General features: G+C 42.5%; 5 protein-coding genes across 7 annotated transcripts; 1 reads left to right on the top strand and 4 right to left on the bottom strand.

Moving 5' to 3' along the window:
• Nucleotides 1-39,775: 39,775 nt before the first annotated feature.
• On the bottom strand, nucleotides 39,776-56,879 carry xirp2b (xin actin binding repeat containing 2b). The gene is made up of 10 exons (XM_030111221.1): nucleotides 56,734-56,879; nucleotides 56,586-56,618; nucleotides 53,563-53,668; nucleotides 52,872-53,000; nucleotides 52,182-52,268; nucleotides 51,922-51,979; nucleotides 51,743-51,831; nucleotides 41,673-51,108; nucleotides 40,594-40,724; nucleotides 39,776-40,286 (listed from the first exon to the last, which is right to left on the bottom strand). The coding sequence occupies exons 1-9, from the start codon at nucleotides 56,877-56,879 to the stop codon at nucleotides 40,633-40,635; spliced, it is 10,176 nt and encodes a 3,391-aa protein (XP_029967081.1). The 3' UTR covers nucleotides 39,776-40,286; nucleotides 40,594-40,632.
• Nucleotides 56,880-73,623: 16,744 nt separating this feature from the next.
• csrnp3 (cysteine-serine-rich nuclear protein 3) lies at nucleotides 73,624-93,712 on the top strand. Of its 2 annotated transcripts, none has more exons than XM_030112777.1 (5): nucleotides 73,624-73,658; nucleotides 88,912-89,080; nucleotides 91,716-91,975; nucleotides 92,116-92,412; nucleotides 92,510-93,712. In XM_030112777.1, the coding sequence occupies exons 2-5, from the start codon at nucleotides 88,918-88,920 to the stop codon at nucleotides 93,647-93,649; spliced, it is 1,860 nt and encodes a 619-aa protein (XP_029968637.1). In that variant the 5' UTR covers nucleotides 73,624-73,658; nucleotides 88,912-88,917; the 3' UTR covers nucleotides 93,650-93,712. The 2 variants fall into 2 exon arrangements, with proteins under 2 accessions (XP_029968637.1, XP_029968636.1); XM_030112776.1 differs by lacking the exon at nucleotides 73,624-73,658 and adding an exon at nucleotides 85,808-85,997.
• ttc21b (tetratricopeptide repeat domain 21B) lies at nucleotides 85,762-114,333 on the bottom strand. 2 transcript variants are annotated; one of them, XM_030112774.1, is made up of 30 exons: nucleotides 114,208-114,333; nucleotides 113,849-113,978; nucleotides 113,470-113,580; nucleotides 112,752-112,918; nucleotides 112,500-112,622; nucleotides 112,035-112,192; nucleotides 111,292-111,376; nucleotides 111,101-111,199; nucleotides 110,809-111,004; nucleotides 110,599-110,696; nucleotides 110,131-110,331; nucleotides 109,887-110,016; nucleotides 109,650-109,807; nucleotides 109,319-109,543; nucleotides 109,001-109,239; nucleotides 108,825-108,897; nucleotides 107,468-107,578; nucleotides 107,235-107,373; nucleotides 106,946-107,052; nucleotides 106,607-106,795; nucleotides 106,325-106,435; nucleotides 106,153-106,234; nucleotides 105,891-106,041; nucleotides 105,412-105,573; nucleotides 105,129-105,324; nucleotides 104,658-104,882; nucleotides 104,432-104,552; nucleotides 104,273-104,340; nucleotides 104,096-104,187; nucleotides 85,762-85,806 (listed from the first exon to the last, which is right to left on the bottom strand). In XM_030112774.1, exons 1-29 carry the CDS (start codon nucleotides 114,229-114,231, stop codon nucleotides 104,110-104,112), a joined length of 3,957 nt encoding a protein of 1,318 aa, XP_029968634.1. In that variant the 5' UTR covers nucleotides 114,232-114,333; the 3' UTR covers nucleotides 85,762-85,806; nucleotides 104,096-104,109. The 2 variants fall into 2 exon arrangements, with proteins under 2 accessions (XP_029968634.1, XP_029968633.1); XM_030112773.1 differs by lacking the exon at nucleotides 85,762-85,806 and having other exon boundaries at nucleotides 104,062-104,187.
• On the bottom strand, nucleotides 95,470-102,769 carry galnt3 (UDP-N-acetyl-alpha-D-galactosamine:polypeptide N-acetylgalactosaminyltransferase 3 (GalNAc-T3)). Its single transcript, XM_030112775.1, has 11 exons — nucleotides 102,539-102,769; nucleotides 101,531-102,070; nucleotides 100,722-100,894; nucleotides 100,063-100,212; nucleotides 99,641-99,875; nucleotides 99,431-99,548; nucleotides 99,154-99,354; nucleotides 97,556-97,687; nucleotides 97,221-97,322; nucleotides 96,957-97,109; nucleotides 95,470-96,860 (listed from the first exon to the last, which is right to left on the bottom strand). The coding sequence occupies exons 2-11, from the start codon at nucleotides 102,025-102,027 to the stop codon at nucleotides 96,747-96,749; spliced, it is 1,875 nt and encodes a 624-aa protein (XP_029968635.1). The 5' UTR covers nucleotides 102,028-102,070; nucleotides 102,539-102,769; the 3' UTR covers nucleotides 95,470-96,746.
• Nucleotides 114,334-118,341: 4,008 nt separating the features above from the next.
• Nucleotides 118,342-139,152, bottom strand: scn1laa (sodium channel, voltage-gated, type I-like, alpha). Its single transcript, XM_030112778.1, has 26 exons — nucleotides 138,889-139,152; nucleotides 138,093-138,211; nucleotides 137,851-137,940; nucleotides 137,624-137,752; nucleotides 137,265-137,356; nucleotides 134,895-135,140; nucleotides 134,503-134,569; nucleotides 134,035-134,176; nucleotides 132,866-133,072; nucleotides 132,025-132,294; nucleotides 130,632-131,003; nucleotides 127,800-127,923; nucleotides 127,459-127,697; nucleotides 127,182-127,355; nucleotides 126,677-127,033; nucleotides 126,051-126,512; nucleotides 124,620-124,770; nucleotides 124,326-124,480; nucleotides 123,761-123,934; nucleotides 123,552-123,674; nucleotides 122,201-122,470; nucleotides 122,062-122,118; nucleotides 121,666-121,803; nucleotides 121,469-121,573; nucleotides 121,109-121,379; nucleotides 118,342-121,010 (listed from the first exon to the last, which is right to left on the bottom strand). The coding sequence occupies exons 1-26, from the start codon at nucleotides 139,150-139,152 to the stop codon at nucleotides 119,821-119,823; spliced, it is 5,988 nt and encodes a 1,995-aa protein (XP_029968638.1). The 3' UTR covers nucleotides 118,342-119,820.
• Between the last annotated feature and the right edge of the window lie 4,607 nt (nucleotides 139,153-143,759).

The following is a 143,759-nucleotide window of genomic DNA, read 5'->3' as shown; positions in this document are numbered from 1 at the left end:
GACATTTTACCCACCGGCTTTCTGCAAGAGGTTGTTAACGCTGTTGGACATCTTACCTTGACCATCAGAAATAACACTCTGGACGAAAACTGTCTGGTCTGCAAGTGCAAAAAGGCAAAAAAGAGTCACAACTCGCATGTCTGACCTTTCTGAGAACAAACGTATTAAACGTAATACAAAAAGATAATTTCAGAAAACAAAGGAAACATTAATCAACTCTCTATAAAAACTAATTAAAATGTTGATGAGTATCAACCATTACTGTGTTCTATTAATGCATTTGTTTGGTATTAAGTTGAGCACAGTTTGTCTTCTTCAGAAAAACAAAACTGCAGAAAAAAAACCTAATCCAAGCTGACAGTCAATGATGTGAAGGCAGTGAGCTTCAAACCGGCTGAATCCCAGTCAGAAGCTGGCTTTCCTCACCTGCGGACCACCTGTGCCCAGAGCTGTGTGTGAAGATGTTTCAGTGCTAATTCAGTCAGATTAAAAACAGAGGGAAAGGTCTGAGCTCTCACTGAACAGGTCATGATTGTGAGAAACCGTGCGTCTCACAGTCAAGGAGCATTCCAGAGAATAAATAATTCCTCAATCTACATTGATCATACATATATACTCAGATCTTTTTCAAAGTGAAGTCAGCTTTAAACAGTTTCAAACACGGCTGCTATAAATAGTCCAAAGAAAGATTTAAAAAAAGGCAGGTACACAGGAACATTAGCTCGGGATGTGAAACTCTCACAATCAGTGACATTTTTACGACACTCATTAAGTTCTACCTTCTGAAAGAAGCATTTCACATTCCTTTTGCTGTGTTACTTTCCCTTTTTAATGTACCTGATTTTTATTATAATTATTAATCGCTGGGTTATATTTTCCTTCAGTACTCTTGACAGGACGGCGTGTGTTTCATCTAAAGATAAAACCCTTTTTATTGGGGCTTTAATGTGCTTTATTAATAAAGTTATGGAAGTGTTTAATCAACAGGTATATAGCATAGCCTAATTTGAATGCAGCAGTGACTGTGAGCAACAGTTTCACACGTCTTTATATTCCTCCTTACGATCTGTATCTGTGGCTCAGTGTTCTGTTACAGTGGCAGAGCGGCCTTTGCTACTGTTAGTTGACTTTTTCTCAAGTTGCCATAGTAACACTTGTCCAATGTTACATGAATACATTTATTCAATACACCGTATGAAATATAAAGCGAAAATGTGAAACCGAATAAAATGAAATGAAACATCTCATCATCATGATGTCTCTTTTCAAAAGTCTGTGCCCACGGATTCAGAGTGAAGAATCACAAAATCGCATAACTGACCCTGACCCAGGTTGTCCTCCCTGCTGCTGAAAAGACTCTGTGATTAAACATCGCGGTAAAAAAAAAGAAAGAAAGAAAGAAAGAAAAACCGTTACTCCAAAGATGTCATTGTCAAAACAAAACAGAAAAATGAAAGCAGACTCTGGTAACTATGACATTTCCCAATGAAATAATAATAACCTGCAATGAATTCTTTGATTTTCCCATTGCACGCCTGCATTATATATTAATATAGACGTCTATTCACATTTTAATGCCCTTTTTAATTTATGAAATGCCACTTTGGGCCATTGTCGTACATGCTGTATCTGTCTTCTTAAAAATGACACTAAGAGAATAACACGATTAAGTGTTTCTATGACACCCAGATAGCAAAGCTGTGGCTGAGGCATTGTTCGGCACTGCCGTCTGCGTCTCTCTGCAGAGGGAGAGGTGCTGGATGTATCTGAAACCAGATGACTACAAAAAATAAATAAAAAAGGAGATACCTTTCTTTCCTCAGACTCTCGTCTTTATTGCTCCTTCACTGAAAATGTTAGGTTAATAATGCCATTACTGCATGTTATGTATGAAGCTTTATCTAAATTATATTTTGCTATTATGAAAACTCAATTGCTGAGGGTGGGGGTGAATCTATACAGGCAATTAAATGAGGGAAGCTACATTAAGTGGAATGAATTTATTTGATTTACGAGAACATAAACAGTATTCACTGCTAATATCAAGAAGCCAGCTGAAACGTCTGAACAAGATTAACTTGAGTTATTGAATGCTGATTAAGTCGGTCTGATCAGACACAGCTTGTTTCTTTGATGAACTTGTGAGGCTGATTGCAGCAACAACAATGTAAGTGTATCATGTGTAAGTGTCTGCAAGTACTGGCACGCGACCACAGAAAAGCAAATACTCAAATCAACTGACATACTAGGGAGATATCTTTGTGTCTCATTCATTCTTAAAATTCAAGTTACACTTTGACTCTAAGAAAAACTGGCATTTATTTGTTTATATTCACTCCTACATGCCCATCTGGATCATTAATCTTTATTCAAAGCAATTTCACACTGAAAGTTATAGCATTTGTTAGTGAACCTGAGAAACAAACTCCTGTATGGACGGAGGCAGAGATCAGTCACAAACTAATGCATGAAACACATGAAGTTGGGTTTTTTTTCAGCCCAGAGGAAGGAAAGTTTCTCCTCAAACAGCCGTGGGATGGAAGCATGTGACTACGGCCAGTAAATATGAGTGTGGGAGCGTAATGAAGGCAGCAATGACGCCTCATTTAAAATGCATTTGAAAAAACTCGTGTGTATGAATATCATCTGAGGATGTAGTTGCCATGTTTTCCATCCCTGTGGTATACTGCCGGAGCTATACTGGTTTGTAAAAACGGAATGGCTTCCTAATTCCACTGCATTAATTGGTCATTTGCATGACATCCTCCTCAGGCTTCTTCGCTCCTGTGGGACACAACTGTACCTAATAACAAACCGGAACATGAAGCTTTCAAAGGGATCCACCTTCAGACACCGAAACTGTAGCAGAGGCTGGAAATGAACCATTAGAAGTGTCTGAAAAAATAACGATAACGGGGCAGTTAAAACAGCGACGGAGGAGAGATGTTTCCGTGGACAACAAAGTTAAAGGCCCCAGCTCAGTCAGAACCTCGTGAGACCGCTTGAACTTTTCTGCCATCATGTGTCACGGTGAAATATTAGCGACGACGCGGGGCGCGCTGGTTATTTTTCAGGCAGACCTGCAGACAAACAGGAAACTGACACCCTGCTGGGATGATGCCAGCGTTTTTCCTCCCCGAACAGATGCTGCCCATAGCTCACTATTCTTAGTCTCGCTGCACCAAGAGCATGCACCACACAGAATAAAAATGATCACCTTGATATCTGTAAAGGACACGAGAATTTAAAGGAGACTTGTCACTTTTTGTGCATCGACCGTCTCCTCTGTTTCTGCTGGGCCACTAACAAAGGTTCTCCTAAGCTCTCATAATGAATTCTGGACATTATTACATTATTCCGGATAAGTCCTCGATACACACAGCTGGCTTCATGGGTATTCACCAGTACAAGACTAATATGGAGAAAATGTCAAGAAATACAAGGAATGCCATGCCAGAGCTCTCCTCATTAAACAGAGAAAGCTGGCCCCGTGACAAAAACAACTCATAAGTAAATCTGGTTTTTCAGCTGAAGATCATGAGAATAGATTTTACAATTTATTGCAATTTACTGATCCAACAGCAGCAGTAATGATACACTGTCAGATCTGAGGTGCTGCAGGAGTTCACCACGTCTGCAGCCAATCACAGTCAAGATCAATTACTCTGTCAAACAGCAGCGGCTGGTACATGGACTACCTGTCTGATTCAATTAAAGTTACAAACACGTGGCCACTTCTCTGTGATTAGATCGACCCTCACCGACTGAAATCACGATGGGACTGGAGAAGGTGGTGCAACCCTATTTCTGATCCGACTGGATTGCACTGGTTCCCAATGCTGGAGCATCGAGAGCATGTCTGCTAGCATGTAACGCTTCAAACACAGTGCTTGGAAAAACATGGTGGCTCAAAGAAACGGGCACTGCCACGTCATGCAAAGAAAAAAAAACACCCAGTGCTCGTCTCGTCGTGAACAGACTCTGAAACAAGGTGGCTGTTTCTTTGGCATTCCAATTTCTAAAGAAATGCTAATAGAAACAAAACAAGCTGGATTAGTTGGGCCTACAAATCAATACCAGAGAGTGTCCGTGTGGAACTGGATGTGGGATTATATCAAGTCACAAATAGCCAATGCCACAGTGCAAAGCATTATGGGATTAATCCATTCACATAAACTGAGGATGTTGTTGTTGCAGATGAACCAAGTATCAATCTGATCACTTTATTCAGTGTTTATGTAAATGAGACAATCTGTTCACTCAACTGGAAAGAATTCAATCAAATAAGAGATGTGTGACTTTATCTAATGCGTTCCTATGAAAACACATTGAATCTTTGTTATAGAACCTGTACTCTGCAGCAAGTGAACGATTTGTGTTAGAAACTGTGTGTCTAAATAGGAATAAGCGACTGACGACTGGACAAGAGCATCAGTGCATCTCCAAAGCTACAGCTGCTGGAAAAGAACTTTGCCTGCGGTGGTCAGTATCGACAAAAAGTGATCCAAGGAGGGTAAAGTGACGGAGCAGCAGCAGGGTCAAGGACGGTCAGACCAGAGCACAAAGGGAGCAACGGCTGGACTGTGTGGCTTGATCCAGAGGACAAGCTACTGCAGCTCAAATAGCAGCCAGTTAATGGAAAATCTGATAGAAACATGTCAAGCAAAGCTCAAGTCATGACTGATCAGTGTATTTTGACTGAAAAAAACTGCAGCTTTGCTTCACATCACCCTATAAAAGTCTATTGTACCATTCTGAATACCAGCAACAAGAAAAGTATCTGTGGCAGCACTGAAAAGACCCAACCATCGTTAAATCAATAAATACAGGTAATACAGTTTAGTTGGGAGGACTGTGGCTCAGTTGATAGAGCAGTATCGTGAAGGTTGCAGGTTCATACCAGATGGTACACAGTCACAGGAAAACGAATGATGCCAAATCAGATAATCGCGGGATGATTGCGTAGTATTACATCTGACCCTTCCTCTGGCCTTTTATACTGTTTTACACATGCGTACGTGGTCGCGTGGGGCAATCTGTGTAGAATTTCATCTGAAAACACATTTGATAGGAGATCAATCGGCCCAGTCTCTGTGATGATGTGAGATGTAAACAGGATCAGACGAAAATGTAGAGAACAGAACGCCGTCTCTACGTGACGTACAACATCCTTCCACCAACTCTGCACAACTGTACAGCATTGAGAAGAGAACACCTCTGCCAGCATCCGACAGTGAGGCGACATCAGTGCGCATCCATCCATCCATCCATCCATCCATCGAGGTAGAGTACTCACACCAATGTGCACGCTCATCTGCGGTGGTGTGTGTTCCCCAGATGCTTTAAAATATTCATTTTAGGTGGTGGAGAGTGAGACAGCACAAACACAGTGAGTTCCTCGCTGACCAGATTCCTGTCAACCTTTTCACAAGTTTCTCTGCGCGGCTGACATTTGCATACATTAGATTTGATTCTCACGTCCTCCAGTCTCATCACTTTGCTCTGAAGGGTCTCACACCTGCAGCTTTTCACAGTTTTGAATAAATGTTTGAGGCTGCCTCTCACAGAAATGACTGAAGAACCGAGTTTTTCACATAAGATGTGGATTTCTGTATGCTGTCCAACAACAGACTCCCTGAAGTGACCAGAGCTGCAGGAGTGGAAGAAACCTGTCTCTGACCCTAAATGCTTCCTTCTGAGAAAGCAATAAACAGAGCTTACACTGTCTGCAAACTATAAGAACATTGTTTTCAGCAAATCTACAGTTTAGTTTCTACAATCCAACAATTTAAGGTGTGTTAAGAAATTCCCCAAAGTTTTAACTTTTCTCATCTCTTAAAGATTGATTTCAAGAAGTCAACAAACGATTTTGAAAATCAACATCATTACCAGGAAAGTTTTCCACAAATGCAAAAATAATGTCAGTGTCTCATTTTATTCCGCAACTAGGGGACTGGCTGCTGTTCTATTTTTCTGTGCTGCTTCAAATGATATGATGTGAAGGATCCTCATTACTGAAGCCAAGATACTAAATTAAACAGGACATGACATTTCACACAATGGCATTCAACAAGCCTGATCCTTCTCAAATCAAGTATCTGTATTATATACACAGTGAAAAAAAACCCTTATATACAGTATCTCATTCCAAGACTTTAAACTTCAAATTTAAAGTGACATATATTAAAAAAAACACACACACACAACTGAGGAAAAACAAATGTTTTCAGTCATACATTATATGAAGCAACATAATAAGACCTTGAGACTATTTGCATGGCAACAAACACACAGGGATGAGTATCCAGGCTGTAAGATTTATTTAATTTTAATTTATTTTAATGAGGATCATACCTTCTTGTTAGACATATATTCACATACCGCGACAAGAAAGGTTTTCTGCATTTTAACTGATTCTAAACGTGATGTGATCTGCATCTAAGTGGAAGTTTTAATACCACATATTCAGTCACAATATTTTTAATTGAACTCGAGTCATTAAATATTCAAAAGAAGAAGAACCCAGGCCTGAATAATGGGCTGAACTGGCTTTGTTACTAACGGAATAAACTAGCTCCTGACATTGTGTTATGCTGATTAATTTGACTCATTTGCTTTAATTTCCTACTCCATGAAGGCAAAAAGGTAGCCTGAAACTATGACGCTCCTTCCACCAGTCTTCGTGGTGTGATGACGCTGTATATCAGAAGCAGCTGTAGGCAGTGGTGCGTTCCTTCATAGTGCTGCTGATAGTCTTCTGGTTTGACCCAAACGGTTAGCATGAGAACGGCACCCTCTACCAGTTTTGCTTTGAAGTCCACCTCTTTCATGAACCCGTTCCTGTCCCTCAAGCTGGACTGGAGCACATTCCAGTCCACTACATACGCAGCTCTGGCTGTTAAGACGCTTCTGCATTACTGTACATCACCGTAAATGTTTAATGGCTATGTTCAATAAGATATAAAACACTGGATTTGCTTGTCGAACATTCGGTTGAGCGCATGATGTTGATATGCTTTACCTTCGTCACAGCGAGGAGCTGCCAGCAGTAGCTGTCAGGCTGGTGTGCTCGCACACGCAAATGATGCTATCTTTACATTTTTTATCAAGATCACGGGCTGCGCTGAGTGTTCTGACTTCATTCAGCTGTGTAGACCGCATCAGTCCAACTGCGCGAAAGGAAATCCATACATTGTTTTTATCAGCCTGATCTGTCTCAGTATGAGTTCTCTCAGTGTGGAAATCATTCAGGCTCTACCTTTAAACAGTGTTAAACAGTTCATGTTCCAGGATGAAGCTTTCAGGCCAGTAATGGAATCAACAATTCAAACAGCTCCAAGCACCTTATTATCCATCACACCTCATACATTTACTTTATTATTCAAAACTAATACATGAATATCCTATGTGAGACTGACAAAAAGATCCAGGTTGTAAATAAGCCTTTCACTTACGACTTAGGTTACTCTTGTCGTCTTCTGTAATTGGTCTGAAGATTGGAAACATCAGACACACCAAACAGAAAGCTGAAGCTAAATAAACATTTTTTTGTACGGCTTACATTTTATCCCAAACATGAGTAAGACCCCATGAATATTTAAGTATGTTAGTAAGCATGTTCTAAATAATGAAACTGATAGCATACTTTAGGATTTTCAGAGCTTGCAGCGAAAGCAAAAGATCACTTTACACGAAATGCTAACCACACATGTAAGAGCCTGCCCTCCAATGCCATGCAAGCACTCACTGATGTGTTCCGTGTTACAGAGAGTGCCTTGAATTTCTGGCATTTGTACACAGCCGGGGGGATGAATCAGATCCAGATATCAGCTCTGGCACAAATAGCGATGCGCAGATAAGCCCTGACATATGCTCATTAACAGCAAAAAATAAAAATCCACTCATAATTCTTCACTATTGGAAAAAAAAAAAAAAACATATTCCACATGACACACAAACTGGATTTCGGTGTCCAGTTTTCTTACTTCGTGAGACCGTTAAGCGACGGTAAGTCACACTGTTAGTCATACAGCAGGAAAAAAAAAAGTTTTGCCCTAAAGTGCAAAGTGATGCAAGCGACCAAGACACTGGACGATGCAAAGACCTGCTGGGAAACAGCTTTGTTTGTGTAACTTTGGTGACTGAGTGGCACTCCACAGTGTGTTTATGCATGACTCACTCAGTGTTTGTGCTGACACTCCTGGCACCGTTGTCCTTCACCTCCCTGCCAGTCAGCACACTCTGTGGCCTGGTGGCTGCCGGCAATCGTGGGAATGAGTCTGCAACATGTGATATCCTACTGTTTTAACAGTAATCTGGCTTGGTTGAGAAAATGTCATGGGTTGATATAAGTATAAAATGTCATGTTTATTCTCTAAATGGATATTGAATGTTACCTTGCTTTATAAGAAAATATTAACTTAATTCAGTGATAAAAAGGAGTTCATAGTCACTCATAAATTGATAATAATTTACCATAACGCATGTATTCATCAGTGGTCACGTCAAAGAAAAGTCACCCCAAATACATAAACTTGGTTCCTGGTATAATCAGCTATGCACGTTCCCAACGCTCCACGTTTTAGACTCTGAATATGGAGCGATTTGTTTCACCAAACTGCAAAAGATTAGTTGCAGGGAATTTTCTTCCAACCCGGTTTATCTAATAATATCATGAGTCACTCAGCCAGAGAACAGGATTATAAAAATCCTGAAGCGCATCATTACTTGTTACTGAAAATATATTCAGACAAGGGCTATAAAATTATAGTTCCCAACCCCTGAGAATAGAAGGATCTATTCCAGTTTTAACAAATTGAGAACAAAGGAAAACGCTTCTTTTTTTTCTTCTTTTTTTTTTTTTACTACATACACTGAAATAACCACAGAATGTTTTCAGCCTTCTCTCAGTGGATACAGCAGGGCGAAAAGGGCGAAAAGGACCTCGGCCGTATTTTGTGGCGGGGGGAAAAAAAAAACAAAACAAGAAGGAGCACATCAGGCATCATGATTTGCGCAGAGTTGGTGGAAATGCAGAGACTTAATGAGAGGATGTTTGGTATGGAGGCTCTCCAGCCAACCGTGTCACATCACAGAGCAGCCAGGTAGTCATTAGAGGGACAGATGGTGCTGCGGCTGATTGGACTCTCTGCTGACCTATTTGAAGGTGTTTTTCCTCATCATGCCCCTCCACAGCAGTACTGAGCAGTGTAGGAAACATTGAGGATAAAAGTGTGACTCCAATGAAGAAGAAGAAATAAAACGTAATAAATAAAAAGGCACGCCAAGCGCGCTCAGGCCTACTGCGCAGACCTATTGCAGCTTTGATGTGTGGCGGACTCCGAGGGGCTCAATGAGCTTGTGAATTACTCATGAGTGAAAGTGCAAAACACGTCTACTTATTACATGAAGCTATATAACCAACTGTCACTTTGCCTTCTTCAAACGTCCCTTTTTTGGACGAAATCATTTCCAAGTGGGACACAAGATGGATTACATGCAAAATGAAAATGTCAAAGCTGAACTGGATGGAAGAAGAAAAAAAAGAAAGTAGATGATTTTATGTTGGCGCGCTCTCCAAAAAAACTGGATGAATGAAATATCAAACGAGGGGAACGGGGAATAGCTGCTTCCCTGGCAGAGCAGCCATTTCTACAGATCTCTATTAACTCCTTAGCAGAATCATTTCACCGCACAGAGGAGGTTTTCAAACAACCCGAAGCCGGTAATCTCTGCAGATGACACCTCAGACGGTCCCCATTTACATTTGAATCTATATATCTTCACTTGCACTATAAATAAAACATCACCTTGAAAACTGAGGAGCAGGTTCGTGTTGCAAAACACGGATCCAGTTTCATCCGACAACATTAGCGAACCGGACGTAACAGGATGCGGCGGACATGGGGACGATAATGATGTCTGATAGATGGGGGGGAAAGATAAATTATGGGTTACTATGCTGGTGGCTGCGTTATGAAAAGACGGAACAAAGGATGTGGAGAAGCCTTTTTCTCAAAGATACGACCTTCCAACACGATGAATGAACCAAACAGAGGTATCTGTAATTTCAACTGTCAAAAAAAAAAAAACCAAGCCAAATTTGCAAGAAAATTCTATCTCAGTAGTTTTTCAAGGTAGTTTTTCAGAAAAAACTAGTCTTGAGGGGAAAAAAACAACCTTTTTTTTAACAGTATATAACAAAGTTAAACACCAACGCAATACAGAGTTAGTATGTACAGTTGCCAAAGGCCAAAAAAGCGACGCAGGTATGAGATATCATTACACAGCAGTAAACATGGGGCTCCACTGCTGGCCGCTCCTCAGCGCTGCTGCTGGAGCGAAATCGGGAGTATTTATTCTCTGTGACACAGCTTGGAGAACTTTCTTGTTCTGAACAGCACCGTTTCGTTGATTCTCCCCCATTTCAAGGTCATTTTCTGCAGTGATTGAAGATCACAAAATAAAGCATTCTATATGTATATATATATAATATATAATCAAATATTTATACAATTATCGGCTGGTTAAATAAAAATGGATCAGTGATGAAGCCTACGAGCAATGACTCGGTGTCCCTTTCTTTATTTCCAGTCAGTAAGAAATATTAAAAACATCTTTTTTCAGCAAAGGGACATTACTGTCTGGGTTCTTCAGCTGTGGAGTCATATGCACCTCTTCAGCTTTCACTGAATTACATGTACATAGCTATTTTACTTTAATTCGAATTTTGTCACACTGTCAAAAATCTTTAAACCCTCATAATCCTATTCTGTCACAGCTGACAGATACTGGCATGCAGTTTTTTTCTCATAACCAGAACTCCTGGAGCATTAAGGATACTTTCAAAATTCAGAAACTTTTAGAAGGAGAAGAAGTTTGTGCTCAAGTCACAGTGAAGGTGGCCACAGTGAAGGTGGCCTGGTGTCACAAGTAACATCAAAAACACAGTTCGATAATCAATAACCAGAGATCAAAGTTTCAGTTATCCTGGAAACAGAGGCAGGTTAACTGCAGGTTTTTAATGTTGAGCTTTCAACAACTGTTCTTGCTAAACTATTTAAGAACCAATAGAAATCTGTACAGTAATAAATCAGTGGTTTAAGTCAGCAGTTCTCTACTGCACTTCTTTAATGTCAGATGTGAGACAAGTAAAGAGACGCCAGCAAGAACGAAGCAAGACGAAGTGGATTCTTTTTACTTGCAAGGAAAACCTGCAAGGAGAGAAACAGCTCACCCGTATGGTAGCTTCCTTTTGCTCTGCCTGGTGCAGGTCTCTAACAGCTTATATTCAACAGACAAAGGGTGGGACTTACATACATTTCCTTGGTAAAGATTGGTTGTTTTGGATGGAAACGATGCAACAGCTGCAACAGTTGGCGCAGCATAAACAACCATTTTTCTTTTTTTAATCACAAAGCTATATGTCAAGGTTTATAGGCTGTCTTATCTTAGTTTTGAAGATCAAATACATTTTTGGGACACCAGGGAAAATGTACACAGTGGCCAAAAACACAAACATGCCTCTCCTGATCTGAGAGGCTGCGGAGCTCAAGTATAAACAAACTGAAGCCCATGTGCTACTTGAAGCAAAATTACTGCAAAATGGCACACTTCAAAGCAAAGTTAACGAAAAAAGCCTATGAAATGAAACAGTCTGCTCATCGAAAAGCTTCTATTCCAAAATAGCCTTCCTGATATTCTGCAGCACACACACCTGCATCAAGTGGACCCATGTTGATTTTTGTGGCTGAAACAACAGCATTTCTATAAGGTGATTTCCTTTATGCTGATATTTGGTGTTGCCCTTTTGTCATATCGGCTGCCACTTTCAAATATGTGCTTCCAGCCAAAAGCGATTCGCTGTATTTCTCCTGCCAGCAGCTCCTGCAAAAGTTGAACCTGCAGTGCAGGATTTCAGTCTACTTTCCACACCACTGATGGTAAACAAAAACAATAGGTGATGAAATGCTCTCAGGGTATTGTTTTGCTCCTACATTTAGGAAACAATACAAACTATTTGGCAAAATGACTCCTTTAAATGATCACATTTTTATCCATTCAGTCTGGGAACACTTGGAAAGTCTGCAAAAGCAGCAATAAAAGGTACAATTTAGCTTTCCTATGACTCGGTTCCGTCTCGAACAGCATCTGGAATAAACAGTGTAGGAACATCATACAGTGCAAAAGATTTCTTCGGCCTTCACAGACTTAATAACGTCGTATGAACCCATTTAACTTGAGAGTAATGTTTGCACTATCAGTTGAACCGGTTATAGTAACGGGGTTAATCTGTGTGACTTCTGCAGTGTGACTGACTGTTTAACTGTGATTTCATGAGCTTATGTCATGGAGATGGTGTGTTCCTCATTAGCCAGTGACGCCTGCATTATGCATCCCTGCTTTCCATGCAGTAGTGGTATTATTACTGCCACTCAGCTACATTGGAAGCACACGTTATTCTGCAGTAGAGTTTTGATTGTGACGTTGCTATGGTGATTCCTGCACAATAAATGCATAAATCAATCAGTCAGGCTGGTGGTAAATACTGTCTTTCTGGAATAGTGCTACACTTTGCATTTAGATGTAGCAAACATTACACCTTTGTCTTGAAACCAATTACACAATGCTGAAATTAACCAGAAATTACAATCCAACCTACTTTTTTGAACTCAAGCTGTAATTTTGCCTAAAAGTTATTGACAATAGAGAAATGAGCTGAATGCAGACAATATAATGAAGATATTTATGGCAGAATTCATATGCAAAGGACTAAACCCTCAAAATAAATCTCTGTTTCTGTCTCAGAGAGTCAAAATATGACCCGTTATAAAAATGTGATATGAAATTTGTAGCTTAATTATTCTCCACTCATTCTTGCTGGAATGGTTATTCTATTTTCAATCTCTCGGATCAAGTTGTTAATGATGTGTATTTCAGTCATTTACTGGCAGTTCTTAGGGTGTTTCCTGGAGAGTAGGATGGATACAGCTCACCAAACAAAGCCCGATACACTCAACGAATCCAGCCGTGTAACGTGCAGACATCTGCTGAACTGGTGAAGGAAAAATATCCTGTAAGTAGCACTTGGCAACAGGAAGTGTTGAGATGTAACGAGAATAGCTGAATACCTGACAGAGGGACCTGCTTGCACCGCCTTCTTATATGAGACAGATCATGCAAAACAGCTCTGCCTGGCTGAACTCCCTCAATCATACACACACGACCACAGCGACGCGAGTGACCCTGCTGCAGAAGGAAAACATGTAAATACACCAGCATCCATATGGCGCCTGTACTGTTCCGCTTGTTATCTTTAGGTTGCAGTTTAACACTTCAGTTTATTACTACAACCATCAAGCTGGAGATTGTTTACAGCGGCGGTGATGCAGTTATGATGAAGCTGTGGAGAAATCTACTCTGCCGAGGGAACTAATCCGTCCTTTACAAATGCACTTAATCTTACAGAGGTAAACACAAGCAAACTATAGATCCGCGAGGAGTTTGGTGGGTTAAGCGAGGGCGCTGCACAGACAGAAAAGTATCGGCAGAGAATTCAGTCACATATTGTACTCCAGCTATGAGAAACCTGTCGAAAAAGTTAACATTTATGCAGCGTCTAATTAAACACTTTATCCCTGCCGTCACACCAATCCCTTCTCATTTTCTGCTTGCATTATTTCACTAAGAAAATGAGCTATCACTGTTTCTTTAATGAGAACGCAATCCCTCACCGTCTCATTTAAAAAAAAAGTCTCCTCGCAGAGGAGCGTCACAAATTTGCATGACAGTTAAAACTATTGAACTCTGTGTGAAGTGAAAGCCAGCCTGTTGGGCCATAATGGCCCTGCTGCATTCAATATGCGTATAATTCTATGTTGCTAGTCAGCTGCTAGCCAAGTGTGTGAAGCATGAGTCAGTAATTGCGGAGCACAAACAAAGCGGCCAATGCCAGCAGATCCTTTTGCACAGCGCACGTTTTGGCTTGTCACAGCAAGATTAAAAACAAAAAGCCAGTCCATTTAGGTGGGCTTCCTGTTTCCAGGGTGCGGGGTCACTGTCATGGCTTACTAAACACTCGATGGAAGTGGAAAATCTGTGTCACCTTTGCAAAAAAAAAAAAGGAAAAGAAAAAGGTTTGTATTGTACTGCAAACACGACTTCACTGGTGATGCTTTGCACTGCAGGGCTTTGTGTGTTTGTTTGCTTCGAAGCATTAATGCCTCATCCTGGTAGGTGTGTAAAGTGTAAAACCTTTAGCACATAAATGCCAGGGTGCTCTGATTCAGCTCTACAGGCCTGGTTTTTGCTCTTTTTTAAACTAAACCCTAAATGCATACTGTGGCATTTATACAAATACTCACACAGAGGTGGAGAGTTATTTGTCCAGATGTAAAAAAAAATAATAAAAAAACAACAACCTGTTGATGGACTTTGATCTTCTTGACTCAGGAGTAAAATGAACCGTTCGCCTTTTTCTGCAATCGAGTAAAGAATTACTGTCAGACCTGGACGGCATTTCTCTACAAAATAGGTTTTCAAAATGTAGGAGGATAAACAACTTCCCTGAATGAAATCATTTAAAGTCTACAAGATTTCTCCTGCTTATAAATTCCACCAACATGCCAAATCTGAGACGCGATATGGTATCGTTACTGTCAGACAGTGGGATCATGTTCTGCTTGGCAGCAGCACCACTAACACACACAACACACAGCTCGGCAGCAGGGAGGAGTAGAGCAGGGCTGTGTACCGCCCAGATTGACCTGAATTGATCTGAGCTGGTAAAATGGTCACATTATTACCCTAAAAGTAGCGCAAGCAATAATATTATAGTAGCAGTAAGGTAGCCATGTTTTCCTGCTGCATCGCTACCATCTGCTGTACGGCTCCTTGTCTGCGTTGCTTCGTACTCTTATTACCGAAACAAATCAGGAACAGCAGTTTTCTGTTTTAAATTAAAAGCTGTAATTATGTTCACTTTGTAATGTTCACGCTATGCAAGGTCAGGTTTAACTACTCGCTGGGCCAGTGTTGGACGGCCAGCCAAACGTCTGACACCTCTGGAGGAGAGCCACTCCAATACTGTGGGATTTATGGGATTTATCTGTAAGGGTCTTTGTATCAAATGAGACGAGAAGAGATCAACAAGAGCCACGCGCCATGCGGACTGTTCAAAAATGCTAAATTAGGGTAAAATCAACAACTCAGAGTGAAACAAAATGATGAGTCATCTGGTGAGGTTTATTGGGGTCGGGCTGCCCGTCACTGTACGTCCAAACATGAATGATGGCACAGTTCTGAGTTCTCTGTTTGTTTTCTGATTTATGAGTTCATAAACAGTCCACTGTATCCTCATCTAATTCCCAAACAGATTCAGGAACTTCATGATGATGAAATGCTGCTAAATGCTGCCTGTCAGTGCAGTTTAGAGACGATAAATCATTTCATCTCGTAAAAATATACTTTTTCGCATTTGCTTCTTCCGTGCTTCCCACATGTTGCAGAAAGCACAAAATAAACTGTACTGTCTTTAGTTGGCCAGTCCCTGATGATTTTGCTGATCTCCAGGATAGTGGGGGGGGGGGGTCTATGAGTGTGTGGTTTATGAAGCCAGGCGCGGCTGTATCGACGGAGCAAAAGCAGCTGTGGGACCTGAACATGTGACAGGAAGTAATTAAACATGCATTAGACAGAGTTGCTCATCTCTGCAGGTTTACTAATGCACTCTAAAGATTTTTTTTTCTCTCCTGCCTGCTCCAAAATGCATGGTCATGGTTAATGTAAATAGCAGAGGCTGACCCCCCCCCCCCTCCCCGTCACCACAGCCTTCCCTTTCTGAGGTAACATCAGCATTAATGATGAATCATTATGCAGGGCAGGCTGGCTTTTCTGTATCATTATCTGACATGCTGCAGCTCCCCCATCAACCCCAAAGACATCTACGGCTGAATCTCTCTCCTTCCGGAGGCCCGCGGCGGCGTGAAGAGGATCACCAGCTGTTCTCATCACGCACTTCACCGCGACACGCTGTTGACCGCAGTTACACCTGTGATGTGCTGCTCTTGTGTTCAACAGCTGAAGTCAAAAAAAAAAAAAAAAAAAAGGCGATGCATTGTGAACACTAACACTGGATGTCATTCTGTACGCCCACACACGCACATACAGGCCACACCAAAGTGTTTTCATTACTTTATGCACCCACACGCAGATGCAATCAATCACATAAAAAGCAAGGCGCTACTTTGTTTTGCGATACCGGTGATGAGTCTCCGTGCACGCACACCCCTCATAAAGCCCAGGTTCTCTTCTGTTCGCTGGTTTCTCCTCTCCCCTCAGTCCCAAAGCTCCGTCATGAAATATGTATTCACATTCAATATGTTGGGATCCAAAGTCAACACACCGAACTGGAGGGATAGGCGGCTTCCCTCGCCAATCCCCGGAGTTAAACCTGTTTTTTTCCAGTTTCAGTTTTCCCATTTCTCATCATCACGGCGCTCTGTTTCATTTGTGATTCAAGGGGAAGCTGTGACGCAGTTACAGCTGATCGCCACACGTCCCTCTGTCATAATCTGTCATCTCGCATTATTCGGTTAATTTATCATAAGAACAAAAAAGGATTTGTTTGCAGCCAAAACTTGATCTTATTCCAAAAAGGATTTTCTCCATACTGATAGCATGCAGATGTCACGCATCTGTCTCAAGTGTTTCTGAGCTGCGTCTCGGTTGTGTTTGTACGGGCGTGATGTAGAAAGCCAGCCGAGCCGTTTCAGAGATTCAGCAGGGCTGGGAGAGAGGGGAAATAGGGATGATGGGAAACATTCAGCTGTGGGGCTCCTATTACAGGTACAGGATCCTAAAAGCTCGACCAGACGACCGCGCTTCGAGATAGAAAAAAAAAAAAAAAAAAAACACGTTAGGCCTGCTCTGAATCACACAGCTGTTCCCATGTGGGGGTGAAAGAGAACATCATGAAAACACAAACAATTTGAGAAATAATTGGATTCAGAATGAATCCGAGCGTGAGTGCAGAGGTGGGAGTCGCTTTACTTCACATCGCAATGGGAGAACTTTCAACTACAAAATACAGCCCTAACTTTAGAAGTGCAATTAAACCGCTCTGCAGATTTTTCCGCATTTGTAAAAGGCACAGAAAAAAAAGAGGGGACTAGGAGGCTTCATTAATAAGGCCTTTTAGGAGTTCGCAATTAATGCATTTCATCTTTTAAGCAGATGGCTGTCATTACTGAGACAAAGATGCTAATTTCAGTTATGCCCCAGAAATACAGTCAGCCATGTGTCCGCAGGGCACCCCGGAGAGACCAGACGGGAACGGGCATCCGAAATTCAAAGAAATCTGCAGAAACTCCCCGTTCCCTCTGAAATTGTTCAGATTTGGGCTCGCAGTAAAGCAGTGTAAGAAAAAAAACTTGCACAATGAAGTGTTGTTGAGGGTGATCTTTTCATCCAAAGGGCGCGGCACACTGATATGAAGAATGGGAGGAGAGGTGGAGGATAAATGTTGCACTAAATCCACGTTGTTTTTATTCGTGCTCGTTAACACAAGAGATTCAAAATTGCCCTACGGAGCTTTCCGAATCAAGTTCAAAGCGACGGAGGCAGTGATCTGAGTGACTCTTCTGTTTCCTGACGATGTGCATAAACGTCCTGCAACTGCTCAGCAATCCAAGAAATCAGGGGTTGCAGTTACCAATGCTTTAAGTCAAAAGTGCAAACACACACACACACACACACACAAAGATAATATATGGCTCCACTAAGCCATTTTGGCTGGGAGCCTCAGTCAGCTAAGTGGTGTGCAAACAGAGAAAGTAAATTACCATAATACCACATTACCGGCCCTGGTAAAAAGCACCAAGGACACACAAACAGGCAGCAAAAATACAAATGTAGATGAACCGAGCCGACAGCTGCTCCCAGACATTGTTCACTTTCAACCGTGAAAAAGGTCTGAAGACTTCTGGAGTCCTTCAAAAATGACTTCGAAAAAGTTTTATCCTTCTGTCAGAGAAATATAGCTATATTATGAACATTAAAATATATTTTTGAAACATGGACTGATAATATCTAGTTTGAATGTAAAAAAAAAAAAATCATTAAATAAACAAATAAATGGAACCATACAGTTGTGAAACCATAACAGTTCCATATATAGATGTCTGCAAATAGATACACATTAAAACATTGGAACTGATTGCCTCTCTATTCATGTGTTTTGCACATAATCACATATTTGAACAGAGGAAAAATGTCAAATAACTCATTAAGTCCCTTCATTTTTTTTCTTGATTAACTAATGGGAATAACTAGATTCCCACACATTTTCATAAAATAATTACATATTCGCTTGATTATAATGATTGTTTTAAACTATCTTGCTATTCCAGCCTGCTAGTTTTTGTTCTATATTTAGATACATTCATAAATGAACTTTTCAACTTCTGACATTTCTTTTTTTTTTCAAGTTTGGAGGCAGCAGATAAAAATATGAACGCTGCACAATATTCACTTCTGCCATCGTTTGAAGGTGTTCACGTTCACATACCAGACAGTGTTTGAATTCTTCATGTTTGGATGCATCCAGGACCTGCTCCAGGTCTTCAGCTGCTAAATACCACCCTGTAATTCTCAGCTAAGGTGGATTTTTTTTTTATTTGCTGCACCTGAAGACTCCATCGCCTCTGAAGCTCAATAATAACATTTCATATCACCGTGAGATAGCGAATGCTCCTCAGCAAGAAAGGAGCGTATTTCCCAAAATGTCAGCTATTCCTTTAATATGCACATCTTACGCTAAAGCAAATCTTTGAGATTGCAATGTGCGAAGCCTCCACAGACCTGGATGTGATGGGTTTGTGACTCCACAGAGAAAATCTATACTCATCACAGAGGAGTTACGAAAGTCTCAGATTTTTCAAAAGTGGGAGGCTCCACAGAACCACTGCCAAGAGGAATAAGATGCAGAACACAACAGCCTGCCATTCATCAAATGCCAGTGCTTCAGGTTCAGAGAAAAGTGCTTTTATGTCAGCAATGAAAGACAATGCAGCTGCTTTCGGTGGCTTAAAGAAAGGAGCAACGAATTGATGCGCCAACTGTGTCCTCGAGAACCGAGACCCAGAATTTTAAGCAAGAGAAACAAGCATATTTCCAGATGAAACCATTACCTTTAGTGCTCCTTCTTTAGTTTTAAAAAACACCACCACCACCACCAGCAGCAGCAGCAGCCCACTACAGGGCTTTGTGTTGTTTGTCCACTAGGATTGAAACATCCCCTGAACTTGAAAATACAAGCCTCCATTTGTTTTAATTTGGCTGTTTGGCTGCACATCTGAGCTCACCCACAGGAAAAGCCAGAATCTTCTTCCACCAGGCACAGATAATTTAAGATCCTCTGGAGAAGCAGCACCTCGGTGTCCTGACATGTGGTGCATTATTTAGGGTGTACTCAAGTGGTAATTATGAAATGCTGTGTTGTTTATAGTTTACTGGGGTGGTTTTTTTTTTTCCTTCTTTAAATCTAAGCTGGCCTTACTTTAGAAGCGATCACAATGACAAATTCAGAACAAAGTAATATATTTTTCTGAGAAAAAGAAACTACTAGTGAATATAGTACATATACGTGCACTATTTTAGTTTATCTCTTCACTATCTTGTGTCGACCTGTGTTAGTTGTATAAATCAGTGAACACGGTCATTAACTTGGCCAAAGCTTGGGCTCTGGAAAACACAATGCGTTGAGTCCCGTCAAATTAAAAACAAAAAACAAAAACAAGGCAACTAATGGCCCTCAGAAAACACATCTCATTACCTGTTCAGTCATTTTCCACTGTGTGCTGAGCAATTAGAACTTCACTTCAGGAGTTTCCTGAAATAAGAAACTCTGACTGACTGCAAATTAAGACTCCACATCAACTCCTCAAACAATCGCTTGATTAATTAAATAATTAATCTCAGAATAACTTATCTTATTGAGCAATCAGCTTCTAATTTCTGTTTTGTAACTATGAGTTGACTGATGATAAAGACATCTTTGATGGATACGTTTGTCCCAATGTAATTATTTTCTTCTAAGTCTCAAGCTGGCAAAAGGAAAAAAGTGAAGGCAAATAAATACAAATGTAGCTTATTGAGCTGAAGACAGCAGAAGTGATCAGTTTGAACAGACAGAAAAAAAATCCACTGCACAACTAGTCTCTCTTCTACCAACAGAGGACAGTTATGATAATAACACGAACTGCTTTGCAGAACTGATCAGGACTTTATCAGCCAGGCTGAAATGGCCGCAGATTTGGATTTGAACTTTTCAATTTGATGCTCTTGGAATCTGCATGTTGTCCTGGGTGTGTTGGTTTTCCGGCAATATACTCTGGTTTCCTAACCACTTGAGCCTAATTGACGAGCGTGCTGTTGTCTGAGTTCGCCCTGCGATGAGCTTCCAGACTGTCTGGGGAGTACCGGGGAGAATTGGTTAGCACTTTCACTTAATAGCCACACTTCAATTCTATGGGGGCCTTGGGGGGCCTTTCTGCATGCGTGGGCACCTGTCCAGGCTGTACCTCACCCTGAATCAGCACGGCTGGGCTCCAGAGACTAACCTGGTTAAGGTACGTATAAAAGATAGATGGATGTTTACATGGACCAATCAAAACATCTACGGTTATTTCTCTAAGACAGTAAAGATATGAGACAACAAGAGATAAAAAACAAAATTTGTGTGTATGTGAAGGAGATATTTTGTTTATACTGTAAACTCAAAGCAATTTATCTCTCTGACAACAAGTTTGCTGCGTATATAAGATATCAAACTGCATTAAAGTTTTGTATTACACAATAGAACAGCTTGCCCACACCCTGTATAATAAAAGTCTGTGATGTTTTATGCTGCAGCTGAGGTCGTTCTTGGCTTCTTTCTCTTGCTCTTGACACATCAGGAACCTAGCCTGCCCACGCACACACTGGAGTGGACACAGCATTTTTCTTTTTTTTTTTCTTTTTTTTTTTTTACATTGTTCATATAAACGATTTTAGTTAGACTCCACACAGATTCCTTTGCTCGCCTGTACCTTCTGGAGCAGATTTCCACCTGCAGCAGTCAGAAACGAGCTGCTCAGGCGTCGCTGCCGCGGACCTCACTGTCCTCCCCCACAGCTGTGCGTCTGTTTATAGCAAAGACTCTCAGAACAATCCTGGAGTGAAGAACAGCAGTTTGTTTTGACATGACAGGTTTATAGGAGCCGTTCTCCTCTCCCTGGGTGTGAGCTCCGTCTTGATCGTCATTGCCAACGCATACAGGGCCGCCCAACCGACTGCGCCGGACCTCAACAATCAGTCAATGCCAGACACGTTTATAGTATGCTATCAAGGAATTTTGCACAAAAATAAATTAAAACACAGAAATTATTGTCAATCCTTCCAATTAAATCTTGTTTCTGACATTTTGTTACTAAAACTTCATTAGAAACACAAAAAACAGATGGAGCTGTCAAACGAAGCATTTCTGCAAGTCATTCAGAAGGCGGATGACTTCCATTCCTCTTCATTTAGTCAGACTCTGCAGTGCATCACACCACAAAGCCACGTTTTCTTCCATCAGCGCAACAGAAAATAAAAAAAAAATCTCTGAGCTAATCACTAACATTTCAGCATTTCTAAGACAAAAGACACAAATAATCTTCCAAATAAGCTCTGATTAAAGAACCAAGTGTCCCTGATTCCTCTGAAGTGTCGCTCTGCATTGTCCAGAAATGTGTCATTATGCAGATAGTAAGTGTTACTGACAATTAATGATGAAACTGAACTGCAGAGTAATTACAGATGTAGATTCATCACAGTTACTGTCTCTAATTACGTCTTGGCACTTGGTTACTGTAATTCCACGTCGAGACAGATAGAATATACAAGAGACGGCGTGTAAAATAAAATCACTGAATCTTCCTCCACATTCAGGAGTGGCAGTAATACTCTGTGATTAGATTTCCACATATTTTGAGAAAAACGTCAAATACATAAACAGGTTACGGAAAAGACTGCTGCATTTTGTAAATTAAAAAAGTGGAATAACAACTGTTTTTGAGTCTTTTTCCAACATTAAAAGCAGACTGATGGCCGGTGCTTCCATTTTTATTACACACTGCATACCTGAGCTGCAAAATTAGAAAGAAAGACTGCAGTAAAGACAAACAGAGCAGCTCATGCTTTGGGTGAACGTTTTTGTTGTTGTTGTTGTTTAGTTTTGTTCAAGTTTCTTCAAGGCCAAACTGCAATAAGACTGTGACACAGAGACCAGTCGCAAACTGAACACTGACACTTTCTTCAGCGACTGATTCCAAAAATAAGTACAGCCAGACCTCAAAGGCACTTTCCCCAACACGACGGAGCGAATGTTTTACCTCACTGAGAAAGTCCAAGGTCGTGGCTTCTGTTGTCTGCATATGCTCATTGTTTGCACTTCAAATAAAACTACGTCTCTGGTGACTGACGTGTAATAAATCACGCAGGGCTGCGTCGCGCGGTTCACACTGCGGGTAGTAAAACTTTCATAAATGTTTACAGCCCTGAGATGCATGTGATGGACTGCCGAAGGAGTGCTGATTAAAATCCATTAATATCATCGAGCAATGGAAATCTTCTCTCAAACGACCAATAATTTTGAACCTCCAACAGTTACGTGAAATTATCTCTGCGTGGAATTAAAACAAAGTATAATAGGTGGATTTCACTGCTACCACTAAACAACTCTTTAAGGTTTGCAACTTGCACTGCTTGAAAAAAAAAAAAGTTTGAAAAGTTGGGATAACGTGCTCAAAAACTAATTACACGAGCTGAACGATGACCGCATTTCAGGTCTGTACCACTTTATTTATCTCTTGAAGAGTTCTGGAGCCACTCACAGCCGAAGAAGAGTTTAAATCCTGCACAGATCACCAGTTCATCCCAGGTTACAAACAGACAGACTATCATACAACCTCATATTCACACCTACTGGAAACTTGAGTTAGATTCGTGTGTGACTCTAATTTGCCTCAAAGTGTGTGTAGGTTGTCTTCCTCTGTGTGTTGGTTCATGGCGAAGCTGCACCCTGCCGGCAGGACGGATTAAAAAAGCACGACTTTAACTTCTCAGACTTCAGTTTTTCTTGGTAATTGTCTGGAAATTAAATCAGTTGGAAAAATGTCCTTGAAATGTGTTAAAGCACTGCTTTCATCATGCGTGACATACTCTCACACACCTAATTATCAACTGAGACATTAAAATTCAGCGTTCAATCCATAATTAGTGTTGCCCTTTGAAAAATTATTTGATAAGTCGGGAAAGCGATTGCTTTCAGGACTGATGACACCCTTTAGAGCGAGGGTCTTTAACACCCAGGTCATTACAAACACAACAAAATATCCTTTATCTATACTTTGTCCTGAAACATTGCCCTTCCACAAAGCAATTACAGAGGGGATGGCAGGGCTGCAGGTACTCTGCTGGAATACAAAAGGCGGCCCTGCGGAGGGGATTCGGGTCTTTGAGAACTTGGGACAGCGAGTGATTAACCTTTATCTTTCAACCTGTCCCTGTCAGACATCATTAGTGCGGGGACACTCAGGGTCGAGGGGAACATGAAACAAGCGGAAACATTACGTACGCACACCCGAATGCTGTCAGCGTGACTTAAAAGTGGATAAATGTGCAGTGACATGCTGACAGTGCCAGAGGACGAAGACAAAGTCGAATATTTATGAATTTATAAAGGTGGGAGAATAGAAGTATGCTTTCTATGATTTAGAGTGTCATGTTTTCCGATGTGTCTTATCTTATTTGCAGTGTCTGGTGTTGTATTTACTATTTCAATCATGGTATCTTCACACTCACACTCTGTCCTTCAGAGTTATGCTTGCCTTCTCCTGGACATCCACGATGTGGGAGTCGGAATCACGGTGACCCGGAGGAGATTATGTTGTGACTTATGGCACACAATATAACTGCATAACCCCGCGGGCAAACAGGGCCATGCTAATGAGGAAGCTGTGGCAGGTGGATGCAGTTTCTCTCCACAACATTATCCCTGGAGATGTGCTCATTATAGGTGAGCCGGGCAAACATATCTTCCACACAAAATCTTGGTCAGACAGAGAGAAAGAAAATGTTGCTGCTGAGTATACTATTTCTGTTGCTTTACTGAAATGCATCTAAAAAGCTCCGAGTGAGTGCGTTCAGTTTTTTGATGGTATGGACAGCGTTACCACATAGAAACAATAGCGGCATTTCAAAGCTCTCTAAATATTACTGTGACTTAAGTTCTCAAACCCCGAGAGTGAAGCTCTTCCTTTTATATAAACATACTGGCTCGATACCGTCGGATGGAGCGCCAAGGAAAGGTTGACATGGTAACACTGCGCAAAGTGACATTTCTCCTTTAAAGAAAATCAATTCCCAATCAAACTGGTGTTGTTTCCTTATTCTCTGAAATACCTGAGAGGATAAACAGATTGAAAATACACAAAAACATGAGGCACCGGTGTGTTTAGATTAATAAAAATTCAATTTGAGCAAATGAAATCATCAAAGCTGAAATGGAAGTAAACACACTTGCATCATTTCATTCACATTCATGATCATCATCATCACCAAGCTATTTTTTTTTCATTTCTTTTTTTTCCATCTCTGCAGACTTCTGTTTGCCATAATGTCATAAGAGCAAAAGGTTACTTTGACACATGCATAAAATTACAAGTGGAATAAAGAACATAGTCAACTAAATTACGGTACTTATGATAACATTAAAGAAATGACATGAGAATTAAACTGCAACGTAAAACATTGCACACCTTTGTCAAAGCTTCCTTCTCATCATCATCATCATCATCATCAGACCACTTGAACTTTATTTGATCCACTTATTGACAAATGAGTGAATCATGTAAATTCAGCTGGCATCGTCACACACAAACAAAACTTTGTGCAATAAAAGGTCATTTTTGTTCCACGCAGCAAGTTTTTTATCCTAATGGGCCTGACCTGAGGACTCACCTACAGCGAACCGCTGACTCACAGCTGTTTCGCGTATCCACTTCAAAATGCCACTTTCTGATTATTCATCATTTGGCACAGCGAAAAGGAAAAAGGTACAGTAGCTTGAAAAATATTTCTGAATTTCATTAAAAGTTAACTTTCTTTTTTCAATCACAAGGAGACAGCGCCAGCACAGCATTCATCACAGATAAATAATCCCAGAATATCCCAAGATGCCAAAACATAGAAGATTAGAATAGAATAGAATAGAATAGAATAGAATAGAATAGAATAGAATAGAGGGAAATTCATGAATTAGTATCATCTCTGACCAATTAAGAGACCCTTTTATTCCTGTAAGTTGCAGGGCGGGGCTTCCATAGGAAGGACTTAACTGTACAGCACATCAATTAGTAGATAACAGAAAATTTGGTAGCCATTAGTGAATAATTTCTGCTTCCTGTCGGAACACCACATTCTGCTAAAAGAGGCCACTGCCACCAGGGAAGAAAATTTCTATTCGAGGGTAAAGATGCCGTCTTAATCCACTACCATGTGTCCATAGTTAAGCACTTTCATGTACTGTATAAAAATATTGATCTCAGCTGAAACCACCGCCGGCCTGGCCATGATAAACACAAGAGACTCACATGTTCACAAATATAATATCTGTTTCTCTCAAATGGGAAAAAAAAAAAAAAATCAAACAGTATTCTTCAACAAGTGGTTTATTTTCATACTCCAGCTATTTAAGTGGCCAATTAACTGCTCAATTCCCTAAATCACTTTTTAAAGCTGTTAGTTTACTCTCAAAAGATAAAACAACTTTAATCTGCATGAATGCAACAAGCGCAAATGGCTCTCCCGCACACAGAGATGCAACAGATATTAAGCTTCTAATCACACACCTGCTCAGACGACGAGGATAGCTAAGCACTCTCTCCGTGAGTCTGGCTGAAAAAAAAAAATTATATTGCTTTTATTGTTATTGTTGGTGTTATTATTGTCTCTAACTGGGACGTGACTTCAGGCTTTCATCAGACAAACACTAACTTGAGAGTCACTGACTATAAAACCCAGCTGGTTTGCATGTTTGGCATCAAAATAAAAATTGCAACAACTGCTGCCTTCGAGTTTGTCTGAGGCATCATCCATCAAAGCGCTTTACATGATCAGTCGCATTCACCCTTTCACACACAAGTCTTTCTCAAGGAAACCTCAATACATGAGCAGACAAAGATGAGAACCAGAACGCCAAATCTGAGATTGGAAAGCAAACCACTCCATCATCTGAGCCCCAAGGTGTTTCCACTCTGGCGTCAGGACAAACGTGAAATACATCACATCGACTCCCTCGCCTCCTGAGACGCAGCGCTGAAGCACAGTCAGACAAAACCACTTTTGTGGAACTTTCCTATGTCAGAGTAAATTTGACATTTAAGTTGGAAAATGCATTTTTTTTTTGTCATCTTACACTATTGAATGTATTTTAGCACCGGTAACATGTTTATGTCTTCCTTTCTTGAGAAGAAATGATTAAGTTTGTTGTATTCTTCAAATAAACTCCCTTAAAACCATTAGCTAAACCCTCGTCAGGACACTCAACTCTTGAAAAAAAAAACTGTCAATTGATCTTGTCAAAACATAAAGACACATCCTAGTGGAACACTGGATTTAACCTCAGTGTTGGACCTGGGTTTGAATCCTGACTGCTGAAGGAGGAAGGTCTGTATATGAAAACCAGCCATGAAAACCGGCGGTTGCACTGATTTGCTGTGGTGAAAACAAAAGCAAATAATTCTTCATACAGCAGCCTTAAGCAAACTAAAGACCTCTTCAGTTATTACCCAAACATCGGTAGAGACCTTGATCCTTATGCACCATTATTATTAAGACTCTTGTATCATTTCATTTATTATTACAGACATGTGACATTAAAAGCAAGTTTTCTGAACTTTGGCTACTTTTATTTATTTATTTTTTTGTCAAAAAGCTTTTAGTAACTCCCCCAAGTGGTCTTAGAATGTTTTTTTTTCTCCTACATAATAATATGCTAAATATGTTAATGCGAAAGCGTTTGATCTGTCAAAGCTGTTTTTCTTCTGCCTGCAGTGAGTGAATGGGCTGCAGGAATGGCTTTTCCAGCGCCGCGGGCTGGTCAGGCAATCATGCCCTGCAACTGCTGCAAAGCAATATTCAACAAAAAAATAAATAAATAAAAAATATCCTGTTTACAAAAGATATTTTCACTTGGCTAGAGTTCCCTCGAGCTAGAAGTGAAGAAAAAAAAAAGTCACATTTTCATTCACTTTCAGATTCTTCCATTCAATTCTGCCTTAAACCACCTCACTTCAGCTTCCAGTGGCCTTCGAGCTGAAGTCCTGAATCCTGAACAAAATAGCACCGCAAACACGATTATCAGTCTTCATCTGTTAAAAGATCTCCACGTTGTTTTCGATCGCATTGTCTTTTCATGAATGTTCGACTTGTTTGTTTTTTTAGAGAGGCAGAACTCGTTTCTCACTATCACTGAATATAAACCAATGTTGCCTTCCAAAAAACAAAACCACTGACCTTTTCAATCCTGTGGACGAGACGACCTCTTGAATAAGTTATGGTTACAGAAACTACGAGGCTCTCATTATCTGAGACAAAAATGCATCATTTACAATGACCGATTTGACTGAAGAAAATTGTTGGGTTTTTTTTTTAAACCAAAGCAAAAAAAATACACATTTTTTACCTGGAGCTCTGCACAGTAAGAAAAAGTGCTGCAGAATACTTAGGGGACAGATTGAATTCTGGAGTCTTTTGACTAAACTGTTTTTCTTTAACCAAAGTTGCATCCAGACGGTCTTTTTCTTTTCTTTTTTTTTTTTTCAAGCCGTTGCTTCAGTGACAGCTCCGGTGCTTCAGGATACATAGATTCAGAGCAGTCATCAACTTGTACAACAAAGCACATCATCCTGCGCGCTGCAGGACTGAGGCACTTGTCATCCTCTTGAGCTGTGCCTGCAACATTTTCTGTAGTCACCGCCGAGGCTCCACTTCTGTAATTGGCCTGGGAGTCGGAGAACTATCAATTCTGGGCCATGCGTGGCTCTGTGAAAGGTGCTGGCATTGTGTCACTTCTGCAGGCTGCCCTGTTGCTCTGCACCTCCGACGAGGATGAACGCCGCCAAGATTACAGACATTTTCTTCATAGTTTCGGCGATAACTGTCCTGGATCAAATAAGGAGGCTTTCAGGGGACATCCCGGACTTGTTCCGGTAATGGTACGGGAGCGGTGAGACTACAGTTAACTTCATCAAGCTGACAGTGAAATCTTTCAGCGGACACATAAAGGAAATTAATCTATCATTTAATACTATCAGCACCAATTCCTTCCTGACAGGCTCTGCGTACTTGTGGCCAGTTTTTTTGTTTTGACTGCTCGCTGCTCCGGCACACCTTGGGTCCTGGATGACAGAGCTATAAATATGAATGAAGAAAAGCCCAAGCTCCGTTTAAAAAATAATGCCGGCTTTTAAGACGTTTGAGGAACAAATTTCCGTGAAAAAGCCACCGTATCTTTCTCAATTTGTGCTGTCAGGGCACCTGAGACCCCTAAAACTGAGTCCATTTGTTTTATTCTACAAATAAGCTATAATGTGTAAACGAGTGGAGTGCGGCACCAGGACATTTATTTGACTATAAAGCATCTCTAAATCCTGTCTGCATTATGCATTACACACCGTCACACTTTGTCACAACTTGTTTGGAAATTCACCGCCAATCAATTAATATAAGATTCTCTGTGCAAGACGCTGTGCGAATGACGCAGGCAGTCGGAGCACCTGCCATTTTCACACTTTATCTATCAGCGTGTTGTCTTCATGATTTCAATATCTTATCACAGTGACTAGATGAGAACGACAGCAAAGACGACTCTAAATAGCAGATCAGAACTACAGAAGCGTATCTGATACCTAGTTAGGTTAGAAGATCTGTAGTGGTGAAAATCAAATCGAAGTCCTTTCTACAGTTTCAGCTACTCTCATTAGATGAACTCTGAGTTGAAGTAAAATGTCCACCCAGGGTTATGCAACAGGCTGTTACACAAGCACAGTTTTGTGGCTGAGTTAACGACTTAAAAAAATATGTCTACATACTGAGATGCTTTTGGTTTCTGCCTCATGGCAATAACGCAGAGTTAAAGGTATATTTTTAAGATAGAGATTTATTCTGATATATTGCTGATACAGACAGGGTCGCCGACATTTCGGTTAAAAGTTGCAAAGTGCATCCATTTTGTATATTTCACACATTTTGACACTATTTCAGTCCCTCATCTTTAATTGCTGCTTTATTTAGAGCGTAAAGGAGCCGGAGCGTACGTCACCAGTCCAACACGGGAGACACGGACCTGATTAAACACACATATTCACTGACTCACAGCTGAGGACGGTTTAGAGCCACTCGACCTAACGAGCATCCGTTTTATTTGTGGAAGAAAGACGGAAGGAGAAAATAAACTCAAAGGTAAACATTCCTTTTATTTTGAATCAAAGTTGGATAAAGCTGTAGAGGAGCTGCATGAATGAACCTCGACTGATGCTAAATAAACCTCAGTGAAGTGAGAATAAAGCCAGGCTGTTGACTGTCTGATGTAATGAGGCTGATTTTATCCCATGTGTATCTTGTCGCACCGATCTCTGCCCAAACTGAGAAGAGAGTGTCACCGGTGGGAAGCTAAATCAGGGGACGGAACTTCGGAGGCATCAGTTCCTGCTGACGGAAAATGAGTTAATGTATCCAGTTGACCTCCATAGCTTTTAAAGTGCTCACAAAAAATTGGTTAATTCCTAAAGTTATATGTCACAACAGAACACAGGATTTTTTTTTTTTGTGGAATTATGAACTCAGCATTTCTCGGTGTACTTATGAAACAGACCAGGTATAATTTATGCATGCATATATGAAAATGGGACTAAAGATTTATTACTCTGTAAAATAAGACCGAGCTGAGGGAGCCACAGTGGGATACAGATGAGAAGAGAAAAAGATGGTGGGACTCAACCAGGATTGGAGCTAAATTCTTGGCTGATTATGAAGATTTGGGTTTTTTTTTTTCTTAAGTCATGTCTGCACAGACTCCTGAATCAAAATCAGTTAAATGCTCTCCCTCTTCATGCCCTCCTGCTCCACTTCTCTGCATCAGCGGCACACAAAATGAGCTGAGGATAGCTCGACTGAGAGGTGAGCATCTCAATAGTCGTTAAAAGGTGGAAGTTGGTTTAGGATGGCGTTCTGATTCATCCGAGACTCATTTTAGCCTGTCTGCAGAGCATCAGCGGGGTCTACATAGATTCCTGCGTCGGTCCATCTCCCCCCCCCGACCGAGAGCAATTGGTTACCTCACAAAGTACAAGTCAATTTTTGAGGCATTCACAGCTGGCAAAGCACAAAGAGAGTAAATCACATTTCAGTCAAGTTCAGAGACTGTTAAAGACGAGGGAGCGGCTCAGCCGACCGGCTGCCAGTCAGAACACATATATAAACTGAAAGATTACAACAAAGCCCAGTAATCGTGGACTACAGAGTATCTGACTGCAGGATTTCAGCAGGAAATATCCACAAGCAAGTTCTGGGAGCCAAAAATAGCAGCAGACACCAAGTGAAAAATCATTACCATTGACTGGACGACTGTATTCCATCTGAACACTGGCAGGAGAATCACAATTAGTATTAATAGTCTTACATTATTCTATCAATTATTACAAAGGCAGTAATCACAAATACTTTGGAGAAATCAATGGGAATTGTAATTCAGTTCTTCTCTTTGATTCACCTGTATTTCTCATTTAATAAACAAAGGAGGTATAAGCATGTGCAGCAAGAAGACATGTTTATGATTTATCCTCCACACCTCTTAAAAGCCAAATCATATTAAGTAATGCTTTTCTTCAGAAACGCGATAAAGGATTGGATCGAAGCTCTTATCATACGGACTGCTCTCTCGATGCTTCCCGCGCTCGGTCCAATGTTCACTGCGTGATCTCATTTAAATGCATGTCGCTGTAGTGGTGCGAGGCATACGTAGCACCAATGCTGAGTCTGTTTTTCAAACTGTGCCACTCGGGGTTCGTGGCCTCTGAGAAACTCTTCCACAGCCCTTTTTGTCACAGAGGTAAAAAATGGTTTGGTCCCAGGGACACTGGGGAAATCAAGTCACACTACAGTGGCCACAGTACAGACTCATTCCTCTAATAAGGTAGCTCAGAACCAGTCATGGGTTGCAACTTCTCCTCAGCGCCGCAAAGTAAAATCTTTGTCCTACTTTAGTAATTTAAAATAGTTTATATATTTGGTGTGTTCCCTTGTGGGGAAATCATCAAATAGATACATTTTTAGATAAGAACAAATCTTCAGATTGAACTGGTTGGACTGCAACAAAGGAATTTTGGTCAAGATTATGTCCTCAGAATGAATTTAAGCACAACAGAAATGTGTTTATGTATCTATATATGCATACAATAAGGTCTGAGCACAGTCATATAATGTTTAACATCAGTGAAAATTTCTGTCTGCATATGTAAACCGCAATATGACGTGAGGCTGTATTCAGGGTCAGTATTATATCACCACGATTGAAAACTGCACAGCTCAGTGCAGAGTCACAGAAGTGTGTGAAATTCCCATTTAAAATGTAAATCTCCTGTAGGTTTGGCAGGAGTACACAGCAGCCTCAGCACAAGGCAAAGGCCATTAGAGACTAAATGTAATCAACAGAAAATACACAGAATTGCCATCCAAATTGTGATGTTTTTTCATAGTTTGCACTTCATTTTCATAAATGAGAAAAATCTCGTTAATAAAAAGAAGGAGGGGAAAAAAAACTGGAGACAGCTCCGGAGCGTTGTTAAAAGATTGAAAACAAAAAAGTAATTACAGAAGGTGTGTAGGAGGCTCTGAGTGATTAAAGCTGGGAACATACTGGGATGCAGACGCACTCTAACAAGACACTAAAAGACAGGAGAATGATATATGTAATAAAGTGCCCCATGTCTAATCAAGGAAATGCAATTAAAGCAGAGAGAATTCCACAGTCACAGACCAGTGAAAACAGTAAGGTTGCATACATTTAGATGCAGAAGAGAATAAAGGTTCTGACATATTTATAAATCCAAGAAGTCATTTGCAGCCATGTGTGGCATGGATTTAGTTTCACTGTAATGAAACTTTTAATTTGTTAAAACATAAATGTATTCTTCAAAAGGACAGAAACATTTGGTATCTGATGAATGTTATTCCAATTATTCTGATCGTAGGAAATACGAGTCAATAGTCATGCATATGGACAATTTGGGCCATTTCTCTGTAGAGCAGCAACAGGAGCAGCTAAAATAAAAAAAAAAATTGTATTTCTTGAAAGGAGGTTCAAGTGTAATTGGAAGTGGAACAGAAGCTATAATCGCCTGGGGTTCTTTCGAAATGAGGGGAAAAAAGCAGGCGATACAACAGTTATTAGAGCCAACTGATAATTTGAGGAAAAAGGAGGAGTAATCGTCACTTCTGGATGGTTCTTGGAAAAGGAGCTCATCAGTAAAATGCTTGAAGTGAACAATACTCAAAGATTCAGTTTGGCATCTAAACAAAATGCAAACCGGCACGATGGGACGTTTCAGTGCGACGCTGTGTTTGTAGCGTGTGGGGAGCAGGGGTCAAACCTCATCAACACAGCATCCAGGACCCGCTCGCTCCTCCCCACAGGGGACAGTGTGCAGCACGGCGGCCCTGAATCGATAGAGCATACCGTAAACTTTGCAGTTATGCACTGAGAGCTCTCAGACACCTGAGGACGTCTTTACTCTGGAGGTTTTTTTACTTCCATCCAGTGTCTTTACGGGTTTCCTATTCACGTCTCCGTCCCTCCTCCCTCTTGCTCAGGTCTGCATGCGTCGGGTTGTTCTTGAATTTGTCCAGGTCCTCCACATCGAAGTCACCTTCTGCCACTTCTAATCTTCTGCTCCTTATCAGTATAACCTGATGACCTCCTCCGTGTTCATCTCTGCTCCTACAGCCTCATACAATTTAATTACCTGCTCCAATCATTAAGCATTTAATCCCAAACTGGCCTCGATAAGAAAGTCTCCGCTTGAATTTGAGCTTTTATTCTTGAAATAATGACAGAGTAAAGCTCCCATAGGGTAAAATATTGTATCTGATTTTCTGCATGAACTGGTCTATAGATGAGATCTAATCTGCAAACACAATGTATGATGGACCTAATGCCACACAATCCACCGTAAAATCTGATGTTTTTATTGAACAAAGCCACGTGACATTCACAGTGTTGCTGGGAAAAGTGAATTAATCAAGTTAAGTTCTCCAGTAGTTCCTGAGCAAACTTGAAGAATGTTCAGTAAGAAGTTAACACCACTCTTTTTCTTTTTTCTTTTTTTTTTGGTCAAAATAGATCCAGCTAAGCCTTGTCCTCAGGGTGTGTGAGGTGAACCGCTCTCTGAGGTCATTTCACAGCATCTCTGTTGGATTTGTTAGACTGTTCTGAAGCACATTTGTCTACATTTTGAGGGTAATTGCACTGTGCATTTGTCCAGAAGTCCAGCATTCAGTGGAATGCTGGACTTCCACTTTTTCAAACTTTAACATATTATTCTTAATGACTGTTGACATCTACGTATTGGTAATAAAATGCTTAAGTCTTGCTGTGCTATATTAATATTGTTGTTTTTTATTAGAACTAAGTTTTAATAGCTTGATGATTTATTTTATAGTTTCAAATCATTTTTATTACACTCATAATAAATTTGTTTCTTAAGTATTTAAAAGCATAATAGTTTTACACTTTACCCATTTTTTATTTCCAACAATTTTCTCAAAGCCTCTAAACAAGAAGAAATTGCTGGAAAAAAATGCATCTCCTCCCTGAGCCCCAGATCTTAATCCCACCATTCACTCACAAATCCTACCTGCTGATGCATTAATGTGTATGACCGGCTCCAAACACATCGGAACCCGGCAACAACAATCTGCATGACCAAAACAAAACCCTGAAACCGGGCTGCGATAAACAAAAGAGATTCTCGCATGAGTCATAATATCTTAAAGGGAATAGCTACTATAAAGCCTTGAGTCATATGCCCCAGCTGCACATTAAAGGAAGGAATCACAGGATGCAATACCATCACAAACACCGGCATTTGATTATTCACATAAATCATGCTCACATCATTCGCATACCAGGGTGGCTGAGCAGTAGTGCACCGCTGAAACAGAACGTTTACTGGAGCTACCACAAACCCTGTGGAGAGAGTTTACCTACAAGTGTTGCCGAAGTGCAAAGAGCCCTTTACCACCTACACAACAGCGTCAACACTCTGCCTCGGCTTTCAAACAGTCGCCAAGTGATAGAAAACACAACATGTCCAAGTCAAACACAAACACAGCTGAGCGTGATAGGTGACGGCATCGCACAGATGACTGGAATTTAGTTGGGAATAATTGCCATGGCGCAGAAAAAAACCACCAATAGTTGTTAGCGCGATAATCACGGCTGCAAACATCTCGCGGTCGCTGCACGTCACTCATGAAATAAATGATTCCATACTGTTTGACGAGTACAATCGCATGAAGCGCAATTAAAACCTAACACTTCAGTTTCACAGCAAAAAGGAAAGGCATGCAGAGAAAATATCCTAAAATTTACATTACAGCTTAACAAGACTTTTCAATTCCTTAAAGAAACAATGTGAAAGCCAGAGAGAAGCTGCAGTCCACAGTCCTTCAGTCCTGACAGACAGATGGGTTGAATTCTGAGTCTGTTTTTCTGCTTCAATGAAAATGGAAAAAAACAAAAAAACAAAAGTTGTTTAACCAGTGTTTTAGAGCTCTAATTGTTTCTGGAGGATGTTAACTTCACTGTAAACTAAGCTGCTGCCTTGTGGCTTTGAGCCAGTTTCAAATAGGTCAGTATGTGTTGTGCTTCTCTTCGGGAAGGCACGAGGCGAGCTTCGCTTTCACAGAAGAGAGTGGAAACTGGCCCCAAACCAGCAAGTAACCAGAAATAAGCTGTGCACTGGATGACCTATCACCAGCAAGCTCCAGTTTTTTGCACAAGTAAACACTTGGCGAATGGCTTGGCCTTTATAGTCGTATATCGAGAGGATTCACAACTGTAACTTTTTGCCAGGAATAAAATCATGTCTACAAGGCAAACCTCATATATTTGCTTCACGCAGAATTTAAGCTGTCAATAAATTAATCCAAACCTAATACAAAATGCAACGACTGCCTTCGGAATAAGTGCTGATTGTAAGTCCAGTGTAACACGAGAAGCAACACTGACTAAGCAAAGATACAGTACTTTAAAGCGGGGATTAAGGCTTTAGACTCTCCAGACTAATTACACCTTGCAGAAATGTGATTAGTGAGAGCTGTCGCAGTAAGCAGGGCGCAGACACTACATGAACTTATATGTATGAGCAGCAGTAGGAGTGCAAGCTCAGCAGCAACAAAACCAACAAGTAAAAAGAAGCTTGCAGACACACGTGCAGACTGCGACTGGACGTTTCTGACGGCACGCACAGACGGACATGTAATGAAAACCATCATACGGCGAAAAGGAGGGAGGGGATTAGTGTTTGATCCAGATAGTGATCTAAACTGTCCCTGCAATGGCAGCAAGAAATGCAGCTCCTGGTGTGGGCGCACTCAAGGTGGTGGTTTCATACTTAAACAGCTTTTTTATTCCCAATATGCAATTCAGAAAACTACATTTAACCTTGGAGGAGAAATTTGAGACATCTCAGTGTAAGAGAATATGAAACCAAACCATGCTTGAAGAGGAAAAAATATATTTTAAATAATTATTTGAGCATATAAATAGGTTCTGTTCAATAGGTTAAAAATAAACATATATTTTCTCAATTTGGAGATTCTGTGTATTTTGTATGTTAATACAGAGACAGGAACCGTCAAAGGTATTTGTTGGACTTGCAGCCTTAATTACAATGACATGTAGTACACGCCAAAATATTTATTTTTATTTAGCAAAAATATTTTTATAATAATGATTCTGTCTGAAACTGATAGGCTTGGTCAGTGACTGAGGACCCTTCTTTAGTGACCAAATATTTTTCTTTTAGTTATCCACACTTGAAGAGAGGAATGCATTAAAAAAAAAAAAAATCTCTGTCTCAGCAACAAAACAGAGGCTACCTTCTAAATGCCAACATTTTCTCAGGGAAAGCTGCTGCCGCTTTGCATGAGAAGGAATAAAGCGATGTGTTTAAAGTTTGATCAGTTACACGGTAACTTGGCTACCTGCGCCTCCCATCCTCTCTCTGGTGGAGCTGCGCATTTCTCACGGTGAGTGCAGAGGTGACAGTGCTGCCAAATAGGACACGTGCGTGAGCGTCTGTGTGTGTGTGTGTGTGTGTGTGTGTGTGTGTGTGTGTGTGTGTGTGTGTGTGTGTGTGTGTGTGTGTGTGTGTGTGTGTGTGTGTGAGCTCATCCGCAGGTTCACAGTGAACCCCTCTATTGTGGAGCTACGGTGCAGTCCTCCCTGGACACACACACACACCCACACACATACACACACACACACACACACACACACACACACACACACACACACACACACACACACACACACACGGACAGTGACGGATGCTGAGAGGACGGACGCATCCACTCACACTGCAGAAATTCCAAAAAGTGCAGCCGCCTCCACTCACTCCACTCGGCACATACGGCAGAAGCCCCCCGTCGCCCCGCACAGCCGCCCCGGAGAAGAAAAAAAGCCCCCTTTTCATCGCACTTACCCCCCTCAGTGTCTCCATCCTCTGACTCGTGGTCCTGATGGTGAGACGCTGCCGCCCCGCTCCAGCATCCTCACAGCACTGTTGTTCGACTCGGCGGGGGAAACATCACGGCGGTGCAGCTGAGGTGACGTAATGCCTGACGGGGGGCGGCTGACCAATCAGAGAGCAGGCTGGTGGCTCGTACACCAGTCATAGTCGAGGAGGAGGAGCGCGAGGGCTGCACGCGGTCGGGACTACACCTAACAAGGTAGGTTGAGGCTGTGGGAGAATTTATGGCCAACTCCTGTGTAAAACATGCTGGAAGTGTAAACTTTGCCTAGGTTCGACTGATTTTCTACGTTATTCTAAATAAAGAACAAAAGTAACTAAAAAGAAAGATAAATAACAATGCTCTTGAGTTTAATTTAACTTACAACAAAGATTTTTCAGAAACAGCCTTACTTTTCCAAGACATATTAACATTATTAAGCTGTTTACTGAAAGATTGAATGTGGATGGCTTCATGACTGTAGGAAACGGTTGAATTTAATGTGCCAAAATAAACTGTCATATAAGTAGTCATGTCACAAACTAAACTCAGCTAAACTAAACTAAACTCATGATCGCTTGTCGGTTAGCGGCTAAACAGTGCAATAATGTTGCATAGTTCTCTTTTAAAACTCTGTACTTCTTTTATGTATTTATTCTGTGACACATGTAGCCTACTTACACTTTTTTTTGCTTTGAAACAGTAACAAAAAAGGCTTTTCTGATTATGATTCTTAAACAAATCGTATGCTTATTTAGCATTAAATCTTTAATAGTGTGAAACATTTTTGTACTTTTGCTATTCATACCCTCTCCCATATTTACTAAATCATTTATGTCACAATTTTATAATGATAATTACAGCTAAAATAATAGGTAAGAATAATAAGATGTCTGAGTTTATGAAATAGTCTAATATTTTGAGATACTCTATTTTCAATGTTGTCATTGATAAGCACAAACAACAAAGATTAAAGCAGGTTCGAAATGTTTCAGTTTTTGTACACACCATACGTAAGTTACTCAATTTTCATTAAATTGTGAGTATAATGACTTATTTCCACTTTATTATTTAAGTAAAGGTATTTAAAAGTGCTTAGTGTTTCAGTTTTGTTACATTTTACTTTTCTAACATAATTCTTTATTATCCTAATGATTTATATTTATTTCTTGATAATAATTTACTTAATTTAATTCTCTTAATTTTGTCAGGTATAATTATCCTTGTGAATCCTGTTAAAATACCACATAAATCATCATTTGTTGATTCCCATTGCTTTGTAATTCATCGGTAAAGGACTTCAGACTGCACTAACTTGCTTACAGTAATAAATGATATATGATGAGTGAACTTCGACTGGATAATTGATTATAGTTTTGTAAAAGTCAGCAACCTGTAGTAGAAGCTCACAAACATCCACCCTGAGGCGCAATACCAGGGTGAGCAACAACATATGGACAGAGTATACCATTATTTCTGGCATGCTGTATAAATAATATAAGACATATGCTTTTTGTTGCTCCTCAACCACACAACAAGAGTTGACGCAGTCCCTCGTTGGCTTCTTTCTAAAGGCTGTGTTTCTACATTTCCCTCATGAAAAAGGTATCCTGATCTACCTACGTCAGGGCCCAGCTGCTGCGTAAACTCTAAAATCCCCTCTCGGGTGGGGTTAACTTGTAAAGGAGATTATACAGTTGGTGTGAAAGGAAACTGCTGACCTGCTTTGTAGGTGTCTTAGATGAATAGACTCTATTTGTAGTTTGACCTGAGATAGCGGATGAAAGCCCTCGTTCGGTGGGTTTAGAATAATGAGATTTAAACTACAACTAAGTTACCTTGAAAAAGAGACACGACACAGTCAAATTCAACATTTTATTGCCCTTAGAGCAGCAATATAATAAGTGAACCAGCCTGACAGTGTGACATAATCAGGAATTTTCTTGTACAAAGAAAGGTATAACCATCTAGTCTAAAAAATAAATGTTGCCATTGTAAAATATTTGTTGTTCAAAACAGGATACAAATTGTCCAAAACAAACATGACCATTACCAATTCACTTCTTCATTTTATATTATATACTTCAAATCTTATAAATAAAATAATTCCAAGAAGCTTTTGTCTGCACACCAGGTGCTTAGAGACTGCAAATGCAAAAAATGCTGAACTGTAAAAGCCTCTAATGAAATAATACAAAAGTGGATTCTACAGATTGAGGGCGTTTCACTGGACTGGCATGCCGAGGTAAAGTGGAAAGACCTGTACAAAAAAATCCAATTAATCTCAGAATAAAACAAATAGGTTGAAAAAAAAACCTTTGCATCATATGACATTGCCTTTAAGGACACTGTGATGTTCAGGGGGGGGTGCGAAATGTGTGGTTCAGCTGAATTAAAAGTGACTAAGTCTGTGGTTTTAAACTGTAAAATGTAAAACCATCATTAAAAACCATCTGCAGTCTCTTTGATATTTTATTCCGCGTCCTAAATTTATCATGCCAGAGTCTCTATGTTGAATTAATATGACTAATAAGCTGCTAATATTAGCTTTACAAGACAAATGATAGCGGTTGCTAAAGCTGTGAAATTTGATTTGACCGTCTTGATCCAAATGCCGAATGGTACATCAGTGAGATCGCCACTGAAAATGACAAAAACTGCAACGAATGAAAAAGTGCACATGGAATAAATCTGTCAGTTCAATGCACAACACTTCACGTTCCCTTTCTACTCTCTGTCTGCATCTATCGCTGAAGCACTTACTATCCCAACCTGCTTTTCCGCGCCATTTACATGTATATACACAGCTTCCTTTCCTTTTCTCACTTTTCATGTTCCCTTTTAGATCACTTAACTGCATATCTCTCAGTCAAACACTTTCTTTAATGCACTCACAGGATTTTTTTTTTTTTTTTAAAAAGCAAGTTTTTTTTTTTTTTTGTACCATTCAGTCTTCTGTGTTCCTTCCTTGGATGTATTTGTCTAAACTGAATATGTTTCAAAGAACGCTTCTGGGAACAGCCTTTCTGTGCTGGTGTTTGGGTGACTTTGGGGAGTTGTCTGGAGGGGGCCACTGTGGTTTAGTCAGCCGAATATCATCCTCTATTTTAAAGGCTTTCTTTGGGGGATCGAACTGTGGCGGCCAAACTACAGAAATTTTGTTGCTGTGTGGTTTGTTTTCATCTAACGTTTTTCTCGTTTCACTTTCAACACTGTGTGTTTTGTCGATTGAACTTATGCTGCTCATGGAATATCTCCATTCAAGTTTCTCATCTGAGGGAATAGGTCCACCACTTCCTGCAGGAGGTTTCTGCCCAAGTCCATTATCGTAATTCCCTTTGGACTTGAGGAGCTGTTTGTAATGGTGTAGGCAGTAGAAATGTCCATGGAGAGAGACGTAATTTCCAAGGCTACAAAGGAAGAGAAGATTCTTCCGTTAGGTTGTGAAACACATTGAGATCAATAACAAATTACCTTGTCATGACGGGAATTTAGATCATAAATATTGACAATAGGACAGCCGATATTGTATTGATTCTGCTTTCAAAAGGAATTGAGGTATTCAAAGAAACAGTACACAGAGATGTAAATACAGAATTCAGAAAGCGTATCTTCCAGACTCTCTCCAGACTGACATCAAAAAGACATTTATTAATTGGCATTGCAGTGTTCAAGGAGTACATTCCTGACATTTATTTGAGTAAATGTCAACTTTACCTTAATTTATTCCTGCAGTGCTCACAGCAGAAACAGGACTTATGGTACTTCTTTTTGTCCACTATCAGCGCATCCATCGGGTAGGCTCTCCTCCGACACGCCGTGCAGAGCTCCGACTTCGGCACTCGAGTCTGTTTCAAAGACATGACGAGCAGATCGTTTAGTTCTTCTTCATTCATCCCATGTGAATCACGCCATCGCAGTGGCACAGATTTCACGTTAAGCTTCTCAGTTTACCGTGCAAAGGTAAAGTAACACGCCGCGTGATGTTCCTCCATGCTGTATCTTGTTAAGCCACAACAATGTCTCGTAGCCAAACACAAAGCAGATGTGATGCTGGACTGGACAATCAGACACCTTCAAGCCTGGAGTGCTTTAATTTTCAATGTTAAAGCTTATAAGCATTACTCTGAGTCTTTATTAACTTTATCTGTGAGTTTGTCATCATAAAGCATTATATTATGCTCAGTACATGCAATCAAATTGATTGAATAGAAAGAAGGAAGTGTCAATATATACAGAAAGAAGAAAAACTGCATTTAACTTTGAGTTAGTTCAGCTCAGTGTGTGGCTCTTAACGGATGTTTATTTATTTACTCATGCAGTGTATTGGTTCAGAGCCAAATGCCTGGGAAATGACCAACTCAATCAAACTACATGGCAGAAGATTTGCACACACATACTTAATCCACCATCATTTATTGACAAAGTTTCAACATTAGCCTAAGTATTGAAATCCAGTCGATTAATACTTTTATGAAGTGTGACGTGACTGATGCTTAAACCTGCAACTTTCTAAAACATTTACCACTTTCCTATCAGTGATTCAAGCTAGTTTTCAAATGTCTGCATGCTGCAAGCCTCAGAAAACGTTAGCATGCTAGTATACCGAACAGATCTTAGTTGTTATTAAGTTTCTGCAGACCCTCTGTGGTTCAAAGGTTATTTACAATAAAAGCTGTTTCTTTTATTGAAACAACCTACATAATCCAAAGCAGTGAGTTGCGACACTGATGATTATAATTAAAAGAGAAGTCATCCAGAGATCATGCGGTTGTTTCACGTCACACCATTTTTACCCGATGAGACAATCTCGGTGTGGTGAGACACTTGCGACGACTCCTCAGAAACAGTGTAGCCCAAGCTCTTAAAAACCGTCTCGCTCTCTGTCCACGTCTCGTGGAAATTCCTCAGCAGTCTCTCCGTGGCGTCTTCGTCGTACGTCTCCGTCCGCCTGGCGGCGGCTTTTCTCTTGACGGCGTCGGCGTAGGAGAACGGAGCCCGCTGAGTTGACACGCTCTCCGAGTGCTCGGTGACGGCCGTCCTCGTTCCGGTGACCTTGGTGCCGAATTCGTCAACATTTGAGAAATGCTCCGTGATTGATTTGGTTTCAGAGAAGGCTGACGGTTTCGCTGCAACAGTTTCGAGCCCAGTTTTCTGCAGAGGGAGGGGGCCGCCGTGCTGAGAGCCCCCCTCCGTCTCCGGAGGACTTTCCCCTTTTGAAGTGTCGGCTGTTGTTTCAGTCAGGCTTGACACAAGCTCCTCCTGATCCGTCTTTTCTTCTTTGAATGAGAAACTTTGCTCACCCAGTTCAAAAACATTTTTAATAGCCTGGATGTCAAATGCTGGCATTTCCTGTTCCAGGATGTGTGCTTTCTCGTCGTCACACTTTGGGTTTTCGGTGTCACTGTGAAGACGCTCTGTGAGTGGCATAAGCTCTTTTCTGATATATATTTTTTCTTCTGGTGATTCAAATTTGTTTACAAGACTCGACATGTCGGCCCTGGGAAGCTCATCCTTTTCTCTCTCCTCATTGTCTGCCTCGCACTCTTCTGTGTCGGAGCCCAGCCGCTCTGGGATAGCAATGGGCTCCTTTCGCACATAAATCTTATTAATTTCTGCCTTTCGAGCCTCTTCGTAAAACTCCCGCTTCTCTTTGACAGATGCGGATGATAGCTCTGAACTATCTGAAGTCTCCTCCAGACCTGGGTCGGTCTGACCTGATGCTGCATGGATCTGTGCCTCAGTCTGTATTTCATTTGCATTCAAATCTTTCAGAATATCAGCTTCACCTTTCGCAGGCGCATTATTGACATCGGGGAGCCGAGCCTCCTCGGATAAGCTCTTTTTTGGCTTTTCTGTTGCAATCAGCATCCCAGAGGTTTCCACCACCTGAGACTCGATTTTGATTTGGCGATGGAAGGAGGGAGGCGACTCCACAATCTCTGATTTCTTCTCCGGGATTTGATTTGGAAGCGGTGGCGGTGGGGTGACGCCTCGTGAGAGCTTTGCTGTGGTGTCCTTCAGCCGAGGCAAATTTTCCGCTCTGTCAAAGGTCGGGGAAGGTGTGATTCTGTTGAGGCGCGACGTGGGGGTGTCGCACCTCCGCGGCGGCGGCGTGGGAGGCGTGGGCGGCCTGTGCAGCAGAGTCGGAGACGGAGTAACCCTCTGAGGAGAGTCTGTTCTTCGCGTCGACTCGATGGTGATAAATGTTGGCGAGGGAGAACGCATCCTGAGCAAAGGTGACGGAGCCCGAAGGTCAACAGACTTGCACAAACTCACTTCTTCTCTTTGTTTTTCCTGTGAGGTCTTTCTCTTTGTTTGGTTCTCAACTTTGGCAGAGCCAATGCTGATTTTGGCTATTCTCGGCATTGCCGCACCAGAGGCTGCTTTTTCAGAAACGGACTCACATTCGTGCTTTTCCAGCGTTTCGCTGTCTAGAAGCATTAGCTCTGCCTCTGCTAGTTTCCAGACAAGTGAGAGAATTTCCTCATTTTTTTGTACATCACTAACTGTCACAGATCCCAGAAGTTCACGTTTTCTTTCCGGAGTTAGGAGCCAGTCTGGTATTGTACTTAGCAGGCTCTTCACAGTTTCAGAATCAGCCTCTCTTGAACCTCTCTGTATCTCTGAGATGTGAGAGATTAACACTTGGACCTTTTGCCTCTGAGACTCCTCTTTCCTCTCAGTTGTAGACTTTAACAGTTCATTTTGTTCTGACTCGCCTGTCACTGTAATTGGGACATTCCTACTTTCTTCCGGTGGTTCCTTTGCGCTCTGCTGAGTAACTGTCATTTCTCTCTTCTGAGATCCCTTCACATGCTTTTGAACTGCTTTTTGTTGCTGGGAATTCTCATCATCTTTACTTTCTGTGGTAATGACTTCTCTCCTGACTTGAATGTGCTCTTCTTTCATACTTTTGTGAATTTGGGAAACTGTGACTGTTTCCTGAGCTTGGTGTGTTTTTTCTGACTTGGTTTTCTTGTTTTCTGTTGCCTCTGTTTTCGTATCCATTAAAATTTCTTTACTTTGAAGTAATTGCACAGCTCCTTTGGACTTCTTGGACTTCTTCTTCTTCTTTGTTGCAGTCTGAGTCTCTGGTTGACTCCCAGCATTGCTCACAGTAACAGCAGGCACAGAAGCAGCAGGAGGAGACGTGGTAACTTTCTTAATCTCTGGCTTTAAATCTGTCTTTACTTCTTTCGGTTCATCGATCACTTTCACCACAGCAGTTTCCTTTACTTCTACTCTGTAATCTTCTGAAGCACTTTGTTTCTCACTCTCACTGGACACTTTTATCTCCGCTTGCTTTTCTTGCTTATTGTTCTTTTTCAATTTTTGGTTTGCTTTCCCTGATTTACCATTTGTATTTGCGGTTACTGTTTCTGTTTGCACTGGCTGATTAAAAGCACTTTCCTGGCTTTTTGTGGGAGAATGATCCGTTTTCTTCTTATTATCACTCTGCTCTGACCTGGGCTCCTTTATATTTTCTTTTGAAGTTTCTTTTTTGGAAGCTGGATCAGGCAACTGCATTCTTACGGCTTCTGCTTTCACCTTCTCAGCTGGTGTTTTGTCTTCCGTTTTATCCTCAGATTTGCTGGAGCCTTTTGCTTTGTGATGATTAGACTGCATCTTTGCATCATCCATAATGCTCTCTGTTTTTGCAGCACTAATTGAGGTCTGGACTTCATCAGTCATGGCAGACTGAGCAGACTGCTTGGATGAAACAGACACTGATTTCTGTGTAGTTGTGTGCGTCTGTTGTCGAACAGTGGAGACGGTTGAGGTCTTTTGAACTGAGACAACCTTAGATGTCTCATTAGCGACAATTTGCTGTTGAGCAGATGATATCATTGCAGAACCTGCGAGGACTTTGTCTTGATGAACGTTGACATTTGAGACGAGAACCTGCTTGGATGAATCACTTGATCGAAACTCTGAATGAACACTCAGTCCTGCCTTTTCGTCTCTGGTCTGCTGTGCGTCTTTGGCTGAAAGCGTCTCCAGAGCAGAAACAACCGAGTCGTGAGCCAGAGGTGGAGTCGGTGTGGTTGGCGGCGTGTTCTCCTCCCGCAACTTCCGGTACTTCTCCTCTGCTTTAATCAACGCCGTGTTGAATTTGGTCATTTTCCCTCTCATGAAAGGAGGAGGAGAGGGAGGGGGGGTGAATTTCACAGGAGAAATGTAAACTTTCTTCAGTGGCTGAGGCGACGGAGATGGGGGAGGAATTTCATACGGAATAGCTTTTGATGTCTGTGTTGTTGTTTTTATTTGGCTTTGACTCATTTTCACCACTTTCTCCGACGTAGCCTCCACCTGCTGCGTCTTACAGACTTCCACTTTGGATTCCAGCTTTGGGACTGGGTGCACAGCAGGACCTTTCACTTTCTTCACCGTCATCTTCTTTGCTTTGGCTGGTGAGGGATGGATGCTCTCCAGCTCTTGTTGAGAGGGAGGAGGAGGAAGAAAATCTTGCTCGCTGGTGAGCGGTGGAGGTGGAGGAAGGACCTGATCAATATCAGCAGAGGGAGGAGGAGGAGGAGTGGGAGGAGGAGGAAGGTCAGCATCTGTCACTGGTGGAGGTGGTGGTGGGAGGGGTAGTTCAGGCTCTGGTGTTTGGGCTTTTAGGATGTACGCATCGGTTTTCACTTGAGTTTTGCCTTGTTTTATCATCCCCTTTTGATTCGATTTAAGATTCCGAAACTCCGTTTTCACTGTTTTGATGCCGTGGCTTTGGGTAATGGTTTTGTGCTGCACCACAGTTTGCTGAGCGGACTGCTCGACGGTGTATGAATTTGTGCTGTTAATTTCAGTTTCGTTAGACGTAGAGTGACTCTCTCTTGATGACTCCACCACTTTTGCTGTTTTGATCTTCTGTACGTTTCTCTCTGCATCTAGATTCAGGTTCTTAACAGGAGGACTCTGCTTGACCTTAGTTCTTCTGTACGCTCCCAGTTTGACTTTAGGTGAAACACGCTGTGCTGTTTCCATCAGTGATTTTATCGTGCCTTTAACGTTCCCCTTGATCACTTCCTCTTTATCCAGCTGCACCTGTTCCTGTGTCTCATACAGTGACTTAATGGACATCTTGACGTCGCCTTTTACTTCCTCTTCGAAGCTTGAACTCCTCTGCAGCTTTGGTGAAGCTGGAGCGTCCATTAACAGCTGGATTGTTCCTCTGACATCTCCCTGAACATCTACCTCCTGCTGACACACCCTTCTTTCACTGGAGGCATCATGCAGACTCTGCATTGCCGTGTGAATATCACCCCGAATGATTTCTTCCTTTTCAACTTCTCTCACGGCCTTCTTTGCCAGCTCCAGTGATTTCAGCGTAGCCTTGACATCTCCGGGGACTAAATCCTCAACAGCAGCTTCAACCCTGGATGTTGACGATTTCTCGAGGGACCGTAGAGCCCCTTTGATATTTCCTGGCACGATGTCTGGCTTCTCCACCTCTTTGTACTGCCTCTGAGCCCTCTCCAAACAGCGCAGGGCTTTTGGTATGTTGCCTTTCACCACCTCCTCCTTCTCCAGTACGACTGTCTGATTTACTGACTCAGACAATGAATTCAAAGCAGCTCTTAAATCACCTTTGACGATCTCCTCCTTCTGGAGTCCTTCTAGAGAGAGGGCTGGTTCTGTCATAAACACCTTCACCGCGTTGTGAACATCCCCGGGTATAACATCCTCGACCGTTCGCTCAATTTGTGTCTGATTACGGCCAAGGATGAGCTTTGTGCCCTTGATATCACCACCGACAATCTCCATTTTATTCGGATTATCGGACGGCGTCTCATCGGGTCCTAAGTGGAGCTGTTTCAGATAGTCGAGAGCTCCAGATTCAATGCACGTCGAGTAAAAGTTGACATTTCCTTTTTCTGCATCATCGACTCTGATCTTCACTGTCTGATCAGGCTTGTCTTCGCTAGACAATCTTTTAAGAGCACTCCTGATGTCTCCTTTTACAATATCCTCCTTTTCAACGTTTACATTGTCTTGTTGATTCATGAGGGAATATATTGTCATCTGCACATCTCCTCTTTCATCTTCCTGGATGAGTATTCCATGCTTGGCGGAGCTGTCCTCAGTGAACAGGTTGTTTATAGCCTCCTGAATGTCACCACGTAATACTTCCTCCCTATCAATACTGCTTGATCTCTCTTGGCTGAATAGCTGTTGCACCGTAGAGCTGATATTCCCCTTCTCCTCTGAATCTATAACGATCTGCTGCTCCTTCCTCTCCTGTCTGTTCAGCAGGTTCATCATAATAGTCTGCAGGTCTCCCCGGATGACTTCCTCTCGCTGGATTTCTGGAGCCTCTTTGTTCATCAGCTGGTATTTTGCCATCCTGACGTCGCCAATTTCATCGGTTTCAATGAGAATTCCCTTCGACTTTACCATTTTCTGACTATAAAGTTCCTCTAGCGTTCCTTTGACGCTCTTGCCTAAGATTTCTGTTCTTTCTATTTTGGTCTCATTAAAGTCGTTCAGTGGCGTGGTTTCAAACAGCCATGTTGTTGTCTTCACGTCTGCTTTGGGAATCTCCTCCTGAGGGGCCGCTGTGTTCTCTTCTTCGTCTGTTTCTTTAATGTGGTCAAGAGGATTTTTCTCAAAAAGCCACACTGATTGTTTAACATCCCCCTTTGCGACCTCTTCCTTCTTGACCGTTTCAATCAGATTTTCAGAGCTCATGCTTCGTATTTTGTCAATTGATTGAGTTTCAAACCTCCACTTTGCCGTCCTGACGTCGCCCTTTTGTATTTCACTGACGTTAACAGTTTTAACGCTCCCCTGTGACGAATTATCAGACTCAAAACGATGTTTATTCATTTTGACATTGCCACCTTGGATGTCCTCCACAGTTTTTGTTAAAGGCCTCTTTTCCTCAGCAATCCTATCAAGAGGCTGCGTCTCGAATTTCCATTTAGCTGACATGACGTCTCCCTTTTGCACATCCTGCTGAGTGACGGATTTGATGATATAAACCTCGTCCGTGTCCTTGATGGCGTCGAGGGGCTTGGTTTCAAACAGCCACCGGGTGCCAACAACGTCTCCACGAGTCACCTCCTCGCTGGTGACAGTCGTGACCTCATGATAATGACCCTCTTTATCCTGAATGGCGTAAAGGGGCTGAGTTTCAAACATCATGGTGTAATTCCTCACGTCACCCTTCTCTTCTTCATCACAGGTAATTCTTCCTGTTCGGATCATATCCATCTCTGAAGTCACTTCATGGATTTTATCTAAGGAGCAGGTCTCAAAGATGAAACGTCCTTTATTTACATCTCCGCCTTGTACATCATTCACTGTGCGACTGCTCACAGATTCCTCTTGGCTATCGCGTATGGTGTCTATTGATTGGTTTTCAAAAAGCCACTTGCAGTTCACGACATTTCCTCTCTGTATGTCCTCAGTCTGGACTCTCTTGAGCTTTTGCATCGATTCCTCGGAGGTCGATGTCATGATGTCGGATGTTTGGTTTTCAAATATATACTTCATCCTCGACACATCTCCGGATGCGATGTCTATCTCTGTGACGCGCTTGAAGGAGTCTGCCTCCTCCCCAACGAGGTTCTCCAGTTTCTCTGTCTCGAAGAGGAAGCAGGCCATCCTTACATCTTTTCCGCTGATGTCCTCTTGCTTCACAGTGCATGTCCTCAAAACGGTTTCTGTCTCGTCGTGGATGGTATCGAGCGCTTGTGTCTCAAACAGCCACGTGCAGGTTTTCACATCCCCCTTGTGCATTTCTTCAACTTCATTCTCACCCTTTAACTCCACTCTTTCGTACAGGACGTCCATTGGTTTCGTCTCGAACAGCCACTTGCAGGTTTTCACATCACCCTTCATCACGTCAACATTTTTACTTTTCTCCACAACTTCTTCGTCTTCAATGTTGCTGAAGTACTTGATGGCATCCAGAGGCTGGGTTTCAAACAACCACTTTGCAGTTTTGACGTCACCAGACTCAACTTCCTGTTTCGAGATGCCTTGAATGACCTGATATTTGTCAATGCTCTGATCAAACTGATCTATCGGTCGTGTTTCGAACATCCATTTGCATGTTGTCACGTCTCCTTTCACCACCTCCTCACGACGCACCGTCTTCACCTCGTGGAAGTGTCCTGAGCTGTCCTGCATGGCATACAGCGGAGTGGACTCAAACAAGTTCTTGTTTGATTTCACGGCGCCGGATGTTACACCCTCAATGACAATCTTTTGTGATTCGTCCCTCATGCTGACGTCTGTGCTCTCGAAGATTTGCTTGTAGTTTGACACATCCACTTTATCAATTTCCTCCAGGTCAATGGTTCGGATAACTTCTTTCTTCTCCTCTCTAATATGTTCCAGCGGATGGCTTTCAAATCTCCATTTCTGATGTCTAACGTCACCCTTCTCTTCATTAAGTGCTACGGTTTTTTTCAGCTTCCCCACCTCTGCCAACTCCTTCAGCTCGTCACTTGGAATCGTTTCAAAGTAATGTCTGGCTGATCTCACATTACCCGCAATGATTTCTTCTTTCGTCAAAGGAGGAGTGTTGGAATCGTCTTTTAAGGTATCCATTGGCTGCGTCTCAAATACCCAGCAGTTCTTGCGGACATCTGCCTTGCAGCTTGTACCGTCCTCCTGTGTGAGGTCGTCCTCGACATTAACAGTGCGGATGATCTCCTTCTTCTCCTCTCGTATGTGTTCCAGGGGTTGACTCTCAAAGCGCCACTTCTGGTGTCTCACATCTCCTTTCATTTCTTCATTTAGTGCTGCCTTTTTGAGCTTCCCTACGTCAGCAAGATTCTTCCGGGCTACTTGAGGACTACTCTCAAAGAAGTTCCTTGCAGATCTGACATTGCCTCCAATAACATCCTCAATAGACTGAGGTTTGGCGTTGGAGTCATCTTTCAGGGAATCCATTGGCTGCGTTTCAAACACTAAGCAGTGTTTGCGCACATCAGCCCCAACGATCTCTTTTTTCTCCATTTGGGAGGTTTCCCATTCACTCAGAGAATTTATTGTCTTTATCTCAAACAGCCACCTGGCCCAGTCTCCCTTATTGCTGTCCTCCATAGAAAGGCTGCACACAAGCTTCAGAGCAGTGGGCTCTCTGTTCGTCATGTCCAGAGGTTGAGTGTCGAAGAGCCAGCGCGAGGCGATGGAGTTCTCCAGTTCTGTTTCAATTTTGCGCACAGACTTAATCTCCAGCATCTGGCTCGACTGACCCATGATGATGCATTTGAACTGGGTGTCAAAAGTGCTCGTTACGGTTTTCATCTCGCCGTTGATTTCCTCTAACACCGACCGTAAGCTCAGCAGGTGGCTTTCATCAATGGTCTCGGTGTGCCCGAGGCTCTCCATGACTTTATTATCTATCATGTAAATGGTGGCATTTCCATCCTCTTCAGTGAAAACTATCTCTTTGGTTAAATCCTCTTCTGTATGCATTTTGTTCAGGGTGTCCATTGTTTGGGTTTCGAACAGCCAGGCTGCAGCTCGAACGTCTCCCTTGTCGAATTTATTGAATTTGTTCTTATATTCGGTCGAGTTGATGTTTTGCGAGCCGAGCGTGTCCATTGGCTTGGTCTCAAACATCCAGGCTGTCCGTCTCACATCTTTCCCCAGAATCATTTCCTGCTGAATTATCTTCTTGTCGTCTTCACTGTCATCTGGGATGTCGTCCTTGATGGTGTCAAGCGGTTTGTTTTCAAACATCCAGCGCATTGCCTGCACATCCCCGGGGAGAATCTCTTCCCACTCCCCGTTCTCCTCATCATCAACGTCATCAGGATTCAAACCATCGTCCTCATACATGTATTCTTGGGTCTCCTTGTGGTTGGCATCACTTTCATTGTAATCGATGTAGCACTCCTTCTCAATGTTCTTGCGAACCTCAGGATGAATGTGCTTGTAGAGACGTTTCAGCTCATACATGCTTCTCTGTTTGAAGTACGCCTCTCTGTTGACGGGATACTTGGATGTGTTTACCGGTGCTGGAGGTTCGGGTGAGTAGCGGAACTCTGGGTGGACGTCCGTGTCTGGTGGCATTTGAAGTAAGTCTGGAGGTGGAGGTGGTAGATAATCAGAATCATCAGCCGGCGGGGGTGGAAAGTCCTCGAAATCCATCACTGTGGCCATCGTGTCTTGTGTTGCTTCAGCCGCTGACGTTTCACACACATCACTGGTCACTGTGTTGTTCTGAGTCACACTGGAGGACCACTTTGATCGATTGATGTCGCGGCCACACTTTGAGAGGAACAAAAATGATATTTGCTCTTCAATAATTATAGACCCGTCACATCACTCCATGAAAAAATATCTGTGATTTACACGTGACCTTGCTGTAATAGCTGCAGATAAAGTTTAAAAAGTAATACATAGCATATGGATAATCTCTCTTAGCAGAATGTCTGATTGCTGAAGGTTAATGAAACTTTTTAGATAAGCTCCTTTTAAATTATGTACAAACAAATATGTCAACATGACATTTTAAAGCAACGTTCTAGCTTTCATTTATTTTAATACCATTAAAAAGACATTTTGTGATTATTGTTGCATTCCAGTAATTATCGGTTTATACTGTAATGTTGGTGCCAGTCTTACCCACATTATATGTAGATTGCCTTTTGTAATTTTCATCTTTCCTATTTTAAAATGTCATATAATACATTTTTTGCATTTTTCTCAATGTAGCTTCCCAAGCAGTGTTTTCTGCTGTTAACAAACTATACATGTTTTCAATAAATCAAACACAACTTTATGTTTTATGACCTAATATGTTAAGTATTTATTCAATTTAATACAGTCAAATAATGAATTTTCCACATCGCCAAGCTTATTCTGCTTAATATTTATCACCTACTGAAGTGAAAACTATTACCTTAATTGGTTTTTGTGGAGCAGCCTCCTCTATTGTTCTCTCAAAGCGATCCCTCAGTTCTTTGGTGGTATATCTGGGAAACTCCTCTTCTGAAAGTACGCACAGAAGAACAGCACATACAGGACTTCAATCAGCACGGCAGAGACGGCTCACGCAGTGAAGGTATTTACACAACCTACCTGTTTCATCTTGATGGTTTTCGTAGCTGGATGACAAATTGTTCTCACTATATGACATCTGTAGAAATAAAAAGAATTGTTGTGAAAACTGCACAGAGATACATATACACTTTACCTTTGAATGTATTGCCTTTAATCTAAAATTCTGACATTATTTACCAGAATCGGATTAGCTTTCGCTACACAAGGTATTCAACATTGTTAGTTTATTAGCGAGCCCCATTCCTGTGAGAACAGGAGGACCGCTAGAAGTTCTGTACCATCGCTTCTTGGTTGAAATTCAGCTGCTGACTGCCTGGGATGACCTGCCTGCTGCTTGACACCGTCACCTCGGAGCTTGACGACTCCTGTGAAGAAGAATGAGTCGGCTGTCAGACACGATGGAAGCGTTTGCAACCCCACGCGCCACGTCATCCCCGCTACCTCGTCATGACCGCAGATGTGAGTTCGCTCCGCTCAGATTCACTCTGCCAGCCAAAGTGTAACGGAACACAGCCGAATACCATGCAGAGAAGATGCTCGAGCAGACTGCTCGCTGCAGTTTGAAATGACTAATCACAGATGGAGGTAGGATGACAAAGAGAGCATCAATCTGTTCGTTCACACTAATCCATTACAGAATGCATTTTTAATGTTTTTCCCATTGCTTTGTTAAGCTTTGATCTACCAAAATGAGCTACAATACAAGTGAAAATGCCTTGAAGCTTTTAAAAGAGGCTACTGAAAATGTCAAGCAATATCTAAAACCTAATCCTACACACACTGCTACTGGTGCAATAAGAAGCGCAAGTGAAAGTTACTTTTTTACATGCTACTCCACCCATGCGCTACTGTAAATGTAAGGTTGAAAGCGTGCAAAGACACCAGCTCAGGTCAGAAAGAAACCTAAAGACAATCATCAGTTCCATGCTCTCCGTATCATCCTGATGGAAGTGCTCTATAACGTGTACCTGCACGGCTCTGTGATGAAACTGAAACTGGGTTACACTGTGTGAGGTTGCAGTTTCCTGGGTCTCAAATTGTTTCCTCACACTCGCAAGTCCCCCAGGCAGGGAACAGACCTCCGACTCTTCCATGACCTAATGAAGCAGGAAACATCATTAGCCGCCTCCACTTCTACGCGACCTGAAATCAAACGGCGGCTTAAATGGGCTATTCTGTCTGGCATGCGCACGGCTCAAGCTGTCAAAAGTGGCACAGGTAATGCAGTTTGGTATTTTGGTGGTACATTCGGTTTAGGAGTTTCATATTTTTCTGAGAAGTTCGTACAAGTTTCACCAAGAAAAGTAAACAATAAGTTCAGCTTCCTGCAGTCCTTGTCTGTGGTTAACTCGACAATCCAGTAAGGATCGCTTCATTTTTCTTTCCTATTTATTCAGATCTGGTGCACTGCTGACCTCTCTTATAGATTTAAAACTGTCAGCAACACCCCTACTGCTTCCTCAGAGCAGTGCAGCAAATTCTCTACATGGATTTCTTGCAGGATTTCAGATCAAACAACATGAAGGCAAGAAAACAATTAGAACTGACCAAAGAGGGCTTTGATCTAAACACGTTTTCAGGTCCGCAGACAGCTCTGTCAGGTGCTATAGCTACAACCCGCACTTGAAACAATGCTTGTCCGTGCAGAAGGTGAAGTACCCTGCTGGGGATGGTGTTGTCTGCTTGCTTGGAGACAGCTGGAGACGCGGCCTCACAGTGGGCTAGTGGGACGACCTCTGAGTCCACAGAGTGAATCCAGATTCCTCTGGTTTAAATCTTTCAGGAAATCCTGCCCTGGTTAAACCTGCACTGCCTGCAGCTGAGGCGCAAGAAGCCCAATGACGGAAAGAAAGAACAACAAAACATGAAGAATCATTAAGTATTACATCAAATTTGACACAGGGATGCATGAAGCACTGCTGTCAACACTCCTGTAAGAACCCTAAGATCTTAGATGAGAGTGACTGAGTCGGATGAGTGCATTAAAGTTCAAGTCCACTTATACAAATGTAAGACATGATGAGTTTTTAATATTTCTGTATAATATATTGGACATTAAATCTGAAATAGCACCATTCCTAACTCTGTTATCATAACGGCAACCACTTGAGCTGGAAGCTTGTGGTTATTCATTTAAAATGCTGCTACGGTGCAGGAGGTGCTCCTCTAAGTGATGTCTTTACATTGAGAGGTACTTTATTAATCCCTGAGGGGAATTCTTGCAAGATCATGTTAAAACATCAAAGACAGGATAAAGTTAAATAAGATATTTAAAACATTTATATGAGACTCAGCAGTGGCTGGTATTAGAATAAAAGAATGAAGTTATCTGAAAAGCACAACACAATTCCCCCCCCCCCCAGTCTCCTCTCACAGTATATAAACATGTGTTTGAGATTAATTTGTCATTCTAATTTCTCTTGTTGTGGACGTGAGTGGGACCGTCTGTGTCTGCCTGTCCAGGTTACGTCACAGTCAGCTGGGATCGGCTCCGGCTCCCCTGTGACCCTGGATTAGATAAAGCGTTATGGGAGATGAGTGTTTTAGGTTAACTGTGTACGCCACAAGTGTGAACGCTTCTCAAAATAGTCATTTTCATGACACAGACCAGAATTTAAGAGGATCATGACTTCTATAAAAACGGCCGTGTCTCTAAATATTGTGTTGTCACTCATCACTTCGCACCGAATGTGGTCCATACTTGACAATGTGCACGTACTGCGTTCAGTTCACAGAGTTACATTAGTCATACCCAAGATGTTTTAGTAGATTAGCTGATGTGTCAAACTCCACAGGACCAGCGTCCACAGACAAAAGACTGGAAACACATCCAGCGGTAAACATCCAGAGACTGAAGTTCACGGCTGTAAAGTTTGTAGCCTCTTTAATGTCATTTCTTTTATGTAATTTTTAATGGTTTAAATCAAACATTCTCCTGCAGACAGATTCAGAGTGTGGCCCAAAAGAACAGCATGAAAGTCTTCACAAATCAGACTGAAGAAAATCTATATCTCAGCTCTGCTTTGGATGAAAGGATTCCTGAAAGCAACTATTTTATAATAACTTTCAGATTTTCTTTTTTTTCTGTCAGCAAAGGTCATATTTAATCACTTTTTTTTTTTTTCCAAAGACTGAAAACACAGTAAAGTATTCGATCACTGAAAGGCCAATCAAATCAGGACATCTGAAATTTCTAAATTAGTTTCTGGAGATGGCGATTTAGCTGAGTAACTGAGTTCTCCAGCACATCAGCGTTGCTATCTCAGGCTAAAGGAAGAAAACGCTCCTTGAACACTTCAATATTTTTACCTTCTTCGTTTTTTTTCCCCTCTGGTTGATTTGTAACCTATGTGTCCTCTATTTTAGCCCAGGAGGAATGGTGGGTATGTTTATGTAAACGGAGTGCTGCGTTAAGACAGATCAGGGACAAGTCTTACACAACTGTGAAACTGGGCTGGTTCTGTTAGCTCACATGTTAACTTTAGCAGAGGATCTCTGCAGGTGACACATTCGTGTCGGCATCGTGTTCCAGCCGGGGCGTATAACCGTTAATGCCTTCAGTGGAGCTGGATTTTTGAAGTCCCCCCTCCCCAAAAAAAAAAAAAAATGTCAACAGGCCGAGGCGATCTCATGACACGTAAGGCCGGACCGACAGCTCGAATAACACGAAAGTGAAGCAATCTAGGCGCCATGCGCTCGCTAAAATAAATCAAACCTATTTTAAACTTAACCGCCATGGCTCGTGTTTCTCCGTGAAATATAGACGAAAAATGGGAGGCCGGGGCTATTCTTCCCAGAAAGCTTCGAGGTAACTTGCACTGATGACTGTATTTGTACCTCATTTCCAGCTACGCCTCAGTAATTCCTTTCTCATAAGTCACGGCTTTAAAGGAAATAAGGCAATGCAACACGGCGAAGGGTGGCCTTGGCACAACCTTCTTTACTCTGCACAATCACATCTTTGAATGGTCTCTGAATTAATCTCACCTTGAGCTATAATTACAGGGTCACTTAAGCATTGTAGCCACAGTATGATTCTTATTTTACTTCTTTATCCTGTACTCTGGGTGGAATTATGCTCCGCATGAGGACAGCGTTAATGAAGTCGGAAGGATAATTGAGAGTGAAGAGCCTTTCATGGTTTCTATGAAGCCATCCAGTAAGTATTTATACTGCACAGATACTTCCTTTTGCCTTTAGAACAAACATAGAACGACATAACTTGGACAACCTGAGACAGATGGACAAAATTAGTTGCTTCCTGACAAGTTTTGGTTTATTTTAAAGACAAAAACACGTGTCTGAAACTGTCCGTTACCTACCAGGGAAGGTGGATGACGGCTAATACAACTCAGAAAGTAGAATCCCACAAGAAAGCCACTGTGCGCCCCCGGCCTGCAGGGTCTCTCCAAGCCCAAAGCAAATCCCAGCCGGCGTTGGAGACCAGCTCCAGTACGATGTGTACACCTCTGTCCGACCGGCCGACGGTGACAGCTGATTTTATTTTAGACTCTCCGCCCACTTGCAAAAGATGGACCTGGGGTGGTTTTTTTTAGAGAGCGAGGCCTCCGTGCCTCCAATGTCAAGTCCCCAGAAAATCCATACCGAAATACTTCCTGTGGCTGCCCCCGCGGCCGGCTTGTGTACTAGTAAATCAGGTCACGGCGGTTTCATCATCGCACCTTTCGTCGGCGTATTCCGGCAGCTGCCGCCGCCTGTCATGATACGCCAAATTATAAAATCCATAACAAGTGCTGAAAGGGGGGCAGTGATGTAATGCTATTTGTTGAGGAGAACAGAGTTAAAGAGGAGGGGGGGGATTGTAAATACGGCGAGAGACCCCCTCCGAGTGTGGCGGCGCGAGCCAGCTCGTCTTGTCTGGCTCGGCTGCAGACGCAGGCGGTGGCGCCAGCCCGGCTCCGGTATGTCAGGGAAGGTGGGCCGGTGTTTGGAGACGTGACCCGTCTGCCAGGCATCGGCACAACGCCGTCCATCCACAGAATGTGTAACTCACACCTGCATTCCCACAGACCACCTGGTTTGAGGGGACGCTAGACATTGAGAAAAAAAACAAACGATCATATATTTTTTTTATCAGCCTTAAACGCTGGATAATATGATGCCATCTGAAATGTTCCAAAAAGTTTTTCTTTTTTTTTTTCTTCTCCCAGACCGAGAGGGACTGTGTGGAAATTTCAGTGAGCATTTGAAGGTCTCATGTTCTTTTCATGATGACCCTGATTTATTCATCCTGAAGCCAGTCCTCTGTGATCCATGGCGGAGTTAAGCCATGCAGCGAGGGCAAAAGGAAAATATTAAACTCAGTCTCTCTCTGTAACACACACAGAAAAAGGAGAAATGCTTGCCGGCATGGTAAGAAGTGACATTTGTGAATGAAAGGTGAAGAAAATCTTCTCCAAAAACTGCATTTCTACTAGACTGTTACAAATTTTTTTTTTTTTTTTTTTTGATTGTGAACATAGAATATGCTTTAGGATTTCTTGTAGTATTGGTTTTTCAGCTCTCAGGTGAGGGGGAAACGTGTTATTTCACGTGGCACACGTTTTATTTCTCTGTATTGCATTCGACATCCGAGCCAGTGAAATCCAGCGTAGGGGAGTGAAGAGCCAAAACGAGAATCACTTTTCTCTGCGTGGGCATCGCTGAGCCGCTGAAGAGGGGCCACTTAGAATTCACGCGGCGGGGATATTAAAAACAATCTTCAAGATGTTCTACATGAATGTTGCCAAAGTAATAGTCCACAACAAACAACCAGAACTCGAATATTTGAAATATTTAAAGGCCTGGCCGAGCAAAAGGCTTTTTTGATTTTTAAATAACTTCCATTTACATGCCCTTAAGCAAGGCACTGAAGGCCCGCTGCTTCCTACGGAGAAATGGCTCCTTGCCAACTAATATAAGTGTTTTGGTGGAGAGGCTCAAAGTGTGAATTTGTAAACCTCGCTGCTCTTGGAGCTACTCACCCAGACTGTAGCTGTAAATATCTTTGAGCTCTTTGTCACAGTGCCTGATTAAACAAGTGAGGAGCCCAAAGGAAAAGCCTCTGAACTGTTTACATTACAATATTTAATTAGATTTCTGAAGAAACAAAGAAAAATGTCACATTCACAAAGGCTGACAGACATGATGTGAGGCGGCAACACGGGAAACACAGGAAGGCTTCAGGTCGAAGGCAATCTTAATACCACGAATTAAATAATGTCACAGCTCATTGATGGCTCTGTGTGTGGTAACAGTGCAATTTAAAACCCAATGTAGTCATCTGAAAATGACCTAAATGTTTCCTGTGTGAAAGGAAACTTATGAATCCTGAAAAACTCAACCAAATACACAATAAATAAATATCTGACATTTAATTTACCTCACAATGCAAATGTAAAATTTCAACCAGACATCTTATGAATGGGTAGAAATCAGCCACTGCAACTTATTCATAAATAAACCTGTGGTAACAGTAACTGAGAACGTCCTGTCTCGTCACCTCGCCACCCGTCTCCTGACAGAGGAACTTTCCGCATGTTTTATCTCAACTCTACGGCCTCCAATGTGGCCGGGATAACCCGGACGGTAAATATTTCACTCTTTTTTTGTGGATTCGCCCGGAATGCTGCCAGCAGTGTTTTCATTTTGATCCTCTCCCCAGTAGAGTCTTGGTGTAGCGCACATCAGTGAGCACTGCATGCGGACCACAGGCAGATCGCACCATGGGGTGCATGACAATGAGCCACATCTCTGCCAGATGCCATTAAGAAGTGAGGCTATGAATCACAACAATTCTCAGACTCACACTCCTGCAAAAGAAAAAAAAAAAAAAAAAAAAAAAGAAAACCTTTTAATTTGGAGCAGGATTTAGCTCTTTCATTGATCTAGATTTGCAGCCAGTGATTAATAGGAGTGCTTTGAAAAATTACAAAATCAGATATTATTAGCTGCTGTTGCCGTCTCGCTCAGAGTACGCCGGCTGCAGCGCTTATTTGGCTCAGACACGGCTAAATTTATTTTCTCAACTTGAGATGCACATAACAGTCATGTATGAGCTGAGATGACGAATGTAAAGCCTCCATAAAGCCTGAGCGGTGATGTCAGGCGTGAGCGGGAGGTGATATGCTGTATTTTAAGAAATGTCATGAGCTCTCGGTACAGAGTGGCATCATGGAGGGGAGCAGCAGCTCTCCGATCCGCGCTCACTGTTACCGGTAAAACACACACACATGCGGCGTCACCCTGCGCCTCTGACCGCAGGACGCCACTCTGCCTCACCGGCCTCCAACAGCACACAGTTAAAAATCCAATTTTGTGTGAAAGGGATTATTGCAGCGGAATGAAGGGTGAGGATCGTCTTTATGCTTTCAATCGGCAGATTTCACTCTTTTATTGAGCAGATCGAATCAAAAGGCTGCGACTTCAGAGCGAGGAGAGGGCGAAATAAGTGTGACACACTTTGTTGATTGGTGCTTACTCTATTGCCGGATACACACACACACACACACAATGAAACATTGAGAGGAAGCCATTTGTTCATTATCACAAGGCTATTATCTTTGACAAGCAAAGGCTCCTGTGGGCCACACAGAACATTTATAAGATTAAATCTCTGACTAGCGCACAGTACAGCCACCTGCCTGCGCTGCGTTCTGCTTTGTTTTCCCCAGAGATGAAGCGACATATTCACATTCAACACAACCAAATGCAATGGAACTATTCCCACGTCAACATTAAAATAATACAGTCACTGCATTAGCATTAATTCAGTGACACGCAGACTTTTGTTGAGTCATTGTTACAGCTTCATGCACACATCCGCACAACATTTACTGCATGATGGGAATCTCTAATGTCTCCGCTTACTGCACCAAACTCCCTGGATGAGCTAAAAATGCCTCCAACAGACACACCAATTGATTGCATCAGCATAAAGCATTAATTAAGTCATATTATATTTGCAAATAGGACCTTCATTATTATAATAAGCAGTAATAAATTCAATCTTCATTAAAAAAAAAGGTGAGTCAGAGGGTAAGAAGGATTTTTTTTTTTTCATCTAAAAGTCATAGAGAAAGGCCATGGGAGACATTTGAGATTTTCACGATGCATTGTGTTTTTCAGATTTCATTCCCTGCAGTTTTATAGTAAAAACCTCCGCTAACATAAAATAACCCCACCCAGGGTGAGAGAGCTGTATAGCTGCCATCGTTTCACAGGTAGTAGATAATATGCATACTTCTTTATCATTAAATGGGTATAAGTGCTCTTCAGGGGCGTCTGAGGAAACACTGCTTAGCTGCTAATTGGCACTAAAGGTTTTAAGAAGAACTTATCTTTGGTTTCCAAATTGTTAAGAAATTTTAAAAAAAAAACGGCCTCCAGGCACTTTTGCAGATATGTCTGTGGAACATTAGGGAAAAACAAGTGAAATGGAGGCGGCACCGTCCTCCTGCACGCGGGAAACTTTCACACAGAAAGATCAAGCCTCACATCAAAACACTCTGCCGGGCGAAAATCACATTGTTGTAAAAGAGGACGTGCTAAACAGATATCAGAGGAACAAGAGCCTTCCTCGGGAGGCTTCTCCCACCAGAACCACCTCACCCTCTCGTTTCCATCTTCAGAATATTTCTGCTCGGTATCAAATTGACACTGTGATCACACATTTCTGACACCGGCACTCACACGGAATCACGCAGGTGTTTTTTGCTTTGGGCATCAATACAGAAAACCTTTGCTGCCAAGCCGACGTGCCTGTTTCTGACATTTTACTGCTGCTCTTCAGCTGAGATGCTCATTTTAGACCCGCAGTACTTTACAGTATTTAGAGGGCAGTTTAAGCTTCCCAGCCTCTATGTTTGTCCCTGGTATATTTAGTTTGGTGTTGGGTCGCTGGCTGCTGCAGAAAGGTTGTTTTTTTTTTTGTTTTTTTTTTTTTTTTCCCAGCAGGATCACTGAATAAAAGAACACGCTCACAAAAATGAATGAGTCCATGATTGAAAGCTCCGGGGCGGTTGGCTATTTTAACAACTTGAACTACAAGAGGATTACATGCGCAATACAATCAAAATATTTAAAATATGTCATTTCATGTTGAGTCAGCCAAATTACCAAAGGATTAGTGTGATAGTAATGAGCTGAAGTGGCTGTTCAAATGAATCACTTATACAGAGGCGAGTATGAGTGACAGAAAGGCTTCAGAGGTTACTACAAGTCTATGAAATGCAAAATGTTCCTTTAAATGAAAGGAAATAGAATTTAAAAAAAAAAAAAAAAACGAGCTCTTTCTGGAAAAGGAATTGTTCCTGGATCCTTAAAAGGAAAGTTTATCTTGTGGACATAAGCTATACTTAACAAATAAGAGTTTTTGGAGTGAATTCAGTTAAAAACATAAGATGAATCAATGCAGACTCTAGAGAATGAGCTAAAAGACACAAATCAGATGGTTTTTCATTACGAGTTATACCTTTCTCTTTCTTACTTTGTGCATATTTGTCGTGGGGGAGCTTCGGGGGACCGAGGACTCCCACACACACCTCCTGGGCAGAGTCGCCAGGGGCCCGAGCCGGGGGCCCGAGCCGGGGGCAGTGAGCATCTGAGCCACTGACTTCAGGTGTTTCAAAATATTCTACTTCAACATGAAGGCTCAGAGCTTCTTGAACTGGTGCTTGATGTATATTGTAGCTCTCCTAAAAGCCTTTTTTACATAGAAAATCAGATCTTAATCCTATTCCTGGAGTAATCAGATTACTCAAGTGATCATGCAAACACCTTAGTGTTCTCCACTCCGTTACAAATTATAGATTATTATGTCAATTCTAGCATCATGTAAGTTTTTAAAGTATACAAACATCAAAGTTTAGTTGCCTTGCACGAGATACACCCCTATTGTCTCCTAATGCATTCTGGGTAAAATACATATGGGGGTACACCAAAGACTGCGACATTAGTTATTCACACCCACTGAAATGCATTTAATGTTTGCAAAACAACAAAAACAATGAATAAAAAATGTGGATATTCTCTCGCAGGATGTACAATCACAAGAAGCATAAGCTTCAGGAGGGCTGCAGATTTGTCTCTACAGACTTATAGTTGTTATTTCTTGCCGTACATCACAGAAACAGACTGAGCTGTGTGTGTTTGCGCCTCATAAACCACTGAAGACTGGAGGATTTCTCTGAAAGCTCCAATCTCTCATTCCCAGCTGTCCAAAGCTGGCCTTTAGGAAAAACCCTCACTGGCGAACGCTGACGGACAGACGAGCGGCAGCTCGACTGTGAGTCCGCGTGGTTTATATTCCAGCTCTCTCCCCTGCTTTATGAACTCATCATTCCTCACATAATTGGCTCGATGTGCTCATTGTGCTTTGGAGTCATCTCACAGCTCGCAAATATAGAAGATTTCTGAGGGGGGGAAAAAAAAAGAAGAAGTGATTTTGAGGTTGCTGAGCAGATAAAACTCTTTGTAATGCTCAATGGGGCGAATGCAGTTTTACACCGCGCTTGATTCGGCTGTCTCACTGTATCCAAGATCAGACAAATTGCCAATTAAAAAGAAAGTGTATTGTCAGGCTGTACCTGGAGCGGCCGCCAAGGAAAAATAACACACGTCCAAATAAATAAGGGCCCCTTTTCACATTCCTCACTCAGTCTCACACAGCAGGAGTATTCAAACACTCTTTAAAAAAAATACAGTGCAGACTATAATCTCAAAAATTTACATGATATCTTAATCAAAACTGAACTGAAGCATTTGATCACATTTTGTAATTAAATGTTGCTTTTTCGTTTTGAGTTTCGTTTCTATTCAGGAATGGAACGCGAAAAGAAGACGTCAGATCCCTTCAACCAACCAGCACGTACGGACACACAGTGTGCCTGAGGGCCGCCTCATTGACTTAACCCTAACGCTGACCCCCGACCTCAACCCTATCAATTTTATTCGCGCTCAGCAAGAACCAAAAAACGTGTTCTGTCTCGTCAAGCCGGAGCGCCAAGAAGCAGGTCTTCCTTTTCTCTCTGGTTTGAGAGTCCTAGTGGTTTGTTCTCCTCAGTATGTTTGTGAAGGTGTTATTACAATTGAAATGAATGCATGGAGAGATCCGTCATCTCAACAAGGTCATCCATCCCAGCGGAAGTGATGAATACAGAAGAGAGGAGTTCACAGAACACGCCAAACTCAGTGTGTGTTTGAAACTGTTTGGAACCCCCGCTGTTCAATACCAGGTCTTTACTCTGTACCGACCAATCAAGCTGGCAATAACTTTAAATCAGCTGCAACCCCCTGGGAAAAAAAAAAAAAAAAAGAAATCACTGGACAACAAGAGAAAAAATGTTATGAAACAGCAACTAGAAGAGTCAGTGAAGTCAGAATAACCTTGACTTTGCTGTGTTTGCAAACTAAAAATAGAATTAAAAGTCATTGTTGGTGTTTGCAGTGAGCGGCTGTGTTGGGTCCTCCCTCCTCCTGGAGGTTAACATGTGACTCCGCTGCATCACAGCATTTTAAATATTTCAGCATGTTTGCTGAACTGGGGCAGTGAGGCAGCATTCCAGTGACCTCCATTCATAAACTAAAGAAAACCCTCACTAACTGCTGACAATATTCTATATATATTTTTTTTGTATTCCTCCATGGGAATGTGTTATAACTACAAAGTCCCAGACTTCACAGATAAATCTTTGCCTTTGATTCAGAGCCGCGGCAGATATCTAACAACCCACTGTTCACGAATGATACTGGATCTAAGTAAACAAAAGATGCACTATTGAGGAAAGTTTGAAGAATTCCTCAGCATAATTAGATCTGTGGCATCCAAGAAGGATTATAAAACATTAACAGTTAAATGACCTGGTTTCTTCGGAGGATTACTGCTCGGAATGATTAAAATGACGCCGCTCGGCGCCGCACAGCTCAGATTTTATGGGCGAAACAGAATCACGCGGGGATAAATATTACAAACAAAACTGTGTGACTGTGGCGGAGGTGGAACATCATTAAATTGGAATGGCAGGTATGTCTTTCCTGCGACGTGCGCTGTGCACTCCTCCTGACCGCCCTCACCCACCGCCGTCCATCAATTAGGGGATCAGGTTTCTGTAAAATTATCACCCACAACTTCTACGTTCTACCACCAATCGCACAAGACTTTTGTTTCCTAACTAGTGGAGCACGCTGAAGCCAACAAGCTGTGAAAAAAAAAAAAGAAAAAATGCCGGCGTTTGAACAAGAAAACCGACAAATCCTGCAGGAAGGAAACTTCAAAAGTGACAGAGCTGAAACGAGTTCGAAAATAGCCACAACGGAAGACTCCAGCTGAACCACCTGCAGACGTATAGATGCTTTTCACGGAGGCCGACGTCACCGAGACAATGACACAATCGATTTTGCTGAAAAGCGCCGCCGACGTTGGTAGCAACAGGGCGTATATTTAGCCCCCCGCCTGTCCTGTGACACCGCCATGCCTGACACCCAATCTCGGCACCGACGGCCACGACGGAAACTCAAAAAGAATCCTAAAAATAACTGTCTCAAGTAACAAAAGACTGAGCGCCATGACTCAAAGAAGGCTGACCCACATTGCCGTCAATAAAAACCCTTTACTGAGAAATTCGGCCAAAGTCTTCCTGCGTGAGCGAAGCCAGGAAGTAGACTCGCTTGAAAACGTTTGGAAACGATCAAGAGAGAGAGAAGCCATTTTCCCTCTAAGTTTGAGGAATTAAAGTCATCTTTATATTTGTTTTGAATGGCCTTCAAGCACGAACGTCATTTGGTTGAATTGGAAAACAAATTATTGACTGTCTCCTCACATTACCCAGATCAAAGACACCGGCGTTGGCTTCCTTTCAGAGTCTATTGATCATCTCTGGGTCCCGTCCTTTCACCACCTGTCAGCCCTTTCACACTTATCTGTCGGAAATCTATTTGCACGGCATTGTTCCGTTTCTTCTGAGGTCGTCTGTCCGCCGCAGTGCCAAGACGCTCAGAACGATGGCGCCGGCTCAGAGCTGCGTTTTCAACATCAGTCCTGGAAGGATCGCCGCTGAGCCGGTTCCAGAAGTTTATCGACGAGGGACCGAAATGGCTACAAAGCAGAGTGAGACTCTCATCTGAATACAGAGAGAAACTGCCTTTCATAATGAATGATGAAACAAGTCAAAACATTATTAAATGAAGCAAATGAAAGACCCTGCCTCCTATTGGAATTTTCTTTTTTAAAGAACCAATGACTGAAAATCAACCAGTGGAAGTTTGAGAAACATATATTTATATTGGTTTTAGTTTGTATGTAATGTTTGGAAAAACCAATATTGTTCAGTTCAGTGTTTTGGAACTCCATAAATACAAGAACCTTTTTTTTTCCTTCTTCTTGTCTTATCAGAACCAGCAATAAGTTCTACAGCTGTCTGAGTTACGGCAGCTTGTCTGCGAGATAAAACCACAGGATTTACTCCTTTACAGGATTTACTTTTCACTTCCTTGGATGGTTTTGATCCTTTTCACAGTTTCCCATGTTGTTTACTAACCGAATTGATATTCAGTCTTATTGATTTCATCTTTCTGTGGTCATCTGTGGCTGATTTGTATGTTAAGCTGTTTGATCTAATCTTGTATTTAATTTTAAGAATTTTTCCCCGGGTACCTTTTTTTTAGCTGGAGATACACTCAAATGTTTTGGTTTCGTGTAAGAAGGATTATTACCACTGAGATTTTCTTCGGGATGAAAGAGGTATTCATCCATGTAATTACATAAAGGGAGCAAACCATAAAATGCAGCGATAAAATAAAACTTGGATTCTTTAATGTATAAATTCTGCAAAATAGATTTTTTTTTTTAAAGCACTCTTTTGGGGGATGAATATGTGACATAATGATTTAAAATACATTAATTATGTTGTTGATGATAGATTTTTATCACATCTACTATTTTTTTAACTGCCATCTGCTATTCGCATCTGCTTTAAAGTGAATGTAATAATAAAGATTTATGGAATATAGATGTCTTTAGGCACTTCCTTTCTTTCAGTGAAACTCTTTCTCTGGGAATATATTGACACTTATAAAACCAGACAGTTCCAGATATTGCAAATTTCTAGGGTTTAATAGCACAAATGTCTAATTGGACTTATACCTACAATGGATCAATCTTATCAAATGTAGCATTAAGCTTCATCTTGTTAGTTAGTATCAGATATTTCTTCATCCTGGTTGGAGAACAAGCATGAAGCTGCTCTGTTGGGGCCGAGCCGCTGATTCTCCAAAGAAGTATGTTTCTCTTCACATCATTTACTCAACTTACCAAAGTGATTTATGGGAACTGAAATTGTTTACTAAATTCCAGAGCCCATTATGCAAAAATGTATCATGCTTAATTAATCTGCCGCGTTGAGAGTTTCTTGTGGAGTAAGCATATGAAAATAATGAGCACATCAAAAGTCACATAAACTCTAAGTGAAAGCAGAGACGTTGAATCTACAGCCAGATGATGGATGTTTTATACATTTTGGGTTGAGAGCACAACAGGTGCTATCTTTGGATCATATTTATTCATTTGTTTGTTTGTTTGTTTATTAGTGTTGTTGTATGCAGTTCACATTAAAAAGGCGTAGGAAATAAAGGGATCACACTCATCTCCCGGTGAGAGGCATCCGTAAAACATCCCTAAACTGGTTTCAGTGTGGATTTACACGCCATCGTGTGGTCAAATGCAGTCACTACAATATTACTTAGATTTAAAAAAAAAAATAGATGTCACTCAATGAACTGTAAACATAAACTCATTCTAGTGAATGTTGATCACACAATAGAGGATTGATCACACATTGAATGGCAGGCTTGATGCTGAAACAAAAACAAAACAACCGTCTTTGGCACAATAAGGAAGTTTTGTACACGAGTCACATCAACAACAGTACTTCAGGCCTGTTGCTCCAGTCTGAACAAGCTACAAAACCAACTTAGTCTGCTGGAACAGCAATTCACTGAAACATAACCAGACATAATGTAAGGCTCCTCCAGCATGACCGCTTCCGTCATTAATGTCAAAGAAAAGGCATCTGATGAGCACAGAGATCAGAAAAAACGTCAATCCACGGTGTTAATACTCTTCACGCCTCATTTGCCGTACATACTGCTTCCTTCACGCTGAATGGGGTTTTAGTATTGTGCTTGAGGTGGTCGTCATGGATACCCCTGTCATTCAGATTCATCAGCCGTTCACATGTGATCGGTGGGTTCCCACATGCTGCTCATCATGCATCTCTGCACTCTGCCAGATTGTCTTCCTCTATTAAAACCACTCATGTCGGACTGATTGCGCTCATTGTTCTGCTCACTGTGTGAAAATCACCCGTGATAACAGCAATGCAAGGAGTTATGATACCCACACTTTAGTAAATCATGTTGATAAAGAAGATTCAGGGTCCAGAGATAAACTTCCCAGTTGTGCTCAGTCGGTGTGTAAACATGCTGGGGTGATGCATTCTAACTGTAATCCCACCTTCATCACACCCGTCTCTCATATATCCAAATAACAGATAGCAGCTCACGGTGTATCTTCCTCTCACTATCGTTTACAGCTGACAGCTCAGTCAGTGTCACAGCAACACAACGGCAACACAACTATCTACACATCGTTAGGACAACCGTCCAGAAGAAGGATGACTGTCGGCTACTTAACCAGTTACTTTCTGCTTACAGTAACTGCCTCCCCACTTCCACAAGAAGCCTTTTAATGGTGTTCAATTTACTAATGCACACCAGTAATGTGCACAGCATTGATCTCCATGGACCGCAGGTAATCAGGTGACCTACATGAAGCTTCATACTTACACGGCACTTGTCACAGTGATCGACTCATTTTAATGACTCCCACTCATTTGATCCACTGTTAAAGTGAAATATTTATCATCTCAAAAGATATAATAGCTAAATGCACTTCTTAATATTATGTTTGAGAAATATAAGTATGTTTATAAGCTGTTAATCTTTTATCTGTATCTACGTTGATTTCAAGTGAATCTCCAATTCAACCTGTTTATTCATACTTCAGTGGATTTTCACAGAGAAGAAGAGTCAATTAAAGAGAGGGGAACTCAAAAATAAAGCAAAGTGAAAGGAAAATAACAGTAAACAGTCTCTCTGGTGGCAATAAGCCAATAAAGCTGGTAATAAAAGTATTTTTTTTTCATATCTTGCTCAAATATTGTGGTTTAAAAATCCTATTCAAACCTGTCGTTAACTCAGTGCATGGTATTCAGCATGTTTACTCCAAAAGGCTTTGGCAGGTGGAAATAACCTCCACACATCATGTAAAATGATCTGACGCTGTTCATCATGACACACAGACACAAACACAACAAGAAGCACTCACAGACAATCAAGAGGAAGTTCAGGCTCTCTCCCCAGCGGTTCCCAACACTCAAACGTCTTTAATCCAGATGTGATCAAAGTTCCCCTTCAGGACGGCGGCTCGATAAGCAGATGACTTGTGGAGCTGCTGCTCGCCACCCTGGTCCATCTCCTGATTGAATTTCCACCATTGAGCTCTTGTATCACCCGGTGTCTCTGGCTGCAGGAGGGAGTGGACACAGGTCACCACACCTGACAGGGCTCTGCTTTCTGTGCGGCTTTAGGGACCTCGATCAACAGCTCCAGAAGGCCCGGGCACTGGCATTGTGAGCGTGAGCATTCATATAGACACACACTGATCAAAACGCGTGCACGTGTAAAGCAGAACAACACAGCAGAATAATGTCATGCAGAAATATTCCTTCACACACGAAAGCTGTTTTTTTTTTTTTCATATTCTAAAATGATTTCAAAGAATTGGAGAGCTGGAGAGGAAAGAAAACACATAATAAAAATATTCATGGTGGATCGGTCCAGTGTGGTGTGCTCAATGAAGGAAAGAGGATATTCTTCCCTTCAACCTGAGAGGAATGCATAATTCAGCCGAGTGTCACATCCAGCCTGCTCCTTTGTCCATTCACAGCCATCAGGTTACACTGCTGCTTTCGACTGTCAGCTGATCACTTTCCTTCACAGGAAACCCAGGCTCTGACAAAAGAATGGCATCTTTCCCCTGAAAGTGAACTTTTCTGAAGTGCATGTCCAAAGAAAATAATCCCCTTTTTCCTCTTTATTTATATATTTAACTTTCACTGCAGAAAGTGTTATCATGACAGGCTATATGGGGACACCAAATTCTCATTAGCACTAACAAGAAAGCCAAAACAGAGTCACACTGAAAGGAAACATTTGGGAGCATAAAACTTTTGAAAACCATTGGATTCCTGAAATGGAGGCACTTAATGTCAGTCCAGTTGGTTCAGTGTCAAATCTTACAGCCCAATTTACTGAGCGTGTTGGTTTATTTTTCATTTTTATGAAGCAATGCTTTGAAGCCTAATATTTCACAAATAATTGTGCAGTTTTAGTGCTGCTCCGTAATGGAATTTTTAATGTGCAGGCCCTTTTAGCTTGGTTAATTGGAGCAGTTCTTTCATTCGACTCAAGAAATAACAAAATAGCGGACAATTAAACCGAGGAATAAACAGCCATATGCAGAGTAACAACGATTACCAGCTCCAAAACAGTTAGCGTCTTTAGTAAACAGAGTCTGCAAATATTAATTGACATCTGGAAACTGATCTCTTACATTATTTATTTTCAAAATGTTACTTTTAACAAGTTACAAATATTCAAAAGCATGACTTTGTGTCTGTTAGTTAAAGATATACATGCTCAATTGAAGGATATTGTACATTTTTTTAATGTTTTTTTATCGAGCAAGAATACAATTCTCGCCATTGAGTTGCGTTTACTTTTCACGACACAATATCAGGGTGAAACTTTCCGCAGTGGCTGAAGCAAAGAGAAGTGGCGTGTTTGTTTGACCTTTATGTGAAACTGAGAAGTTCAGCATGAAGCAGGTTGAGGCCTCACACAGGAAACCTCCTCTCTGCTGGTTCACTGCACTTACTTCCTCCTCACAGCTGTAGAGCTGTTTGAATCAAAAGTAGCTCTTTAGCGCCATCTCGCGTCCTCTGTGGGACGCTCAGGTATTCTGTCTGACCTTGTTCAATGAGTTCAGTCTGAGAAAACATAAAGGGATGTCAGGACAGGTTTACAGACTGAGTGAATGTAAATATGAAGCATTATCCTCCTTTCCAGGGTAGACATTCTGATATACAGCACAAATAAAAGTGGGTGCATTAATTAAGCTGAAGATGAAGATAGTGTATGAAAAATTATCCCCTGCATGTTTTAATAACTTCACCAACAATCATCTCTGATTGTCTTCGAATTATCTGTCACTGATCCATCACTGTCATTAAAATCTTGCTCATAATGCAACGCCATGTCAGTGGAAAAGCAATACAACACAGGGGTTAATTGTGTGTTTTCGTGCTAACGGAATTATCCAGGCTCATATCAGATCAGCAGTCCATCACAGGCCTAACGCAGCACAACAGGCTCTCACTAACACGGGTAATTTACATTAATACGTTTACCCAGCAAGCATGTGTTTGGATTGTATGAGGAAGATGCAGTACGTAAAAGAAAACAGCCATGCAACAGATTTTGGATCAAACCTGCTTCGTATTGTTTTGAGATGACAGTGCCGGTCACTATAACTGGTCACACTTGGTTAATTAAAAAAAAAGCCGGATTATAATATCTGCAACTAAAGTGAGATCACACTGGTGCCACATTAGATGGTTGTTAGATGTACATTAAGTCTTTATATTACAACCACGGGAAAATGAGACACACTGCTCTCCAAATAAGAGGGATCCCTATAGGATCAGTTGAATTTAGTGCACATCAATCAGTCATGCCAACATCATTATATTATCAAGAAAAAAAAAGGTTAAAATAATGAACCTCACCGCAAAGTGGTGTAAATGCACTTTTTTAAAGTCAAGACTTGGTAATCAAAAATCAATGATGAATGCTCATATACCATTTTTGAAACATCTGACAGTTTTGGAATATTTGTTTTTCCAGTGAAAATTCAATTCGTACTGAGAATATATCAACATTTTTTTTATTGTAAAAAAAAAAGTTAACTTGTAAATGATAAAAATCCCTGTTGTAGAACAAAATGTTAAAATATATTATCATATGATGCATTTCATTCATCACCATTAAAATAGTTGAAATCCTTCTTATTTGTATGTTGAGTGATGCAATAATTGGCTAAACATATGACTGTTCAATGAAATTATAATATGCAGAGACTTTGGCAATTTCATTGAAAATGAACTGCAGTTTCACACAATTGCCACAAGATGGCAGAATGGTACATTGATTGTTTTACCTTTCAACCTCCGAAAAAGCAACTGGGAAGATCAAAAGTTAAGAGAGTTCCAACAAACCTCATCTTGACCAGCTTGCTTTAGAGTCTGATGAAAGTTTAATTGCATAATGGATCAGACCTTAATTACCACGTAAATATAATGCTGGTTATTTGACATTTGACATTTTTCAAAACTTATATACATATATATATATATATATATATATATATATATATGTATATATATATATATATATATATATATATATATATATATATATATATATATATATATATATATATATATATATATATATATATATATATATGTTTTTTTTTGTTTTTTTTTTTGCTAAGATAACAAGTCCTAAGGGAAATTTCAACAAAGTAATATTCCAAATGTTTACAGGTGGAAGAGGATTGCAGTGTGTAATAAAGAGGGTGTTCTGGCTTGTTTTAGTCAAGCAGATTTACTTAATACTTAATAATAACGGGGGTCTTTCAAAACACCCGCGATCAAGGTTCAGTAAATACACTTTGCTTTCTCTGTTAAAGACCACCCTCCCTGATGAGAACTATTAAAGTCATGATTGATTCATTATTCATTAAACGCCACGATTCTCTGGACATCGAAGAGCGCGCGGTGTTACGCAGAGTTTTGCGTCGCGGTGTTACGCAGAGTTTTGCGTCGCGGTGTTACGCAGAGATTCGCGTCGCGGCTCCGGTGTGCGGGGCGCGCGGGCGGTCGCGCTCTGCGGCTGATTCCTGGTTTGCGGACCGGTGATTGGTCGAAAGGGAGTCACGTGGTCCGTGAAGCTGTCAGTCTGCTGCACCATTGTTCCCGAGCAGCCGGAAGGAGCGCGGCTCGTCTCAGCCACTGCTGCATGCGACAGCGGTGCCGGTAGATCCAGCTCTGCTCGGGAGCCCGGTGCCGGTCTGGAGGAGGAGGAGGAGGAGGAAGAGGGAGGCTTCCACACAGGAGGAACATCCGCGGGGAGGGTTTTGGGTGTCAAACTGAGAAGAAGAGTATTGAGAGGCGCGTCGCTGACCGGCTGGATGCTGATGATCGTTAAGAAATGAATGGTGAGTTTGGACCTGCATGTGACACATCCACACCACATCTCTGTTTCTGGCCTTTTTTTTCAGATTTTTTTTCAGTGTTGTATGAAGTGACAGGACGTGTGAGTGATGGTCTATTGTGTGGTTACCTCAGTGGTCCAATGGGAAAACTACCCAGAGCATCAACCTCAGCAGTCACTGATGCAGCCAGTTAAATTGAACAAGTATTCCAAGATGTCAAGTTTTTCCAATGTATGTATCATGCATGCATTGTTCTTGGTGAATTTCAGCCTTTCTCATTTATTTTTCTTTATTCATTTGGTCATCATGAGATATCATCACTATTATTGTTATTACCTCCTTGTTATAAAATGCTGCAAGGGTTTTAATTTAAAATTTCTGCTGAGGCTTTATATAGTCTGCAGCTGTTAAAAATTAATCAAGCCCTCAGAATGACTTGCAAATTGTGCAAATTACAGAGAAAACAGATATTTAAATGTTTTTTTTATTATTATTATTCATGTACCCAGTTGGGATAGCAGTGTTTGACAGGACTGTTAGACAGCAGTGATGCTCTGCTGAAAACTACCTGACAGCTACTGAAGTAGCTTCACCATCAAATCTGCAAAATGCCACAAATAGAGAACACGCTTTTCTTGACATTCCAGTTTTTTTTGTTCAGCTTTTCCTAAATCTGTAACACAACTCTTTTGCACTAAATGAAATGTAAAATTTGGAGTTCAGGGATAGGATTTGTAAGGACTCAGGCCTAGTCACTGTCATACCGGGACGAGCCTTACAGCTGAACTACACTGAGTTTGACGCACTTGGAATATATGTATCTGTGAAACAGACATGACACCACCGTGGCCTGACATGTCACCGCCACCGTGCCATGCTGCAGGGTTTTTGGGGCACACACACGTGTGTGTGTCCCACAGACGGCTGGAGTGTGAGCCAGCAGGCTGGTATATGGCCAATTGGCCTCTCATGCGGACCACTGGGGGAAGAGAGTTAGTTCCCTGCAGAGGAGGCAGTCAGGCTGCCCCCTTTTCTCTCCCTGGGGAACCCCCCCCCCCCCCCCCTTCTCTTTTCCCTCAGCTATAAAATGGGTAGAGTGGTTAACAAAGAGATCCAGATAAAGCTCTGTCAATCACTGTAATGGTAAAGTTCCTGGAGTACGATAACAGAACGATTTGTTAGAATCTCTTTATGTCGCTCATACAACAAACACCATGAAGCCACGCTTCTCAGTAACACCTTGTATAATCTTTATGACTTCTCCCCTGTGTCCATTTCATATTACAGAAATAAACACACAGTACATCTCTCTCCTTTATTCCTCACAGAGCGCATCGTTGTAGCATAACCCGTTTTTCTAAAGGTAAGACCAAAAACTTGTTGTATTTCTTTTTTTTTTTTTTTTTTGCTGTTTGAACCCTCATTTTGCATATTCACAGCACATTACCGCACCGAAATCATCCCTGCTCACGAGATTGCGTTCAAAGCTCGCACAACTGTTGCTGTGACGCTACAAAGATTGTCTGATAACTTGATGTGATGCTGATGCAGACAACAGTGTTTTGTCAAAACAGACAGCTGTGTTATCCTCACTGGATTACGCCGAGACGCCTGTGATAGCACAATGATGAAAAACAGGCACATTCTATTTACAATATGCTGCATTATTTGTTTGATATTTCTTCTTTGTGAATAAATTGAAGGCAGCAAAAACGCAAATAGGTTACAGTAGTTTGTTTAATTGTGTTGATTCTGCAGTCACGCTGGGCTGGTGTGTTTATTTGAATGTGTTGTGTCAGGTGTTTCGGTCTTGAATGCGGCTGCATCGTTATCCAACGCTGCCTTCTTTGTTGCTCCTCTGGTCGTCCCTTTTGTCCGGGAGAAGGAAAAAAAACAAGGCAGTTCGCCAATCAGTAGCTGAGTACAAGCATGCACTCCAACATGCGACCATGCACATACAATCACCCAGCCATTTCCATATTTGTGCCTGAGATCTGAAAGGTGGGGATCAGTGTGTGTGTGTGTGTGTGTGTGTGTGTGTTCAAGCAGAGGGCCCCCTCTCTTCTTGTGACTGTGTATTTTTCCTCCTCAATCCATCTGTTTCCTCAATCCATCAGCACCCAGTTCTCAGAGGAGCAGAATTTAATTAGTACATGTGGCACAGAGTTAAAGGACACTGAAACATTAAGTAGATGTATTTACTTGTGGAAAGCTGCATCATTAAGCTGACTTATTTGAATAAGCGATTCAGTCATGCTGGTATTACATACTGTAGCACAGATGGCTAAAGCTTGATAACAGTAAATGTAGTCCATTAAAGATTCACAGGAAAGGTGTTGTGGCTTAGCGCTACGAAGAGTCTCCCCGCAGGAGGCTGGTGTGGGTGAGCTGTCTGCACACAAAGGTTCATATGCACGGATAAATCCATTCGCTCTCCTTTCATGTGAGGACAACACGAAGCCCTGGCTTTCAACTTGACCTGCAGGTTCACAGACATTTATTGAGTTAGATTAAAGGTCAGATTGTAAAATGTTGTGCAGAAGACCGGCGGATTTCTGCTTTTTACTGTACAATAATCACACGATTTCATATTTTACATTTAGAAATTGTATATGTATATGAGAAAAGAAGAAATTCCCTTTAATGTTATGTTGATGCAGGATGATTACAATTTCAGGACACTGTTCGGCGCTCACATTTAAACCAGATCATCATTCAGATGCAGGATCTCCATTGTTGTGTGAACTGTCCATGGCTTTTAGGGTAAATAGAGTCATTTCTTCACATATTTAATGGATGACAATACGGTCACATGCAGGTAGAATCAACAGTGTTACATATTAACAAAAAATAAACAAAACAACAACAAAAAACTGTTAAATGTACCTCGCACATTAAAATTTCAATATGTTTTGCTATTAATCTTCGCTGTATATATTAGCACTTTGACAGTTTTTCTTCACCAACACTACATTATAATCGCAGCATCTATGAGACGCAGAGCGGGACTGTGTGAGCGTGAACTGATATCAACCTTTCAGATGACATGGCTGCTTTGTGCGTCTCAGCAGGGTTCACGGTTCCAATTTAGGAGCTTTTGATGTGACTCTTTTTGTGTCTTTGGCTCCTTCCTGCCTGAGTGGCGCCGGGCTTTCACGGTCCAGGATTGTGCTCTCTTCACATGTTGCCATGACACCTATTTGGAATCTTTTGTACATCTGCAGCTAATCAGATGTCAAGGAAAGAAAAAAAAAAAGAGATGTTTTTTTGGCTTAATGAGTTTTATTTGTCAGTGCATGGTAAACGATCACATAACAGCTGTTTTTTTTTTTTGGCCATTCAAGTTAAATGAGACTATTTTGATTTCTTTTTATTCCGTTTCAGTGTGATCTTAACATAATCAGACACTGATGGGACTATATGTTAATTTGTTAGCTGCTGTGATATAATCGGTGGTTTAAAAGATGTAATGTTGCTGGAGATGCTTTATTCTTGAATTGGGAAAACGGTGATGAACAAAGAGTATGTGAAATGCATCTGTACGGTCTGAGTCGAAAATATGGATTGTTGCCTTCTTAAAGGCCAAAACCATTTGTTTCCTTGACAGTATTTTCCACTGATTGACAGACTCCAATGTAAAAAAAAAAAGCATTTTTTTTTTCTTACAGTAACAAAAATGCATGAACTGCTTCAAACACACAAATAAAAGTCAACGATGATATATTTGTGTATCATGTACATGATTTTTGTTATTAGGCAGAAACGCAGTTTAAACGTCTGATCATTTTATCTCTGGTAGCCTTTTTTAACAAAGCAAAAGAGGATCATTAAAAGGTAAATAAAAACAGCCGCTATTAAATTTAATGTTGCTGTTATCAGAGTAGCCCTGCATAATTTCTTTAAAAAAAAAAAAACTTAATTCCAATTAGAAGAAAAATAAAAAAACAAATAGCAGTTTTTTAGCTTTAATTAATGCTCTCCGTGCTTTTATAGCGTCTATTTGAATTGTTGTTACAGATGGTCGCTTATAAACTGGGCTCTTCTTTCTTTCCTGCTGTCTGTAGGTGAAAATTAGCATAATGTATATTAAGTTTCTCACCCATGATCCCAATTAATCACTGCATGTAGCTCTGATCAAGTTTTTCATGATCACACTTTAACAAGAGTTTTATCAGAATCATTAAAAAAAAAATCTCTTTCATGCAGTTTCAAATTATATATTTATACCATATGTTGTAACAACACGTTGGATAACGCTCCTCCCTGAATTGAGTGTGTTCTGGTTAACAACAGATCCCTATCAGGGTCTATTATATGTCATATGTGTGTGTATTTTCCTTTTTTTATATTGCTCTCACTACGCACTGTAGTCACATGCAAAGCTGGCCTACTTCACCATTTTTCTCAGATAACAGTGTGAATGCTTTGCATATAAAAAATTATTCAAGATCTCGACATGATACTGGCTATATATAAATGATAAGGCTTGTCTGCAGAATATGAACTCCCCATCCCACAGCTTTCCCAGCCTGTGTGAAAGATAAAAGCGGCCCTGTCTCTATGAAATGCTTTGGCAGCTCTGTCTCTGCCAGCAAAACCGGCTTTTGCGAACTTTCAGGTGGCATGGGAAAATACAGTCATAAATAAAATATAGAGGCATGAATAATTTAGGTGAGCATTGTGATTGACACGAGGGTGAGAGTACCTGATTATGCCTCCACAGTGTGAGACTTGAATTACAGCAAATCAAACCATCAGTCTGAGTGTCGGAGCGTCTTCGCCTCGCACTTGTTTGCCGTGGCGGGTTTTGATCACGGCTTGTAACAACAAAGATGGTTAAGATGTTGGATGAAATGTCCTCCTGAATATTATTGCTTTTCTATTTAGCCTTGTAGTTCCTATTAGGAAAAAAAAATAAATAAATAAACAACACAGCGAATGTTGCTTGGCGTGAACGTTGTGTTGCAAATGCACCGTCTTGTCTGGAGCCAAACAAGTTCACAAGCTCACGGCTCTCAACAAGTTCTTGCCAGAATTTTCTCATTAGTAATTTACCACGGTGCAGTTTTACAATTCAGAAGCCCGGCAGTTTTCTCCGTCTCTCTCTGTGCTTTATTAAGATATTACACCATGAATTCGGTGTGTATTTATATATGCGATTTCTGCAGTAGCCACTTCTCTCTCTCGCTCTCTCTCTCTCTGCGCCCATGTGGTTAATCAGGAGACCTGCTTCCTCCATTGTTCTGTGAGCAGGAAGAACAGATCAATGATTCCCAGTGTTGGTCTGTACTGTAGCTGCAGAATAGAGGCTGCAGCAGGCATCACCAGGCTGCAGCTCCTCCGTGTGCTGAGTGCTGAACAGTGGGCTCCACTCCCTCCCCCTCCCTCCCCTCCCTCCCCCCTCCCTCTCCTCTACACCCCTCCTTTTCATGTGTGTGGAGCAGATCTGTCTGCAGCCTCAGGCAAGTGCAAGTTAACAAATGTACAGAGCGCATGTGAAGTCTCATTTGCATAAATCTGTAGATGTCGCAACATTCCCTTAAATGGATTCCTTTGTGTTTAATTGTGGAATTTATTATCATCATTATCATTATTATTATTTTTCCTTATGCACGTTCTTGTGTAATTCCTTAAAAGCTGAGAATCAAAATTGCTGTATTTATTTGAAAATCAACATTATTCCTGTACGCGATCTGTCCATCTTGACCTTTATTTTACATCTGCTTCAGCTGTGTAACAATAGAGCACACATGAGTTTGACCACAGTGGTTACATTCAGGCTTATTTGAATCAGTGTATGTTCTAAAACATCTCCTCCGCACCCCTTCGTTTGTTTCGACTTATTTGATTTTAAGCGTCCGCTGCATGTGTTTCTGTTTGCTGTGTGTTGTCTGTGTGTGTGTACACGCTCTGCCTGAAGAGACAGCAGCAAATGAATACAGTCTGTTTATTAAATTTTTCCCGGAACATGAAGGCAGCACATATAGATTAAGGCACGCGGCCCCCTGACCCCTCGTAAAACACTTTCTCGCCGCGGCCTTTTCATGGATAATTTAAAAAAAAGCGGCCTCGCCGTTTCTACAAAACAGTATCAATGAATATGTGAGCGGCGCGTTCGCAGGGATCCTCCACTGACATCATCTGTAGCTGTATAATCATCCAGGCCACAGCCTCTCCTCGGGGGAGTCCAGCTGAGACCGACTCTCTCTCTCTCTCTCTCTCTCTCTCTCCCTGCCTCCATCTATTTATTTCTCTCTCACCGCCAAGCTTTCGCTCCCTCTCTCCTTCAAGGTTGCCGTTTATGGCTGAGCGTGACACCAGTGATGGATGAGTTCGAACACAGCCTCAGACTGGCTGCACGGCCCGGGATCTTTTGTGGTCTCGGGGTTTGTCTTTGCTCCCCGACTCCCATCAATTGCATTTTTTTCTTTTTTTCTTTTTTTTTTACTGGAATGCGCCTTTAGTGGATGGAGAAGAGTCCACTGCAGTAAACGAAATAATTCAATAAAAAGAGAATTAAGATGAGGAGATGTGCCTCGCTGTCTGAGTTGTATAAGTGTGTGTGTTTGTGTGTGTGTGTCATCACTTTGGAGAGGCTGGCAGTCTGTGATGTGGTCAGCCATATTGAATGACACAGACATTTGGCATGCACAGACAGAGACAGAAAACACATTTTCCCACAATCCACTCATGCTCCACCTTTTCCCGACTACTTATGTGCATTTAACAGTTGTTAATATTATGTTGTCAAAAGGTGCAAATAATTTGTTCATTTATCACCTAGATATATCATGGACTGTGTGATAACATCACAAACTTTTAGTCACAGTGTACTTTGATTAATATTTATAATTATTTTGCTAAAGAATATGCTTGAGGTGTAATTTTTAACCTGATTTTATGTTATATAAGTTTAAATTCAGTGTGTTCATTTCACATTTAGGGGTTTTTGTTGAAATTTAATAGAAAAAAACAGACATAATAATTAAGACTGTCATAAACTAATTTGTGTAATCTAATAAACTGTCAATATCTGATGATAATACATGCAGAAAACAACTTCTATACACTGTACATACCGTTTTCCTCAGTGACTGTTTCTCAGTCTGATTTTCACCATCCTGTCTTATCTTCATCGTGTCTTAAGGGAAATATGTCCGGTTTTCAAGATACCCGACATCAAAGTTGGCCCGAACCCAACAGATGCTCTGGGAAATTCTGACACACACACACACACACACACACACCCCTCACACAACATACTGTACAAGTAGTACTTCTATCCATCTATTATAGTGCTTTATTTAACCAATCCAGGGTCAGAAGTGAATGGAGGTGGAATACTCCCATCTGCATATGGTCCACATCCACCTTTCCAGTGAGTCTGTTGAGCCTGACGGAGTCGTCCTCCGTCAGCCTGCTACTCCTCATGATATTCTCCCTCACTTTCTTGATGCTGTGCTCATAGTTGTTCCGCTGCAGCGTTGGTGTGACTGAGCTGTCAGCGCTGTGTGGGCTTGTCTAATGTCTGATTCACTCATTAAGTTCAGCTCGAGTTACGTCAAATAGGAGTGAAATAGTGGCGCACACGTGTTATTTTTGGACATAATCGGCCAGTGTTCAAATCGCATGTTGTCATTTGCTGTTTTCTGACTCACCTTCGAGTGAAGCTTGAGTTTCCTGGTTTAGTTTTTTTTTTTCCTGGATTCAGTCTATTTGTGACCCTCTCCTCACCTCAGCTGGTGTCCACTCTGAGAGCTGATCGGCCGGACGCTGACTGTTACAGTAAATGTCCTCCTGGCATCCTTTCTCACCTCTCTCACTCGCGCGATGGCTGAACAGCAGTGTGTGTTCTGCATCCGGGGAGGGTCGCTCCTCCTCTTGCGTTTGGGATCCTGCTAATCAGCTGGTTTCTGTCTGAGTCAACTCCCTCTCCTTCTCCCCGTCTCTTCACATTATCCAGTGCATGATAAGCATTTTATCCATTAATTCCTTTAAAATGCTCAAAATCTATAGGAGATATCTTCATGATCTGTTTTTATCCCACTGATTTGTTCGGGAAGCTCGTCTTGCTCAGCCAGTGGAAATCTCTTTTTAGGCCCCAGAGCAGAAAGAAAATAGCAAATAGCAAAGTCCCCAGTGAGGAACTTTTGAAGGAAACAAACAGGGAGCCCCACGTCAGATGGTAGTTTCCAGAGATCCCTCCTCCGTGGAAGAAAGCTGAACATATGACATGAAAGCTAATGTCTGTCAGTCACCTGAAACACAAGCAATTTAAAAATATATAGTCTGTTACTCTTTCTGTTATTCAAAAGACCAAACCGTGCTGGTTAGCATGTGATGGAGCATCATTGCCACCAGGTTTTAGCTATTCGTACGTTTGTGGATCGCCCTCCGAAGCGGCGTCCTTGATTCCAGGAGGCGCCTCGGGTTCTCGGCGTGGAGACGTCTGCGCGGCGCGGCGTTCGGGGAGGGAGCGGAGCTGGACTCGGGGCTCGCCTGCATAGCTGATGTGATGATGTTTTTTTTTTTCTGTGCCAGCGTCCTGCTCTGGAGCAGGGACAGACCGTGAAGCGCCGGCGGGGCTACGCTTCGGTCCGAACGCGCTCGTTTCCAGTCGCCGTGCTGACGACTGTCTCTCGTGCACAAAGGGTCTTCTGCAGATCTTGTCCTTAATGACAGCAGATGGCATTTTGATCTGTGTACCTCAGTGTCCGGCGAGATGCTCGCTCCACAACCTAATAAAAAGATAAACTTACCATCTGGTCGGTATGAAATCGGAACGTTACTGTGGAGGAAAGGCTGCGTTGGGTGTTTGGAGGGATAACGACTGCGCTGAAGGTGATAAACAAGGTGGGAGCAGTGATTAATCCTCCGCTCGGTCCTGTTTCTTTCGTTAAAGGTTGTGATTCATGGCCAGAGCTGCTGATATGTTTGTCATGAAGCCAGACAGATTAATCGCTCGGGCGAAATAACTGAAAACTCTCTAAACAACGGCGAAAAATGTAAACTGCGTGTTGCTACTGTCTGAAGGACAATGACAGAAATGACTCTCCCCTTTAATCTGTTTAGAGATGTTTCATTTCACCACGGATCACCTCAATTATACTACGGCTGCACAAATGAAATTATATGATTTCCAAACCTTCTTTTGTTTGTTTTTGCCTGCTGTCTTCAATTTCCTCCGTCGCGATAAGAAAGCCCCTTGAAGTCGGAGCAAATATAGGTCAGCGTCAGTGGCGTAATGGTGGAACAAATGCCATCTCTCCAGCTCCTGTTCTGCATCTTTATGTAATAGGGAGGAATGTATGTGTGATGTTCATTGGGAAATCATTAAAAGAATGCAGATGAGGTTGTCTAATAACACATTTTCATCAAAAGATCTGGGGAAAGTGATTAGCGGAACAACTAGGTTGAGCAAAAAGTTGTGTGTGTGTGTGTGTTTGTGTGTGTAGTTTTGCTTCAGGTGCACAGCATGCTTGTTTCCCAGCATGACAGTGAAACTCCGAGACACATAATTTTTTATGAAACGAGATAGAAGGGTGTATCCTGGGCCAAGGAAAAACCCATTGAATGCTGAAGTGGATCCAGCTCGCTGGCCTCTTGCCTAATAAATGCCGTCTTAAAATTCAGAGCTCGGTAGTAAAGTTCAACAGGCAGTTCTTAAAACACAATGACTTCTTCCTTTTTTTTTTTTCTTCCTTTTTTCTTTTATCTCAATCCTGATTCACTGATACCAGCTGGCTTCAGTCAGCGCAACTGTGTTTTGACTTGTAAATAGAACCATATCGGTTTGATTTTGGGGGCAAGGGTTCATGTTATTTAATCTTTATACACACATAGACACACGTGGACAAAATTCTTGGTACCCTTTGTTTAATGAAAGAAAAATTCACAGTGGTCAGAGAAACAACTTGAATCTGACAAAAGTAGTAATAAATGAAAATTGTCAATGAGACTTCTGCACCTTTTAGCAGGTGTTTCGGCCCACTGCTTATGAGCAAACTGCTCCAGCTGCCTCAGGTTGAAAGGGTGCCTTTTCCAGACGTTTCGGTGTTTCGGCTCCTTCCAAAGATGTTCGATATGATTTCGGTCAGGGCTCATAGAAGGCCACTTGAGAATAGTCCAGTGTTTTCCTCTGAGCCATTCTTGGGTGTCTTGCTGTCATTGTCCTGTTGCAAGACTCATGACCTGCGACTGAGACCGAGCTTTCTGACACTGGCCAGCAACATTTCTCTCTAGAAATCCCTCGATAGCCTTGAGATTTCATTGTACCCTGCACAGATTCCAGACACCCTGTACCAGATGCAGCAAAGCATCCCCAGAACACAACAGAGTCTCTTCCATGTCTCGCAGTAGGGAGTCGACAGTGTTCTTTTCTTGATATGCTTCATTTTTCCTTCTGTGAACATAGAGCTGATGTGCCTTGGCTAAAACTTCCATTTTTGTCTCATCTGTCCATAGGACATTCTCCCAGAAGCTTTGAGGCTTGTTAACATGTAGTTTGTCAAACTCCAGTCTGGCTTTTTTATTTGTTTAACAATGGTGTCCTCCTTGGTCGTCTCCCATGTAGGTTCGGTTCAACGTTCACGTAGGTTGGCTACAGTCCCAATCTTGACTTTCTGAATAATACGTACAGCTGTGGCCACAGGAACATCAAACTGCTTGGAGACGGTCTTATAGCCTTTAGCTTTAACATGCTTGTCTATAGTTTTCTCTCTAATCTCCTGAGACAACTCTTTCCTTTGCTTCCTCTGGTCCATGCTGAGTGTGGGACACTTCATGTGACTCCCTGTCGCCCTCTGGATGAGCCGCTGACTGATTACCAGATTGTAAACACCTGTGATGTTAATTAGTGGACACACCTTGGACTGACTTGTCCCTCTGGTCAAATCATTTTCAGTCTTTTCCAGGGGTACCATCATTTTTGTCCAGGCCTGTCTCTTGAGTTTATTTTTTTAAATAATTCTGTTGAAGCATGGTTGAAAAGCAATGTCTGACTTTCGTTAGTTAAATCTCATAGAATTTTTTTTTCATTATTACTTTCATCAGAATCAGAATTTTTCTTTCATTAAACAAAGGGTACCAACAATTTTGTCTACGCGTGTACATGCCAGCATTATGTTGCAACATGTAAAAATGCATTTTGACATATATTTATATCCTATTCTGAAGCACAATAAACCATAATATTGCTCTCATTCAATGTGCGATAATGTATACATCAGCTAGATTGCACACAGTTTGTGCTATTTGAACGTGAAATTATATTTTTCATGCAGTGGAGAAAATATAAAGGCTTGAATTAGATTTGAAGCAAATTAAGAATTTTAGTGTTTGAAGTGAAAATGGTTGCAGATTGTTTTTCCTTGGCCACTCACTTTGCCACAGGGCATGTACATCTCCTTATTGTTTCACTCACATTTGTTTTTTTTACCTGATCATATGAATTGCCTGAATTTTTTATTTTTTTTTGTTATTATTAAACAATAGATAGCAGAAACACACTGTATGACAGTGTTACGAGCCAGACCGCGATACACTGCAGACTGAAGTGCTATCTTACTGGATTAAATTAAAGTGAACAAGCCCTTGTGATTCAAGTCTCGGTAGAACCGTCTGTCTGTTTAGCTGCAGTTTGTGTTTTATGTGCTTATTTATTTCTTTCACTTAAATCTCGAGGGGAGACTGTCAGAGCGAAGTCAGAAGTTGTGTTTCGGCTTCTCGTGGCCAAACCCAGGAGTCACTTCAGTGGCATGAAATTATCCTGAAAGGGTTACAGGGGATATAAACCCCCGTCGCTGCGGACAGTTTTACAGCTGTGTTTGGTAGAAACGCAGCTCAAATTGCTTGACAGATGAAAACAAAGATGAAAGAATGACATTAAGAACAATAAAGAGTTAGGAGCGACGTGAGCTCAGGAGCTTTTTACTGTTGTGATGTGTCTTGTAAAAAAATAAAATAAATAAAAGCTGTTTCAAATGAATACTGAAAGCACAAGATGGACTGAACGTATTTCTGTGAGGAGGAGGATGCAGAACGTTGCAGGAACAAATTACTTTTGTTTTCTAAAAGAAAAACGGAACAGTTCTAATCATTGTATTTAAATCCGTCAGTCTTTATAATGGCTACTTAACCATGTAAATTCTGACTGTGTAGCATTTTCATTGATTTGTATGAAGGAACTGTTAAACAACCACCTCTCATCGCACATGTTGTGTCCCTTTTTTTTTTTTTTTGCTGTCTCATTTTTAATACATAATGTTTTTCTACGCTCCATTTGTGCGCGGACAGTGTGATTTGTTTGTAATGACTGTGATGGAGCTCTGAAAACAAGCCTCCAGGCTTAAAGCCATCCTGAGAGAGGAAGCGCAGGACCTTTTATGTTGACATACGATCCAATTGAGTGCAAGAATGATATCATGGCCGTTTGGCTGCACAGGCTGAGGCCCCACTCACTCTCCAGCGGCAGAACTTCCTGCCATAGGAAGTGTTGGGAGCGTATTTACCACGGGACTGATGGATCCTATTTTCCTGTAGACGAGGCAGGTAATGTTGATATTTACTAGTCGGCCTCTTCCAGGTAGACGGAGAGTCTTCACACTAACATGTGTTGCGTCTTTAAGTTGGGCTGTTATTTTGGTTTTTCTCTCTCAGCCGCCGCTTTTTTTTTGTCTCCTTTATTGTGTTGTTTCTGGCATTAGATCTGTCTGTTTTTCTATTTCTTCGCCGGCCTTTCTCGATTTCACCTCTATGCTCTGTCTCCCCCCCCCCCCCCACCCCCCCCCCCCCCCCCCCCACCCCCATTATTCCCCTCTGAATCCCCTCCTCCCAACATTTCTGGAACACGCTATCACAGTATTTTCCCGCGGCCCTGCATCTTCCATATACCGCCTTCCCTTATCAATTTCTTCAACATTTTGTCTTTTTCTCCCCCACTACACACCTCTCCCTCCCTCCTCACTCCCCTGCCTGCCCCCCCCCCCCCCCCCTCCCCTCCCCTTCCCTCCCCTCCCCTCCCCAGCTCATGTTGGTAAAAATATCTGCAGACAGCAGGAGCAGAGGCACGCCTGACTCTCTCTCTCTCTTCCTCTCTCTCTTTCTCTCTCTCTCTCTCTCTCTCTCTCTCTCTCTCTGGTTCTCTCCCTCTCTCTCTCTCTCTCACATCCCACCCATGTGATCTCTCAGGCTGCCTCTGCTCTGCTCCACTCTGCTCCAGTCAGGCTCCTGCCTTTCAGCCGGCTGCAGCTAATGAGCCTTTGTGTGTCCAAGAGAGGGAGAGAGAGAGAGAGAGAGAGAGAGAGAGAGAGAGAGAGAGAGAGAGAGAGAGAGAGAGAGAGAGCAACACAGTTACAGAGAGGGAGTTAAAGTGAGAAAGACTGTCGTCTTGCAACAATAAAGCATATGGTACCGACAGTGCAGTCAGAGCTGGAAAATTACTAGTCTCTCTATCTCTCTCACACATGCACACACACACACACACACACACACACACACACACACACACACTCCTGCACCCTTTTTTTTTTTTTCCTCATGCATGTGGAACTCAAGGGGTCGGTGCGAGTCAGTGGACTGAGAGGAAATGGGGATCTCTTCATTCATCATGTTTCACCTTTTTTTGAATAGCCACGTCTGTGACTGGGTGGCTGTACTGTTGTGAGAAGAGGTGAGAGGAGTCACATCCTGCCAGTGGATACAGGTCAGTTTTTACTGTGAGGGCACACACACTCACACACGCACGCGCACGCACACATGCACGCACGCACAAGTGTAATGTGGTCACTGTAGGACTGATGTGTCCTGACTTGCTCCAGATGCCATCGGCTTGCTGGCATCACTTGGGACGAGTGTTTTCAGCCCGGCGCTGTCAGGCGGCTTTGCTGTGACTGAGGGAATCTTGTGAATGACGAGAGGAAAATAATTGTATTCCTAATGCGGGCGTGCTACAGCTCCGTGAGCACAGTTGATTAAAGAGAAGAGTTGGTTTCCACAGTTGCTGTGTGTGTGTGTGTGTGTGTGTGTGTGTGTGTGTGTGTGCGCACAGAGGCAAACACAGGGAGGGGCTTTCCATGCTAGCTTTTGCTGCATTATTTTCTCTGGGATTTTCTTCCCTTGTAACATTCTGTGTATGTTGCCCGGCCGTGATTAGTGGTAAGGCAACAGCGGAGACAAAGAGAGAGCTGTTGGAGGCAAGCGTCAGTCCGTCCCTGTTTTTTATTTATCCCTGATGAAGGAGGTTCACCCCAGATTACCCACAGCGCCGCGGTTTATGATGTCAGGAACATGTAGTGGCTGGATTTTAACTTTTCATAACGGGATGCAGATGAAGTGCTCACGCTCCATCCTGCAAAAAAACATCAGCTTTTCTTTTAGATATTAGCCTGATCTGATCTAACGTGAGTGTGTTATTGTGAAGGTTTTCCCATGCACAGTATGCTGCACGGGACTCGCTGCCATATGGGAAAGCACTAGTTGTGAGAGTACATTAGAATCTCCATGGAAACCACTTTTGGTATCAAAGCCTAGTGCAGCATCAGCTAAGGGCTAAGCATACGAATATGTTTTCAACAATGGCATCTGATTAGAACCCTCACTAGGAAATGGGATAAAATTGCTCAGGTCATTTTTTTTTTTTTTGGGGGGGGGTGGAAATTTCCACTCCTGTGTGCCTACAAAAAAACATGCTTTGTGAAGTAAACCTCTTTTTTTTTCCACTGACATCAGGCTTCTTTGCAATTTCTAATCTCTCAAAACAGGATTATGTAAATGTTAATTTAATGATGGTTTTGTCACATTTATTCAGCTCTTGTGAGCCAGTTGGTTTGACTGAGATCGGGGTGCAGCAGATTGATACACAGCGAGGTTACCCTGAGTGACTCCTCTCTCCTCCACTCTCTCCCAGATGGAGGATGCCTCGCATTCCTGGGTTGTAGGTAGAGTTGTTGACTCTGGAGCGTCTCCAAATGCTGGCGATGCCATGTCACTGCACTGAAACAAGCGCAGCCTCCTGAGAATAATGACCCTCTTGCTGGCAGCACTAGTCCTCTCTGGGTTGCACCTCTTTTTTTTTTTTTTCCAGGCGGCGTGTCTCTCAGGCAGCATTTGCATCTGTAATGACTTGATAGCGGAGCCCAGATGAAACGCCGTGGCTGTCTGTGAATGGAAACACCCCCACAAGCTGCTCTGGCAGATAGACAGAGTGGGACTGGGTGAAGGCGCGCGCTGTCTTTACCGAATCCAGGTTCTGAGACAGAAATCAGCGAGGGAAAAGCTGCCAGTCACTGCAATCCCTGCTACTGCAGCACTGCTGTTGTGTTCCTGGTCGTATTTTTAATTGTGACATTACATATTCCAGCAAACGGCTTTTTAAAAAACCGGGAAGCAAAAGACTCTGCAATTAAATGCAAACCATCTTCACTATATTATCATGTCATTTTATAAACGGTCCCTCTAATAATACATTTCAGTACGTGCTGAGTGGCAGCAGGATATTATTGACATAGCGGGTGACAGAAAAAAAAAAGCAGGATTCAGAATGATTTACTGTTTGATAGTTGTGCTGTGGTTTGCATTCGAGCCGGTTTTAGTGTAACAGCAATTAGTGTGGAGTATTTGACTGATGAGCTTGTTCTTGTTTATTTCTCTAATTGCATCATCAGTCAGACAGAGTTAATGGACCCTCTCAATTGACATTGAAGTGGTCTGTAACACTTCTGCTACAACAACCTCCACGAGAACAGCAAACTGCAAACATTTAGCTTGAGCAATATGCAGATTTTTTTTTTTTTTTTTTTCTGTGTGAAGTGTGCATAACATTGCTGCACCCCGAGCTGCTGCTGAAATTTTTATCACTATGGTAGCTGTCAATGAAAAGTAGGCAGCATCAATGTGATCTGCAAGCCCTGGATGTTCTATATTTTGATTGTTCATAGAGGAACACAAAGAGAAAATAAAGCATTTTACTGTATGGATCTTACCTTCAGCCTTTACCTGAGATCCTTGCTTTGTTATATCCTGAATCAGATGTAATAGAAGCTCTTTACAGATACTGGATTATCTGTCACAGTGTTATTTGTGCTGCTGTGCATTATGTCTACATACCATCGCATGAAAACCCTGATGTCACACTGGAAATGTTCTTCGCTTGTTTTTGCACCTGTATTTCTACATCCATGTTTGATTTCTGTATTGTTTTTCTCTTAAGCCACTTTGTTGTCATTTGCTTCTTTCTGTGAGCTGATGCAGGTGTTCAGTGCGATCCCTCTATGTATTGTGCATCATTTGTGCACGTCAGGTCGGTCCAGTCTGCCTTTTACCTTCAGCAGCTCAATCAAAGACAGTGGAATTAAGTTTGTGTGAGGCAGACGTGGCTTGTAATTAGCAGCCCTCTCCTTCCGTCTCCACTTCTTTGTGCCAAGGTGATCAATGGCCCGGGGAGCGCCCGGGAGCTGGGACAGCAGCGAGACAGATTCCGTGTGTGAGAGTGGCGGCGGTGGGCGCAGGGGGGGGGGGTGGCGGAGGGAGCCGCCGCTAATTAAGTGTGTTGAGGACTATGAAGGTCCTAACCTGGATATTAAATAATGCGTGGCCCCTCTGCTGTCGTCGGGTTTCAGGTGCAGATGCGGCGGGCCATGAGTGGAATACTGAAGAGGAAATTTGAGGAGGTGGAAGCCTCCTCCTCCCCGTGCTCCTCCGCGCGGGAGTCTGATGATGAGGTCTCCTGCAGCGAGAGTGGGGATAGCAGCGACAGTGTCAACCCCTCCGCCTCGGGCCCTTTCACCCGTGAGTGCCTGTGCCTCTTAAATTCATGCATTGTGCTCAGTGTGTGACAAGTGTGTGCCATTGACAGTAAGATTAATGTCATCATTTCATCTCAAGGAAAACAAAGCCAAAGCACTGGGAAGAAGAAGAAGAAAAAAAAAAAAAGTATTTAATCAGGATGGGAGCAGCACTCGGAGCCAGGGTGCAGGATGCAGGTCAAAGGAAACAAATCTGCATGTCTGTTGATAAGGAAATACAACATGAATATACAGCGGTGGCCGTGCCTTGGAGAGCAGAGGAGGCTGAGTGATGCTAAGAGTCTGGAGCTGTAATAAAGGGGAAACATGCACAGGCAGCCTCCCTCATTAGGAGCGGTATCAGCATACAGCCTCAGCCACATGAATGAGCCGACGCTGCGTCTCAAGCTGTGTGTGAAACACTCCTGGCACCGCGCATGTAGATGCAGAGCTCTCGAAGAGCGGCGAGCAGCTAAACGCCTATTGTCTGGACCAAAATATCTGCTTATATAACATATTTAATTAAATAGCCCCGTTTGAAAAATAGATATATTTCTGGTTGATGCATGTTGGGTAAAGGCTAGTGCAGCAACTAAGAATGATTAATTATTTAAAAGCAGTCAGCGTGGTGTATTTCCAGTGTCTCTTTCTTGTAAAACGACCGTACACAGCTGAATCATATTCAGCATGGAAAAAAAAGCAGAAAATGTTCACAATAATCCACCATAATTAATCCCAATTAAAAGGTTAGATGCTTTTTGAATGCGTTAATAAATAATTCAGCTTTTAACTTGGATTTGAACATTTTGAGAGGACTGAAATAAAAGCTGACCTTGCCCACTTACCCCATACAGTCTGACAGAATAGAAGTTACTCTACGTAAAAGTGTTTCTCTATAAACGCGTGAATGTGTCTGGTTATTATTTTTAGCCTGCTGTATGTTTGAATTCTGTTTTACTCATCAAGCTTTACTCGACAAGGTAGAGAACAAATTCCTTCTCTGCCGACAAAAAAAAAAAAAGCATAATGAGAGGGTAAAGTTGATATGTATGATATGAAGATTTTCTGTTTTTGTAAACAATGTAAAGCATTTAACTTAATAAGGAATAAATAATAAGAAAAAAATTTAATTTAATAAGAAAAAAGTCTGAACAGAACAGGCAACAGTTGCAGATCTGAAGTCAGAATTTTGGTTGAATAAGACAAAACTTTTCCTCATAAATCTTGGCCTGAATTGACTTTTAATGGAGGAATTCAGTTGTAATGGAAGATAAATGAGACGCGCATGAGAACCATTATTTCTCCTCTACAGGCTCTAAAGATTAAAACAGTGAGTAATTCTTAATAAATGACTCATTTTAAGTGTTTACATGAAAGTGAGCATGAGTAAAAGAGAATATGTCTGACAGTTATTTACGAGATTAACACATTGAGATACTTCAGAGAAACCTAAATTACATGTTTTTGATGTGTTTTGGAAGAAACTGAACACATTTAACGAACATTTCCTCTGACGGTGTTTCGTTCAAATGGTTTAATGGCGTTGCGGACCGGTGGCAGAAGTGTTCCTCCGTCCCCCGGAGGCTGCGCTGGGCCGGGGTGTCAGCTGCAGCCGCCGGTAGCCGGGGCCTCCGGCGGGTCAAGGAGGGGTGAACACGCCCCGGAGACGTGTGCATGTAGTGACTGGCAGATAAAACAATTAAGTCCTGAGTGGCTTTACTTTGAGGGGAGGAAGACACCTGCAACGTGTTTATGTTCTTATTTTTTTCTCTTAGAGCTTCTGAGGGTCTTGAAGCCTTTAAAGGGTAAAAGCACAGAAAAAAATACCTGTGAGATGTTTTTTTTTTTTATATATATATAGGCTCTTATATAGAAAGCTGATTACCTCGCCCTTTGCTGCTGTTAATTGTTTTGACACCTGAAGCAAGCTGTTTTTCATTTCTTTTTGTAGATAATGAAACTGGGCTCCGCTCGGTGCCTTCAGCCTGACAGCTCTACATCTGTAATGAAATGCATTGTCCCCTATGCACGGGGAGGAGGGCTGCTGGAACCAGATGGTTTCTATTTGTCCTGTCTGTCTGATTGGGAGGGGGGCCACTGCTTCCCTGAACCCACACTCCTCATCTCTGGGCCAGGCAGGGGATTATTTATGCTCCGACGTTGCCCTCCTCCTTGCACCTCCCCCCTTTACAGAGCTCTCTCCTTAAAAAGACACGCTGAGGACCCGCATGCCAAGTCGCAGATATGAAGAGAACCTCACCAAAAAAAAAAAAAAAAAAAAAGATGTGCCGAAGCCGGCCGTAAAGCTGACAAGAAGAGAGTTCGTCTTTTTTTTTTTTTCTGGCATTTAAGGACAATATAAAACTGTACTCCTCGCTCGCTGAAGAATGTCACTTATCTTAACAGGCTTTACGTGGCTATAAAAGTGTTGTACTCCAACATAAAAGAACATATAAATGGGAAGGAGAGAAATCAACAGCACTTAAGCGCTCTTGACGCGCTGATTTGCTTGTAGAGCTTGAATTCATTCCGCAGTGGGGATGAATGAATTGTCAAAAAACATTTTACAACAGAAATGGCAATCACCATATGCAGTGTGATTTTTTTTTTTTCTTGAATATTTCCATCTTTCCTTGCAGCCGACTCGATACTGAAGAGGGAGAAGCGCCTGCGGACCCGGCGGGTGCATTTCGAGAATGTGACGGTTTACTACTTCAGCCGGCGGCAGGGCTTCACCAGCGTGCCCAGCCAGGGTGGCAGCACACTGGGCATGTCCAACAGGCACAGCTGGATCCGGCAGTACTCCCTGGGCGAGTTCGCCCTGGAGCAGGAGCGCATCCACAGAGATATGCTCAGAGACCACTTGAAGGAGGAGAAGCTCAACTCAATCAAACTGAAGGTAGAAGCTTGCTTGTTTGTCGCTTTTTTTCATGCGAGACCAGTGTCGCAGAGCTGCTGTCTCTCACTTGTCTGCAAATTACATGGTGAAGATTTTCAACCGCGTATTAATACTTGCCATCGCCGTTTCACGACTTCCAGCTGACAAAGAACGGCGCGGTGGAGTCCGAAGAGGCCAACACGCTCACGGCGGAGGACATTTCCGACGACGACATCGACCTGGACAACACCGAGGTGGACGAGTACTTCTTCCTGCAGCCCCTCACCACTAAAAAGCGCCGGGCGCTGCTGCGCTCCTCCGGGGTGAAGAAGATCGACGTGGAGGAGAAGCACGAACTGCGGGCCATCCGCATGTCCAGGGAGGACTGCGGCTGCGACTGCCGGGTTTTCTGCGACCCGGAGACGTGCGCCTGCAGCATCGCAGGGATCAAGTGCCAGGTGAACACTCTGGCTTCCTGTGGAGGGGGGGGGCAGGGTTTGGGTCTGGACAGGAAGCATTAAGCGAGCGTAAATGTTGTGATTTTTTTGTTTTCAGGTGGACCGCATGTCGTTTCCCTGCGGCTGCACAAAAGAAGGCTGCAGCAATTCGACCGGCAGAGTGGAGTTTAATCCCATCCGCGTCCGAACCCATTTTTTGCACACCATCATGAAGCTGGAGCTGGAGAAGAGTCGTGAGCAGCAGCAGCAGCCGTCCCCGACCAACGGTTACCATAGCGAAGCTAATGACCTGGGGGGCGGGAATCCGTTCGCTCAGTCACAACACCGGTTGGAGTACTCTCTGTCGGACGCCGTTCCCACGGCCAGCATGCACCTGCAGGCCCCCGAGGACATGGACGAGCCCCTGGACGACGACGACGACGACGACGACGAGGAAGACGATGACGAGGACGAGGAGGAAGAGGAGGAGGAGAACGACGAGGAGGAGGAGGATGAGGAGGACGAGGAGGACAGCAGCAGCGTCTGCAGCGGGCTGTCCGACTCCAGCACGCAGAGCCTGGCCAACAGCGACTCCGAGGACGAGGAGGGAGACGACGAGGACGAGGAGAAGCAAGACGGCTTCGACGACGGCGCGGCGGCCCCGCCGGCGCCCTGCGCCGACGTGTCCTCCTCCGTCTTGTGCTACAACAGTGAGTCCGTAGCGCACGACAACCACATGAACGGAAACACTTACCTAATGAACTCTTCCCCAGCCGAGTACTACCAGCTGGGCGGCGCCGGCGCCATCGCCAACGGCCAGATCCCCCAAGCCAGTGAACCCTATGGGGAAGCCTTAGCATTCCAGGATCCGGCGAACGGCACCAACGGCGGCGTGGCCCAGGGACCATTCGGCGTGTCCGCCGAGCCGTACACAGACTACTCCAGCCAGGCCGAGGAGCAGTACGCCGCCGGTCACCACTTCACTCCCTCCACGCCGCTGACCTGCTTCGCCCCCGATCAGAAGATCTTGTCCAAAGCGGCGTTCGCTGAGCAGCCGGAGAGCCGCGGCCAGACGCAGTTCCAGAACTACCTGAACAATAACGGCCAGGACTCCTACGGCAGTCGCGCCTCGTGTATGACGGCCGACGAGCCGCCGCAGGAACCCGGCCTGAACGGACACTCCGACCTGACCTTACTAGCAAACACGACCAAGAAGCTCCCTTTACCAGACCATTGCCCCGAGGTCGCAGCCATCTAGCGAGCCCCACTTTTTCAAAGTGTTCTTTCTTTATTACGTCTTTAGCATTATCTTAGGAGAAAATGCATATGGCCTTCTTCTTCTTCTTCTTCTTCTTCCTCTTCTTCTTCTTTTTCTTTTGCATCATCTGACCTTAAATTTCAAGCCACTTCGCAGCTCTGTCACACGTTTCCACCTGTAACTACGAAGCCATAGGTTCATTAAGAAAACGGTTCCGAGGAACTATTTGCTCTCGGAGGTTTCCGCACGACAGAAAGCGTTAAAGCCGCAGAGGAGACCGAACGAAACGAAACACTGAAGCATAGTTTATGTCATGATGTGCAATGTATCCTGTAATTTCAGATGTAAAGTTCTAGTTTTAAGCAGATATTGTACTGTAGATGGAACTTTTTTATGTCTATCGTATGTGTCAAATGTGCAAAAAAAACAACAAGAAAAAAAAAGGGTTTATCGTCAGTTATTTATTGTTTCTGAATTCTGTGTATACTTATATATTGTAAATGTTTTGATAACAATACGCATGCTGTTTTGGAAATCTCAGTGACATTTGGGAAAAAGATTGCCATTGTTTTATATGACTGATGTGTTGTATGCATAACGCTCATTTTTCTTCTTCTTCTTTTTGTCACAACGCCATGCTTTTTCTATGTTTTTTTGTTTGAAAAGCATGAAAAAGCCTGAGACTTATTTGTATGTTTGGAATATCAGTGGACATGTCGAAATCGATTCCCAGCCTTTTGCACAGATGTGTAGGGGTCCAGTGGCATGCAGTTGGGTTTTTTTTTTCTTTTTTTTACAAACTTGCACCCTCCTCCTCCCATTCCCTCTCTGAATAACATAACTCTCATGTGTCACCGGAAAGATTCATTCTCTGAAGCACTTCATTAATACAGGGATATATTTACCGAATGGTATGATTATCGTACGACCGGCAGACATGGTTGAACATGAAATGTAACCTCGATCCAGTTCGTCAGTGTGATACACACTCCGAGATGTTGATCTGCTCTGTCGACACACACGTGGTCATTAACACACTCGCCTAGCTTGAGAAAAAAAAAAAAAAAAAAAAAAAACCTCAACAAAGTGGACTAAGATCGCCTTTAATCCACTGCTGTAGCACTTAATGTTTGAGTGAGTTTGTTAAAGACGAAGCCAGTGTTAGTCGTTGTATACGGGGTAAACTGATTTCAAGGTTGACAATCAAAGCCTTTTTCCCCCTCCTTGCGTGATTTCACATACAAGTAGTTTAAACTTAGACGATATCAGTCCTGTAAGCCATTAAAATGACTTAACAGCCAGACGTGAAAAGCAATTGTTTACCAAAAATGTGTAAATAACATTTTAATGCATATTTATAAATTTACTGAGAGAAAGGCAAACTTGAAGCTCAGCAAAACGAGGGACTGCAATAATTTTTTGTGAATACTACCACTGCTGTACGGAAGTTCTTAAACCCAGACCTCCTTGCTTCTGCATGAATTCAGAAAGCAGTCCCTCCAATATCTGCAACTTCAGTGTAATCAGAGGGTCAGAAGGTGAAACTACTGGGATTTCGGTGGCTCTGTGTGACCTCTCGGGAAGGTTGTGTGCGGACTGCTTCCAGGCAATCACTATAGCCTATCGTACAGATTCATTGTGCCAAAGCATTCTGTGTGGGAAGGCTACATGTAACAACACTGCATCCACTTAGGAATCCTGTATTTGGGTTTTTTTTTCAGTATTTATTATGAATGATATATTGAAATGTGTATTTATTGTGGTTTACTAAAAGTCTGTATTGAGTAAATTGCTTCACTATCTTAAAAAAAATGTCTTTGGTTTCATGCTGGTTGTGAGTTGTAAAGCTTCATGTGCCTGATTTATTTAATTCTGTTTCATATTCTGTGAAACGCATACGTTTTGCACAAATTGGTACGGTTTTTTTCGGCGTGTTTTGAACTGTAGATAGAACCAATTTCATTTTTAGTTGTTTCACTTTAATATTATTTTCAAATAAATTTTATTGAAATTTCTGTTGTGATCCTAATCACTTGAGATCATGTGTATACATTCAATTTGTGAGAGCCAAGCGCCCCCTGCAGGCCAGAGAGAGGAAACACCAACCAGATATGCTCTGAACTGCCCAGCTGGATTTATTGAGCTCAATTTACACCCAGACATTCAACACAAGACCAACTCCTTTTGAAGCAAGATGAACATGTTCGATCTGCTTCTACCCAGTCGAAAACCCCAAAATATCTGACAAGTTTCCACAGCAAACTAAATACTAGTGCCTGCACCAGAAATTCATTTGTGACACTCCTCCTTGGACAGTTTCTGGCATTTGATCACAGACAAGAATTTTTGGGTTAAAACACTTTGAAACTTTGAAGGTCCCTTAAAAAAAAAAAAACACTTAAATAATAAAAACATTGTTCAGTTTAGGATGTTATTAGAGTGAATCATCCTCAATTTGCTTTACTGTTAAAAATGCAAACTATGAGCATTTATATTTAATCCTGGTATAAAACACAACTCAGTTCTCTTTGAAATAAACAGACTCAAAGTTTGAAAAAAAAAAAAAAAAAAAAAGAACTTTTGGACGAAATGGAAGTGAGCCAAATACACCATCACCCATCCGATTTCCTCTCCAAGGAAACCAAAGCTGCTTCCGAGGCATTGCAATAAAATGTTAAATGCTGATCCTCTTTGTCAAGTCTTCACTGCGTTTCTTTGGCGTGCAACCGTTTGGACACCTTGGGTTCCCTTTTAAAATGTTTTAAAACGAGCTTTTTCTTGTCACTTGATAAGTCCCACTGGGGAGTATTCAGTGTTGCCTGCACATGTCCAGTAACAGCGCAGTTTTGGTTGTGAAGACTTGGCGGAAGTTAAAACATCTTTGACACAAAAGAGAAACTTATCGACATGGCACATCTTCAATCGTCCAGGAACGTCAAGCTTCCTTCCAAACTTTCCAGCAGCAGCAGAAGTTCAGTTCTTCTATGTATAAAAATAAATTAAAACTCAGTGTATTCATTTATCTCAAGACAAAAGGACTGCAGGATAACTGCATACTACATGTGTGTGGTAGTATGTCTGAGCATACAAAAATCTCTCAGACGAAAGACCAGTGCTGGTATCTGTCTGAAGGGTTGCAGAACACCAGGGAGGGATGCTCGTGACGAGCACTCAGGCACATGTTCCACCCCGGCATGTAGAATAACTTGTTCTAAACAGAAAAGAAGAAAAGAGACATTAAGCTTCCCGTGAAAACATTTGAAATCGCGAGCCGTCGTGCATGAAATGCAACGACATCCAAACTCACGTCTTTCAGTTCCCACTTTTGTGCCGTTCCTACGAACGTATTGCGGCCTTTAAACTGGCACTCCTCCAGCTTGACGGCGCCTTCCGCCCCGTGCAAACACAGCTCCTTCTGAATGTTGTGCCTGATCTCGTGATGTGTGGAGTATTCAAAATACTACGGCACAGGAAAACAACGCCGTTCAGCTCTGTGCTCAGTGTGTTTTATTTTCTTTAGAACGGAGATTGGGGGGGGGGGGGGGGGGGGGGGGGGGGGGACGTTTAATACCTGGTTTCCTCCGAGACCGTGGCACGGGTACATGATCAACTCTTTCCCGCCCTCATTGTTCTCTCCTGCGTCCAGGCATGAGTCTTTGCCCACATTTTTCACCTACAGAAAAAGAGAAGGGGGGAAGAGAGGAAAAACAGTGAAAGGAAACAAAATGAAAAACTAACATCCAGTGCAAGCTGTTCAAACAACTTTAGCCTCTGGAGGGCTTTCAGCGGTGTTAAATTGGAACTGCTCAGTACCCTCTGGAGATCCTAAGTGGAAACCCGCAGTGGCTCCACAGAGCCGTGAGGTTTGGAGAAGAGGAGGGCTGGAGGTGGGCTGCGGGATCTTACCGAGCCGAAGTGGAGCGGGTTGAGATCAGGCAGGAAGATTTCTGGATACACGTGGTTCAGATACCAGGAGAAGCTTTTGCACTGAAGCCTTGAGCGGAGCGCCATGCGTTTGGAGGTGTCTCCAAAAGACCTCTGGAACGAGAGCGAGAGACAGAAAACACTTCATATGGCTGGTAGAGAGACAACACAGCTATGCTAACAGGGCTAATTCTGCAAGAATACTCTATTTTTCTTCAATTTTTCTCTATTAAAGTTATATTTTTTTAAGTTTTACTCTGTTATAGAAACATTTAGACCACCTGTCAAGATTTTTTTTTTTTACTGAGTGCTTTTCGACTGAGCCTCTCTGGTGAATCTGTTCCGTGACTCGACAGTCCTGGAAGCCACCATAATGACTAATATATGGGCACAAATATCCATTTTACTGCTTTCCTGTTTTTTTTTTTTTTTTTTTAACTCTCCAGAGATCATAAAAGTCTCGGTGAAGAAAGAAGAGGCATGCTAAATTCTGTCAGGGTATAAATACAAGGCTTAACTGTGAAATGAATTATTGATGGAACAAATGTTGAAAAAAAAAATGTAATAAAATAGTCAAATTAAAAAATTGAAGACTTAAAAAACGAAGACATGTTGCAGGTTACTAAGAGAAGCAATTTGAGGATTGGGTGTGTGACCGTGAAGAAAGTATATATTTATCTTAGTGTTACAGCTGAGGGGAAAGTGAGAGAATAAATAAAGCTATTTGATATAGAAATTCTGTATTTTAAAGCAGAGCATAGTTCATCCATTAGTTGCTAAGAGATTTAATCTTAAGATAAAGTAACTGACTGATAGAACTAAACAACACCCATTTTTGGACTATTTGAAAAGCTACTTTGACGACCAGCTTCACTTTACCGATCTGTAACTGGTGCCCGTGTTCTGGTGATTCATGTGAAATCAAGCACAGGCAGACATTTGATCGCCGCTCCTTTGAACCCATGTGTAACGAACGGCACAATTAAGAGGACTTGCAAAGCACCTCGCGCTCTGTGATAATGAGTCGTTGCCATAATGAGGAAGAAGCTCTCACTGATGGCCACTACAGTGGATTCCACAGCCTGTTGACGGCAGCACGCCTGTTTGAAGTCAGCAGGAGAGGGCTGGCTTCGCTCTCGGAGGTAAAGCCCTGAGGGGGGGTTTTATGGCACCTTGGGGACCCCATGTTGGGAAAAAGCTAGAAACTGTGTCATTTACCAGAGCCGACTTCCTCCAGGCCCTGTTTTCTCTGTCAGTTCGCAGCTTTCATCGTCTAATAGAGGATCCATTTCTCCTCACTGAGAGGACAGAGTCGTTCCTGCATGGTTCAGTTAGGACTGGAAAACGCCACGGTTTCTCCTGCTGACTATGTAAAGAAAGTCATAATCACACTTAATGCTTGCGTGCAATTCACGGACGGGAGCTGGATTTGCTCAAACTTGTCTTTGAGGGGGTGGGGTTTAATGAGCTGCCATAAAAGCACTTTACACAAAGCCGTGCAAAGGAGAAAGAAAAGATAACGCCGCAGCGGCACACTGCTGTCATTAAAATAAAGACAAAAAGTTTGCTGCAGTACATACATCTTTTGCGATCTGCGCAGCTTGCTGGTTGCGGCGGTAGAAGATCTCCTTGTAGTCGTCCATCCAGACCTCGGCCAGGCGCACCTGGTTGCGAGCGATCACTTGCGTGCCCTTAGGAAACGTGTGGGGGCTTTTCGTCCGGAAAACATGGCCGACGATGGAGCAGGGGATGATCTCCAGCTGTCCACCGCACTGCCACACCTGCAGGCCAAAAGGAGAGCGGGTGAATGAGGGGGTACAGGTACACAGCAGACGCAGAACTCTGGTAACGTCTTACTCTGAAGGACATCTCAATATTCTCTCCTCCCCAGATTTCCATTTCTTCATCGTAGCTTCCGACATGATAGAAATATTCTTTCGAGATGGCAAAGAGACCGCCAGCAAATGTAGGAGTCCTGTGAAAAAAAAAATCCAGTGGTAGTTTTAAATTATTCGCATCATAAATATAAACCACTTATTTAGTTTTTCATGCACAACTTTTGCCTACTTGATAGGATACGTTTCATCCTTTCTCCTCCGCTTCTCGAGGTCTGGCAGACTCTCCCAGCCGAACGAAAGGCCCCAGTCAAAGTTGCCGCGGTTGTGATTCTGGCCGTACGGCGACGGCTTCATGAACTCAAACGTATTGAGGTCGATGGTCGTTATGTCGGGACTGACGACTACAGTGCTGTTCTGGGCGATCCTGGCCAGCAGCGGCTCCAGCCATCCATTAAAGCATTCACCTGTCGACGCACGAACAAAGGACGCAGCGTCACTGTACAGACGGGGTTCTGGATCACTGACGTAATGAATGCATCACTTTAGAGTTTACATCTGCTCTTAGACAAACAGCAAAAAAGCAAACATTGTTTGGCAAAGGTGTGTCCAGCTGCGTCAGCGTTACGAGTGACGGCAGCGATGCTGACTGACAGTGAGCGTCCAGGAAGGTGAGCGTGTCGCCGGTGGCCACGGAGGCGCCCAGCAGCCGGGCGGTGATGAGTCCCTTCCTCTCACGCTGGCGGACGACTCGGACGATGCTCAGCCGCTTCAGATACTCGTCTAGCTCGTCCTTCAGCACATCTGAAACACGTCCGTCAGAAACACAGCTCAGGTTGGACATAAAAGCATCTGCCGAATGCTGTAAATAATCCGGGGACAAAATGACAAACAGCTCTCTGCCTGGAAGACGTCTTAAAATCATTAGAAGGAAAAATTAAAAACACAAACCCTTCAGATGGGCTGACGGTCACAAAATGTGTTGGACATTTGTGGTCTGTTTTCAACAAATAACCGCATTCCCCGAAACCTCTGTCCTCTCCAGCGTTCTGTTCCCGTTTTAAGTCTGACCTATTTACAAGAGTTGACTCTGACTCACGTCGAAGCACAACTACTGCTAGTGCTTCTCGGGGAAAAGTATTCACGAGCAGCCCCTCGCTTCCTGTCGTAACCCACTTCACGACGGGCCGCAGACGGAGCGCGGAGCGCCGCCCGTCTCCGTGGCACGCGGAGAGCCGCCCACCCATCACGCCGCGTGAAATCAAACCCAGAAGTGAGGAGAGCGGCCGCCGCCGGGCCCCGTTAAGTTTTACCGTCCGTGCTGGCGTCGTCCACCAGGATGATCTCCTTGAGGAGAACGGCCGGGGAGGTGTGGAGGACGCTGTACACCGTCCTCAGCAGAGTGCTCCAGGCCTCATTGTGAAACACGATTATCACGCTGGTGGTGGGCAGAGGGGGGCATCGCCTGTAGGTCTGCTCAATGCATCTGCATCAAAGAGGAGGGGGGGGAGAAAAGCACAAAGATGTGACTGTCCTGTGTCGTTCCTGAGTGTAGCTATTCCATCTGCAGGTCCTCCCCTGTGGGGAGTCCATTTCAGCTGCGACACTGCGTGTGTGGCAGCCTTTCAGACACCTGCCATATTAGCCAAGGAGAGGCTTTGTAATTCACCCAGAAGAGACTGTCAGTACATGGACAGGCATTGTGTCTGTGTTGTGTCCCGACTCTTTAACTTGGACACCCGGGTACTTGGATGAACTGTAATTAGAGAAACAAAACTGTGTTTCTTCACCAAGTTGGCCCGGCATGCTGAAGCAATCATCTCTGTGGTTTCCAGCATTTTCCCCACTTGCATAAAACGAATGTGAGGAAATTTTTTTAGGGACCGGATTGTAAGACTCTAAGTTTTGCATAACCCTCATCTATATTACAGCGATACGTGTCGTTAAAATGTAATTCTAAGCAGATTTTTGCTTCAATGTATCAAGATGCATTGAAAATCTGCATTTATATCCACTAGGTGGTGCAACTACATCCATCCTCCTTCAAAAAAACTTGACATGTCATCAGCTATGTTCTGTCACAGAGTGTACAGTGGTGAGCTCTTTGTGATCTTTGACGTACTCTGGCGGTCTTGTGTCTGCACCCAGGTCTCTGCTCAGAGAGATGCGGTCACTGGCGTACAAGTTAAAGCAGTGTTTCTCTTCGCCCCGCTCCTTCTCCTTCTGCTCTTCTGGGCTCAGCGAGTCCGTGTGGAAGGGTTTCCCCGCCGCTCCGGGGGCAAGGTGGTTCTGGGGCGGCCGCTCCAGAGCCGGCCTGAGCTCAGCGGCGGTGTAATGACCCGACGGGCAGGACGCGTCGTCCGCCTTTTCCGGCTGACGTATGGGAGCTCTGATCTGCAGCTTTGGCATGGCGTCCCTGAAGTTATTGACGGCTCCGATGACCATACCCAGCATGGCATCCCGCTTCACCGCCATCTCTTTGAGCCAAGGGTCCTCCTGCTGGGTCTGACTCCCCACTTCCCATTGGATGAAGAACAGGAAGGTGACGAAGATGAGGACCACGACGACCAGGTTCAGCGGGTGCAGCCGCCTTCGGAGCAGCCTGCGAAGAGCTGTCATTCTTCTGGAGAGGAGGGCCGGCCGACTCCGGACTGAGATTCAGCTGCAAGAAATGCATAGATGCAACAGTTTAATGAGGGACAACCAGCCAATACCTTCCTAAAGGGAGTCATTCTTTCACCAGAATCACTTATTGCTTGAGATAGTTTTTGCTTCACCCCTACAGCATGTCAACACTGTGACTTAAGCCATTTTATAATATTACATATTAGATATTTGTCCGTCTTTGAGCGGAAAATTAAATATTAAGGGCATTAAATTATAACTGTGCATAAATAAGACCCTGAATATAACTGTTACAGAGAACACAGCTGAGTTATACTATAAACAGAAGGTCATTTTAGTGCATTTATAGTTTTTGAAGCTGGAAATGTAAAAGCTATTCCAACAAAACTCGAAAGTCTTCTGCTATAATTTACAAATGCTGTATGGAAAATGCACACACACACACACACACACACACACATACACACACACACACACAGCTCTCATTCCTTCAAACAAACCGTACCATGTGTCGCTGGCTGCAGGTTAAAGTCCTTTAAGTCCGTCCCGGGGAGTCAGAGGCAGACATGCTGCTCCGGCCGCGGACCGCCGCTCCTCACGTCTCTCGGTCCGGGGAGAAAAAAAAACTTTTCTCGCTGGGAGACACACGGAAAGATTGGCGCTGACTTCCGTCTCGTTGGATCCAGGTGTGCTCCTCAGGTAAGACCGCGATGACGCACCGGCGCGCGTGCGCAGAGCGGAGCTGGCGCGCGACGGAATAAAACATCCACAAACGAAAGCCTAACCTGGATTAAAAAATAATAAAAAATAAGTAAATAAATAAATGAGAAAGCTGTGACAACCGAAGCCGTGAAAAACAATTCAAAACACTACATTTAGCTCAGAAGCGAACCTTCTGCGGTAAAAGTTAAAAGTGCACTGCGGTCATCTGGAGACTCTGCGCGTGTGTGTGCGCGCGCCTCGGAGCCGCTCGCATTCAGTAATGGTGTCATTAATAGGATTTGTTCGACCGGTCATTCATTGGGCCAGTTGCCGGGTTACAAATGAAAGAGGAACGCGATACACACCACTGCCTCCTCCGAGCCAAGGTCTCTGAGAAACTCATCTCACACACTCACACACACACACTCAGTTTCCAGCCCCTTCTATTCTCAAACGTGGTCACGCAAAGAAACTTAAAACGCGCACATTTTGGAAAAGTTATTAGTTAACAACAACTTAATCTTTCCTCTCTACTAATAAAAAAAGAGTGTTAAAATGTGCCACTCACCGCGGCGGTGTGTGTTTGATCTAATCCCCGAAGCGTCCCGGATCCCCCTCACTCACACACACACAAACACACACACACGGGTGGTGCTGGTGAGGAGTGGCGGAGTGGAGCCGCGGGGAGTCTGCTCCGGTGCCCAGTTTGAAGTCTTTCTGCCTTTGCCTCGCACAGTGACTCCATCTGGAGCGCCTGTGCTCTCCGCCGCTTCCTCCCCGCGGCGGGCGGCCACTTTATTGTGTCCATTAAAATGCTCGGTGTGTGTCCCGCGTTTGATTCCAGTCACGCCTGTAACCGTTTGTCTGTGTGGAGACTGATGATGGGGAGCGTCTGCAGAGACTGTGATCATCCTCTGTCGTACACGTTTCATGAACTTTCCAGGAGGAAACAAACTCCAACAAATATTTAAATAAGTTTATTTAAAAAAAGAGGGAGAGAGAGAGAACCACATTCATTGCTGAAACACATGAAAAGATATTGGAGACCATAGAAATGATTTGAAGTGACAAGACAATGAATTTGAGGTTTGAAAGAAGTAAATAAAAACAGAAAAAAAGTCATTTTCATTTTTTAAATATATAAATGAAGCGTAAATCCCCCCCATCCTGCACTATGAGGTTCTTTTGATGCCTGTAACATTTTTCTGGTTGTGTGATTTTGAATGTCTTTGTACTCTTTGGATGATCAGCAATCACCAACCATACTGAAAAAGTATTAAAGTTTTTACTCAACTACATACTCTGAAACAGAAAATGAAAAAAAAAAAAAAAATGCTAAAATTTAGCCAGCCACACATACACACACACACACAACTAAGATCTCAGGGCAGCGCGAGCTTTGTCCAGGATGTCTTTTCTCATCCGTGGATAATCTGGGCGAGCAGCCAGAACCTGTGGACAGAGATGAAGGTGGTTCACAGGATGAGTAAAAGCCCTAAAAAAGAAATTAAAATGTGAATTTCCACAGGAGCCGTACCTTATGACACACATCTATGGCATCGACGTGCCTCTTTGCTTTAAGGTAGTTGAAGGCAAGCTTGTATCCTGAAATGAAAACAGACATGAGAAATGAGTTACTCATCACGCTGTTTGCCTTGTTAAAAGGAACTGGACGCCGCGGGTCTGGTGGACGTACCAATGGTCGGGTTTGTGCGATTTCCATATTTCCAGGCCATCTCATAGTTGAGCGCAGCATCGCGGAAAGCCTGCTCTTTTTCCATGATGTAGCCCCGATATTCATAGGCTTTACAGCAAGACTGGGAAAAAGTGTCGTGAAAAATGTGGATGTTAGTTTCTGTGTTTAAAAAAGCACATCACACACAGGGAACGGGAGCTTTTCTTTGTGAGTTGTTCATTCTGACCTTGTTGTGGTTGAGGCATCTCTGCAGCAGGTCTCCAGCCATGTCGTACTTCCCTGAGTGGATGTAGATGTCTGCCAGGAGCAGCCAGCTCTTCTCAAACTCATCGGCGTCAACGATGCTCCAGTTCATCTTCGCTATGCGTTTGAGCTGGTTCCTGGCCTGAGGGGCCAGCTTCAGCATCATGTAGGCCGTGGCCATGGCCAGCAGCGCCGGCACGTGGTCTTTCTGAAATCAAAGACGAAAGGAATCCGCTGAAGCCATATATCTTCGGATCAGAACCATACAATTACCTCAGTGCGTTGTAATTTTACACCTGGGTTTATAAACGCCGCACCGAGCCCGTGACAGCTCAGACACTAATGTGCAGCTTCGGGTCAAACGGTTTGGGTGAAATAGCGCCGTGCTCCTGGTTTGGGTTCGTTTACACAGGAGGGTGATGTAACCGGCGGGCACCATCTGGAGTTTACCTACCTCATTGTTTGCGATCTCTGTGAAAACAGCCAGGGCTTTCTCCACGTTGGCCTTCTGCTTGGTCGCCAGCAGGCAGTAGTTCTCCAGGATGCGGAGCTGGATGTGTCCGCCCGGCGTCTGAGGCTTTAACTCCCTCAGCAGGTTCTCGGCCGTTCCCACGGCGCGCTGCTCGGACTCCTGCCTCTTCGAGGAGCTCCTGAGGAGAGACGGTGAAGAGCGGGAGGCGGTGAACTGCGAGGTTAAAACACGGCCCGTTATAGCTGAATATCTAATATTTACTCACCCAACTTCCCCGTCTAAACTCTCGAATACTTCTCCTCCCATTATGTCATTGTCTGGGTTTAGGGAGATTTCGATCATGTTGTACACAGCGTTTTGACCCCAGTCATTGTCTTTCCGCGCCTTATTGAAGTGTTGAAGAGCTTCATTTGGGTCTCCTGTGTACCTGATCAGAAAACTACAATTAGTATTCTTCTTTTTTAAAGGTTCTGTAAGCAATCTTTCCCAAATGTTCCAATCTTTCTATACATGTCACATGACTGTGACCTCAGGATAGTTTTATATGTTTCTCCAGCATTCAGTCAGTGCTGAGCAGTCCCAGAAGAACAAAGAAAAGCTCAAAGAAAAAAAACTTTCAGACTGGACTCCAGCCTGGAAGCAGCAGTGATTCACTGCTGCCACCCGATGCACAAAAGTGGCTCTGCTGGAATTTTGCATATTGAACCTTTAAACAAACAGATTCAATTAGCTGCAGTGACTCACCACAGGTAAAGTCCTTTACAGTAGTGAAATCCAGGGTCCAGTTTGCTCCTGGAAGAAAATTTTTCTGCCATATCAAGAAATCTGGGGATTTCCTCCAACTTCCCAGCTCTTCTCAGCAAGTCGATAAGACGTGACAGAGTTGGGTAGTTGTCTGAAATCAAAAAAGTGTAACTTTTAGAATGTTAAGTTCCGTAAAATAAATTAGATGCACTAAAAATAACTTCTCAATTCATCGTTCACCTTCATTATAAAGCTGCTGTACCTGGTTTGCGCTCCAAGAGCTGCTCAAAGTGGAAAACTGCCTGCTCGTAGTCCTGCTTCCTGAACATGATGTCTGCCATCATCTAACATGAGAAATGTGCAAAGAAAGAAATGAGTGTGTCGCATTAGTTCATTGCTTTACAGTCAGAACTGGGTTGGTGGGAGGAACGAACCAGCGTGGCGTCCTCGTTGAACTGGTCGTTCTTTAAAATGACGCTGCATTGCTCTTGGCACGCCTCCACCTCGTCGAGTGTGAGATACAGTCGCGCCAACTCCAGCATCACCTCCAAACAATAACGCAACAGAAAATCAAGAGCTCATCTCCGGATCAGCGTTATCCACAACTCAGATCGCAAAATGTTAAGAACGCAAGACTGAGACTGAAAGAGATACGAGTGCTTGTTCACCGCAGCTGCAGTAAATACACAGAAGGTTTTTGATTCGGCTGCACCGACCTTGCGATCTGTCTCACAATACACAAGAGCTTCTTTGTAGAATTTGACTGCTCTCTCGTAGCCCCTCTGACTCGTGTAGTGTTTGGCGATCTCGGCGCAGATCTCGGCGGCGAGTTGCTTCTGTATGGGGACGGCGTCGGGCTGCTCCAACTGCACCCGCTTCAGCACCTTCGCCTGCACGTCTCGGGCCTGCGGACGGAAAATATACATCGATCCGCCTCAACGTTATGACTTATTATTTACCGATGATGGCAGATCAGGGCTGTGTTGTCGGCCAAAGAGGATCCAACGTTAAAGAATGCAAAATGATGATTGAACAGAACAATGGAAACTGCTTACTCTTTGCAGGGAAAGTGATGCAGCCTCATTTTTGCCCACTTTATTTTGGATCTTTGCCAAAAGAACGAGGTAGCGGCAGTCATCAGAGAGAGCAGGAAGCTCATTCACTGAGGGAGAAAAACAGAAGTTACAATCACTGCAGCACTGGGGTCCTTTTAAATTTGTTCACATGGTTAAGAAGTGAAAAGATTTACTTTCTATGTAGATATTCATATTATATCAATACTTGTAGCTTTGTGTCTTATCATTCTTTTCAATCATCCATGAGCTGCAGAGACATCTGCAGTACCTGGCTCATGGGCGAGGGCGTCAAGCACAACCCTCTCGCAGCGCTCGTACTGCTTCATCTTCATCAGCAGCTCGGCCAGGTCGTAGCGCAGGAAGTTCTGCTGCTCCGTCTTCAGGGCAGCTTCGTAGTAATTGATCGCCTGTGAAACGACAGGCAGAAGGTCACTGAAACACTCTGCCTGCGCCGAAAGCTGCGTTTCATCTTCAAATGAGCGCAAAAAAAAACAAACAAACCCTGGTGTAGTTGTGAGTCTTGACCAGGGCTTTTCCGATCTTGCTGGCCAGAGCACCGTCTCTGGGGTTTTTCTTCAGGGCTTGCTCATACACCTCGATGGCTTTCTCAGGCTGATGAAATAAATGAGATGTAAATATTTGTATTATCTGTGAACGCGTTTTAAACAATTTAAAGTTACTAAGAGCTGCTGACGTGGCTTAATGGAGATTAAAAAAAAAAGCATCTGGAAGGTAGGGCTCGAGGCTCTATTTTTGATCTCGAACGACGTCGTTCCACAAATCATCACGACCGAAGTATGCGTCAACATGACTAATCCTCAGGAAACATGCGCAGGTGACAATACCGGCTTCAGTGCATTTTATGAGTCATCAGAAGATGGAACATCCTCCATGTTTCCAACATTAAGTTCTAAAAATACTCTTTAAATTTGCGCTTCCTTTGACTTGATGTTATTAGTTGAACTATGCTATCTGTGGTTACAAATAACTGAAGCAGTTTATTTAGGATACAGCTGCTCATCACATACGCTGGTCTGACAGGTATTTCTCTGACGTGAAAACATTTTCACTCGATGAGAAGGGGAAAAATATATTTGTTTACTAATTTCCAGGAAGAGAGCTGCAGATTAACACCCACTCTCCCTCTGATAAGTCATATCTGATTACAAGAACATTACTGTGTAGCTAGAGGACATCGAGCCACAAAGAAAACATTTTATTTTACTGTTCTGCAGTGAGGATTACAAGAGACGTATTCAGTGGCTTATTACAGATAATAATCATGATAACTCAGTGGAGAAGGGTTTTTATGTGTGGAATTGTCAGAAACATGCAGTCAGTGTTTCCGATAGTCTGTTTTCAGGCTTTACTGATGCTGTAAGGATAAACGCCAGAAAGTGTCCTGAGGGATATATTTGCATAGAAATGTGACACAGCGTTGCTTATGTGTTGAATATGTGCGTTTTTTCCCACTTTCACACATTATACATGTAATTATATAATCATACTCAAGACACCTTTTTTATTTTACAGCTGTAACATTACAGATATAAAGGTGGCACACTGGTGAATCTCTCCTGTGACTGGTTATATTACAAAAATTGTGAGGCCGCAATAATGACTAACACACAACGTAAAAGCAGCATTTCATTACCTTTTGATACTTTTGAATTGTTTGGTTACTATGAACAGTTTGCGGTTTATGTTTGTGAGAATTTGGACAAATCTGGTAAACAGGATAGAAATGTAAGGGTTGCTGGATCTTTCATTTTGCCTCAGCTTATTTTGAAAAGAAGGCTTTCATTTCAGAAAAGGAAAATCCAACACAATATACATTAAAATGACATGTCTCCCTTACTTCTTGGATTTTCATGTAGGCATCACCGAGCAGCAGATATGTGTGAGGGCTGGGCAGCTTCTCCGCCATTTCTCTACAGAAAAGACAAAGGGATGGTATTTCATATGGTTTTCAGACAGGATATGTTTGTAGAGGAGCAGTCTCTATAGAAGGCTTTGTCAGCTCAGACTGCTCACCTGTAGCAGCTGGCATACAGCCGCTTCTCCTTCCTGTGGTTCAGGTATATGTCGGCCATTTTCTCCTTGGCCTGGATGTAGTAGGGCTGCTCGGGCGTGATGTTTCTGAGCATGCTCAGCGCCAGGTCGGTGTCGCCACGCAGCAGAGCCAGATCAGCGTTAGCGATGGTGACGCGCAGCTCCTCGGGTGTCCCCGAGAACTCGTTTATGGCGTCCTGCATCACTTTCGCTGCTTCGTGCTGAAACATTAAATGTCTTCGTAAAGATCACTGTAACTTCCTCTGAAGTCAGACACCTGGAAGCTTTGAGAGTTCTTACCTGTTCTCCATTGAGCCACAGAGCCTCGGCTAACTCGAGGAAGACGGACACGCAGTCGGCAGAGCTGAGGTCAGGCCTCTTGTTCTTGGACTTGGATGAGGATCCGGCTCTGCGAACGCCTGGGAGACTCATAGCCATCTGTAAAGTCTGTATCGCCTCGGCGAGCTCGCCCGACTTCTTTTTAGCCTGAGCATTGATCAGGTGGTACAGCGGATGGTCCCGAATCTGGATTCAACAACAGATAAGAAACCATTTTTAACAGTTATCTATGCATTGAAAGTGTGATATCCTGTCACTTGTTTTCCCATAATGCCGGTAACGTGGCGCTTACCGTGAAGTTATGGCTGAGGCAGAGTTCAAGAGACTGTGAGCACAAGGTCACGTTTCCCTGCAGCAGGTGGATCTGTGCCATGAGCAGATGAGCGTCTGCATGAGAAGGACACTGCTCCAGGCAGTGGTTTAGACTGCTCTGGGCGGCGTCAATGTCACCTGAATCAAAACAAACGCAATCAGATGGAAGCCAGCGCTTTCCAAACAAACCAAGCTCATTTCTGCAGCGGCGTCTCACCAGACTGATATCTGACTTTGGCCAGGAGGAAAACCGCCTGCAGAAGACCTGGAACGATCTTAACCACGGTGTCCAACAGCGTGGCACAGTGCTGGAGCTGAGGAGCTGGAGGCTGACCCTGAGCCGGAGGCTGAATCAACAAGAGGAAAAGTGCTTCTGTTTAGTCTTCTATTCAAAATGACAGATGTCGAGAATACATTCTGATGGAGTCACTCAATGACACTGATGGTTGTAGCATTCATACCTTGGCAGGACACAAGGCGAGATACTCTTTGACAATCTCCAGGAGGAAGTCGGGGTTCAGCTTCTCCAGGTACTCCACTCCGAGGGGAAGGCCGTGCAGCGACGAGAAATGAGTGTCCACGGCGTCGTTCAGCAGGTTCGTCACTTCTTCCTGAGACCGGTGCTTTTTCAGAGCCAGCACAGCGCGCAGGTACAGCAGTTCCTGTTAAAACGGAAAACAAATGTGGATATGCTAATCACTAGCAGAAGGACGAAATAACAAGTAATGAAATAAAAGTGGTGAGTAAATGTAGAAGGAAAGAAAAACATCAAACAGAGTCACCTAAGAAGAAGAAATGAGGAGAAAAAGCTGAAGACCTGCAGGAACAGTTGCTGCTGATCCTGCCTGAGCTTCTCTCTAATGCTTCACAAACAGCTCGAAATTACAAAAAGCTTCTCCCTCCAGCATGTCTCTCGAAAAAGACCTCACCCCCGATTTTCCGATGGACTGCTGAATCTCTGTGAGAAACTCCAACTGCTGTTCTGCATCTTCAAGATGTCCCTCGATCAGCTGGCAGCGAATTATTCCTGGGTTACAGAACAAACAAACAAAACACACAGAAAAAAAAAAATCCACATTCCCGAATTGTTTTTTTGTTTTTTTAAACTGCATACGGTATCGTTATTAAAAACATGTTACCGGTTAAAGCAGAAACACTTGTCTTCTCTTTGTTGGAGATGGCGGTCTTGTACCACTTCATGGCTTCCTTGATCCTCCCCTGAAGCACCATCTGGTAGCCCAGCTCCGTGGCGAAGTCCGAGTCCCCGGACGCCAAGGAAAACGCTCGGTCCACCATCCTGAACGTCTGCTCCAGCACCTTCTCACTTCGTCCGCACTGTAAAGAGACACGAAATGCTGCGAATTTGTAAAAGAAGTTAAAGAGGACCACTTCTGGAGCAAAGTTCAGAGAGGAAGCTGAAGTTCGTCGTACAACACGGGTGAAGGCCAAAGACATCCTGTAGAGAAGATCTGGGCTGTGTGGCTCTTGAATCTCCAGGCTGCTGACGAGGTTGGAAAGCTGCTTCACAGACTATCAAGAGACAAGCGAATATAAAAATACAGAATGTAAAGCACTGGCACAATTTGCTACACCTCCATCCTCAAACAGTGAGGTTTATTTACCTCAGAGATATCCCCCTCTCTGCATAAAGAGTGTATGGCCAGCATCTGGAGTGCCTCAAGGTTATTTTTATCTTTCTGTAAAAGCCTGAAACATGACACACGAGATGCAGTGAGCAAAGTCAATCTCCTTCGGTTAATAAGCTTGAATTTCTTTTATTGATAGGAATATAACATCTGATACTTGTGCAGTGGTGTGACGAGCTTCCAGAGAAATAACTTTAAAAGCTAAAAAGGAACAGTGAAGGCAGGCCAGAGCACGGAAGGAACACCGCTCAGTTCTCAGCATGGCAGCGGATCTGAACTCGGTGCAATCCGAGGAATCGGGCCTTCCTCGTGTTCAGCGAACCTACAACTGCACCTCCTTGGGATTGTATGTGATTCCAGCGCTTTGGCTCAAAGGCCTTTTTATGCTGTCTGGCCCTGGCGGAGATCCAGAGTGGCAAGCACAAACAATGGCTTAGTCAGTATGCGCTGGTTTGAGGCATCACGTTGGTGTTTCATTTGCACTTGAATGCTGGGCTGTTTGTAAAGGCAGGCTGTGTTTTTTTCCTTCGCTCATATGCCTGGTGGTGATTATAAATGTTTCTGCACTTTCTGACCTCTTCAGAGACATTGTGTTACCGTTCCTTAAAATACTGAGTCTGGGGAACCGAGCCCACAATATGCTTCTCTTAAGAAAAAAGAAGCAGGAATCTGAGAATGACTAAGAGAAAAAAAAATCACTGACCCGAATGGGAGGTTACCTGTGTGCTGCGTCGATGGTTTGCTCCCAGTCCTGGAGGCTCAGCAACAGTTTCATTTTCTTGATGAGCGCCGGCAAAAAAGTGGGGAAACTCACTATGACTTGATTAACCATCTCTAACGCTCCAGAGTAGTTCTGACGGTATTCATAGTATTGTGCCTGGAACAGACAAAATATCACCGAGAGCATAAAAACACATTTAAAAAAGCTTATTATTGTCATAGTGAATAAAACAGCAGAATGATTTGAGGATGTAAAGCTAGAATAGACACTAATGGAAGCAGTACACAGTTATTGAAATGATGTGCAGTAAAAAAAAAAAAAAAAAGAAAAATGGAGGAAAATTTAACAAAACTTGTGAAAAAAGGTGAAAAATGTGTTGCAAAAATTAAAATGATAGCATCATTGCATTAGCAGCTGTGACTGAGGCAGATTATTTGTCATGGATCTGTCTTTCCAATGTTACCTTTCCCATCAGGGCGAATACATCCGAGCGTTCCTTCAGCCCCTCATCAAAGTATTTTCCGGCCTTTCTGGCATAGGCGTCTTTCCCAGATGTCACATCTATCCAGGCTTTTAGGACGATCCCCTGAAAATAGAAAAACAGTCTGTGTTTTACAGTTGTGCTCATAATGTCACTTTTAAATCTCATATACTAAAAACCTTTATTTAAATTACCCATGCTTAATCCAGTAATGTGATCAAATATGAGCCTTACCTCTCGAGAGCCATTAGAGAGTTTGATCATTCTGTCGATGTACTCTCTGGCCTTATCGTTTCGACCGATTAGCCAGAGAAATGTGCCAGCATAGTACAAACTCTTTGGTGGCGCACTTTTCCGATCCTCCTTGACCTTGGCGTCAAGCCCCTGGATAAGTTCTCTGTCTGGAGACGCAGATGACATGAAGGATAATGCAGCAAGTGTCAATAGAAAAAGCTTTGGCAAATACTACAAAACATATTCTAACTTTCTGTCATATTTTTGTAAAAAAACAACCAGTTGTTTACAAATTGGCCTAAATAAAATGGAGAAACAAATTCTGGCATCCAGTTTTTTTTTTCTAAAAACTAACTGATGAAACTATAAAAAGTGATTTAGAAGTGCCATCAGGATTTGTGAGCAGCAGTGGAGAACAACATGCTCCCTCTCATGGAGGGAATATAGACGGCAGACCATAGTGAGGTATTTTATTTCACCAGCTCAGCAGAAATCTCAAGATAGGAGATGTTGTGGTCAAGATAAAGCCAATCACTTTCATGTCTTTAGAGAATGCTCTTGTATGATACCTTATTGACAGGACTAAAGCAAGGTTTTGAAAGCTAAATAGAGGACTGGGTAGAGGTAATGCACAACGTAAAAGAACTGCCACACAGGGCATAATAAGTGTCATTAGTTGTATCTTTAAAGGGTGAATCAAAGCACTACAGTGTATTACCTGGGTTTGTCTTTTTTTTCTCTGCATAAACCAGAGCCATTAAAGCGCAGAGAGAAAGATCTCTATGATCTCTGATGGTATCCAACTCCATCATGGCTTCTTGAATTTGATCTGGAGTTCACAGAAGTGAAATAAAGACATATGGTTAAATAATACAAGTTTAAAATATCTGTTGAGTGTAGAGTTGTAATGATGTCTGTAAATGAATGAAAAACATATGACAGTATCTCCCACAATCTGAAATCAAATCTGAATGAAAAACATACTAGAATTCATTTACACACAAACTGGAACAGTAGCATTTATGTTTTATGATTTCTGACATAAACAAAAACTCATTCTGTGTCCACCAAGTACTCACTTGTGAAGGAAAGCTTACCTTGCATGAGGTTACCGTATGCGTGGAAAAAGCTGTAGATGGGATCACCGCTGTATGTTTTCTGAGCAGCTCCAGCAGCGTTGACAGCGTGGTTATAATGCTTTTCGTAGCAGTAGTGCTTGATCAAAGCCTGTGGAGGACAGAGAGAGGACACGTTTTAAAACCCGATGAAACAATAACTCAGTTTTAGCTAGATAGTTAGCATGTACACGTATGGTTAGACCCAAGGTGTCGCATCGGCCACCATAGTTAACTCTACAAAACGACGAATCCACTAAGTCATTTCATGACTGCAGCTCATGATGTTATTTTAAAGAGTTTTTCACAATTTTGCATCATTCGATAGCATGTTCGCTTACCAGGGTTGTGTCTTCGTCCTCCATATTGGATAATACTCTTTTCTGCTACGCCGGCTAACTGTCGCTAGTGAAAAATGTGGGTTAAAAGCACGTTTCTATGCTTGAATATGCAGTAAATGTGATCTTATTGCAGTATTTGTTGTTACTTCGCCATCTTGCGCCAGCTCCTCAAAGCGTTTCTCTGTAACTTAGGAACAGCATGTGTAAATTTTTCCCTGTGTTGAGACTTCTAGGATCTTCTTCTCCAGCTGCTCGTATGTCTAACAACCCCGCACATAAATTGTTGGTCAAAAATTAAGATATGGCCCTATTAAAATCGTTAAAATGTTGAATACATGTTCGGTGAAGTGTGTTGAGCAATAATTTTCAGAATAGCGCAGTGGTTCCAGAAAGACCTGAAGCCTGAAAAACCATGCGCAGGACAAATAACACTCTCGTTTCAGGCTTTATGTTCGAGTTGTGTTACTTTCACCTTTATTCCGGTAGAGGGCGCACTTGTCATTCTTATTATAAAACTGTATTGCAATAGGCTGACACTTTCACTTGCCCTTCAATTAAAATGCATTTTAATAATAAAACGATATACCCTATGAAAAAAATACTGGTAAACTTTTGAAAATAAAAAGATAAAAAGCAGGAAACGCTGATGTAAGATGTGAAATAGTTTCATCAACTGTCTTGATTGTGTCGAATCATGTAAATATAAATATTTATTCTTATAAATGAGAAATTCATCAGGGCTTTCCATCCTGAAGTAACATGAAGAAATATACATGTCAAAGGTCAGAGTAGGTTTATCCTACTTTGTATATATGGAAATGTCCTGAGCCAGCTCAGTGGTGCTCTCACGAAGATTGCAATATTGTGGCTGGCTTTTTGAAGGATCAACCTTTTGTTTGTCTTACCACTACAATTTGCTATCTCCTATGAAAAAAACATAAGCAAGTGATGTAGTTTTATAAGAAACTATTTGATACAAACTTTATTAATGTTCCACTCTTTGAAAGTTGCCAGTTTGTGACCATTCTCACCCATGAACACTTGTGCAATGGAAACATGTTTCTGTTCAGTCAGTGGCAATTGGTGGACTGGTGTTATGTAACACCATGCATTGACTGTTAGTATGATGTCTGCAGTGTGCAGGAGCAGCCATGGGTGCAACTGTTCCAGGAGAGACCTTTCCATGCCTTGTCAGATACTATTTAGCGCCAACTCTGGCACATAATCATTACTCTCTACAGCACACATCAATGGAAGAGTAAATCAGGTTGGTATTGAGCTCTGTGTATGTGCAGAAATGGGAAATGTCTGTGTTGCACCACACAAGTTTTACACTCAGTTTTGAACTAAAAGAAAGACCAGAATTTCCCCTTTTTTCCCCAATTATGAATGATTAAAAAAAGCAAAAATCAAAGGATTTTGTGTCCCTCTTTCATAAATCCAAATAAAATAAATGTTCCTCTCCATAATATCCAACCAGAGTAGTTACTTTGTAGACAACTGAGGTGTTGTACTTAGCAAAGAGCAATAAATACTTCATGTGTTGTTGCACTTCCAACGAATGCATCTGAAAACCTATTAGAGGAAGACGATGGAATATGGTCCCTCTGGGACACACTGCTATAGCATTCTAATGGCCATATCCATTGTGGTTTGTACAGACCATTATTGATCAAAGTGCCATGCCCAATAATACAAGCAGCCCACTCCAAATGAACTCTTTCATTTCTTTTTTCCATATGTCTTGTACTGTTAAATATAGTTTCTTTTGCACATTATTGCACAGATGTTCATGCATACATGCTAATTTCACAGATTCTGGTTTCTAGTCATAAAGTACCTGATAACTGATGAAACAGGAAATTGTTCCGTCTTGTCGTTTGTCTAATTCATAAGCCCTCCTCAGTGAGCCGAAGCATTTGAAGGTGTTGTTCTGAGTTACACAGGGAGTGGTTCATTTGAAACAGTGAATGTGTATTTGTGTGTGTGTGTGTGTGTGTGTGTGTGTGTGTGTGTGTGTGTGTGTGTGTGTGTGTGTGTGTGTGTGTGTGTGTGTGTGTGTGTGTGTGTGTGTGTGTGCTGGTCTATTAGCACATCGGAAAGGTAAGGGGGAACTCACCACCACCTAACCTAATAGGATTTTCCTCCCATTTATCTGCAGCAAATAATATTAGAGAGCTGTTATAGGTAGCATTCTCAGATTTCTCTCTGAAACCTTTTCTTTTTTGCCCCTCAGTGCATACCCGTGGGCAGATCCCGAGCAAAATAGACATCCTTTTGCATCGAGCATGTTAGCGGCCAGCTTGTGAGACTCCTGGGACGGGGACGGCAGACCAACTTCCGACCTTCCACCCTAATGCACTCCAACAAAGGAGCTTGATGTCACGTTGCCGGGCAACTGGCGAGGAGAATCTGCAGAATCACTGCTGATTTAATGGTCATTAAAACAAGATGATTTGCAACCACACATGTTGCCGGCGCTGAGGCTGTGTGCCGATTTCAGTCACGGGCTACATTTCATGACACATTGCCTCTTACATCAGGTGATGGATGGCACTGTGGGCAGAAAAACAAATAAATACACAACCGGACAGGCATCTTGACGCAGATCTTCTTAATAACAGGTTGTACTGTGAGGATATCGCAAGAGTTTTGAGAGCACGAAGGCAAATGTTTATTCAGACTGCTCAGTTTTGACAGTTCTGTCAGGAAAATAAATGAGTAACAGAGTAGTGGGCAGTGGGCGTGGTTGATGGTGATAATCACATCACATCATGTTAGAAGGAAACAGAAGGAATAATCAGCACTTTGACTCTCGTTTACTGCCCTTAGGATTCAGCTGAAAACTACACGCAATGCTGGATGATAACGAATATCAGAATTATTATTAATAATTAATAAAACATTCCGCCCACTTAAGATGCTAATAGTTTCCGGAAGCCACAGAGCGCACTCAGAATTCACATTTTAGAAGCTTGCTGAAAAAAGGAAGCACAATGGAAAAGCAAAGAAAAAAAAACAAAAAAAAAAACAAAACAAACTCAAACTCGCTCATATTTCCATTATTGAAGCTCTCCTCTGACCACTGAATTTTGAGGAAATGTTTACACACAGTGTACAGTCATGTCACTCTAAATTATTTGCTAAAAGCCATTCACAAAAGCTTTCAGCAACCCAAGAGATGCAATACATTAACAGAGGCGTAACCATTTACAGCGTGAGTGTTCATTACATGTGATGAATGGACACTGATAACTCTGACATTCTGCAGATGCTGAAATGACCATAATGCCGATTGCGGTTTCCTTGCTATCAGCACTGTAACAGCTTTCTACAGCTTATTACTGTAAAAGCTGATGCTTCATGCTTCTGAGTCACACATGAGCACTTTACATCCATTTTTTTTTTAAATATAATCAGATTACTGCTTGATCATTAAATTCACTTAGTAACAAACAAGAATCGCCTCTTAGTTGATAGCATCAGTGATACCAGAACAAACTCAATGAATGTAGAGGAGCACTGGGAGTTAAAAATATCTCCTGTAAATCTCATTCCCAAGGCATTCGGGTTTTGGAAACAACCTTAAGGGCAAACCACACAAGGAAAAGTTATTTCCCTAAGCTCCAGATATTTTTTTTGTCCTGCTGAAGCTCTCTGCTGCCGCACGGTGAGATCTGACCCACCCTTTGTCAAATGCTGCAGCTTAATGAATGAACGCCACTTCTCTCCGGCTCTCAGCTCTCTGACTCGATTATTACACATATCACATTACACTCATTTTGGTGTTTGAACAAGAATCGAACATCTCAATCAAACAACAGAAAAACATGACTCTGCACCGTCAAAATTAATATTTCTGCAAAATGTAACATACAAGAGACACAATACAACAAGATTTAAAACAGACTGAAATTGTTAAACCACCTAAGGAAACACTGAAAGAAAAATATAAAATCTTAAAGGCAAAATGTAAGCAAGTTTAGAAAAATCTTGAAAACGAGAGCGATGTTTATATTCTGTATTCCTCATCCAGGAGATTAAGATGTATCATATACATGATTGTCTTTAGGTTGAAATGAATGAATGTTGTAGGCATGCTTGATGCACATGTAATCTTTATTCTTTCAGCTTTTCATTGAAATGGATTATAGCAGTGTCTCTCATGCAGTTTGTTATACATCACAAGCATTATGCATATAAATGTTGGAAGATGGTAAAGTCTGTAATCAAAACATTCTTTCATTATGTATAAAGTACAGAATAGGTAATGAACGTTTTAATTACATGCAAAACAGAGTTACATGGATGGAATTACACTCCTATAACATGGATCGACAGATGCAGCTGTGACACAGTCTGGGGGTGGACCTCGTGGGAAGTGGATGAACCGAGAAAAATGACAACAATATAAAATGTAAACAGAATTAGGAAACAGCGAAGGTCACGTGAGATGTGTGGTGCCATGTCCTTGAGATCACCGGAGCGCTGAAAGCCGTCGTTTCGCCCATCTGAGATGTTTGTCATGATAAATAAAAGGAATGGAAGTTAAACTGCGAAACAACAATTTTGAGAGCACAGAAATCTAATCCTTTAGCCATTATTTGAAAAATAGCTGGTATACTTTCTTTTGAATGAATCAATTGTCCAATTTAATTCACCATTTCTTTACAGAATACCAACAAAGACAAATCGCCATGGAACAATACTAAGAAAATGACCTTTCTGAGTCTCCAGTTTGGAAAGTTTAGTCCCTTGATAAAAGTTTGTACAGTGTTTTAAACATTACATGGGTGGAGTGCAGGAGACCGACACGACATGTGTGACGGATTCGGTGATTCAACAATGTGCAAAGCATTTCTGCCAAAGGTTACAGCTCTGACACTGATAAACAATCAGCACTCTCGGCTGTATTTGTTCAGACGGTTGCAGGTTCAGGTGGTGCTGCTGTAAAGCACTGAAACCAGCCGCGTCATGACTACACTTTGCATCATAAAACATTTCGGACTCGAAGAGAGCACGGGTAAAAGAGTACACTCTTGCATGCATAATCAAGGAGAGACATTCATGCAGATTTACATCTCTAATCAACCAATAATCTGGCATGATTTAATAGATCTGCTAAATTAGTTAGCTCGGCTAGCCTCTAACGCTGTGCTGCTTTTTGTACCTGAAGGAACGACCCCTTTTGAAGAGTAAAAAAATGTATAAAAAGTCAATAATCAAACTATAAATTCTTAAAGCAACAACATCAAACATGTTTTTGTGAAAAATAAGTAGGTTAAGTAATACAACAGTCAGTGATATAACAGTAATTCAAGACACTGGATAGCAGAACTAGCTGCAATAGAAGTTAAAGCATCAACTAATGTGTCTTTCAGAACACTTTGAATAACGCTGTCCATCCCCACACACCCCAAGTGGATCCTTGGCGCAAAGGCCTGAATGACCCACTTTTCCAATTTAGGCACCGACCTCTAGAATCAAGTAAGCATTGTCAGTTTGGCATAGTTATCCAAGTCAGTGGAGTCCGACGGGTCTCATAGTCACTTTCAAGAGCTGTAAACATTTTGCCATTAGTTTAAAAGTCTGTGTTGCATCTTCAACTTCTGCTCACTCATCTTCCTCTGTCACATCTTTGGTCACGACCTCCTTCTCGCTTTTGTCCTTTTCATATTTGTTTTTACCATTCGTCGTGGCGCTGTCGGGTGAAGGTTGCAAAGCCGTGGACGGGCTCAAGTCCTTATCGGCACAAGAATCTTCTTTGAGTTTGTCCGTGACAAGGTCTTCTTTGTCACTGTGATCCTCACTCCTTTGAATGTCAACACTGGATGTTTCCGCCGGCTGGACGGCCTTTCCTAGATGCTGCTTTACATGCTCTCTGTAAGCTCTCTGGATGACGACGGCAGACAAGTCCTCCTGTTTCCGGCGGAGGGTGGTGGTGATGGGTTCGTAAGATACCTTGGAAGGATTTGAAGCCATGAAGCGCTCCTCCATCTGCGCCCTCAGGATGTCCATCTCTCCACCCTCGCCCAGAACACGTTTCGTGAACGCGAACAGGATGTCCAGGCAATGGATGCGTTCCCCGCTCACCATCGGTAAATCCATCGAGATGAGTTCAATCTTGTTGGGCTTGGCTATGCGTAAGGGCGGGTCCAGCTCGTCTGCAAAATCTGACAGCTGACTGTACTTCATGAACTGTGTCGCACCGGGGTCGAACCTTTCCCACACCTCGTAAAACATTTCGAAATCGTCCTCACTCAGCGGGTCAGCGCTCTCCTCAGTGGCCACGCCAAAGTTCTCCAGGATGACCGCAATGTACATATTTACCACAATGAGGAAACAGATGATGATGTAGCTCACGAAGAAGGCGATGCCCAACGGACGATTCCCACAGTTGCCTTTAACAAGACTGCCCGGATGCTCAAAGTTGGGGTCACATTCGTCTTTGTTAAGAATGGGGAACAACAGGAGGTCCCAACCTCCGGAGGTTGTGATCTGGAACAAGCAGATCATGCTGCTGCCAAAAGTCTCAAAATTAAAAAGGTCATCAATGCCTCTTTCCCGCTTGACATAAGCAAACTTTGACATGCCGAAGATGGCGTAGATGAACATCACCAAGAAGAGCAGGAGACCAATGTTGAACAAGGCAGGAAGTGACATCATCAAGGCAAACAATAGCGTGCGGATTCCTTTGGCACTTTTGATAAGGCGAAGAATGCGGCCAATCCGAGCCAATCGGATGACTCTGAACAAGGTTGGCGAAACAAAATACGTCTTTATCACCTCCGAGAGTGACATCCCTAAAGGACAAAAGAAATAAACATGTTAAAAGAGAGGAAGATAGAAAAAAAAAAACAACAATATGAAAAGCAAAATAGTAAATGCAGGTAAAACCCACCGATGATTGAGAGAATTACTACGATGAAATCAAACACATTCCAGCCATTAGTGAAATAGTACTGGCGAAGCGAGATCATCTTTAACAGGCACTCTCCACTGAAGATGACAATGAATACAATGTTGATATCGCCGAGGACTTTGGTCTGGTGTTTGGACTGGTCAGCCGTTTCCACCATCATGGTCACCATATTCAGTGATATGAGAACCATAATTACAATTTCAAACTCTTGTCTTGTGGTGAAGTCAAAAACGTATCCTTGAATCTTGTTCTGAAATACATAAAAACAAATGTTTCAGATGTCATAAAGAAAAGGTCACAGACATTAAAACGAATGGATTTATAATTCATCCGACATACCGCTGGTCTGGGAATGGGTTTTTGTGGTTTTTTTGAGCCCAGCTTTTTCATGGCATTGTAGTATTTCTTCTGTTCTTCCGTCATAAAGATGTCCTGGCCTCCTAAGTAAAGAGTGCATGCACAGTACGTTAAATCACAAAGAAACCAACGCAAGCCAAAATATCAAATGCAATATTCAGGGCAGTCGTAATACTTATCTTTTTCTTTTGCTGATTGAAATTATCTATGATGACACCAATGAAGAGATTGAGCGTGAAGAAGGCTCCAAATATGATAAAAACAACAAAATATGCGTACATCTTCAGGTTGACCTCGTATTCTGGTTGCTCTCCTAGCTGTGATTGTGAGAGAAATGGAGATATTTGAGCCATCGAGATAAGTTGTTTTGATTCTGTTTCTTCAATCGAAACACAAAAACTGTGCAAACACCTCCAAAGCGATCCACATAATGTTGTCTCAGGGTGTGAATAGATAAAAAAATCTACAAACCTTGCATAGAAATGCACATTCATCAATTTGCTTTAACTGTGGTATTAGAGTCTAACAGAATTATTACACACTTTAGGCATCACAGAATGCAAAAAATATATCACCTTGCTTGGAGAGTCCACAGCAGCATACATGATGTCCATCCAGCCCTTGAAAGTGGCCTGTATGAAAAAATACAGGGAAAAAAATGTGTCTAGAAAAATAAACGTACAAAGACTGAGCATTTCTGTGCCGGTCACTTACCACTTGCAGGAGAGCAAGGTAACCCATGCCAACATTGTCAAAGTGGACTCTGATGTTCTTCCATTGAGCATTAGTCGTTTTGTTGCAGTCGGAGAAGTTTTTCACCTCGGATATAGGGAAGTGCTTCTCTGTGGTTAGGTTCACACAACCGTAGAACTTCCCCGCGAACAGGTTGACTCCCATGATGCTGAAGATGAGCCAGAAGATGAGGCACACCAGCAGCACATTGAAGATGGAGGGAATGGCTCCCAGCAGGGCATTGACGACCACCTGCGCATCGACACACACAGACATGGCGTATGTGCACGGCGGGACGGGGTGCGGACGCACGGCAAACACACTGAACTCTAACCAAGCAACCAACCGAACGGTGAGAGCAGGAAAACACGAGAGTGAATGTTGCGGTGCCAGCATGCGCTTCGGCATGATCCCAGCGGAGCTACGGCGAACAGCACAGGTGAGATGCAGAAGCTGCGAAGGTCAATATGGGGAGAGAATCGGGAAAGTAGGCAAGACAATGACCGAAAAGCTGCACTATTCAATTTAAAAAACAAAACAAAAACAAAACTTCAAAAGAACATTGAAAAAGGACACCTTGTAGAGGAGGAAGAATGCCACAAAATGTGCTTACTGTAAACAGAAACATAAATAAAGCATAAAGAAAAGAATAAATCACATAAAGTAACTCGACAAACAAAATCCAGGACAGTAAAATTATAATATAAGCAAATGTGGTGCTGCTGATGCAGACGAGAAGCTGTGCATGCAAATGAGGGATTCCACTGGCTACCACGTGAGGCAAAGCAGCACTGTGGATCTGGACCACCGCAACGTGTAGCGCAACTGATCAATACATTGATTTCAGCTGCCGACAACTCTATCCCCCTCAATTATGTAAGCCATCCACTCTGCTCAGATCACACGTGCATAACACAGCAAAAAGTATTATATCAGATGTCACTAAAGCAATATTTAGAATGGATAGTCCATGAAAGAACAGTTTGACATTTTGGCAAATCATTCTCCACTCTTGGGAGTTCAACGTTTTTTTTTTGTTTTTGTATTTAAAATGCCTTTCAAATCTCTTATCAAATGTCGGGACGTGCATTTTCAGTGAAAGCAGTAATGTTCACCTCTCAAACCAAGAAAACCAAGAAAATGACACAAATCAAAAGATAACCAGGAGGCTAAAGACGAGCTGGATAAAAAGGGTTCGGGAAGGAGAGGACTGTCTCAATTACATGCAAGACATTTTGGGATCTCAGCATTTCTATAATGCAGGGAGATTGTTTTTAAATGCGGAGCAGGAAACTGGCAGTGAAAAGTTGTGAGAAATGACAGCGACTTTTACCCTCATGCCCTCGAACCGTGACAGGGCCCTCAGGGGCCTCAGGGCTCGCAGGGTTCTCAGAGATTTGATGGCGCCGAGATCAGAAACCCCTACAGCGTTGGCTATGAGGCTGACTAATGAGACCTGGAACACACACAGACGTACGCCAGATACTTATGTCACATTAAGCACAAAGTATATTAGTATATATACAAGCATATTTCACCTACATCAACAATGAGGAAGTCCAACCAGCACCACGCATTTGTAAAATACTTGGCAAATCCGTACGCGACCCACTTCAACAGCATCTCCAGAATAAAGATGTAGGTAAAGATTCTGTCTGCAAACTCCAACACAATTTTAACAGTCTTCCTCTTCTCAATGTAGACGTCTTCAAACGCCTGGACAAAAACACAAATGCAGACTGTATTTAGTTGAATCACAGCCGAAAGTTTGAACTGTCCAAAAGAAAACGATGTCTCTAAAATTTTCTAGAATCTACAGCAGACCAATATAAAGCCAATTGCTTTTATTTTAAAAGCTGCTGTGTTTGGTGACAGTGGGTGTGCCAACCAGTATTTGGCTTCAAATATCAAAGAGAAGGCTCACAGCTTTTTATTTAGAGGTTGGCTGCAGGCAAAAAAAAAAAAAGCGTGAGATCCTGATATAAAGCAATACGAGACTGACTATGCAATAAAAGTGTGTTATATTCATTAAGTCCATTCATCAGCTACATAGCTTGAGGCAAATCGGGTGCTTAAAGCTGAAAAAAAAAAAAATCCTGAAACTTACAAGCGCTCCACTGCTAAGCAGGATCATGAAGATGATGAAGCTCTCAAACCAGTTGTGTTCCACAATTCGAAAACAGGTTTTCCTCAGTGTCCACCACAGTTTCCACCAGCCCACTTCCACGTTCACTTGGCAGCACTTGAACTTCTGCACACAGACTGAGAACAAAACATAAGGTGAGCCATAAAAAACATAAGCCAACCCCAGTGAGTGGGGTTGGCTGTACAAGTTTCAGAATGAGTTAAAAAAAGAAACAAAGAAAAAGAAGTTGTGATAGGTTCATGTGGCAGTATTCACCGGCTGGAAAGCAAGGGTCGGGATCCATAGTTTCTTCCAATTCGAAGTCTACAGAATCTACTCCTTCTCCAAAAGGTAAACCGTCTACTGTGCTGCCCTCAGATGAGCTGAAGTCCTCATCACCTTCTACGGCCTGCAGACAAGGGTGAGACTGGAGATGAAAAAGAGCAATAAGTGCATATGAGAAAGAGGCTGGCACCTGTCCCCTATGCTACTGTGCTTCATTTATTCCTCAAATCAAAAAATGCCAAAAGAAGCACAGAGATAGTCTGCTGTATGTCCAGTTTATTGCTGGGACTGAAGATTTCACAAGAATCACTTAAAATCTTGATTAATTCAGATGTATATATCATATACTATATCACTGTAAGGACATCAAAAATCTCCATTCTCAGCTTGACAGCAAAGGAACACTTTAGTTGTTGTTGTTGTTGTTGTTGTTGTTGCCTGGTTTTCCCATTAACTGGACTATGATTAGCCTACATCAATTTATCCTGCACAACTTGATGACTCTTGAATTTTAGATATTTGAACATTTTTTCCCTTTAGGCAGAACTCTAAAATGCAAACAAAGTATGTCATTAAAAAAAGTGTCTTAAAAGCTGACAGTATTTTACAGTAGCCATCTCATCTCTCCTTCCCTCGGTTCTATTGGTTTCTCAGGGTGTGTCTCCTAATAGCTGGTAGGAGACCAGCTTGAATGTCTTCCTGGAGGATGCAGAAGCACTCGGCTGCCCTGGGACCAGCTAATGCAGTGCAGGGAATGATGTAAGCATGTTACCCAGATACACTGTATGCACTAAAGTCAGCGTGATCCTGTTTGTGCATCAGCTCTGCCCTCTTGCCTCTGTGAGATGGACTGTTTGAGAAAAATCAAGTGCAAACTGTGGAACATTAAATATTCAACTCAGGAGATCACTACTGACTACCACACTGTCATCATCCTTTTTTTTTTTTTTTTGAAGGAGAACCCATGCAAATGGGCCTCTGCAGTCCAATAAAATGTCTCTGCCATAAATCATGTTGTTTGTTGCATGTTAAAAAAAAACCCACATTTGATCATTTTCATGTTATTTCTTTTTTATCCTTTCACTCTATGTGGTTTTCTATTATGTCAAGCACAACCCTCATTAGAAGACGATCCCGCCTCCCAGCACTCAGACATAAATGGCACATAATGCAATCTGCTCACTAGCATTTTCCTGTCTATACGGCCTCTCCTTGTTTCAAGGGGTTGTGGTTATACGGCATCTTCAGGGAAACATCATGACACATAATCATATCTCATTGACGTGACTGCAGATTGTGGATAAGTTCCCCAGACAAAACAGGATACCTTGTAATGCATCGCAGAAAATAAACTTTCATCCTGAAATGACCACTGTCAAGCTTTGGTTTTAAAGTGGCTTCATCTCAAAGGCGTATCCTTACCAGTTGGAAAGCGGCCGCCTCGGAGGAAGCACTGCTGAAGTCCTCAGTGTTGAGGTTTTCAAAGTCAGACTCTCCAGCAGCGATAGGAACAGTGACAGTCAGACTGGGATTGTAGATAAAAGACATGGAATCATCACTCTTGCTGTTCACGATGTACTTGTCTCCAGTTTTGTCAACTCCAGTCACATCCCCGTTGCCATTCTTCAGCATGTGATTGGGGACGCCATTTGGTCCCAGAGCTTTGTGCAGCTCGTCCAGAGATTTGTCCTCACCCTTCCCTTTTTTCTTTTTGCTCAGACACACACTGTTGCAGCCACTTCGCAGAAGTGACTTGGTAAAGGCAATGCCTCTGTGAATCCGCGCGATGGCGATCTGTAAATTGTTGTCGCCGTCTTCGTCTCCTGGTACCAGGTTGTCCGCGCTGAATGAACTCAGCAGCAGGGCCAGGAACAAGTTCAGGACCTATCAGATGAAGAAACGTAAGACTACTGTTTGACTCTCTTCACTTTAAAATATCAGACAAAACATGGCGTGTATATGAAGCTGCATGGTTATTTATCATATTAATCATAAACATGTAAGACGTGTTTGAATCTTGAATTGAATATAAATAAAATGTGATGTACCACAAGGTTTCCAATGACCATGACCATCATGTAGACAATGAGGCACATGGGAATTCCAGCCACCTCCATGCAGTCCCACATGGTCTCTATCCACTCTCCACAAAGCACTCGGAACACAATGAGGAATGAATGGAAGAAGTCACTCATGTGCCACCGAGGCAGAGTGCAGTCGTCAGAGATTTTACACACACAGTCCTTGTAGCTTTTTCCAAACAGCTGCATGCCCACTACAGCGAAGATGAAGACAATGATGGCCAACACCAGCGTCAGGTTCCCCAAAGCTCCCACTGAATTGCCAATTATTTTTATCAGTGTGTTAAGAGTAGGCCAAGACTTGGCTAACTTGAACACTCTGAGCTGTAAAGAGAAAAGGGGAAGTCAGAGAATTCAAAAACTCCACTCAAACCCACCTCCTTCAAATGACATGACGTGACATGAAGCGGTGGACAGAAGAACGTGATCCAAGAAAAACACTGCGGGAATTTAAATGGCTCATCAGACTCACCAATCTGAATGATCTCAGGACAGACATTCCAACCATGTTCTGCAAGCCGAGCTCAATCAAGCTTAAACTGACGATGACCGCATCAAAAATATTCCATCCCTCCTGAAAGTAGTAGTACGGATCCAAAGCAATGATCTTGAGGACCATTTCAGCGGTGAAGATGGCCGTGAACACCTGCAATGCAAACAAGAATTGACAACACAAGACATTATTGAAAAAGGATATACTGCTATTTTTGCAATTTAAACTAGCAAACTGGAATAAACTGTGAACTCACCACATTCCCAACAGTCAACATTTTGGAAAAATCGTCTGTCATTGGATGATGCTCCATGGCCATGAAGAGTGTATTTAAAACAATGCAGATGGTGATAGTCAGGTCCGCAAATGGGTCCATCACAATCAGTTTCACCACCTGCTTGATCTTTACCCAAGCTGGACAACATTCCCAGATGAGAAACCTTTCAGCAACAGTGAACCAGCAAGGATGACACTTCTGTCTAGACTCTTCAAGCTCTACAGACAGAAGAAAAGAAAAGAAGAAATCACAAATTTCAAAATCAAATGCATAATCAAGATTGGAGTGGCATTTTGAATGTCATGGTGCACAATACCTACCCTCCATTGTGCTGGTTATGACACTAGCTATGCTCTGAGTTCTCGGCCTGATCTCTGGGCCCTCAAGGAAATCCATAAACTCTGGACCGGTGGCCTGTTTCTCCTCTGTTTCTGTAGTGTCAGCCTGGAGAGACAAACAACTGTCAAAGACGAAGCTGTGGCAGAGAAAGTGCTTCAGTATAGCAATCCACTTATGAGAAAGTAAAACAAAACAAGAAAACCAGCAACATTGTAAGTGCAAAGCTTCAAATGACAGTGAAAGTATGATGAAAAAAACAAACTTTTTGAACATTGATGACTATCATAAATGCCATTAGCTGTCCCATGTGTCCACAGAGTGTCTTGGAAGTTGTTTTGAAGGCATCATCTGGGTCACCGATGGAAAGGTAATCAGGTCTGTTAAGCTTTTACTGCTGAGTCTTTTCTTTTCATTAATGGTGACACTGTCACCGTTGACTTTTAGTATTCGTATCATGTCGAGTTATAGAGGTTTAATAGATGATTTAAGTTTGTTTTGTGTATTAAGGCCATGTCATCTTGCTTTAATCTCTTATTTTTCATGTCCTATCTAGTTTAAAATCTTTCTAATGTGTCTTGATCATGTTCAGGTGTGTGTTCCATTCTGCCTAGTGTGTGTTCATGCCATTCTTGTTGCATCTAATTTTTTTATAAGGAAGTGAAGAGGGTACCAGGACAGTGTGATGCATGGCGACAATCTTGGAAGTAATATAAGAATCAACTTCTCTCTCTCCGTCTCCTCTTCCTGCACATCCACATTGGTGACCCTGATGAGGTCAATGAGTCTGTAGAGGCTAGCAACATCCAAATGACAGCTGGTGCAGAAGCCGGTGGCCCCAGGGTTTATGCTGCTACTGTCAAATTGCCAGAGTTTTGGCAGCATGATCCCGAGCTGTGGCTTCAACATATCGAAGCCCAGTTTCACCTCCTGGGGTTCATTGTGGATAACATTTAGTACTTTCAAGTGGTCACAGTTTAGGCTGTGTTTGGAATGATTTCCAGCTAAGATGGAAGCAACTGTTGCTTTTCTGCGGCCCCAAACCATCAAGTCTGTAAGAATTCCTCAATAAGATGAATTTCTACAACTGCTTTATTGTACACTCGGCTCACCTGATGTGGCCCCCATATAAGGTCTTAAATGGCAGAAAATATCAATAGGATCCTTTTTGCTTGGACTGGTCCTCAGAAAGGATCCTGGCATTTGAGGAGGTCAAGGCTGTGCTCTCCAACAAACCTATGCTGGTAGATCCATCCTCAGTAGCACCAATGGTGCTCACCACAGATCCCTCAGACTGAAACTCAACAGTTTCTCGTTGGAGTCTGGTGGCCTCTTGCTTTCTTCAGTCAACACTTGCATGACAATGAGAGGAAATAGCTCGTTTGACAGCGAAAGCTTTTTCTTGCTCTATGTCAATTTGGATTTTTGCTCAAAGGTCGGGAGTTTCCTGGTTTCGTATGCCACAAATACCTCCATGGCTGGATCAACTGGATCTGTGCTCGGCCCCAGAGGAAGACCTTCAGTCTTCTTCTACTGAGCTTGATTTTGCTCAACCGCCGCAGGTGCCCAGGGAGTTCCTGCTAAAGGCTCCTGATCCCTGGTTGGTTGCTGCCTGTCGGCTGGTTCTCAAGGAGGTAGCCCATGTTTAAGTCTCGGTTCCCACTCATAACTGCCTCCACTGGTCTTATATTACGAAGGACCTGATGGCTGCCACCTAAGTGGTTATTAGGCAGCTATTATGCCCGCTGTTCTCCACAGTAACCACCGCATAATGGCCCCTTTCATGGCCTGGAGTCAGAGCTCAAGAACTTTATCATGCACCTAGGAGGTAAACAGTTGCAGGTTTCGGTGGACTGCTTGAAGACTGCCCGTGTCATGCCAGAGAGGTGGGTGAAAGTGACTAAGACCTTACCCCGGCACTTGCCTTAAGTCTGGTGCTGTTGCCTGAACCTATCCCTGTGACTGTTCAGTGCAGTTGGTGTGGTTGGATGGTCAGATCTCGCAAACAAGACTAAATAAACTGTCTGTACACGGGGGTTACCAGTGGTTGCTGAATTTTATTTTCTTCTATGTTGGGGCTTAATGCCAATTTCTGAATGTTCATCAGAATGAGTTAAGGGGGGTCTGTTAGATGATGGAGAAGGGCTAAATCAGGAAGTTAAGGATGTGAGAGCTGAGTGTGTTGTATGGTGATACTGTTAGAAGTCATAAAAGGATTGATTTAACTCCTCCGTCTGTCTCATCTTTCCTCACTTCCACACCCTTTAATTAAAAAAAAAACTTTTTTTTCAATGCTTACTGGTGAAAAATGAGCTGAAATATTGTTAAATTTTATCTGAAACTGCAATGAATTACTTGACTTTGTGCTTTATTTGACAACTCTTGCAAATTTACTAAAATTCTACCTGCGATCCTACCTAGTGATTATTTTCAAACTAACGCAGACAAAAACTCTTGTTCCTCAGATTTCTCAGTTTCCATGGTTCTCAATCAGCTTAAATTTACAAATTCAACCAATGCTACTTCTCTGAAAATAAGGTAGGTAGCTTTTCCAGTTGCATCACTTTAACAAAGTCATCAGAGGGGCCAGATTGGACCATAAGGCAGGCCGCATTATGCCTGTAGCCTGTATGAAATTCGTGAATTTTTGCCTTGCTTTTTGAAAATAATCAGACACAACACCAGAAGTGCCATTCTAATGTATGTTATGTGGTCTGTGTGCAAAATGTGACATGAAATGAAGAGAAATCGTTTGACACAAACATGGCTATAAGCAAACGAAAAAGGGCAGCTGTGGGGAGACAACCCTTTCTTACATTGTCTCCAGTGGAGGCCATATCTATCATCACTTTAGGCGGCTGAAGCCCCAGAGGCGATGATGGGAGGGAGTTCCCGCCCACGAGAGAGACAATCCCATTGCGGTCTACAGAGCTGTGCATGAGCCCTTTGGGTTGAAGAAGGAGATGTGGCAAGAAGCTGCACTGGCTCATACTGCTGCTGTGTCGGTCACGTCTTTGGGGAAGGAAGAAAGACCCCCTTCGACTCAGGCTGTCCTCAAAAATGCTGTTCTCATCGTCTGCAAACTCGTTTTCTGAGCGCGCGTCCGGTGCTTGGCTTCGAAAACTGAAAACGCTGGTTTTACTGTTCCGTCTGGATGAGAAGAGGGGCCCACGAAAACTCAGAAAGGACTAGGAAAGAAAGATATTCTCATGATACATGCTGAATGCAAGAGCGAGGAACACTGATGAAAATGATCTTCATAGGCACAGAAAGAACAAAAAAAAGAGAGCTATATGCTGAGAAAAACAGCATGATGATTAAATAAATATAGAACTAAAAGCATAATAAATGCGAATGTTAAAAATGATGATCTGGTAAAGATCAAGACGATGAAGAAGAAAAAGATGAGCGGGATGATGCTGATGAAGACTTTCATAAAGATGGTAATTGATGTAAAAAAGACAGATTAGCACAGTTTAAAAAGCATCCGATGACGACTGGCAATGGAGGAACACAGGAAGCAGTCAAAGAAGAAGAAGAAGAGAAAGATGATGATTATGATGATGATGATGATGATGATGAAGATGAGGATGAAGATGAGGATGGTGATGATGGCAATGATGAAAAAAACAAAAAAATCAGCGATATCGCAGCATTAAAATGTTGAATTTGCATGAATCACATCACATAAAAAAACACCCCAACAATAATAACGCAATAAATATCAAACATGAACAAAATCCTCAAATGCAACAATTGCAACAATGCTTACTGTTCACACCGTTCATTTAAACCCACTTTTGATGATTTTATAATCCGGCTCAGGCAAAAGCCTGCCATTTATTCAAAACACTGCATACAGTTGAAGGCGTGCTTAAGGCATTTAGTTTGGATTTCAAATCCAAATCCAAATGTGATGAAAACAAACCAGAGCTCTGATTTATCCTGATAAAAATATTAGTTTTATTATGCACTTTTCAGCCACATGACAACATCTGATGCCAGATTAGTTTTGATGAATTAGTGTGTTTTTTTTAAAGACTTTTCAGTTAAGGTAATAAAAGTGCAAATAATATTGCTTAATATTAAGGCTTATAGATTATGCCAGTGTATTACTTTGTAATTTAGTGACATTTAAACAGGTGAAACTGAAAGCTGAACATTCAGGAAAAACTTCCCAATAGGAAGTTAACTATTCTGTCTTCATACCTGGTGCATGGACGAGCATTTCATGTCATAGTTGAGCACGTTTGCGTCCACGGAGAAGCGGCAGTGTGTCCTCTTTAAATTGTCCTGCGATTCAGATTTAGGGAATTTTTCATCGCCCCCCTTTCCCTCGTCCTCCTTCTTTTTTCGTCGTCTGTTCCGTCTCTCTTTGGCGCTTTTCGAGCTCAGCTTGGACGCGTCAGAGGAACTTTCAGTGCCGCCACCTTTGTCACTGACCCTCCGGCCGTCTGCTATGGCTGCAGCTTCTGCTGCCTGCAATGGGAAGAGAGGAAAAGGATGGGGAAACCATGGTGAGAGAGGTTTTCTTTTCTTTTTCACATTTTACAGGTTAAATGGGAATGCTCTTGGTCTGAGGTGCATTTAGGATGGATTTTTGTCAATCTTACAATCACAGAGGGACTACATAAGGCGTGAGTTATTATTTGTAAAAAGACATCAAAATACCAAACCCTGCACGTGTTTTCTGGAGTTTATCATTCTCAGATGTGTAATGCAGGTTTATAATCACACAGTGTGCAATTAATCAAGGCTAAATAGAAGATAAAAATATCATTAAATAATTGAGGTATAAAAACCACCTTTTAAACTATTAACAAACAGGAAATACAGTTGGAAAATTGAGTTGTGACACACCGAATCAACAAGGAAAAATGGCTGTGATCGAGCAAACTTTCACATTTTTTGTCAAGAGAAAATGGGATGTGACTCATTTTTGTGTTCAAATGCATGGAGGTGAAATTAAATCCCCAATTTCAAACCCTAAAATAAAAAGATGACGCAGCCATGCTTGACCGGAGTCAGATCTTGTAATGAATGAGAGAACCTGAGCTTCCTCTTGCTGCCGTTTCAGCTGGTCAAGCATGGCCTGAAACTCTTCTTCCTTCTCTTTAGCTTCCTGCAGCGTTGCCTGGCTCTGCTCCTCGTAGGCCATCGCCACCACAGCCAAGATCAGGTTGACCAGATAAAAGGAACCCAGGAATATCACCAGTACAAAAAAGATCATGTAGGGTTTCCCGGCAGCCCGCAGAGTCTGGAATGAAAACAAACAATTTTCTGTTACTTTTATACTCAACAATGTGCTGCTTTTTTTTGTCCAAGCATCCATATCTACCTCCATCCAGCCCTCTGTTCCGTGTTCATTTTATTGATACTTTGCAGTTGACAAGAACTTCAGTCATTGATTTAAATTAATTTAAATAAATCAAATCAGCTCAGAACCAGATTTACACAAAATGATGTAATACAAATAAAAAAAATGCAATGATTACAAAAAGTCTTCTCTTTCTTTTAAAATTGACTTTTACTGAATTAGACTTTAACTGGGAAGTCTTTCTACATCTATTCCATAACCTGATGAGGTTATGTATGGAATTCCCCAGAGATCCGGCTTCCCAATTATAAATGGGGCTAAAAATGTTTGCTCATGGAAGCGTGGCTATATTACTGTTTGCTTTACTTGTTGATATAACAATGTTAAGCTGTGATCTATTCATAGGACACCTATTTGCCTTTTTTTTTAAAGCTACTCAAGCTGTGTTTGCTTAAGCTTCAGTACCATTAATCTTTTTTTTTTTTGTAGGAACAAGATGCACCTGCACGGCACTGAGAGGCTTGTTTGATCAGGATGTTCTGAATATTCTCTTTAATACTAATATTGTGGAGGAAGAATGCACATCGTCAACACAAAGGGGAGCGCCTGGTTATGTGTTTAGCAGAGCAGTCCTCCTAAATACAGGGTCCGGTACCATATAGTATAAGGGTAAATATTTTCTCTGCATATAATCACTGAATGACACTGACCATTATAATGACCCTTGTGAGATTTCAAATTGCATTACTTACAAGTCATTAACCTGACTGAAAAAGCCAATAGCGGCAAAAATATGGATTTTATTGAGTCACTTTATGACACAATAAATTATGCGATCACTAGTTTGAGAAATCGTATATATGTGAATTGATGCACATCCCTTGTATTTTGCCATTGCCCACCTGCTGGTAAAGGTTTTCCCAGTAATCCTGGGTCATCAGTCTAAAGAGAGAAAGGAAAGCCCAACCAAAGGAGTCGAAGCTGGTGTAGCCATAGTCTGGGTTCCTTCCGATCGGGATGCAAAGGTACCCCTCTGGACACTGCCTGCGTGAAACAAAAGGCTGATTGAGCTCAGAAGACTTTTGGTGCTCACAGCAAAACTATGAGTAATATCCAAGTTCTGTGGTCGAGTGATTTCCACCGCTCTGCCCTTTGACTTGATAAAACATTACAGTGAAGCACACCCTCTGTTACAGAATGGAATCACTGGGCTGCTTGACGTTCTAGAAAGTCTAATATAGTTATTTTTTGACACGTACAGTACAAGTCATATATTGCTAACTGCCTCCCCTCTGTTGTGTCCTCCCCAGGGGGTCCCAAACCCCAGGCTGGGAAACACTGCTCCAGTAGGCAGGACATTGCTGACTTACCCGGCTTCACTGCTATTTCCACAGAGCAATGGATCTTTGGGTTTGTCAGGGAGATAATAATGGTGTTCTGACAGGGGAAGAAGAGAAACAAAGTTTTAATTCAGTGTATGCTATGGATCTAAACAATATATGCAATTACACACTTGGAGAACACATTTTTGAGAGGCCTGAAAATGCAATCAATACACTGAATTATTCACAGATTTAGCTCTGACAGATAAAAACAGCTATAAACAGTGAATTCTCAATAGTTTTATTCATATTAATAAGTCCAAAACACATCATATCTAAAAATGTAATTTATACAGTTTTTTTTTTAGCAGTGTTTATCACAAAGAAGAGATGAGGCTGGGGCCAACTCAAAACAGAACAGAGAATAATCAAGTACTCACTCTTATCGAGTACAAACTCTGTCCAGTTGAACTGGCTGGCATTTGCATTTGTTGCATTCATGGTATCTGATTCATTTTTTGCGGTGAAATTTAAATATGGGTCCATTATGCACTTGTTCTTCAAATGGCCCATGAAGAGCTGTAGCCCCACTAGTGCAAAGACGCTCAAGCAGAAGACGGTGAGGATCATTACATCTGCCAGTTTCTTCACTGACTGGAACAGTGCTCCAACAATAGTCTTCAGGCCTACCAGACACAAAATCAATTATCAATTCAAGTAGCCGGAAGGACACCGTGAAAATTAGCAGCAGACATTTGCAAACAATAGTAAGTCAATGTCCATCTTGTGAGCAATATCTTTCGGAGTGCTCCACTGAGGTTATCATTCTATTTCATCCCTACTGACTGCCAGAGCGCAGTGCTGTAAGCAGTTAATGTTCCTTTCGCACATGCGCAGTTTAAGTATGCACACCTACAATGTCACCTGTGACCCTTGGGTGACCCTAGAAAGATAGTAAGCTTCGGTGTCACCACAGGTTCGGCTCCTCTTTTTTCTTGCGTGTAGCTCGCATACAGCTGAGTACAGCTTGAAGATTATAGGACTAGTCTGTTCAGCATCACACTGTGTCGCTGACAGCCTTGCGACTGTCAGTCAGAGCACCCACCATCTGCCCCACCATGGCAGATGGTGGGTGTTAGCTTGGCTAGCTGCCGGTGTTGTTAGCTGCCGGTGTACGTGTGCTCTCCCCCTAACCTATTGGTACCTAGTGTCTATTGTCTAGTGCCAATCCTGTCTGTTAATGACACGACTGGTGCTGGGTAGTACCCGTTGCCCCCTATTGTGCTTCCCGGGCTTGTGGGGGGCGACCGTGGCTGTTAGCTGTAGCCCACTGTTGTTGTTAGCTGTACTGTTGCTGTTAGCTTCAGTCGTTGCTGGTGAAGGCTGAGTTGGTGCCCCTTCCTCCTGATCTTGTCTGGTGAGTGGCGCTCTCAGTGTCAGCTTGGGCCACGGGAAATTGAGGGAAGTCACCCCCCCCCCCCCCCCCCCCCCCCCCCCCCCCCCCCCCCCCCCCCCCCCCTTCCATCTACCTTGAAGGTGTATGTGGCAGCAATATCAGCCCGGCATGACAGAATCGCAAATGGTACAGTTGGGAGCCACGACCTGGTGTCAGGTTTTGTGAAGGGGGCTCTGAAGCTTCACACCCCTCCGAGAGCCCCACTGACTCCAACATGGGACCTGCACTGAGTGCTGGAGGGCCTGTGGCAGCCTCCCCGAGAGCCCTTGGTTACAGTCAGTGCCACTCAAGAGTACATTTTTGCTAGCCAATACCTTGGCGAAACATGTTAGCGGTGCCACTCTATTTCCGAACGTTGTCCTTTTCCCAATGGTGCTGCTGGGTCTTCAGTCTATTCAGCCTTTAAGGCTCGTACGATATGGCGCTCCGTCAAGCGTTCCTTAAGACAGGACGGAACTCTTGTACCCACTGAGAGCCCTGGGATGCTATACTGACGCTACCACGGGAATTCGTACCTCCGGACAGCCTTTGGTCTGTTATGGAGGCCCTGATGGAGGCTCTGCTCTCTTCAAGTAGGTTGATCATGGATACCATTTGAAATTCTTATCAGGTAGAGAACCACCCAACCATTGGGTTTGTGCTGCCACTCTACCAGAACTGTGCGCACAACTTGCTCCACCCTGAGGCGAATACTCAGTTTTACCCGTCCCCATCCACCGGGTGTTGTCCTTGGCTCTGCAGAAGCTTCTCAGTGAGGTTGGTCTCTGGGATTACTTGTGACTAAGTTGGGATGCATCATTCAGTGATTTCAGCACCACCATCTGGCGGTCAGTAGGGATGCAAAAGAACGAAATTTACCCATGTAACTACGGTTCTATGAATCCTGAATGACCGCCAGAGTGCTCTGTCACTCACAACCCGCGTGATCACATGAGAAGATCCTGTAGGAGCCGAACCTGCAGTGACACCGGAACTCATTATATTTCTAGGGTCATCCAGGGGTCACAGGCGACATTGCTGGTATGCATACACAAACTGCGCATGCGAAAAGTGAAAATTCAGTGCTTTCAGCACCACCAGAAGGCGGTCGGTTGGGATTCATAGAACCGTAGTTACAGTCATGACTTTGATTGCTTTCTCACAGTCAGAATCTGAAGTGAAAAAATTACCAAAATCAATGCACGCACGCGCGGGCGCACACACGCACGCACACACACACACACACACACACACACACACACACAACACACACCTATACAACAGTTATTGCGTATCTCCTCTGTTCATATTTCTTAGTGGTCACGTCCATGTATTCTTGTAGTGTCACAAACAAACACCAGTCTGCACTGCTCACCTGGGATGACTGAAATGGCTTTCAAGGCTCTTAACACTCTGAATGTGCGAAGAACTGACAAGTTTCCAAGTGGTACAAATTCCGTTAAATACCTGCACGAAAGAATCAATTTCACAAATTTTTAGCACACTCTGAAAAACATTCCCTAGCAAACGTTTCATGTCAGTTTAAGAGGATTAAGTAAAAAACTAAAAAAGCAAGAGTTTGAAAACATCCCACATGGTCCTTCAGCAACATCAATAGATGTGTTTACTTGAGAAAACTTTGTTAACCCTAAAATGAGTAAAACACAAGCATGCTGATTAACATCTTGTGCGCACATCAAAATCTTTGAGTTTAACTGTGATTTCTATACTCACGCCATAACAATGACACTGAAATCCAGCCAGTTCCAGGGATCCCTCAGAAATGTGAACTTCCCTATACAGAAACCCCGAGCTAAAATTTTCACTAGGGATTCAAAGGTGTAGATTCCAGTAAATATGTACCTGGTGGGAAAGGAAACAGCTTTTAGTCTGGTGTTTTGCTCAAACAGCACGCTTCTGATAAAACGTGCACGATTGAATGAGTTTGTTGAATAACTTACTCTACATTCTTCGTCCAATCAGGCGGCTGACTCAGAGTCATAAATGCACAGTTGGCGAGGATAGTGCACATGATCACCAAGTTGAACAATTTGCATTCAGTTGTCAAGGAAGACACTTTTTTTCACAAATATAATAAATTACACTGCAACAACACTAACAAAGTTCACATATGACCCAAGTACTGCATTATAGGATCAAAAACAAAACAGATGCTATACTTATCACTTGGATTAAAGGATATGAGTGTACCAGAATCATAATTGATATTCTCCTAATCGGGTTGAAGGGGCTCAGGAGGTACAAGGCAGGAGCGGCATTGAAGCGAAAAATGAACTTCCCTTTATTCAATACTATGAAAGTCTGAGCGGAAAAGAGAAAATATAATTATGCTCTGTGGCTAACTTGCAGATCTCATTATGATCCATCATAAAATCAAGTCTTACTTCCAGCTACTCATCATACAGAGTAGTTTTGTTCTACTTTGTACATCAATAACTATAGAGATGTCCCTCTTTTAACTTTGTTTGTTACTATTTAATGTTTGTACCAAAACATGAAAATGCAAATAATGCCCACCTAAAAGTAAACCCATTAATTGGCTTGCAAATGTATTCATACCCCTTGAACTTTTCCACATGTCGTCACATCACAAATGTAAATGTATTTTATTGGGAACACACCATCCCTGTCGTGAAACACAGTGGTGGCAGCATCATGTTGTGGGGACGCTTTTCTTCAGGAGAGACAGGGAGGGTGGTTACAGTTGATGGGGAGATCGATGGAGCTAAATTAAAAGCAATCTCAAAGGAAAACCTGTTCCTGTTCCCAAAAGACTTAAATCTGGGACGGAGCTTCACCTTCCAGCAGGACAGTGTATGAGTATGAACACACTTGCAAGCCACTGAAAGATCATATGATGAGAACTAAGTGAACTCTGTTAACATCAGTTAACCAATCAATAAATCAATCAAAGAACTTTGCACCAAAAATGTAAGTTTGAATCTTGTGTTTTCATGTGGAAAATGAAGCGAACATACTTTCTGATTACGGTAGTAATGATCCAGGTCCTCCAGCGGTCTCGACACCATGCCTTTCGGAACGTCCCCATACAGCAGAGGGAGTGATTTGCCCGCCTCCAGGTCACGGCTCGGTTTGAGCTTATTGTCATCCTGTCGTTTTTTCTTCTCTCCCTTTGGCTTCTTGGCATTCTCCTCAGCGATCCTCTTCTCGATGGCTTTGAGGGACTCACGACTGAAAGGTCGGAAGCTGTCTGGACCAGGTGGCACAAGCAGCTGTTCCATCTTTTCATCCTGCACCTTCAGAGTGAGCAGCTAGCCTCCAACATGAGACAGGCCTGGAGAGTCAGAACAGAGAAACGTCCCGGCAGAGGTCAATCGTAGTTTAAAGAGGGCTCCTATATTGTTTTCATTCTGGCACCAGAAGAAATTTCCTGAATATTCTCCTCAGAGCAGGTTGCCAGCCCATCATGTAGCCTAAGTATGTGCTTATTTCCCTATAGCTGATCATCGAACACATTTTGACTAACAAAATCTGTGACTGTGTGACTTGACAGCTATTTCAAGACAGTGATTGTTTCTTCGCTTTAGTACGTGACCACTTCAGGAAGAGAAAAGCTATAAAGAGAGAAGAAATGGCTGCCACGCATGTGGACTCCTTCTCGCCGTGATAAAATTAGATCTAATTATCTGCCTGCCGGTGGGCAAAATTAAGCTCTGACATGACAATGATCAATTCCAGGTGAAATTCTTGGACCCCTCCGCCATCCCTCAAAATGGAAATAGTCTGCTCTTCCCTCAGAGGCTGTGACAGGGCATTGGGAGGAAAAAAGATCCATCCAACTAATAGACCTGACTGCTATGATGTGTTAGGAAGACCTATGCGGTATTAAATATGGATGCACTACAGACTGCAGTGCGTCTCTTTAGGTTCCCTACCACGAAGAGTTCAGATCAGCCCCATCCGAAAGCAACAGTCTAAGAGGATACTTCCACACGTTGTGCGGCGATAAATCACATGCGAGAAATCAATCACAAACTCAGCGGTCAATCAACTGTCCTCGGCGCTGAGCTGCGCGTGACGTAATTGCAGCGGCGGAGGGAGTGCCAGTGACGAGGGAAAACTAAACTATTACTTTTTTTTTTCATGAACACAGCCGATTATATCCACTTGGCTGACACTGCGGCAGTCCCAGTTTTACCGTGGAACAGTCCTGACTGCACAAAACCGAGCAGCGGATCCTTGAAGTGGTTCAAGCCGTGAGGCGGGGACCTTCATGTGACCGCATGCATCAATGAGCTTCGGCTGTTGTGTGACACTGACGCCAGTTCATGGCTTCTTCTGACCTCGGCCACTTTTTGATCTTTCTCTATCCCAGTCATCCAGTCATGCTAATTTGATCTATGGAAACGACATTAAATACTTCCTCTGTGCATTTGTCTTGGTTCTGTCAAATCGACTTTAAGGACAATATGTCCACCGGCTGTCTAATACGTCCAGCCCACTAATAGGTGCCACGAGTACGAGATAAGATTTATCACTTCAAACGTCAGTCGTCACGAGGTCTTTAGTATTCAGACATATGTCTGACATATTTGAGAAAGTTAAGCATTGAAGCAGTCAAAGGACTTTCTTTTTTGTTGTGCACAAAGATGCTGTTGCATTTAAATTTCACATTTGACCTTTTCAATTTTTGAAAATATATAAAAAAATATATATATATATGTTTTTTTTTGCTATTTAAATACCTGACTGACCTGCTCTGGTGGGGTAGGTATGGACACAGGAATTTGTCTTCCCCTTATGGAAGGAAGCCAAAAATGCTTTTTACACTCATAAGTGCTTAAAGACTTGATATCACAGTTTATTGACGGCTGTTTTGTTGATCCCACTTCAGATGACATGTAGCGGTGCTTACAGGAGACCAAGACAGACTCCGGCTCCGACGCTTCGTGATGAGAAATCTGCTGTCCGTCCTGTCCATCATCACACTGAGGAGTGTGTTTCTTCCTTCCTTTTTTTCCCTCTTGAATCAAATAAAAACAATAAACTAACCTAAACTATTGGCTCTGTGTGAATTAATGGACAGGTAAACAAACTTGTGCAACTTTACACTTTTTTAAATTGATAAAACGGATCTATTTTATTCCTCTGTGAGTTTTTCTTGTACAACAGAAAACACAATCATGGTCTGAAGTGTTTTACTACGTCATGATGCACCATGTTTGTGTTACATAATGCACACTATGGTAGTTTCCACCTCCAGCCAGGCAGCCCCCATTCGCGATCTTCTGCTGTATTCTACATTTATTCTGCATGAAATACATTTATAAGATACCTGTGATGATTTTAGATTAAGCCTACTCCACAAAAATATGAGTCAAACTTCACTATAATAATGACTTACAATAAATAACACAAACATTATCAACACAGAATAAATAAAATAAACGAAGCCTTAATAAATTATGACCGACGAGGTCAGGCTCCAATGAGTCACCTCTAAAGAGGTATGCAGCATCCTGTCAATCTGTTCCCGACTCATTATACACAGCTTGAGATATGCGTCGCCACTTCGAAGCTTCAAATAGGCCCACTTCAATTTATCTGCAACCTGTCTGCATCATGGCCTTGTGTGGACCAACATAACTTTGACACCGTTGTTCCGACCAATCTTCGAGGAAACACAATGTCGACCGATCATTTTGGTATTTGCTCGGCATCGTACGTCGGCTGTGCTCTGACGATGACTGTCAGGTGATGACTGCTCTTGGCCTTTGGCCACACGATTCAACTGCAAGCGCATTTAACGTTCGCATAATGTCAGGTTCTCCCAAATTAATTACTGTTATGTTTGAAAAACTTGATTTAATTGACCTCAAAAGACTTCTTGGTATTGAAATCAATTTGAATGCAATTGGAGAGGAAAGCTACTGTAGGCATCTGCATATTTAAAGATTTTAAAAAAGCAACATTTCAGCTCACAGAAAATCCTGAAAATGATTTTGATGAATAAACTAATACAGAGTGTGTCCTCTGCTCTCGATAACCTGTCTAAGAAAGCCAAGTTCAAACTGTGTGAGGGAGGAACATTACAACAGAAAGACACACTGGCCAAAGAAAGTATAATTTCTGATTAAAAAGTGCTGTTTGACACTTAACATTCTCAGTGACAGAGCATTTTAAGAGAACATTTCATATTGGATGTTGTTAATTGCTGTTTATTATATAGTCTTAATTTTGTGATTTTATACAGAAAAGGTTATTTTAATGGCCAAACTAGTCGATAACGACCGTGGATTTCATTATACATCAATTTCATGAAAACCACTAAAGCAAAGGCCAGAACTTCTAAGAAAACAACACTTACAGTTGATAATTACACCGACTGGCACTGCCCCTCTGTATGTCACTCACTTCTAAACTGAGTGTTGTAAAAGATCTCAATACAAAACAGATCCATTTTGATTGATATGGATGTGATACCATAGAGGCGGGTAGACCTCCAAAAGTAGAGTTTGTAGTGAAGAATTCAATAACTTTTTTTGTATTTTTTTTCTAACCTAAACACACCCTTACATGGAGTGATGATGGTTGAGTATCTGTGGCCTCCTGAGGGAGCAACACTCTCACAGCTCTTAAGTGATCAACTAATGGCTGGCTGCTGCCTCTCACAGGCTACAGACTCAGAAGTCAGTCCTGCAGGTCCAGGGCGTTGGCAATCAGAGCTGCTGATGAGGGCCTGTTAACATACTTCTCTGGAATAAATGCATATTGTTATGTTCGACCTGCCAGGCCTCCGTGCGTGTGCACAGTCTGAATAGAGCACGGCCTGGACTGACTAATCTCTAATTGACGGCAATCTAATAACCATGTTGACGATCAGGCCAGCAGGAAGTCATCTGAGATGGAGTGTAGGCTAATAATTGCTGCCATGCCCATTAACTTCTGTAATATATTGGAGACCACAATTTGCAGTCCGGTCGTTGTGCCAACAAGAGATCAATCATGATTTTTTTTTTCCATATAGGCTTTACAGCACTGTCATTAAGATAAAATATGGCAATGAACAATTATGAAGGGGTAAACAAAGACTACATCACATAATGCAGGTAATAAAACACGTCTGCAATATTTAGATAGATAGATAGATAGATAGATAGATGGATATTTGAAAATAAAACTTTTTTTTTTCCAGCAGCAAGCATCCATACTTTATTATCTGAAATACACTTTACACTGAATTTCAGTTTAGTTATCAAACTCACCATCAGGACAGGTGAACTCCCGGAAACCGACGCAGAAAAGCTCCACTGCGTTTGAAAGTAACCCTGTCAGGTAAATGCTGAGGTCTGGCGCTTCTTCCAGCGGATAAATGATAATTTCCACGGTTCCCAGAACAGAGAAAGCCTGAGCCACTCCTGCGAGCTGTGTGTGGATCAGACGACTGGTCTACTGCTGCTGCTGCTGCTGCTGCTGCTGTGCTTCCGGATGTTCTTGGGTACCAAATGAGGACAGAGATGCCAGAATGGCCTCTCAGATAATATTGTGGTGGACATTATGGTGCGTAATTGTCGGGAAATAAGATGCTGGCATCCAGTGCTTATCAGAACTAAAAGCTAAAGCCACAACTTTCGGATTCCGTGTAAACTCTCTCTCTCTCTCTCTCTCTCTCTCTCTCTCTCTCTCTCTCTCTCTCTCTCTCTCTCTCTCTCTCTCTCTCTCTCTCTCTCTCTGTAGAATTTCCTCCAGGTCTAGATAAATGTTTTATTTTTTTAATACGCCTGTAGTCACAGTAAAATCTCAGCAGCCAGCAACACAAACCACAAGTTGCTGTTTTCCACATAAACTTTATTAGATAAACTTTGGTTTATAACTTGACGGTGATTTA

This window comes from Salarias fasciatus, chromosome 16, assembly GCF_902148845.1.
Source record: "Salarias fasciatus chromosome 16, fSalaFa1.1, whole genome shotgun sequence".
Taxonomy (NCBI): Eukaryota; Metazoa; Chordata; class Actinopteri; order Blenniiformes; family Blenniidae; genus Salarias; species Salarias fasciatus.
The sequence above is the reverse complement of the archived record's forward strand: the minus strand, read 5'-3'. Positions and strand labels throughout refer to the sequence as shown.

Coding starts and splice junctions, on each gene's coding strand:
- scn1laa (XM_030112778.1), bottom strand. CDS start 139,152: ATGGAACAGCTGCTTGTGCCACCTGGTCCAGACAGCTTCCGACCTTTC. Junction 131,004..132,024: donor AATGCTCGTCCATGCACCAG/GTATGAAGACAG, acceptor TTTCTTTCCTAG/TCCTTTCTGAGTTTTCGTGG. Junction 127,034..127,181: donor TCCTGAGATCATTCAGATTG/GTGAGTCTGATG, acceptor TTCTCTTTACAG/CTCAGAGTGTTCAAGTTAGC.
- ttc21b (XM_030112774.1), bottom strand. CDS start 114,231: ATGGAGGACGAAGACACAACCCTG. Junction 107,579..108,824: donor CCTACATGAAAATCCAAGAA/GTAAGGGAGACA, acceptor TTATTTCATCAG/CCTGAGAAAGCCATCGAGGT. Junction 106,796..106,945: donor CATCACTTTCCCTGCAAAGA/GTAAGCAGTTTC, acceptor TTCCGTCCGCAG/GCCCGAGACGTGCAGGCGAA.
- xirp2b (XM_030111221.1), bottom strand. CDS start 56,879: ATGCCTGGCAGACGGGTCACGTCTCCAAACACCGGCCCACCTTCCCTG. Junction 56,619..56,733: donor CTCGGAGGGGGTCTCTCGCC/GTATTTACAATC, acceptor GTATCATGACAG/GCGGCGGCAGCTGCCGGAAT. Junction 51,109..51,742: donor CTCCACAAAAACCAATTAAG/GTAATAGTTTTC, acceptor TTCCTCTCAAAG/TGTGGCCGCGACATCAATCG.
- galnt3 (XM_030112775.1), bottom strand. CDS start 102,027: ATGACAGCTCTTCGCAGGCTGCTCCGAAGGCGGCTGCACCCGCTGAAC. Junction 100,213..100,721: donor GGACGACGCCAGCACGGACG/GTAAAACTTAAC, acceptor GACGTGTTTCAG/ATGTGCTGAAGGACGAGCTA. Junction 97,110..97,220: donor ACGGTCTCGGAGGAAACCAG/GTATTAAACGTC, acceptor CCTGTGCCGTAG/TATTTTGAATACTCCACACA.
- csrnp3 (XM_030112777.1), top strand. CDS start 88,918: ATGCGGCGGGCCATGAGTGGAATACTGAAGAGGAAATTTGAGGAGGTG. Junction 89,081..91,715: donor CGCCTCGGGCCCTTTCACCC/GTGAGTGCCTGT, acceptor CTTTCCTTGCAG/CCGACTCGATACTGAAGAGG. Junction 91,976..92,115: donor TCAACTCAATCAAACTGAAG/GTAGAAGCTTGC, acceptor CACGACTTCCAG/CTGACAAAGAACGGCGCGGT.